Genomic DNA, 116,722 nt, shown 5'->3' on the forward strand with positions numbered 1-116,722 from the left:
GGCCTCCACTCACTGCCGACTATGCTCCCCCATTGACTTGCATTGGGTTTCGTGTTTCGGTCGATCCCAGACTTTCCGCGATAATCGGCCGATTCCACTCGACTCAACTTTTGAGATATTCGGGTTTCGCGAAACCCGACTCGACTCTAAAAAAGTTAAGGTCGCTCAACCCTAGTTTCTACTGTTTAGGCACATCAGGGGCTCTGCAATTGCAACGTAACGCCCGCAGACCATTCCATCAAAGTCTGCATTCCAAAACGTCACTACTTCCCTTCCGAGCCCGGACGTGTGCCCAAACAGTGGGGTATCAGCGTACTCAGGACAAACTGGACAAAAGCTTTTGGGGTCCAATTTCTCCTGTAACTCTTGTGAAAATAAAAAAATTGCAGGCTAAAAAATAATTTTTGAGGAAAGAAAAGATATTTTATTTTCCCAGCTCTGCGTTATAAACTTCTGTGAAGCACTTGGGGGTTTAAAGTGGTCACCGCACATCTAGATTAGTTCCATGGGAGGTCTAGTTTCCAAAATGGGGTCACATGTGGGGGAGCTCCAATGTTTAGGCACACAGGGGCTCTCCAAATGCGACATGGTGTCCGCTAACGATTGGAGCTAATTTTTCATTCAAAAAGTCAAATGGCGCTCCTTCCCTTCCGATCCCTGCCGTGTGCCCAAACAGTGGTTAACCCCCACATGTGAGGTATCCGTGTACTAAGGGGAAATTGCGCAATAAATTTTAGGATCCATTTTATCCTGCTGCCCATGTGGAAATGAACAAATTGTGGCTAAAAGAATTTTTTGTGAAAAAAAGTACTTTTTCATTTTTACGGATCAATTTGTGAAGTACCTGGGGGTTCAAAGTGCTCACTATGCATCTAGATAAGTTCCTTGGGGGGTCTAGGTTCTAAAATGGGGTCACTTGTGGGGGAGCTCCAATCTTTAGGTACACAGGGGCTCTCCAAACGCGACATGGTGTCCGTTAACGATTGGAGCTAATTTTTCATTCGAAAGTCAAATGGCGCTCCTTCCCTTCCGAGCCTTGCCGTGTGCACAAACAGTGGTTTGTGACCACATATGAGGTATCAGGTGTACTCAGGAGAAATTGCCCAACACATTTTAGGGTCCATTTTATCCTGTTGCCCATGTGAAAATGAAAAAATTGAGGCTAAAAATTTTTTTGTGAAAAAAGTACTTTTTCATACGGATCAATTTGTGAAGCACCTGGGGGCTCAAAGTGCTCACTATGCATCTAGATAAGCTCATTGGGGGGTCTAGTTTCCAAAATGGGGTCACTTGTGGGGGCGTTCCAATGTTTAGGCACACAGGGTCTCTCCAAACACGACATGTGTCCGCTAAAGATTGGAGCCAATTTTTAATTGAAAAAGTCAAATGGCGCTCCTTCCCTTCCGAGCCCTGTCGTGCGCCCAAACAGTGGTTCCCCCCCCCACATATGGGGTATCGGCGTACTCAGAACAAATTGTAGAATAACTTTTTGTGTCCAGTTTCTGTTTTTTTCCCTTGGGAAAATAAAAAATTGTTGCTAAAAATCATCTTTGTGACTAAAAAGTTAAATGCTCATTTTTTCCTTCCATGTTGCTTGTGCTGCTGTGAAGCACCTGAAGGGTTAATAAATTTTTTGAATGTGGTTTTGAGCACCTTGAGGGGTGCAGTTTTTAGAATGGTGTCACTTTTGGGTATTTTCAGCCATATAGACCCCTCAAACTGACTTCAAATGTGAGGTGGTGCCTAAAAAAAAATGGTTTTGTAAATTTCGTTGTAAAAATGAGAAATCGCTGGTCAAATTTTAACCCTTATAACTTCCTAGCAAAAAAAAATTTGTTTCCAAAATTGTGCTGATGTAAAGTAGACATGTGGTAATGTTATGTATTAACTATTTTTTGTCACATAACTCTCTCGTTAAACAGAATAAAAATTCAAAATTTGAAAATTGCGAAATTTTCAAAATTTTCTCCAAATTTCCATTTTTTTCACAAACGTAAAAATTATCAACCTAAATTTACCACTAACATGAAGCCCAATATGTTACGAAAAAACAGTCTCCGAACCGCTAGGATCCGTTGAAGCATTCCTGAGTTATTACCTCCTAAAAGGGACACTGGTCAGAATTGCAAAAATCGGCCAGGTCATTAAGGTCAAAATAGGCTGGGTCATGAAGAGGTTAATGCAGACAAGGACAGGGATAAGGAGCCATGGAGACAAGAATGGGGAGAGTGAGACACGCAGATAAGGATGGGGATAAGCACTGGCGGGTGCAGCTGGCTCTGCTGCCGTTGAGGGGAGCACTGGTGGGTGTAGCTGGCTCTACTGCCGTGAATGTGAGCTCTGGCAGGTGCTGAGGGCTCTGCTGCCATTGAAGTGAACACTGGCGGGTGCAGCAGTCTCGGATGGAAGTAAAGGGACCTGAGAAACTGACAAGCATGTTAGGAAGAAATTCACAACATTGCAAAGGCACCTACCTCCATGTTGGAGGAGGTAGTTTAAATAGAAAGAGACCTCCAGCTATTGGTTGTTGACACTTCAGGGGAATGCACACAGCCCCTTTAAGAAAAAGAGGAAGGGTGCGCACAGTGCCTGGAGACCTGCTAGGAGTGCATGCACCCCGGGCAGCAGCAGACCCGGAAGGTGCAAGACGGGAGCCTTGGCAGTGAGTATGCTGATGTCTCTGCAGGGAGAGAGACTGCAGGCAGAAATGTGGGAGCTACAGTAACCCCCCCTTACGCCCCCTCTTTTTCAAGCCTGTCAGAAATTTCTCCAGGAAGAGAGGGGCATGGATGTTCTCCCCGGGCTCTCTGGACCAAACCCCTTCCAGTCCACAAGAAAGAAGGTCTTTTCTCTTACCTTCTTGGTGGCCAAAACGTTATCTACCTCGAAAACGTCCTCAGCACTGACAGGAGTTGGAGTGGCACCAGAAACCTTGAAGAAAGAACTGAGGACAACAGGTCTGAGAAGAGACACATGGAAGGAATTGGGGATTCGCAAGGAGTCCGGGAGTTTTAGTTTGTAGGCTACTGGATTTATCTGTTTCAACACCTCGAAGGGACCAATGAAGCAAGGACCCAATTTATAGGATGGTGTCTTGAGGCGGATATACTTAGATGATAGCCAGACCTTATCTCCAGGATGAAACAGAGGAGAATCCAGACGTCTCTTATCCACGTGTCTTTTCATCAGTTCGCAGGATTTTACCAAAGACACTATGGTATCCTCCCAGATCTCAGAAAAGTTCCTGATGAGGGAATCGGCAGCTGGAATATCGGAGGAGACAGCCACAGGGAACGGCACTTTGGGGTGTTGACCGTAGACCACATAAAAGATTTGGCCAAAGACTTGCTCACGTGGTTATTGTAAGAGAATTTGGCCCAAGGCAGGAGTTAAGCCCAGTCACTGTGATGAGCATTGACAAAAATGCCGGAGAAAATTAGTCAGGATCTGATTGACACGTTCCACTTGGCCATTGGACTGAGGATGGTAAGAAGATGAGAAATCCAAAGTAACATTCAGTAGCTTACTCCAGAAACGAGAAGTAAACTGGACACCTCTATTGGAGACTATGGGAAGCGGAAGGCCACGGAGACGAAAAATGTTAAGAATGAAATCTTTTGCCAGTACTGGTGCAGATGGAAGACTGGATAGATCCATGATCAAATCCATGGAGATATGCTGCCATGGAGCAGACGGCACAGGCAAGGGAAGCAACCAACTGGTCGGACGCTGTTTGGGAGTCATATTTCAGGAACATGAAGGACAAGCAGACATGAAATTCGCAACATCTTTGCACAGAGTGGACCACCAATAGTGTCAAGAAATAAGGAGAATAGTCTTCTATCCGTTGTGGTCTGCCACCTTAGAAGAATGTCCCCAGAGAAGAACCTGCTTCCTGTCAGGTTTAGCCACTTAAGTCTTACCGGAGGATAGACAAGATAAGTCTAGCGGAGCGACTGTGATTGTTTTGGAGGGCTCAATTATATGTTTAGGCTCCTCCTCCTGGTTGGAGGCCTGGAAGGACCTGGAGAGCGCATCCGCCTTAACGTTTTTATTATCCGGACGAAAGTGGAGTGTGAAGTTGAAGAGAGTGAAGAACAAAGACCACCTGGCTTGACAGGGGTTAAGCCACTGAGCAGACTGCAGATAAGCCAGATTCTTGTGGTCAGTGTAAATTACCACAGGAAGCAACGCTCCTTCCAGCAAGTACCGCGACTCCTCCAGAGCCAGCTTGATCGCGAGCAGTTCTCTATCGCCAATAGAGTAATTATGTTCTGGTACCAAGAAGAGTTTAGAGAAAAAGCCGCAGGACACCATGCGACCGCATGAAGACTTCTCAATGAGGATGGCTCGGGCCCCCGTGGAAGATGCATCCACCTCCAGGAAGAACTGTTTGTTATGGTATGGGCGATGTAGCACCAGAGCGGAGGAGAATGCCTGCTTGAGGGATACAAATGCTTCTTCTGCTTCAAGAGTCCATTCCGTACGATTGGCTCCTTTTGCAGATCAGGGCAGAAATAGGAGCAGTCCGGGAAGAAAAATGCAAAATAAATTGTCGATAATTCACAAACCCGAAAAATCACTGGATAGCCTTAAGACCGTCTGTATGGGGCCACTTTATTCTAGCGGATACCTTCTCAGGATCCATCTTCAGACCGGTCTCAGAAACGGAAGGGAGGACTGTTTGAAGACGCACTTTTCATATTTGGCATAGAGACGGTTAGTTCTTAACCTTATTAGAACCTGACGAACGTTCCTCCTGTGTGTTGGCAGATCAGGAGAGAATACCAAGATGTTGGCCAGGTATACTACCACAAACGTATAGAGAAGGTCATGGAAGATGTCTTTCACCAGTTCTAGGAAGACGGCTGGAGCATTACAGAGTCCAAACGGCATAACAAGATACTCGTAGTGGCTATCGCGGGTGTTGAAGGCCATCTTCCACTCGTCTCCATGGCGAATACGAACCAGGTTGTATGCCCCTCGAAGGTCAAGCTTCGTGAAGACTCTGGAAGCTTTCAGGCGATCAAACAGCTCGGAGATCAGAGGTAGAGGATACTAATTTTTTACCGTGATTTGGTTAATCCTCCGTCAGGAACAATGGATCTGACAGGCGCAGCTCTTCTACTTTCATTTCTCCCTTCTCACCAGATTTTCAGGAAACCCCCTCCCTCTAGTCTCCTGGCTCAAGCTGCTGTGTGAAACCTGATACCACAGTTGGTCTGCAGAGCTTCAGGAAGGAAGATATAGCGGTGCTGGCTTCTCAGGATCATTGGTCCCAAACACATCACACTTTATAAGGTTGGTATGTAATGTTTTTGTCATTACTATTGTTTAGTTAGCTTGTTTTTTGAATGGATAGAGAAAGGTTTGTGGATATTTCATATAAATAAGGCAGATTTTCTTACAAATGAAAGTGTTTGGTGGGAGTTTTGAAATTTGTGTATATCAAAGTTATTACTTTTATGTTGAGTAAATGGGTTTGTTTTGCACCTGATAATGTGTAGTCTCTTTTATTACATCCCTATGAAGGTCTATGATCACTTTTAGATCACTGAAATTGAGAAAATTAAATATTCTAGGCATTTTTCTAGCCTGCGCTTGATAGGCACATTGTTCCATTACGAGTTCCATTACTAATAAATCCCCTAGCGAGGTTCTCTTCTATATACTCGGACAAAGAGCGAGTCTCGGCCTGGGACAGGGGGTAGATTCGGCCTAGTGGAGGTGAAGTACCCAGCAGGAGGTCAATCGGGTCGTCATATGGCCTATGGGGTGGCAAAGTCTCAGCCTCCTTCTTGTCGAAGACGTCGGCATACGTCCTATATGCTGCGGGCAGGACAAGCAAATTAGCAGAAGTAGGGAACCGGACAGGACGAACGGGAGAAAGGCACATTTCGTGACATCCTGAGCCCCAACGAAATACTTCTCCAGACCTCCAATCCAGAACAGGTTCATGTTTTAGCAGCCACGGGATTCCTAGAAGTAGATGATAAGAGAGACCAGACAGCACATGAAGAGAAATCTTCTCTGAAAGCAGCATCACCACCAAAGATCCACAGGCTCCGTGATGAACTGGATGGTCTCGGGAAGTGGCTTTCTATCTACTGAAGAAATCACCAACGGGTCTGGAAGACGTAGGACCAGAATCTTATATCGCTCAAGCCTGTTGAACAAAGTTACCCGCGGAGCCGGAGTCCAGGTGGGCCAATTCAAAAAAAGTCTCTTTGCCGCAGGAGACAGATACCGTCAGGGTTAACGATGGAGAGATAGAAGTCTTGCCCAGGGTAGCCTCTCCTACCGACCCTAGGCACTGGCGTTTCCTGGTCTCTCGGAGAAGGATTGATTACGGTGTTCGGAGCTGCCACAGTAGAAGCATGTCCCTTCGGCCCAACAAACCGTTTGGATAGCTTCACCTGGTCAATCTGCATTATTTCAAGCGAAGAAGTCACCGCAGGAACTTGCTTAACGATCGGTCATTGGAAGGTGGGACCAGGCATACCGATCTTCTCTCGCAGTTCACCTCTTCGGTCAGTTCCTGGAATATAATGTCAATTCTGTTTGCGAGAGACACCAGGTCATCCAGAGAGGTGGGTATCTCCCAGCCTGCCAGTTCGTCCTTGATTCGTCCAGAGACCTTCCCAGAAGGTTGCTACCAGAGCCTCATTGTTAAAAGCAAGTTCTGAAGACAAGGTACGGAAACAGACCGCATAATGGCTCACGGAGAGGTTACCTTGGCGTAACCAGAGCAGAGAAGAGGCTGCAGAAGAAACGTGAATGGGCTCAACGAAGACCATATGAAAGGCTTCCAGGAAGGACTGTAGGTTCGACACAAACGGATCCCCTCTTTCCCACAGAGGATTGAGCCATGCTAGGGCCTCACTAGAGATGTGACAGGATGAAGGCCACTTTGGCTGGGTCCAAGGTGAACTGATGAGCCAGGAGTTCGAAGTGCAGCATGCACTGGTTAATGAACCCCCGACACTGGATGGGATCTTCGCCAAAGTGTGGTCTGGAACCTGGTGCATAACTGGCTGTCTGGTGGGTCACAGTGGTGGTAACTGCCGCCTGACAGGATGTGGTAGCGGCTGGTACTGCCAGTGCATCGAGACGAGTATTCACAGACCGTAGATAGGAAAGAATCTTGTCTTCCTGAATCTTCTGGCGGGAGACCTCCTGGTATAGGTCCAAGATGGAAGATGCCTGGGAGCCAGCGGATTTCATGGCGTGTGCAAACTAATGGGCTGGGTGGAACCACTGTGCAAAAGCCCAAGGAAGACCTAGAGGGGCGTGACTAGGAGCCTCACTTAATCCAACCATGGACACGCAGAAGCTAATGACACTGCAGCCGTGGAGAGACAAGAGAGGTGATCCAAGTGCTACTCAAGGACCTGACCTTGGGTAGATGGCGGTTGACTCTCGGAGCTAATAGCTGGAATGGCCCGGGGAATGTGCGACAGATGCAGGCAGGCAGGAGAAGGTGCATCCTACAACAACCACGGAGTAAATAATGTGCATCCTACAACAACCACGGAGTAAATATAAACCCAAAACGTCATTTACTAAAAAAGTAACATTTTATTAATCGACACATAACGAGTTTTATGTACAGACTTGATAAACAGGGTACACACAGAGCTCGTATACGGAGGACATAAATCACTGAAATGTCGCACCATGGGCAACAATAGAATATAGCCTATGGACACTAATACCATGTTCTGCTAAATATCCATATGAACGCACGTATCATTAAAGTGCATGGTGCCTGATAAGGTATAGCAGTGCATGTTATCAGTGTTACCATATAAGTAACTAATTGTCTAAACCTGAATAAGAAAAAGTAAAATTGGGGCTGCTGGACAAGACACTGGCACTAATCTTATGGGTAAGATAGACATGGCCTCAATTTTACTTTTTCCTATTCAGGTTTAGACAATTAGTTACTTATATGGTAACACTGATACCATGCGTGTACCCTGTTTATCAAGTCTGTACCTATACTCGTTTTGTGTCGATTAATAAAATTTTGTTACTTTTTTAGTAAATGACGTTTTGGGTTTAGATTTACTCCGTGGTTGTTGTAGGATGTATCTATTAGTGGAGTTTTTCCCTGTGATTCAATGAATGTCCATTATAAGGGTGTATCCCTGTGAATTTCTTACTGATATGCATCAGTGGTATCTGTATTTAGGCAGGAGAAGGTGACAGGAACTGCAGGTGCAGTCATGACAGTGATGGAGAAATGAGCACTGACGGGTGCAGCTGGCTCTGCTGCCGTTGAGGTGAGCACTGGCGGGTGCAGCTGGCTCTGCTGCCGTTGAGGTGAGCACTGGCGGGTGCAGCTGGCTCTGCTGCCGATGAGGTGAGCACTGGGGGTGCAGCTGGCTCTGCTGCAGGCAAAGGGACCTGAGAAACTGACAAGCATTTTAGGAACAAAGTCAACATTGCACAGGCACCTCCATGTTGGAGGAGGCGGTTTAAATAGAAATACCTCCAGCTATTGGCTGGGTACACTTTACAGGAACGTGAACAGCCCCTTTAAGAAAGAGGAAGGGTGAGCATGCGCTCTAACCACAGTGCCTGGAGACCTGCTAGGAGTGCGCACACACCAGGCAGCAGCAGACTGCAGGCAGATGTGGGCACTACATACTGAGGGGAGGAGAGGGCATATGCAGCTATATACTGAGAGGAGGAAGGGTGTATACACACTTATTTAAGATACAGTTCTTTAACCAATCTGGGCTTAACATGCCGCTTCTCAGTTTTAATTTGAGGGTATTTGCATCGTAATCTTTAACCCTGCTGTACTGTTTGGGTCAATATGACCCGAAATAATTTCTGAGACCCTGTAGATTTTTTTATATGAGGATTTGAAACTAGTGGTATCTTGACTTCTCAATTGTGGAGCTCTCTATATATTTTTTTGTTTTGTTTTTTTTGTTTACTTTTTGCTACACGCTGATTGTTACACTTGTACTGTTCGGGTCAATATGACCCGATAGCATTTTATACTGTTCTACAGGTCTCTGATTATTTCTGGTCGCCACATATTTAGAGCTACAATGTGTCTTGAAAGGTTTCATGAAATTTCTAGAGTACTGCGGTTTGATTCTAAAACAGAGTGGAAAGAAGAGCTAAATATAAAGTAGCACCTATTAGAAATGTTTGAAATCAGTGGGTAGAGATTCTACCAAAATTGTATAATAGTGGTGAAAATGTAACTGTTGATGAGCAACTGGTGGCATTCCGAGGTAGGTGCCCATTCAGACAATATATACCAAGTAAGCCAGCAAAATACGGCATCAAGATCTGGACACTTTGCGACAGCAAAAGTTCATATGCTCTAAATGTTCAAGTGTATACAGGAAAAACCCCTGGTGAAAGACCTGAAAAAAATCAGGGTATGCGTGTTGTTCTCGATTTGAATCATGGACGAAAAGGACAAAATGCCACATGTGACAACTTTTTTACATCCTATCAACTAGGCCAGATGTTGAAGAAAACACAACTTACCATGCTGGGTACTATAAGAAAAAACAAACCTGAACTACCGCAAGGTATTCTTAGCAAGAGAGTGGTGTACAGTTCTACTTTTTCTTTTTCTGGAAATACAACTGTTATTTCTTATGTTCCAAAAAAAACAAAGCAGGTAATTCTAATGAGCACAATGCACCATGACAATGCCGTAAGTGATAGAGAAGACAGAAAGCCTGACATTATTTTGGATTATAATGCCACAAAGGGAGCAGTTGATACTTTAGACCAAGCAATATCAACATATACATGCAAACGCAAAACCAATCGGTGGCCAATGATTTTATTTTATAACATACTGGACGTTTCTGCATACAATGCATTTGTCTTATGGAGAGAAATCGACCCCGATTGGAACCGGAATAAGCTGCATAAAAGAAGATTATTTCTTGAGGAATTGGGCAAATCCCTGGTTAGGCCATATATTGACAGCAGAAAAGTGACCCCCCGAAGTGAAGGAGCAATAGCCATTATAAAAAGTGTCCAGCATGCTCAAGAAAGAGACTCCACATCCACGGCCTCCACCAGCATAGCTACCAGCAGCACAGCTATGAGCAAAAAAAGGAAGAGATGTAGCTTCTGTCCATCTTCCTGTGACAATAAGACTACTCTGACATGAGCTGGATGTTCAAAATATCTGTGTAAAGGACATGTGTCTTATTATTGTGTTCAGTGTAAAAACGCATGAACATGTTCAGTTTTTTCTTTTTTCTTTCTAAAAAGGTTGAAATTTTTATGATTTTTCATTTGTTGATTTATAAATATTGTTTTCAAAAAGTTAAATTTCATGTTTTAGTAGTAGTAATGTAAAGCTTCTTTGTTATTTGTGTGCAGAATGCCAACAATCAAAGACAATTGTAAAAAGCCTGTGTAACCTTTTTATGAAAAAAAAATTATTTAGTTTAAATTTTTCATTTGTTTATGATCAACCATGTTCACATACAGTAGAATAATGAAAAACGTATTCAAATAAAACACTTAGAGTAGCTAAAAATCAAGAATTAATAGGTCGGGTCATATTGACCCGGGAACAGTACAAGTTTATAGCAAATGCGAACAGAACAGCAGGGTTAATATATAACTGCCTTTTTTTCAAGGGATCAAAAGTAATTGGGTAATTATCTCAAAAGGTCTTTAATGGGCTGCATGGGCTATTCCCTTATTAATCTATCATCAATTAATCAGGCACAAGGGCTAGAGCGGATTCCAGTGTGGCATTTGCATTTGGAAGCTGTTGCGATGAACCCACAACATTCAATCGTGAGCTCTCAATGGGAGAGAAACAGATCATCATTAGGCTGAAAAAGAAAAAAAAAAATCCATGAGAGATGGCAGAAAGGTTATGAGTGGCAAAATAAACAAACATTCTGTAAAATAAAGCGCACTTGTGAATTCAAAAAGGTTTGAACCACAGAAAACAATAGTGTTGGATGATCGCAGAATCCTTTCCACGGTGAAGAAAAATCCCTTCACAACATCCACCCAAGTGAAGAACAGTCTCCAGGGAGTAGGTGTTTCAGACTCTAAGTCTACCATAAAGAAAAGAATTCATGAGAGCACATACAGAGGGGTCCACCACAAGGTGCAAACCATTAGTCAGCCTTAGAAATAGAAAGGCCAGATTAGATTTTACAGACAAAAAAAACTCAGCTCAGGTCTGAAAAAGCAAGACTAAGTTCGAACTGTAGAAGAATGATGGGAAGAGGAAAGTATGGAAAAGGCTTGGAGTGGCGCCTGATCCATGGCACAGCACATTAATTAATTTTTTATCAGACAGGAATATATCACCGTTATTTTGTCTACTTCCTCGTATGGAAGGAAAAAAAATATTTTTACATGAATCCACAAGAATTCCCAGAAAGACTGGTCTCTGCTCCAGAATAATTTTTGATTTCCTTGAATTTAAGAGCCACGCCATGAAAGTAAGTTCAGTGGTCACGCGATTTACTGCCTGACTGCAGTTTATTCAAGAAAAGAGGAGGGGGGAGAGGAAAAGTTAAGGCCCCTTCACATTAAGCGACGCTGCAACGATACAGACAACGATCCGGATCGCTGCAGCGTCGCTGTTTGGTCGCTGGAGAGCTGCCACACAGACAGCTCTCCAGCGACCAACGATGCCGGTAACCAGGGTAAACATCAGGTAACTAAGCGCAGGGCCGCGCTTAGTAACCTGATGTTTACCCTGGTTACCATCCTAAAATTTAAAAAAAACAAACACTACATACTTACCTACCGCTGTCTGTCCTCCAGCGCTGTGCTCTGCACTCCTCCTGTACTGGCTGTGTGAGCACAGCGGCCGGAAAGCAGAGCGGTGACGTCACCGCTCTGCTTTCCGGCTGACCGACGCTGACACAGGATGCAGGAGGAGTGCAGAGAAGCAGAGTGCCGGGGACAGACAGCGGTAGGTAAGTATGTAGTGTTTGTTTTTTTTACTTTTAGGATGGTAACCAGGATAAACATCGGGTTACTAAGCGCGGCCCTGCGCTTAGTTACCTGATGTTTACCCTGGTTACCAGTGAAGACATCGCTGGATCGGTGTCACACACGCCGATCCAGCGATGTCAGCAGGAGTCCAGCGACGAAATAAAGTTCTGGACTTTATTCAGCGACCAACGATCTCCCAGCAGGGGCCTGATCGTTGGTCGCTGTCACACATAACGATTTCATTAACGATATCGTTGCTACGTCACAAAAAGCAACGATATCGTTAACAATATCGTTATGTGTGAAGGTACCTTTAGGAGCTTGACACGCCGAGATATGCATCTGTAAGCCGTTGCAAATGAATATAGCTGGTGGGTGCCGTACCTGCTGGTGATTTCAGCTGAAGTAGAAGAAAGGAAAACAGAAGACAGGTGACATGAAGCAGATCACCTGTCTTATTCATGGGTTTTTTTTTTCCTGTGCTATGTTGTGCATAAATATGTGATTCTTCAGAATTTCTTTTAGTCTATGCCTGATGAAGAGACCTGCGTAGTCTCGAAAGCTTTCAATTTGTTACCATCTTTTCAGTTAGCCATTAAAAAGGTATAAACCACTGAGGACTCTCAATTCTACATATTTGACTTAAAATAGTGATTCAAATCTTTCAGTTTCACTACGGTTCTTAAGGAGCAGTCTGGATTTCCCAGTTAAAAAAAAAAAAAAAAAAAAAAAAAAGCACTGTAGAATCTGGTCCCTGAGCCTTAGTAAGTACCCCCTTCTATACTAAGGACAGGGTTTCCTGTTTTAAGGCCTGTAGTTCTGACTTCTTGGACTGGATTTTTGAGACCAAGAACATTCCTGGCGGCCAAGAGCGGAATTCTAGCTTTAACCCCTGCTCTATGTTATCTAACATCCATCTGTTTTTTTTTTAATCTCTACCTAGGCAGGAAGAAACCTTTTTAACCTTTCATCTACCTGGGGTCTGGTGTCATTGTCTTCCAGGTCTCTATGGAGAATCAGAGGGAAAAAGAGTCATAATTAAGGCCTTTCCTATTTCAAGGCCACTGGTCCTTGTAGACGCAAACTCCCTTATTCCAGAAGCACAAAAGAAATTAGCGGGAAATCCTTTCTTGGCATATGTCGCCTTCTCCAGTATCTCATCTACAACTGGCCTAAAAAGGAATTCTCCATGGAATGGAATACCAAAAAGTTTACTTTTTGACTTAAGATCCCCTGCCCAATTCTTCAACCTAAAAGCCCTGCGAGCAGAGTACACAAGTGGGCTCGGAGTCTTAGGCTATGTTCACACCTTGCGTCGGGTCCCTGCGGGTTCTCCCGCAGCGGATTTGATAAATCTGCAGGGCAAAACAACTGCGGTTCTCCCTGCAGATTTATCGCGGTTTTTTCCGCGTTTTCCGCTGCGGGTTTCCGCCTATACTATTGATGCTGCATATGCAGCAATATGCAGCATCAATAGTAATGTTAAAAATAATAAAAATTGGTTATACTCACCCTCTGATGTCCGGATCTCCTGGGCGCTGCACCCGGCGGTCCGGTTCCTAAGATGCTGTGGGAGAAGGACCCTTCGTGACGTCACGGTCATGTGACCGCGACGTCACCGCAGGTCCTGGTCGCACAGCAACTCTGACCGGACGGCCGCGTGCAGCGCCCAGGAGCTCCGGACATCAGAGGGTGAGTATAACCAGATTTTTTATTTTTTAACCCCAAATATGGTTCCCAGGGCCTGGAGGAGAGTCTCCTCTCCTCCACCCCGGGTACCACCCGCACATTATCCGCTTACTTCCCGCAACGTGGGCACAGCCCCATGCGGGAAGTAAGCGGTTCAATGTATTCCTATGGGTGCAGAATCGCAGCGATTCTGCACAAAGAAGTGACATGCTGCGGGTTGTAAACCGCTGCGTTCCCGCGCGGTTTTTCCCGCAGCATGTGCACAGCGGTTTGCGGTTTCCATAGGGTTTACATGTTACTGTAAACGCTATGGAAACTGCTGCGGACCCGCAGCATCAAAATCGCGGCGGTTCCGCGGTAAAAACCGCTAAGTGTGAATATAGCCTTAATGTCTTCAATTTTCATTGTGGGCCCCAACAGCTTTAACTAATTTCTCTGTGTCCTCTGCCAGGAAACAAGGATGGCCTTTGTTATTGTCTGAGGATGAGACATTCGAATAAAAGCCTTCTAATTCCCCATCTTCCAAGTCCTCATCCGTGCTCGTATCCTACACCTCTGCAGGAACATAAGGGGTCCCATTCTTATTTCCCTTAAGCCAATTCCTGATCTCCGATTCCACAATAGCCTTCATGTTATTCATAAGGGACGAGATTCCTCTGCCTCTCTTCTCTATGCAAAGTTGGCACAATTTTTAGTTATAGGATGGCAACAATATGTTTTTACAAAGTGCACATTCCTTATTCTTTGCCTTATTCAGCGCTTTTCAAGGCCTGTTCTACAACAAAACATATTCAGACACAGAATTAGTCTGAAAGTAAAAGAGGTATTTAACTCATACACCCCAGAAGTAGAAAACCACTGTGCATGGACATGCTGCGTCTTCCAAAGGATCTCTGGTATGGCTCCCTTCCTCCATTCTACCGGTCCACTGGTGCAGCCAAGAATATTAAGGAAAGAGCACCTTTTATAATGAGGTGCCATTTTCGAATTTCCCACCTTTGGGGCGATTGCCCCCATAGTCCACATCCCCAGAAGTGAAAACAGACGCCGGACACTTTCCACTGTGCGCATGTGTTCGCGACATACTGCGGCCCTTAGGATGGAAGCAAGGGGATGTATCTTCCCCCTAAGCCGCTCAGGTCAGCACCCCTTCACCCCCAGACATTCCCTCGGGAACTCTCCCTCCAAGGACAGGAAACCACTGAAGCAGGAAGCGAGGCGCAGAGTCTTCGGCTCTCCAAACCATTACATTGTAAAACATAGAGATCGCACCAGGTGATATCCATTTTTCTTTTTTTTATGGGGGTGGGGGGAGGGGTGGGCAGGATCATTTGCCTGCAAAAAAAAAAAACCTTGTGAGAAAGGCACACGGGCCATAACCCAGAAACAAAAGTAACAGATGGCACATGTACCAAGAAAAACCCTGATTGTTTATGCTCCATCAGCTGTAGAGCGCACAGGATTATTTTATATTTTACTACTTTGATTTTTTATTATAGGCCTGGCAAAAAAAAAACAACACAGAAGGATTGTTGCCAGGAGGCATCTAAGGAACCACATTGAGGTGCAGCAAGGATGGTAATTTGTGGCCGTTGAATGGGAATCCTTGCAAACCACCTTCTACCTGCCAGCATCCACCACATCTATCTCATGGCTTATCAAAAGGGGAGCCAAAGAGGCCAGAAAGTAGGGTTCTCGTGCAGCGCATGCAGAATATGGACCTGACTCCAGAGAATTGATCTACTTATCTCTAGTAAAAATCATTCTCCAGACATTTTAATTGGAGGACATATGTTGTTTTTACAATATTTTAAAGGGAATATATCAGCAGGTGTTTGCTATTTAATGTAGGGACAGAGAGCCTGATTTCAGGGATGTATCACTTATAAGGCGGTGTGCTGTAGTTTCAATACCATCAGCGTTTTATCAGCAGGTGGTTATCACTGCAGAACTAGGCCATATGCGCAGACCAGTCAGGCTAATCTGTGTAACTCCGCCCCCACCATTTATTGGCAGCTTGCTGACGGTGTACACAGGAAGCTGCCAATCAGGGGTGTGGGCGGGGTTATAATGAAGAGAAAACAAGGATTCTATCCAAACTGCACCAAGCAGACCGGTAAGTGACATTACTGGAATCAGAATATCTGCCCCTACATCATGCTGCTATCAGATTACAAAGCAAAAACCTGCTGACAGACTCCCTTTAAAGGGAACCTGTCACCCCGAAAATCGCGGGTGAGGTAATCCCACAGGCATCAGGGGCTTATCTACAGCATTCTGTAATGCTGTAGATAAGCCCCCGATGTTACCTGAAAAAGGAGAAAAAGACGTTATATTATACTCACCCAGGGGCGGTCCCGCTGCTGGTCAGGTCGGATGGGCGTCTCCGGTCCGCTCCGGCGCCTCCTATCTTCTTTCCATGACGTCCTCTTCTGATCTTCAGCCACGGCTCCGGCGCAGGCGTACTTTGCTCTGCCCTCTTGAGGGCAGAGGATAGTACTGCAGTGCGCAGGCGCCGGAAAGGTCAGAGGCCCGGCGCCTGCGCACTGCAGTACTTTGTCTGCCCTCAGGGCAGAGCAAAGTACGCCGGAGCCGTGGCTGAAGATCAGAAGAGGACGTCTTGTAATGAAGATAGGAGGCGCCGGAGCGGACCAGAGACGCCCATCTGACCTGACCAGCAGCGGGACCGCCCCTGGGTTTGTATAATATAACGTCTTTTTCTCCTTTTTCAGGTAACATCGGGGGCTTATCTACAGCATTACAGAATGCTGCAGATAAGCCCCTGATGCCGGTGGGATTACCTCACCCGCGAATTTCGGGGTGACAGGTTCCCTTTAAGGACTTGGGTTTGTCCATACTGCATGTGTAAAGACTGATCAGGGGGAGCTGACACTTTTGGGTTAGTGTCTGCCTCTTAATGACATCCAGAGTGAAGTAACGCCCCCCACCTCCCCCAAACGATGATACACCTGAGAAAAAAGGATTTCACAGAAAACTTTGTAATCAGCAAAATCGCTGGCCCGTGGTACCGCAGCAACTAAATAAGGAATACTTAAGGCGAAAGATCAAACCCGTGAAAGTTTACAACAAAATATATATTTTTAAATAAACAACTTAAATATAGGGAAGATTAATTTACGTACCAATTAATTGTATCAGCGACTCAGGTTTTTTTCTTTTTTTTTTGTGTTTAATTACTTTGCATAAAAGACAAGATGTTACTTCTAGCAATGCAAATTAAAAAAAAAAAATCCAACCGTGAAAAAAAAATTAGCTGTACGCTAAAAAGGCTTTTCAAAATGTAAAAATAAAAATTTAATTAATGTCCTTTGTTACCAGCGTCCCCAATTTCTGCCCCTCTTCTATATCACTGTCATTAAGATAGCCCTCTTCTTCTAACGAAAGGGGGCTGGCTTAGTGAATGAGTTGAGCCAGCCATATGGCGAAAGGGAAGGAAAACAAACATGTTGGTGGCGATCCTCAACCGCGTGGAGGGCAGAACTTACAATATGGGTGCAGTGTCCAGAACAGCAACATTTTATCTCCCCTTTAGTTACAGTTTGAGATTTTTTCTTCTGCATCTTCTCTTCCCTCATTTCTAAAATAGCTCCAAAATTAGAAATTTTTGAAGCTCCCATAGAAATTAATGGAAGAAAGCCGTACATCTGATCCTTTGCTACTGTGGTCTATTCAATAAGCTTTATTAAAACCATCCCTTTACAACATTGCATTTACACACGGCCGATGCAGACATGTAAATTTGGGCAACACTGCTGCTGCATATAAATGATGGGGTCTTCTGGGATCCATCCGATATAGGTACGGCTAGACCTACAGACAGCATAGTGTGGTCATATCGCTCTAGGACCTATAAGCTATTAGCAATAAGGCTAAAAAAAACCTTTTCGGAAGGCATCACCCATGTCTTGCCATTGGAAACAACTCTACAGAATATTTGTTTTGAAGAGGAGTAAAAAATAATAAATCACCCATTAAAAAAAATTTTCAGGGCCACTGACCACAGGGGCTACTAGAAAAAAAACTTCAAAGCATAGGCGAACCTGTCTAGAGCAGTGTGTAAAAAATTTTTTTTATTTTTTTGGTATTCCGGAAGTGGAACTTGTTCTCTGCTTGTGTCCTAGGTCCAGCGGTGAGGAGTAAAATGATGTAATGTTGTCCAAAATCAAAGGTTTGCGGAAAATACAACCATGGTAGATCTATCTGACATGACCCCCTCTGCCCAAAAAAAATAGATGGAGCTCAGTCTGCAGTTTCCAAAACTGATTGACTCAGTGCCAGGTCCCAGTAGTGCTCAGCCACGTACTTCTTAAAATGTTCCCGAGCCATGTTTTCTGTGGGGCACTGTTTGAATTTTATGTCACCAAAACTGCGTTCTTTGGCCGTTCCCTAAAAAAAAAAAAAAATATTGATAATTACGAGGTAATCCAAGACAACATTTATGCATCTTGAGTTCTCACCAGACGATGCAGCACCTTGGTTTTAATGCTGCCAGGGCTTGCTGTGGGCAAGACAAACATGAAGAAATATAGTTCCCAGGATTCCTCTCTTCTCTTACAGACACTTTCTCGCGACTACAAGAAGTACGGTAGTGCTGTAAGTACTCACTGACACAGATCTGCTACTGGCATACTGCTGTGTTGTTCCCTTATGGTTTCTCATGCTGGGCACTTCGTCATCTGCTGCCTAGCATGAGAAACACAATTCCTTCAGAAACAGCGAAGGAGAGATGTGACCCAGTGACCAGAGGTGAAGGGATATGTGATGTCCTGACCTATAAGCACACGAGGAGGAGATAAACAGTGGGGGCATGGTCATGTTGCTGTATGAGAGACTGACTTCAAGGTTTTTTTTCTCATTTTCATGAATGGGTATTGTTGAATACTACATGTAAAAACAAGAACTTTTGCAATTTACTACTACATTTTCAGCCATTCTTGAGGTATTTAATTTTTTTTTTATGTTTACAGCTTGTTGCCTTGGAGACAGACCACTGCAAGGGCAATGCTTACAAGCCCATTTCTATGGAGCTTGTAAGCTTTATTTAGCAGCTGACCACGATCATTGGAGCTCGCCGTTAGTGCAGTGCTTACAAATGAAAACGCAGTGGTGGTCGGTCTCCTAGGCAACAGGGAAGTAAACAAATGTTAATATCTCAAGAACGGCTTCAAATTTTAACAAACTGTAAATTGAAAAAGTGCTTGTTTTTACAAGTACTATTCGACTACATCCATCTATGAACATGGGGAATAACACCAAAGATCTATCTCAGTTATAGACACTTCAAAAGCAAGTAACAAATCTTACTGCATATAAACCATTTGCATGCAATTGTAAAGACCAGATCACCATTTTAAGGTTTTACAATCCCCACCATAAAGTAGCTGTATAGACAATAACTAAATGGTGGCCCGATTCTAACGCATCGGGTATTCTAAAATATATATGTATGTATGTATGTATATAGCAGCCACATAGTATATAGCACAGGCCACGTAGTATATAGGAGTACTACATGGCCTGTGCTATATACTATGTGGCTGCTATATACATACAAGCATATTGTAGAATACCCGATGCGTTAATACAGGCCACGCAGTAAATAACACAGCCCACGTAGTATATAACAGCCACGAAGTATATAACACAGCCCACGTAGTATGTAACACAGCCAACGTAGTATGTAACACAGGCCACGTAGTATATAACACTGGCCACGTAATACAGGTCCTTCTCAAAAAATTAGCATATAGTGTTAAATTTCATTATTTACCATAATGTAATGACTACAATTAAACTTTCATATATTATAGATTCATTATCCACCAACTGAAATTTGTCAGGTCTTTTATTGTTTTAATACTGATGATTTTGGCATACAACTCCTGATAACCCAAAAAACCTGTCTCAATAAATTAGCATATTTCACCCATCCAATCAAATAAAAGTGTTTTTTAATAACAAACAAAAAAACCAACAAATAATAATGTTCAGTTATGCACTCAATACTTGGTCGGGAATCCTTTGGCAGAAATGACTGCTTCAATGCGGCGTGGCATGGAGGCAATCAGCCTGTGACACTGCTGAGATGTTATGGAGGCCCAGGATGCTTCAATAGCGGCCTTAAGCTCATCCAGAGTGTTGGGTCTTGCGTCTCTCAACTTTCTCTTCACAATATCCCACAGATTCTCTATGGGGTTCAGGTCAGGAGAGTTGGCAGGCCAATTGAGCACAGTAATACCATGGTCAGTAAACCATTTACCAGTGGTTTTGGCACTGTGAGCAGGTGCCAGGTCGTGCTGAAAAATGAAATCTTCATCTCCATAAAGCATTTCAGCCGATGGAAGCATGAAGTGCTCCAAAATCTCCTGATAGCTAGCTGCATTGACCCTGCCCTTGATGAAACACAGTGGACCAACACCAGCAGCTGACATGGCACCCCACACCATCACTGACTGTCGGTACTTGACACTGGACTTCAGGCATTTTGGCATTTCCTTCTCCCCAGTCTTCCTCCAGACTCTGGCACCTTGATTTCCGAATGACATGCAAAATTTGCTTTCATCAGAAAAAAGTACTTGGGACCACTTAGCAACAGTCCAGTGCTGCTTCTCTGTAGCTCAAAAGTGGCTTTACCTGGGGAATGCGGCACCTGTAGCCCATTTCCTGCACACGCCTGTGCACGGTGGCTCTGGATGTTTCCACACCAGACTCAGTCCACTGCTTCCTCAGGTTCCCCAAGGTCTGGAATCGGTCCTTCTCCACAATCTTCCTCAGGGTCCGGTCTCCTCTTCTCGTTGTACAGCGTTTTCTGCCACATTGTTTCCTTCCAACAGACTTACCATTGAGGTGCCTTGATACAGCACTCTGGGAACAGCCTATTTGTTGAGAAATTTCTTTCTGGGTCTTACCCTCTTGCTTGAGGGTGTCAATGATGGCCTTCTTGACATCTGTCAGGTCGCTAGTCTTACCCATGATGGGGGTTTTGAGTAATGAACCAGGCAGGGAGTTTATAAAAGCCTCAGGTATCTTTTGCATGTGTTTAGAGTTAATTAGTTGATTCAGAAGATTAGGGTAATAGGTCGTTTAGAGAACCTTTTCTTGATATGCTAATTTATTGAGACAGGTTTTTTGGGTTATCAGGAGTTGTATGCCAAAATCATCAGTATTAAAACAATAAAAGACCTGACAAATTTCAGTTGGTGGATAATGAATCTATAATATATGAAAGTTTAATTGTAATCATTACATTATGGTAAATAATGAAATTTAACACTATATGCTAATTTTTTGAGAAGGACCTGTATATAACACAGCTTATGTAATATATAGCACAGCCCACATAGTATATAGCACAGCCCACATAGTATCTAACACTGCCCATAGAAGTAAATAGTCCCATACAGCTTCATATAATACACGATACACGACTATTCCGCACAGCTGGGGCCACCGTACACATAGATCACTACTCCCAGGCCCGGCCACTCACCGTGTAATTAAAATAAAAAATAGTGATATACTCACCCGCCGGAGTCCAGCGAAGCTGTGCTGATGCGCGCGCGGCTGCCTCCATCTCTCGTTCCCAGGATGCATTGCGAAATTACCCAGATGACTTAGCGGTTTTGCGAGACCGCTAAGTCTTCTGGGTAATTTCGCAATGCACCTCTGGGAACAGAAGCTGGCGGCAGGCGCGAGCGCATCGTCGGACGACGGAAGGTGAGAATAGCAGGTTTTTTGTTTTTTTATTATTTTTAACATTAGATCTTTATACTATTGATGCTGCTTAGGCAGCATCAATAGTAAAAAGTTGGGGACACACAGGGTTAATAGCAGCGTAAACGGAGTGCGTTACCCGCGGCATAACGCGGTCTGTTATAGCTGGCATTAACCCTGTGTGAGCGGTGCCTGGACTGCAATATGGAGCGGGCGCCGAGCACTGACTGGATGGAAGTAGGGAGGGACTAATTCTCGGCCTGACTGTGCCCATCGCTGATTGGTCGCGGCAGCCAGGACAGGCAGCTGGCGAGACCAATCAGCGGCGCGGGATTTCCGTTACACAGACAGACAGACAGATGGACGGAAGTACCCCTTAGACAATTATATATAGATCTGGAGCTCACCTCCCACACTAAAGAGCACTTGTTCGACTTTTTTACTGTTTCCTCATCTGACTCGTCATCATCTGTAGGGAAAAAAAATAGCTGATTATGGATCTTCACCAGAATAAGCGTTTCAGTTCCTGGAGTGTATGGCGAGGCGATATACAAGCTAGGACTGAGCACATACAGAATAGCAGAGATCCCCGATGGGGTTATTGGGCGTTGCCTATATGAATCCATGAACTTACTGTCAGCCTTTGGATTGGACGTCTGCTCATCCCATTTTATCCGGTTCAGCATCAATCGCTTAAATTTCTTCTGGGCTTTGGGTCCTGCAATTAAAAATCAGTCCCAAATTGTACATTTCCAACAGGAGTTTTATTTCTTTTTATTATAATTTTTGGTGAGCGGTGCGTTGACTGAAAAAATGAAAGAAAAAAAAAAAAAGTAATTCTACAATTTTAATTACCTTCTTCAATACACTTTGGTTATATAATTTAGTATTTTGATAGTTTTAACTGTTGCGTAGGCAGCAGGACTGTATATAATTTTTTTTAACAAATATATATTTTATTTAATATACTTTTGAAAAAAAATAGGTTTTTAATTTCACACTATTTTTTGGTCCTCTTTGGAGCCTTGATCCTGCGATCGCTACTAATTTATACTACATACAATAGCTGGTACCCTACACTGCCATACTGCGGTATATGGTTCACAATTTTTTTCCTTCCGTTGACAATCTACTATTAGCACAGTTCAAAGGAAGGTTGGAAGCCCTTTAACGCCCTTTATTTTCACAAGGGTAACAGGAAAAAATGGACCCTAAAATATGTTGCGCAATTTCTCCTGAGTACGCTGATATCCCAAATGTGGGGGAAACCACTGTTTGGGCACACAGAGCTCGGAAGTGAAGGAGCGCCATTGACTTTTTTAATGCAAAATTTGCTGGAATAATTAGCGGGCTCAATAGTGGAAAGAACCCACAAGTGACATCTTGGAAGCTAGACCCGTCAGGGAACTCATATAGATGTGTGGTGACCACCATGAACGCCCAGCTGTTTCACATGAGTTTATAATGTACAGATGTGAAAATTTATATTTATGAAAATAAATAAAAACACATTTTTCCCACAAAAATTTTTTTTTTTTGCCTCAATTTCATTTTCACAAGGACAGCAGGAGAAAGACCTAAAAATTTGTTGTGCAATTTCTCCCGAGTACGCCAATACTCCATAGGAAACGTTCACATTACGTTTTTGGCGTCAGTTAGACGGACTACGTTACACCGCGGCATAACGCGGTGTAACGTAGTCCATTAACACCGCCATTTAGTCCAATGTCAGACGCATCGCCAGCGCACGCCTATTGTGGGCGTTCACTAGCGATGTGCCGTCATTGAGTGACGGACCCTTGGTCATGGGTTGTAGCGTTTCCGGGTCCATCACCGCTAGCGCAGAGAGAGCACCTGCTAGCTCTATCTGCGGTAGCGCGATGACATATCGGCACTTGCGTTAACAGCAGCCCATTAACGCATGTGTTGAACGGGCTGCTGTTAACGCAATGTGAACCTGGCCATATGTGGTCGAAAACTAATTTTGAGGCACAGATGAGAAGGGAAGGATATGTTACAGATTTTTCTGCGCTGGTTTGAGGGTGCCATGTCACACTGGTAGAGACCATGAGGTGCCAGAACAACAGAACCCGTCATAAGTGACCCCATTTTACAAAGTACACTTTTCAATTAATTAATCTAGGGGTGCGGTGATCATATTGACACCACAAGTGTGTCACAGAAATTAATACCAACGGGAAATGAAGAAAAATTACATTTTTACCACCAAAACAGGGATTTTTGTGTACTCACCGTAAAATCCTTTTCTCCGAGCCACTCATTGGGGGACACAGGACTAAGGGTGTTATGCTGCTGCCACTAGGAGGCTGACACTAAGTAGATACAAAATAGATTAGCTCCACCTCTGCAGTATACACCCACACCCTGGCTCCAGCTGAACCAGTTCAGTGAAAAAGCAGTGGGAGAACATGATCATCATACAAAAGGTTAAAAAAAAACGTCAAACCGAAGAACATACTCAGGCCAGCAGGGTGGGTGCTGTGTCCCCCAATGAGTGGCTCGGAGAAAAGGATTTTACGGTGAGTACAACAAAATCCCTGTTTCTCCATCGCCTCATTGGGGGACACAGGACGATGGGACGTCCTAAAGCAGTCCCTGGGTGGGGAATCGACAGAACAAACCGCCATGCACCAGCTGCCTAGAGATGCGTTACCGCCGCTTGCAAGATCTTTCTTCCCAGGCCTGCATCTGCGGAAGCCTGAGTGTGAACGTTGTAGTGCTTCGAGAAGGTGTGCAGACTGGACCAAGTCGCAGTCTTGCAAACCTGTTTCGCCGACCGAGTGGAGTGTGCCTTAATCCCCGATAGGATAGGTTTGCCTCTGACACGGTAAGGCTCCTGAATAGCCGAGTGAATCCACCTGGCTATTGTGGACTTGGAAGCGGCCAGACCCTTCCTGTGATCTCTGGAAGTACAAAAAAGGCGTCTATCTTGCGACAGGATGCCGTCCGAGCGATGTATCTTCTGAGAACCCTGACGAGATCCAGAGTGTGGAGAGCCCCCTCAAAACGGTGTATTGGTGCCAGACAAAATGAGGGCAGGACAATGTCCTTGATAAGGTGAAAGGAAGAGACCACCTTTGGTCAAATGGATGGTGACGGACGGAGAACCACCTTGTCCTGGTGAAAAATTAGAAAGGACAGGAAAGAGCGACTTGCTCAGATACCCGCCTGATCGATGTCACTGCAACCAGGAAGGCGACCTTCCATGAAAGGTGAATTAGAGAGATGTCCTGCAGAGGCTCAAACGGAGCCTCCTGTAGAACACCCAGAACCAAGTTAAGATCTCAGGCATCCAACGGCCTTCTATAGGGGGAAACCCCCCTGAATGAAAGTATTCACCGGTATCGTATAAGCAATCCGGCGCTGGAACAAAACAGATAAGGCAGCGATGTGGCCTTTGAGGGAACTAAGCGCTAGGCCTGAGTCCAGACCAGTCTGAAGGAACTGCAAAATAGTAGGGATGGATAAATCAAGAGGAGAATGTCCGTTTTCCCTGCACCATGCGAAAAACGTTTTCCAGGTGCAGTGATAAATGCGCTCCGATGCAGGTTTCCGAGTACTTATCATCGTGGAAACCACTTCTCGGGAGAATCCAGCTTGGGTTAAACACAGGGCCCCTGAGTTCTGGTGGCAAATCGGGCCCTGGGAGAGTAAATCTGGTCGATCCAGCAGTCGCCAGGGCACATCAATGAGGAGCTGAACCAACTCCGCTTACCACGCCCAGCGAGGCCAGTCAGGAGTGACTCGGATCACCGGAATCCCTTCCGCCTTGATCTTCCTGTTAACCCTCAGAAGTAACAGAAGTGGGGGGGGGGGAGGGAGGTGGAACACGTAAGGAAGGCAAAATTGACACCATGGAAGGACCAGTGCATCCGCCCTGCTGGCCTCTGGATCCCGGTACCTTGGCGTTTAGCCTCGATGCCATCAGGTCGAGGTCCGGAGTCCCCCAGCGATGACAAATCTGTTGGAGTACCTCCAGATGACATGACCACTCTGCCGAGACGAGACCCAGACGGCTGAGGAAGTCTGCCGCCCAGTTTTCCACGCCCGGGATGTGAACCGCTGAGATGACAGAGTGTTCCACTCTGGCCCAGAGGAGAATGTGTTCCACCTCACGCATTGCTGCCCTGATGCGAGTGCCCTCCTGTTGATTAATATACACCACAGCCGTGGCATTGTCTGACAGTATTCGGATGGGACGACTCACCATGAGGTGAAAGAATCGCCGCAGGGACATAAAAAAAAAAAAAAAAAAATTGCCTGGATTTCCAGGACGCTGATTGGAAGAAGCTACTCCCGAGGTGACCAGCGCCCCTGGGCAGTGTGATGACGAAAGACAGCCCCCCAGGCCAGGATACTGGCATTGGTGGTGACCACCAGCCATTGCACTGGAAAAAATTCTTTTCCCCTGGATGAGGGAAGACTATAACGTCCACCACCTGAGCGACCGCTTGACCCGCCGAGACCAGCTGCATAGATGGTCGAGAGAGAACAGATTCCTCTGAAAGTAGCGCAAGCTGCAAATGAACGAAGGTGTAGCTGGGCAAAGGGAACAGCTTCCATCGTTGCCACCATCTTACCCAGGAACCCCATGGCGAATCGGATAGAAATCGGCGATAAATTGCCCGAGCTCCCTGTTGAAGGGCTAAGACCTTGTCTCGAGGGAGAATCACCAACCCTCAGGAGATGTCCAGAGTCATTCCTAAAAAGGATATCTGCAGAGCCGGAACTGGGAAAGATATATTTAAAGGGAATATGTCACCCCAAAATTGGCCAATAAACTAAGGCCACCGGCATCAGGGGCATATGCCCCCGATGTATCCTAAAAGATAAGAAAAACAGGTTATATTATACTCACCCAGGGGCGGTCCAGGTGCAGACAAAGTACGCCTGCGCAGGAGCCACGGCAGGAAGACGAGGACGTCATCGTATGAAGATGGGAGGCGCCGGACCCGGACCGCGACGCCAATCGGACCGGACAGCAGCGGGACCGCCAATGGGTGAGTATAATATAACCTGTTTTTCTTATCTTTGAGGATACATCGGGGGCTTATCTACAGCATTACAGAATGCTGTAGATAAGCTCGATGCCGGTGGCCTTAGTTTATAGGCCAATTTTGGGGTGACAGATTCCCTTTAAGTTTCATCAGCCAGCCCAGGCGAGAAAGTGTGTCCAAAGTGATACGGATGCACTTCACGCAGGCTGGGAAAGACGGCCCCTTGATCAGAAGGTAGTCTAGGAATGGCACAATGACCGACCCCGCGAGTGCAGAATAGACATGACAGCCGCCATGACCTTTGTGAACACTCTGGGAGCAGTGGCGAGACCGAAGGGCAAAGCCGTAAACTGGAAATGTTCCCCTCAGACGGCGAAACACAGGAACCTTTGGTGAAGCAGAAAAATCGGGATATGAAGGCAAACATCCCGGATGTCGATGGATGCTAGGAACTCTCCTTTCTCCATCGATGTGATGGTAAACTTGTTTAGGAGCTTCAGATCCAGGATGGGCCGTACTGTTCCGACCTTCTTCAGAACCACGAATAAGTTTGCATAAAATCCTTCGAACCTCTCGTTTTTTGGGACCAAAATGATGACCCCGTCTTGGCGTAGCGAATCGATGACTTGGTAGAAAAGCAGGGACCGAGCCCCTCTGAGTGACGTGATACAGCTGAATACCCGAGGGGTCCATTTTCACTATAATGAGGCAGCAGAGTTACTCTGAACTCCGTCTGGCCTTTGTTCAGTGTTGTCTTTATTTTTCAAAAATGACCGGGGGGGGGGGGGGGTGAGGGGGTGGTTTGAGAGGGAAGAACTGTGCCAGAGAACGGGAAGAAAACTCTATCATGTATCTGGAAGACACCAGGTCTCTGACCCACTCGTCGGGAACAACGGAAAGCAGGATATGATGAAACAGGATTATAAGACCGCCTACTCTGCTGTTGTCAACCGGATAATGCAGTGAATCACTGGGCGGAGAATTTATGGGACCTGGATCCATTAGATGTAGATTGCTTGGGTTGGCCCTTCCATGACAGATTGGTCTTATATGAGACCCAGGCACCCGTCTCCACGAGGGGAACGCACCGATCCGGAAGAGGTGGTCTCATTGGACCAACCGAGATTACTATGTAAGAGCTGGAAGCACGCCTGTTGACAACGAAAGGGTCGCTTAATCTTCTGCTGGGGAAGGAATTTACTCTTTCCTCCTGTGGCGTCCAAGATAAGCTGATCCAGCTTCTCTCCAAATAAACAACTGCTCTGGTAGGGCAAAGACATCAGAGACTTTTTGGGCGCAGAGTCCGCATGACATTCCCTTAGCCTGTCGGATGGTAATGGCTTTCGAATCTAGGGATGTGTGCAACAAATATTCCCTGGCAAAGGAAATGTGATTGGCTAATTCTGTTGCTTCCGGGGGAAGGTCACTATCCTGAATGGCCCTGGTCAGGGAATCTGCCCAAGAAACCATAGCTTTAGCTACCCACGCCATGGTAAACGAAGACCCCGACCAGTAGATGAGGGATCTTGTAGGGACTCTTATTGCTTTTGCTAGAGATGCCATGGACTGCGACAGTGACGAAGACCGCTCAGGGGGACTAGATACACTGGGTTCCGTAGCAGTAGAGGGCTCCTGTGCGCCTTCAGGTTCACAGGCTTTGCAGAGTGGCGTACTCTGTCCCGAGGTAACGAAGTTTGGCAGGAGGTACATGAGGTAAAGAACACTGTATGTGCCTTGTTAGCCTTCCTGTATGTCTTAGAGAGTGACATGATGTACCCCGGTATCGTCCTGATTCTGCCAATAGACTTCAATAGGGAGTGCAGTGACTTTTACACCCCAGTAAATACTGCAGATAAGGGCCAATGAGTATCTGCGCAGCCAGGTGCCCAGGCGTGTGCTCAGAGCTTACCCAGGTCCTGTGCCCAGTGAAAGCGGTTCTCCGATTCGCTTTGCCCCTCTGAAAAGCGCCTCTCCACCTGTAAAGTCTGTTGGAAGACCTCCGGAGCCGGCTGGTGGAATAAAGATGGCCGCTGTGAAATGCAGAGGGGCGTGACATGAGCCTTTAGAAGTCTCGCACAGAGAGAGAAGCGCGAATTTGTGTGCACCAGAAGGCAAAACTACCAGTGCAGCGTCAAGACGTGGGTGGAGCTTTAGAATTCCAGGGACTAGATTTTTGCAGCTGGCCAGACTGTACCCAGAGGGGACGCCACGGAAGGTAGTACAAGCGTTGTGGAAGCCCTCCGCCGCGTCTTACCAAATGTGTGTGTCCCAGCATGGAGCCGCCGCAGATGGAGAGAACGCAAAAGACACGGGCTCACTGCTTCCAGGTCAGCTGTTTCGGAATGGACGGTGCAGGGGACCTCCATCCACCACTCCTTGGACGGGGAGGGTGTGAGGAACCGTCCGCCTTCCTTGCATCGATGCTGTTCATCAAAGGTGATGCAGTAGGACGCCATAAGAGGGGGTATGTGGGGGTGACACTCCGTGTTCCCATCGGTTGTCAGTGTGGGGAGAGCGGTGCCCTGAAGTGACCCAATTCCCCTAAAGAAGATCTCAGGCATACTGATCAAAGATGCAAGAGGGAGTACTTGGAGGCGACACTCCACGTTCCCGCCTGTTGAAGTTTTGGGGAGAGTGGTGCCCCTAAGGGATCCGTTGCTCCCTGTAATCCTTTGAAAAAATGTTAAAAATAGCTTAATCTGTAGATGTGGTCTGAAGATCAGAGCACATGTGCCTCCTTGTGACACCAAGCTTGAACTGGTTCGGCTGGAGCCATGGTATGGGTGCAGAGCTAATCTTTTTTGTATCTACTTAGTGTCAGCCTCCTAGAGGCAGCAGCATAACACCCATGGTCCTGTGTCCCCCAATGAGGAGATGGAGAAATTTTGTTTTAGCCCCAGATTTTAGATTTTCACACTGGTAAATAGGTAAAAATGGCACCAAATTTTGTCCCACAATTTCTGCTTAATGTAGAAATACCCCAAATGTTGCTGTACAGTGATGCTTAGCCACATAGTGGCAGTACCGTTATACAGAAGGCATCCTGAAACGTGTAATTTTCTATAATGGTTTGAGGACTCCACATACAGTGCCTTGCAAAAGTATTCGGCCCCCTGGAACTTTTCAACCTTTTCCCACATATCATGCTTTAAACAAAGATACCAAATGTAAATTTTTGGTGAAGAATCAACAACAAGTGGAACACAATTGTGAAGTTGAACGAAATGTATTGGTTATTCTAAATTTTTGTGGAAATTCAAAAAAATGTAAAGTGCAATATTATTCGGCCCCTTTAAATTAATACTTTGCTGCGCCACCTTTTGCTGCGATTACAGCTGCAAGTCGCTTGGGGTATGTCTCTATCAGTTGTGTACATCGAGAGACTGAAATTCTTGCCCATTGTTCCTTGGCAAACAGCTCGAGCTCAGTGAGGTTTGATGGAGATCATTTGTGAACAGTAGTTTTCAGCTCCTTCCACAGATTCTCGATTGGATTGAGGTCTGGTCTTTGACTTGGCCATTCTAACACCTGGAAACGTTTATTTGTGAAACATTCCATTGTAGATTTTGCTTTAAGTTTGGGATCATTGTCTTGTTGGAAGACAAATCTCCGTCCCAATCTCAGGTCTTTTACAGACTTCAACAGGTTTTCTTCAAGAATGGTCCTGTATTTGGCTCCATCCATCTTCCCATCAATTTTAACAATCTTCCCTGTCCCTGCTGAAGAAAAGCAGGCCCAAACCATGATGCTGCCACCACCATGTTTGACAGTGGGGATGGTGTGTTCAGGGTGGGGAGCTGTGTTGCCTTTATGCCAAACATATCATTTGGCATTGTTGCCAAAAAGTTTGATTTTGGTTTCATCTGACCAGAGCACCTTCTTCTACATGTTTGGAGTGTCTCCCAGGTGGCTTGTTACAAACTTTAAACAACACTTTTTTCTGGATATCTTTGAGAAATGGCTTTCTTTTTGCCACTCTTCCATAAAGGCCAGATTTGGGCAGTATACGACAGATTGTTGTCCTATGGACAGACTGTCCCACCTCAGCGGTTCATCCAGAGTAATCATGGGCCTCTTGGCGGCATCTCTGATCAATCTTCTCCTTCTTTGAGATGAAAGTTTAGAGGGACGGCCGGATGTTGCGATCAGTGTGTCATGAGTGGGAGAAGAGGGTTGCATTGACAATCCAACACAATGGGCAGTACTTTGAACACATTTTATAAGTGGACATAAACTTATAAATAACTCATGAAAGAATAAAGTTATGTTAAAACCAAGCACACCATTGTTTTTCTTGTTAAATTCTCAATAAGTTTCATGTGTCACATGACCCTCTTCTCATTGAAAAAAATAAAGTTGTATCCAAAATGGCCGACTTCAAAATGGCCGCCACAATCACCACCCATCTTGAATGTTTCCTCCCTCCCATATACTAAAACAGAAAGTTGATATCACCAACCATTCACATTTTATTTAGGTGTATCCATTAAAAGGTCCACCCAGTACTGTGTTTTCTCTTTTTAAATCATAATGACAACCCAAAACATCCAAATGACCCTGATCAAAAGTTCACATACCCCATTTTTTAATACTGTATATTGCCCACACTAATATCAATGACAGCTTGAAGTCTTTTGTGGTAGTTGTGGATGAGGTTCTTTATTTTTTCAGATGGAAAAGCTACCTACTCTTCTTGGCATAAAGTCTCTAGTTCCTGTAAATTCCTGGGCTGTCCAGCATGAACTGCGCGCTTGAGATCTCCCCAGAGTGGTTCAATGATATTGAGGTCAGGAGAGTGAGATGGCCACTCCAGAACCTTCAGTTTGTTCTGCTGTATCCAATGACAGGTCGACTTGGCCTTGTGTATTGGGATTGTTGTCATGTTGGAACTTGCAAGTACATCCCATGAGCAGCTTCCGGGCTGATAATTGCAAATTTGCCACGAGTCTTTGGTGATAACATGCTGCATTCATTTTTCCTTCAACTTTGACAAAGTTTCCTGTGCCTTTGTAGCTCACACATCCCCAAAACATCAGCGATCCACCTCCGTGCTTTACAGTAGGAATTGTGTTCCTTTCATCATAGGCCTTGTAACATTTATGGTTGTGGATAAAAAGTTTAATTTTGGTCTCATCACTCCAAATTACCTTGTTCCAGATGTTTTGAGGTTTGTCTCTGTGCTGTTCTGCGTATTGTAGGTGAGACACTTTGTGGCATTTGCGCAGTAATGGCTTTCTTCTGACGACTCGACCATGCAGCCTATTTTTCTTCAAGTGCCTCCTTATTGTGCACCAGAGTCCAGTATTTCAGTGGATGTTATTTATGGGTTTTTCTTTGCATCCCGAACAATTTTCCTGGTAGTTGTGGACATTTATGTTGGTCTATCTGACCGTGGTTTTATTTTGAGCCCCTGATTTTCCATTTGTTAATCACAGTTTGACCGCTGCTGACTGGTTTTATCAATTCCTTGGATATCTTTTTGTATCCTTTTCCTGTTATATACAGTTCAACTACCTTTTCCCGTAGATCTGTTGACAATTCTTTTGCTTTCCCCATGAGTCACAATCCAAAAACCTCAGTTGCTGGATGAAAGATGCAAGAGTCTGTCTGGATCCCAAAAACTCACTCATCTGATGCGGACCTTGTTAATCTGGGCGACGTGCGACCCAGGCGTGACTCTCTTTGGTCGTAACTCTCGTGTTTATTGAGGTAGTAAGGACTATAATGTTAGTAGTCTTGCCCAAGTACCACTAGTAGTATATTATTTCCAACAGGGTAAAACCGGGAATTGAACCCCAGTCTTCCATATTGGTGGCTGTGTACTTTAACCACTACGTTCTAACAGCCACCTGAGGTAAGTATTATTGTGTTAGGTGCCTTGACATATAATTTATTTTAATTTGTTTTTTCCACAGGGCAGAGCTGGGCTTAGAACCCGAGTCGTAGGCTATGCAGTTAACCATTACACTATAACAGTCACTATATATATTTTTATTATTATTTTATGATTTTTATTAAAGTGTTTTTACAACTGTTTTCACTTTAAAAAATTAAAAACACATTCCCACTATGGATGTTTCACTTTCTGCAGTCTGACTGCAGTTATAAGATATAGCAATGCAGGAGCATTGCAATACCTTAGAGCTTGTCACAGACGCAAGTTAGTTAGCGACTGGTGACCAGGATATGGCAATGATTGGGATCCCGAGAGGACGTCGAGGGGTCGCCGATCCAAGGACAGAAAGGCTTTCTTCCCTCTGTCTGCTCGCTAAGTGCTGTGATAGCAGCATGATTTTTCATCACATATTGTACTTCATGATAGTGGTATCATTTGTTTGATATGACTTGCATTTATTTCTGAAACTATCGGAAATTTTACAAAAATGTGAAAAATGTAGCATTTTTCAAACTTTGAATTCTTATGCCCCTAAATCAGAGTTATGTCATAATGTCATACAAAAATGGATTTTCAAATTGTTGAAAAAATGAGAAATTGCTGGTTAACTTTTAACCCTTCTAACTTCCTAACAAAAAAAAAGTTTAAACAATGATGCAGATATAGTAGACATGTGGGAAATGTTATTTATTAACTTTTTTTTTTTTTTAGGGACCACCTAGCATTTGAAGTGACTTTCAGGGGCCTATATGACAGAAAATACATCTGCTTGGCTATGCACCTGTATATTATCTTTATTATCTTTTTTAGTACAAGCATTGTGTATGTGCCACAGGCCCGCTAGGTAATTAGGAGATCCTTATGATATTTAGGACCTTATTGACATTTGTTCATGGGTACTTTTGCAGCAGGTAGTACAAGAGTTAAAAAATTACGTTATGTTATTCTGCCAATTTGCTCATATGTCCTTTACATGATCTGCATATTTTTGTAATGTATTATTGTATGGATCCTTGTAATTGTATGGGGGGAGATGTGGGTAGGTCCGTCTAGTTTTTAAATGGTTTTAAATGTTTGTTCCTCCCTGCTTTGCCTGTGTTTTTGGTGAGGTGTTATATATAATAAAATAAAATTTATTGCATTGAGTTGATCCCACTGTGTGCATATTCCTTTTTTCTTTTGTGTTCTGCTTATTACTTGTATATGCACGTGGTTGATCTCCTGAGTATACTCTCTGTGCGGTGCCCGCCTCTTTGTGTTCCTTAAAATACATAAGAGTGACACCACTCTAAAAACTGCACCTTTCAAGGTGGTCAAAACCACATTTAAGAAGTTTATTAACCCTTCAGGTACTTCACAGGAACTGGAGCAATGTGGAAGGAAATAAAATAACATTTATCCTTTTTTTTTTAATACAAAAAATACTGTTTGAGCACTGTTTGTGCGCACTGTAGGGCTATGAAGCGAAGGAGCGCCATTTGACTTTTTGAACACAAAAATTGCTGGAATTGAGAACGGACGCCATGTCGTGTTTGGAAAGCCCCTGAGGTACCTAAACAATGGAAACCCCCCATAAGTGTCCCCATTTTGGAAACTAGAATATACGTGAGCTCCTTGAAACCCCCAAAGTGGTTCACAGAAGTTTATAACGAAGAGCTGTGAAAATAAAAAAAATAAAAATCATATTTAAAACACAAATTTACTTCTAGCCCCCAATTTTTTTTTCACAAGGGTAACAGGAGAAAAAGGACCGCAAAATTTGTTGTGCATTTTCTCCTGAGTATGCAGATACCCCAGATGTGGAGGAAAACTACTGTTTGGGTGCACGGCAGGGCTCGGACAGGAAGGAGTGACGTTTTGGTACTCAGACTTTGATAGAATGGTCTGCTGGTGTTATGTCGCGTTTGGAGAGCCCCACATGTGCCTAAACAGTGGAAAAAAAACACATGTTACGCCATTTAGGAAACAAAACTCCCCCTCAAGGATTTTATGCAGGGGTATAGTGAGCATTGTGAACCCACAGGTACTACACAGAATTTGAACATTATGTAGCCATATTGAAAATTTCAATGTTTTTCACGAAAATGTTGTTTCAGCCCCAAATTTGTAATTTCCATAATGGATAATAGGAGAACAGGGACCCCATAATTTGTTGCACAATTCACCCCGAACGCGACTATACCCCGAATGTTGTCAAAAACTTCTGCTTGGGCACATGGCAGGGTTTGGAAAATAGGGAGTGCTATTTGCCTGGAATAGATTGTGAATGCCAAAACGCATTTGAAGAGCTCCAGACATGTGAAAGCAGCAGAATCCCACCCCCCCCCCTCAACAAGGGACCTCATTTTGGAAACTAGACCCCTCAAGGTATTCATCTAGGGGTGTAGTTAGTATTGTGAACACATAGGTGCCTCACAGAATTTAATAACAGAGAGACATGGAAATATTATGATTTTTATTGGTAACATTATGGGGCACATAATATTATTCAATCGCTTCCAGAATAAGGCTGGGATCACATTCTTGTGTTCTGTACTGTGCACTTATGTGGGGGTTTCCGTGTAAATCACACAAAAATGTGATTCAGATGAAACCTCCCATGGGAACCCACCATTAGGCAGATGGTGACACTTTGTACTCAGTTTGGTGTTTGTTCGGGTGATATTCATAGTTTTAGGAGCGCACAGATCTGTGGTCACCAACACTTGTGCACTAAAAAGATCCTATAATTGATGGGACACCGCTGAAACACAGACCAGTCAAAAGTGACTAAATCTGTCTCGAGAGAGTGGCTCAGTCCGTTGTTTCCTCAAAACCATGGTTTTGGGGAATATAGCTGGATCTCACAGGCCACTGTACCCTGGAGTTGTCACATGACCTCAGGTTACCATGGTAACCATCGGGACCCACAATTCTCATCGCTTGGGACCGATAGTTACTAAGGGAGTCAGAAGACCCCCTTGCAACAATTTAAAATAGCCCTGTCGTGATTGACAACAGTATTTAAGGGGTTAATCGACCCTGATCGGTCATAAAACAGGCAGAGTCCGATGCTGCAGGGTGTCAGCTGAAATATACTGTGGACACCAGCAGGAATAGCCACCAGACTACGCTAAACTCATTGGGCATTAAAAGGAGCATCGGCGGTTAAGGGGTTAAAGAAGGTTGCATAACTCAACATGCTCCACCTTCTGGCAACTGCAGGTGTTCAGAATAAACCTATCCACCCATCACTTACCTCCTTCCACTACCACCACATTCACATCTCTGTGTAATATAACTACTCCTGTCAGGTACAACTGGTTGGCGTTGGCTTCAATCTTGAATTTTTTCGATGGATTGGTTAAATTGCGAATACTGAGAAAAAAATATGCAAAAATTAAAAAAAAACAGGGAATTTTGTGTACTCACAGTAAAATACTTTTCTCCAAGCCACTCATTGGGGGACCATGGGTGTTATACTGCTGCCACTAGGAGGCTGACACTAAGTAGATACAAAAAAGATTAGCGCCTCCTCTGCAGTATACACCCAGACACTGGCTCCAGCAGAATCACTTCTGTGACAAAGCAGTAGGAAATCAAGAAGCATTATATGAGAGTATACATACGTCAAACCAAAGACCATACTCAAGCCTTCAGGCCAACAGGGTGGGTGCTGTGTCCCCCAATGAGTGGCTTGGAGAAAAGGATTTCACAGTGAGTACACAAAAATCCCTGTTTCTCCTTCCACTCATTGGGGACACAGGACCATGGCATGTCCCAAAGCAGTCCCTGGGTGAGGAAAGAACAGAAACAAACCCTATGCGCTAGCTGCCTAGAGATGCGCTACCGCCACCTGCAAAGATCCTTCTTCCCAGGCCTGCATCTGTGGAAGCCTGAGTGTTGACGTTGAAGTGCTTCGAGAATGTATGCAGACTGGACCAAGTCACAGCCTTGCAAACCTGTTCTGCTGATGCCTGGTGCCTAATGGCTCAAGAGGCACCCACCGACTAAGTGGAGTGTGCTTTAATCCCCGCCGGGATAGGCCTGTCTCTGACGAGGTAAGACTCCTGAATAGCTGAGCGTATCCACCTGGCTATTGTGGACTTTGAAGCGGCGAGTCCCTTCCTGTGGCCCTAAGGAAGAATGAACAGGGCATTCGTCTTACGGAAGGGGGCAGTCCGTGAGACGTACCTTCTGAGAGCCCTCACCAGATCCACAGTGTAAAGAGCCCTCTTAAAAGAGTGTACTGGTGCCGGACAAAACAAGGGCAGGACAATGTCCTCATTAAGGTGAAAATAAGAGACCATGTTAGGCAAGAAGGACGGAGGGCGGTCTGAGAACCACCTTGTCCTGGTGAAAAATTAGGAAATGAGCTTGACACGACAGGGCGACTAGCTCCAATACCCGCCTGATTGACGTCACCGCGACAAGAAAAGTGACCTTCCAAGAAAGGAAAGTCAGAGCGATGTCCTGCAGCGGATCAAAAGGAGACTCTTGTAGAGCACCCAGGACCAAGTTACAGTTGTGGCCAAAAGTATTGACACCCCTGCAATTCTGTCAGATAATACTCAGTTTATTCCTGAAAATGATTGCAAACACAAATTCTTTGTTATTATTATCTTCATTTAATTTGTCTTAAATGAAAAAACACAAAAAGAATTGTCCTAAAGCCAAATTGGATATAATTCCCCACCAAACATAAAAAAGGGGGTAGACAAAAGTATTGGCACTGTTCGAAAAATCATGTGATGCTTCTCTAATTTGTGTAATTAACAGCATCTGTAACTTACCTGTGGCACCTAACAGGTGTTGGCAATAACTAAATCACACTTGCAGCCAGTTGACATGGATTAAAGTTGACTCAACCTCTGTCCTGTGTCCTTGTGTGTACCACATTGAGCATGCAGAAAAGAAAGAAGACCAAAGAACTGAGGACTTGAGAAACCAATTTGTGAGGAAGCATGAGCAATTTCAAGGCTACAAGTCCATCTCTAAAGACCTGAATGTTCCTGTGTCTACCGTGCGCAGTGTCATCAAGAAGTTTAAAGCCCATGGCACTGTGGCTAACCACCCTAGATGTGGACGGAAAAGAAAAATTGACAAGAGATTTCAACGCAAGATTGTGCGGATGTTGGATAAAGAACCTCGACTAACATCCAAACAAGTTGAAGCTGCCCTGCAGTCCGAGGATACAACAGTGTCAACCCGTACTATCAGTCGGCGTCTAAATGAAAAGGGACTGTATGGTAGGAAACCCAGGAAGACCCCACTTACTACCCCGAGACATAAAAAAGCCAGGCTGGAGTTTGCCAAAACTTACCTGAAAAAGCCTAAAACGTTTTGGAAGAATGTTCTCTGGTCAGATGAGACAAAAGTAGAGCTTTTTGGGCAAAGGCATCAATATAGAGTTTACAGGAGAAAAAAAAAGAGGCATTCAAAGAAAAGAACACGGTCCATACAGTCAAACATGGCGGAGGTTCCCTGATGTTTTGGGGTTGCTTTGCTGCCTCTGGCACGGGACTGCTTGACCGTGTGCATGGCATTATGAAGTCTGAAGACTACCAACAAATTTTGCAGCATAATGTAGGGCCCAGTGTGAGAAAGCTGGGTCTCCCTCAGAGGTCATGGTTCTTCCAGCAGGACAATGACCCAAAACACACTTCAAAAAGCACTAGAAAATGGTTTGAGAGAAAGCACTGGAGACTTCTAAGGTGGCCAGCAATGAGTCCAGACCTGAATTCCATAGAACACCTGTGGAGAGATCTAAAAATGGCAGTTTGGAGAAGGCACCCTTCAAATATCAGGGACCTGGAGAAGTTTGACAAAGAAGAATGGTCTAAAATTCCAGCAGAGCATTGTAAGAAACTCATTGATGGTTACCGGAAGCGGTTGGTCGCAGTTATTTTGGCTAAAGGTTGTGCAACCAAGTACAGTTATATGAAAAAGTTTGGGCACCCCTATTAATCTTAAAGGGAACCTGTCACCCCGAAAATCGCGGGTGAGGCAAGCCCACCGGCATCAGGGGCTTATCTGAAGCATTCTGTAATGCTTTAGATAAGCCCCCGATGTTAACTGAAAAAGGAGAAAAAGACGTTATATTATACTCACCCAGGGGCGGTCCCGCTGCTGGTCAGGTCGGATGGGCGTCTCCGGTCCGCTGCGGCGCCTCCCATCTTCATTACAAGACGTCCTCTTCTGATCTTCAGCCACGGCTCCGGCGCAGGCGTACTTTGCTTTGCCCTCTTGAGGGCAGAGGATAGTACTGCAGTGCGCAGGCGCCGGAAAGGTCAGAGGCCCGGCGTCTGCGCACTGCAGTACTTTGTCTGCCCTCAACAGGGCAGAGCAAAGTACGCCTGCGCCGGAGCTGTGGCTGAAGATCAGAAGAGGACGTCTTATGTTATGTGGACCCGTTGAAGCACATTCAGTTGCGAAACGGCCGTCGTCCAGCCTCCATCACCGCACCCTCCGTCCCACCTGATGTCCTAAATGGATGTATGCACACAATTTTTGTTCCAATAAAGAGCACGTGAATATAGCTTCTTCTGGGTGAGTGCTTTCTTGGACGATGTTCAATGATATTCAGGTCTGGGGACTGGGATGGCCATTCAAGAACAGTGTAATTGTTCGTCTGCATCAATGCCTGAGTAGATTTGGAGCTGTGTTTTGGATCATTGTCTTGCTGAAAGATCCATCCCCTGCGTAACTTCAACTTTGTCACTGATTCATGAACATTATTGTCAAGAATCTGCTGATACTGAGAGGAATCCATGCGTCCCTCAACTTAACAAGATTCCCGGTGCCGGCATTGGCCACACAGCCCCAAAGCATGATGGAACCTCCACCAAATTTTACTGTGGGTAGCAAGTGTTTTTCTTGGAATGCTGTGTTTTTTGGCCGCCATAAAAACGCCTTTTTGGATGACCAAACAACTCAATCTTGGTTTCATCAGTCCACAGGACCTTCTTCCAAAAAGAAATTGGCTTCTCCAAATGTGCTTTTGCATACCTCAGCCGACTCGGTTTGTGGCGTGCTTGCAGAAACGGCTTCTTTCGCATCACTCTCCCATACAGCTTCTCCTTGTGCAAAGTGCGTTGTATAGTTGATTGATGCACAATGACACCATCTGCAGCAAGTTGATGCTGCAGCTCTCTGGAGGTGGTCTTAGGATTGTCTGACTGATTTCACCATTCTTCTTCTCTGCCTTTCTGATGTTTTTCTTGGCCTGCCACTTCTGGCCTTAACAAGAACTGTACCTGTGTTCTTCCATTTCCTTACTATGTTCCGCACAGTGGAAATTGACAGGTTAAATCTCTGAGACAGCTTTTTGTATCCTTCCCCTGAACAACTATGTTGAATAATCTTTGTTTTCAGATCATTAGACAGTTGTTTTGAGGAGCCCATGATGCCACTCTTCAGAGGAGATTCAAACAGGAGAACAACTTGCAAGTGGCCACTTTAAGTAGCTTTTCTTAAGATTGCATACACCTGGCTATGAAGTTCAAAGCTCAATGAGGTTAGAAAACCAAAAAAAGTGCTTTAGTAAGTCAGTAAAAAGAAGGTAGGAGTATTTAAAACAAGAAAATGATAAGGGTGCCCATAGTTATGCACCTGTCAAATTTTGTTTGAATGCAGATTGCACATTTTCTGTTAGTACATTAAACCTCATTTCAAGGCAGAAACATTACTGTGTCCAACAGTTATTAGATATATGAAACTGAAATAGCTGTTGCAAAAAAATTTTTTTTTATAAAACATTAAGCTTAAGATTAATAGGGGTGCCCAAACTTTTTCATATAACTGTATTAGGCTGAGGGTGCCAATACTTTTGTCTGGCCCATTTTTGGAGTTTTGTGTGAAATGATCAATGTTTTGCTTTTTGCTTCATTCTCTTTTGTGTTTTTTCATTTAAGACAAATTAAATGAAGATAATAATACCAAAGAATTTGTGATTGCAATCATTTTCAGGAAGAAACGGAGTATTATCTGACAGAATTGCAGGGGTGTCAATACTTTTGGCCACAACTGTAAGGTCCCAGGCATCCAAGGGCATTCTATAGGGGAGTACCACATGAGAGACCCCCTGAATGAAAGATCTGTTGGAAAACCTCCGAATGAAGTGACACCACAAATAATAATAATAATAATAATTTTATTTATACAGCGCCAACATATTCCGCAACGCTTTACAAATTATAGAGGGGATTTGAACAGACAATAGACCTTACAGCGTAACAAAATCATAGTTCAAAATAGATACCAAGAGGAATGAGGGCCCTGCTCGCAAGCTTACAATCTATAGGAAAAAGGGAGACACGAGAGGTGGATGGTAACAATTGCTTTCGTTGTTCGGACCAGCCATAGTGTAAGGCTCGGGTGTTCATGTAAAGCTGCATGAACCAGTTAACAGCCTACGTATGTAACAGTACAGACACAGAGGGCTATTAACTGCATGAAGTGTATGAGAACATGATGTGAGGAACCTGATTATGGTTTAAGTTTTTTTTTTTTTAATGGGCCACACAGGGATAGTTAGGTTAATGCATTGAGGCCAGTCTGAACAAATGCGTTTTTAGGGCACGCTTAAAACTGTGGGGATTGGCGATTACTGATGGCTGAGAAAATCTGCAGCCAAGTTTTCCACGTCCAGAATGTGAACTGCTGAGACAGTGGTTCAACTCAGCCCAGTGCAGAATGTGTTCCACCTCACGCATTGCCGCCCTACTGCAGGTGTTCCCCTGATGGTTGATATATGCCACCGCCGTGGCATCATTCGATTGTGTCCGGATGGGACGACCCACCAGGAGGTGATGGAACCACCGCAAGGCCAACCAAATCGCCCGGATTTCCAGAACGTTGATCGACAAAAGCGACTCCCGAGGTGACAAGCGCCCTTGAGTGGTGTGGTGATGAAAGACGGCCCCCCAGCCAAGAATACTGGCGTCGGTGGTGACCACAAGCCATTGAACGGGAGAAAAGATTTCACCTGGGTGAGGGAAGGCCGCAACGTCCACCACCTGAGGGCCTGCAGGACAAGCGACACAGCCGGTTGAGAGAGAACGGGTTCCTGTCCCAGGCTGCTAGAAGCGCAAGCTGCAGAGGATGGAGGTGTAATTGGGCAAAGGGAACAGCTTCCACAGCTGCCACCATCTTGCCCCGGACCCCCATGCCAAAACGGATGGAGTGAGCATAAGGGCGACAAAGCGCCCAGGCTCCCTGTTGAAGGGCTAAGACATAGTCTAGAGGGAGAATCACCAACTCTCGGGAGGTGTCCAGGATCATTCCTAAAAAGGATATCTGCTGTGCTGGAACGAGGAAAGATTTGTTTAAATTTGTTAGCCAGCTTAGGCGAGAAAGTGTATCCAAGGTGATACGGACGCACTCTGCGCAGGATTGGAAAGATGGCCCTTTAATCATAAGGTCGTCTAGGGATGGCAGAACTTCCACGACCTGAGAGTGCAGAGTGGACATAACGGCCGCCATGACCTTAGTGAATACTCAGGGAGCGGTGGCGAGGACGAAGGGCAAAGCTGTGAATTGGAACTGTTCCTCGCGCATAGCGAAGCGTAGGAACTGGTGTGAGGGGGAAAAAAATTGGGATGTGAAGGTAAGCATCCCGGATTTCAATGGATGCGAAGAACTCCCCCTTCTCCACTGAAATGATGACGGAACGGAGGGATTCCATCCTGAAGTGTCAGACCCTGACAAACTTGTTTAGTAGTTTCAAGTCCAGAATGGGCCGCATCGTTCCGTCCTTCTTCGGGTCCACGAGTACGTGCGAGTAGAACCCTTTGAAGCTCTCGCTTTCTAGAACCAGAATAATGACCCTGACTTGGCATTGCGTATCGATGGCTCGGTAGAAAGGCTGTGCCCTCGCCTCTGTTTTGGGGAGACTAGAAGGGAAGAACCGTGCCCCGGAGGAAAATTCTATCTTGTATCCGGAGGACACCAGGTCCCTGACCCATTTGTTGTGAACGATGGAGAGCCAGGCACGATGAAACAGAAGTAGACGGCCGCCTACCCTGCTAGTGTCGACTGTATAATGCCACGAGTCATTGAGCCGAGAATCTATGGAACCTGGATCCCTTAGATGTAGATTGCGTGGGAGGGCCCCTTCCATGACGGATTGGTCTTATACGAGACCCCTGTCCCCATGAGGGGAATGCCTCCATCTGGAAGAGGTGGTTGCATTGGACCAGCCGGGATTGCTACGAAAGGACCAGAAACGCGTTTGTTGCTGGTGGCGGAAGGGTCGTCCAGTCTTCTGCTGGGAATTTAGTTTTTCCTCCTGTGGCGTCATAGATAAGCTGATCCAGCTTATCTGTGGCGTCATAGATAAGCTGATCCAGCTTCTCACCAAATAGATGACGACTCTGGTAAAGCAGAGAAGTTAAGGATTTTTTGGACACAGAGTCCGCTCGCCCTTCCCTGAGCCACAGGGCTCTTCTGATGATGATGGCGTTAGAGGCTGCAAGTTTAGCAGAGTTAGCCGTGTCCAGGGTAGAATGTACCAAGTAGTCCCCAGCCAGGGAGATCTGATTGGCCAGATCCGCTGCCTCCGGGGGGAGGTCACTATCCTGAATAGATCTGGTCAGGGTATCTGCCCAAGAGACCATCGCTTTTAGCTGCGGCAAAGGAGGGTGAGAATGCCGAGCCCGAAGCTTCAAAAAACTGAGCGGGCAAGATTTTCTATCTGAAGGTCCACAATGGAGAATCCGTCAGGTAAGTATAAGAGGGTCTTGGTGGCCAGGCGAGATACAGGTGGATCAACTGGAGGGGATTCGGCCCATTCTTTGCGCAGAAAAAGGGTATCTCGCCTCCAGAGGCTTCTGACCTGTGACGCGGTTGTCCGGTCGCTCCCTGTGCCACTGAATTATGTCCTGAAACTCGGGATGGTTGGAGAAAACCCTGTGCAGGTGTTTGGTCCTCTTGAAGGATAGAGTATTCCGGGACAGCGATAGAGTCCTCACCAACCTTCAAAGTCTGGTTGACGGCTTCAATGAGACTATCTACCGTCGCCTGATAATCTGGTGAGTCTAGGTCAAGGGGCATTTCAGAATCAGACTCAAGAGTCCTGGTCACTGCGACCCACGGGTGAGGGGGAGTGGGAAACGGAGCTCACGGATGCCGAGGCGCGAGAGGGCCCGGGAGACGCGCTATGGACCAGTTTCCTAGATGTCTGTGGAGTGATTGACTGAGGGCGGCCCCTACTGGCCGACAGTTCCTGATAGGGATAGGAACCCTCTAAGACAGACGAACGCCCTGACCGGTGGAGGGATCCTGGAGGAACTTAATCGCTCTAGCTAGTGAAGCCATGGACTGTAACAGTGACGAAGCCCACTCGGGGGGACTAGGTACACTGGGCTCGGTAGTGGCAGGTTCCTGAACGCATTCGGGATCACAGGCCTTGCAGAGAGGCGTAGTCTGTCCCCGTGGCAACGCTGGGTGAGTGGACAAGTGACCACTCTCTTCCGATGGAGCTGGGATGCGAGTGAAGCTCACCGAGTGCAGTGGAAGCTGGCTGCACGTGTAGAGAGGCACCCAGTAGAAAAAAAGATGGCCGCCGGGAACACCAAAGAATCTTTCCGAGCAAGAAGCGCCAATACGTGGGCGGAGCCTGTTGTCGCCCATCATGAAGTGGGCAGAGTTTCCAGGTTGCGGCCGTGGATAGGCCTAAAGCCAGGGCCTAAATTTCCACCGCCGGCTGGACCGCGCCAGGGAGCATGTGGGATGGCGCTGAAAGAGCTCTTACAGGCCCCCTGCACTGGGGATGCTGACGCTTTCCGGAGCTTGCCTGCCCTGAGCCCACACCTACCTGCGGTGTGCGTCCCAGTATGGAACCGATGCAGGAGAAGACAACTGAAGCGCAGGGCCCAGGCTGTCGTGACAGGTCAGCTGCTGAGGACGGTGCAGGGACCCTCTATCCACCATCCATTTAACAGGGAGGCGGAGAGGGACTGTCCGCCTCCTTCCATCACCTCTGTTTATCAGTGGTGATGCAGTGGGGGCCGCATGGACTCCATAAGTGAATTTGGACTTCCGAGGGGTTAACTCCCCCAGGATGGGACAAGGCCATTGTGCGGCTGTAGTAAGCTTGGATGCAGAGGGTGGTACATGGAGGCGACACTCAATGATCCCATCAGTTGTTGGTGTGAGGAGAGCGGTGCTCTGAAGGGGACCGCCACCCTTAAAAATAGATCTTAGGCATACCTTGGTAAACGATGCAGGAGGGGGTACGTGAAGGAAACACTCCACGTTCCCGCCTGTTGTAGGTTTGGGGAGAGCGGAGCCCTTAAGGGATCCGTTGCCCCTTCAAATCCTTGCAAAAAATTGAAAGCAAAAATAAAAAAGGATGTGTTCTCAAGAACACATGTGCCTCCTACGGACACTAAGCTTTAACTGGATCGGCTGGAGCCAGTGTCTGGGTGTATACGGCAAAGGAGGAGCTAATCTTTTTTGTGTTGACTTAGTGTCAGCCACCTAGTGGCAGCAGCATAACACCCATGGTCCTGTGTCCCCCAATGATGCAAAGAAGAAATAATAAAAATTAGAAGAGAGAGAACATATAGTGGCCATGGAAAACCACTATGACCAACCACAAAAAAGCCCCCTGGAGAGCAGAGTGCAAATGTGGTGGTCGATCAAATGCAGCTCCGCTCCATTAATTCTTAAAGGGAGACCACTGGACGCTCGGTTATATGGCAGTCCCATGGAGAATAAATGGGGCAGAGGTGCACATGATCGAACACTGTTTAGAGCCCCGTTTCTCAGGATCGGTGGAGGTCTAAGCGATCAGACCCCAAAAAACTAGGAAACCATCCACGCCAATATATTTTGGATAGGGAATAACTTCAAAACTGGGAGAGACGCCTTTGTGCTCAATATTTTTCCTATATTTTGCAGATATGTTCAGGTGACCCTATTAAGATAAGGGGATGGCTCATCCAATGTATTTCCTCAATATGAAAGACTACCAATGAGCCGCATAGCCATTACCTATATACAGCCACGTGGACCCCTTGTGTAATATCTTCCTTTAACTTTTTCACTTTCTTCTCCTTCCTCTGCTCGGTAGTCAGTTTTCTGGCCGCATTTGCCTCTTCGTGGGCCCTGAAATGAAAAGAGCCCTATCATTCCTAATGAATATGGTGCCAAGCTGCCTGACTCATCGTATGGCCGAGCTATGAGCGTCTTGTTGAGTTGTCCACTGACAAGCAGTCAAAGGTACAGAATCAATGTGCAGTCCTATAGCGGCAAAGGCAGATTTTTCAAAATACTTACTTCTGTCGTTTTGCCATCTGTGCCCGCACGTGGGCCTCTACTTTTGTGGGGTCCTGTATCGCCTCCGTGCCCAACACTCGCATTAAGTTGGATATTCGCACTAAGAGAAAGAAAGTGAAGACAAACAATTAGGAGCGTTAATCCCTTCATTTTCCGTTTTAATTTTTACCTCTCCTCCTTCCAAGAGTCACAAAAATGTTTATTTTACCATCAGCAAAGACGTACAAGAACTTGATTTTTTGCAGGACTAATTGTATTTTTGAATGACACCAATAATTTTACCATATTATGTAATAGAATAAAAAAAATTCCCACGGGTAGAAATGTTTCAGAGCATTTCATACTCCGACCATGCTCCCATCCTCAGGCAGACTTACCTTCAGGAATCAGTGAGAGTGGAATGACAATATTCATTAAAGACACAAATCTGGGGACATAGCCCTACCTTTAGGTTCCGGCGGAGGCATCAGACCTAATCGCACTTTCTCCTGCAGTTCCTTCTGTGCTTCTCTTCTTGTCTGGCGCCGCAGCTTCTTCTGTTCTTTTTGAGTGAGATAAATCCCAAGTGTCACTGGTGCGTCTCTGTCAACTGAATAAAAAAAAAAAAAAAAGCAAAATGAGCATTTCAAAATGGTAAAAAAAAACAAACAAACATGCAGATCCTGTAGCTGGATCCAGGGGGTGGAGTCACTGACACTTTGTAACTCCCAACCCAACAAAGGACGCCATACTATAAAATCCATATAGGTCTTCTGCTATTCTGTTAAGACTCTTTCCATATACCGTATATACTCGAGTATAAGCCAAGATTTTCAGCCCCAAACAATGGGCTGAAAGTGCCCCTCTCGGCTTATACTCGAGTCATGGAAGGCGGGGGGAGGAGGGGGGGTCGTCGGGTGAGGGGGAGCGACGCCAGTCAAATACTCACCTGCTCCCAGCACTCCTGGCGCGGTCCCTGCATGTCCCACGGTCTTCAGGAGCTGCAGCTTCTTCCTTTGTTCAGCGGTCACTGGTACCGCTCATTAAAGTAATGAATATGGACTCCACTCCCATAGGGGTGGAGCCGCATATTCATTACTGTAATGAGCGGTGCCACGTGACCACTCACTACAGGAAGAAGCTGCCGCGCCCGGAGACGTGGGACATGCAGGGACCAGGAGCGCTGGGAGCAGGTGAGTATGTCATATTCACCTTTCCGCGTTCCACCGACGCCCTGTCTTCCGCGTCCTCTGCACTAGCTGTTCAGGTCACAGGGCGCGATAACGTATTAGTGTGCTCGCCGCCCTCTGCCTCAACAGTCAGTGCGGAGAGACGGGACGCTGAGCAGCAGCGAAGAGAGGGGAGTATGTCATTTTTTTTTTTTGTGCAGCAGCATTACATGTGGCACAATGCTATATGGAGAGTCTATGGGGCCATAAAGAACTGCATGGAGCATTATATGAGGCATCTATGGAGCCATAACTGCATGGAGCATTATATGGGGCCATAACAGTTATGGGGCCATAACTGCATGGAGCATTATATGGAGCATCTATGGGGACATAACTGCATGGAGCATTATATGGAGCATCTATGGGGCCATAACTGCATGGAGCATTATATGGAGCATCTATGGGGACATAACTGCATGTAGCATTATATGGAGCATCTATGGGGCCATAACTGCATGGAGCATCTATGGGGTCATAACTGCATGGAGCATTATATGGAGCATCTATGGGGCCATAACTGCATGGCGCATTATATGGGGCATTTATGGGGCCATAACTGCATGGAGAATTATATGGGGCCATAACTGCATGGAGCATTATATTGGGCATCTATGGGGCCATAACTGCATGGAGCATTATATGGGGCCATAAAGAACTGCATGGAGCATTATTTGGAGCATTTATGGGGCCATAAAGAACTGCATGAAGCATTATATGGAGCATCTATGGGGCCATAAAGAACAGCATGGCGCATTATATGGGGCATCTTATGGGGCCATAAAGAACTGCATGGAGCATTATATGGGGCCTATTTTGTATGGAGCTTTTTATGGGCCATAATGAACTGTATGGAGCATTATATGGGGCTCCTGATTCAATATGGATATTCAAAAAACTTAACCTACTGATGTCTCAATTAATTTTACTTTTATTGGTACCTATTTTTTATTTTTGACATTAAATGGTAGCTGCTGCATTTCCCACCCTAGGCTTATACTCGAGTCAGTAAGTTTTCCCAGTTTTTTGTTGCAAAATTAGGGGGGGGGGAAGGGTCGGCTTATACTCAGGTCAGCTTATATTCGAGTATATACGGTAATGCCTTTTTGGTATTTTTCTGAACAATTAATTTTTTTTAAAAAAAAATTTTTTGCACATTTAATTTGTTTCATTGAATATATTTACATTTGTTTTAAATATATATTTTAATATTTATTTCTTGAATATTTAATTGATATTTTACTTTTTTCTTGAATATTTAATTTAATTTTTTTTTACTTTTACTAGGGGAAATCAACCTACAATAGTTTGACATCTCGTATTATATACTGCAATACTTTAGTATTTAGTAAAAATGAAAGGCTTGAAAGGAGTATCAAGGTGGTGGTCACATGAGACCACCAGCGTGCCCACAGCTGCAATGGCGGCCCATTAACATGTAGAGATTATTGGGAAAGACTTTTACACGCTACAAATGTCCTGTACCTGGAGGGCTCAGTTGAGCCGGATGCTCCACCAGATTGGTGATGCCATGGAATTCTTCCCGCACTGCTAAGGCTTCTGGTTTCCTGGATGGAGAAGGACATCATTATCACGGCCATGGATGGGACAGCAGGAGTCAGAGGAAACCATACTCACAGATCAATTCCATTGGGGAGAATAAAGGAGTCCCACCACTCAAAATCAGGTATTTCTCCTTCCCGGATCTCTTTTTTGGGGGCGATAAGTGCCAGTCGGGTGGTGGTTTGGATGCCAGTTTTCTTGGCCGCTTGCGATATTTCAGCTTGTAGTTTCTCCAGCTGAGCCTATTCAGTGACACAATTATCTATATTATTACAGAAATCGTCACCATACACAGAGGGTTGGACCCTCTCCGTAAATTCCCAAAATAAAAAAAAGAAGGTGGCACCTTCGTCCTTAATCTTTGAGCAATTTTCTCAAATTTCCCCTTGTCGTGGAACTTGAAGGAACGTTTTGTCCGTTGTGCGGGGGCAATGGACACGCGAGGGTCGAAGAAAGTGTTTGACTCCAAATCCTCTGAGGGCTTTTCCTTCAGCTGTTGCTTGAACTGCTCCCTTTTCACGGCTCGGATGTTGGCTTTCAGCGTGGGCATGCGATGTGTCAGCTCGATCTCTTTCCCTGTGGCATCTACCGTGCGACCCTGGTCGTCCAGAATAAGAGGAGTGGGTTTTGTCTGGTCCTTCAGCTCAACTTTCCTAAAAGAAAACCAAGAACAAACAACAAGCATTTAAGCCACCTCACAATTTATTGAAGAAAGAAAACTTGCAACGTGGCCGCATACTCACGGAGGGGCAATTCCCATGGCGTGAAGGTTGGCCAGTCCAACCATGTTTGTAGTCCCTATAAGCCCTGGCTTCAGGGCGAGCTGGGCTTGAATCCTTGCTTGAAGTTCAGCAGCTTTCCGAGCCTTCTCTATGGCATCGTTCATGAAAGTGGCGGCCTGGGAAGGCTGGATTGTGTTCCCGATGGACGAACGGTCGGATTGAGAGGAGGAAACTTTAGACGACTGTAGAAGTTTAAAAAAAACAGATGGTAAAACAAATGAAGGCTCTTACCCCCAGCACAACAAAGGACAAATTCAGACTGCCCGAGTCTGAACCAGTCGTGGGTCTCCTAAAGTGAACTCAACAGCCTGTGAAACTGTTAAGTTTGGGTTAGTCTAGACATCACATTCCGTGCTTGTGCCATGTTTCAAGGATGCCTGAGTTGGCCCAGGACTGGTTTATGAAATGTCCCCTGGAGGTGACACAGAATAAGTAGCGGGTGTGTGGCAAAAAAAAAAGAAAAGAAAACCTGAAAATTTTGGAAAAAGGAACAATGCTATGGAGAAGCTTATTATTTTTAGTTAATAAGGGTAGTTGCTGTATACCGTACCACAGGAGGAGGACTGACAAAGCTCAGCTGTTTTTTCCTCTCCTCTATCTGGCGGGTGGCAGCTTCCATCATCTGTTTAATCTGTTAAAACAGAATTTGCATATTATTTTACGTCTCAGAAAAGCATTTGCCAGACAGATCCATCTAAGAGCCATCAGCACCGTCACAAAGGGAGGCAGATGAAGGGCAACACAGCCATGTGGCATACGGACTGTCAAGTTCTGTCCCGTCTCCATGTAAACTTATTAGATATGTCGTCCCCGTACCAATATCAAAGTATGACGAGTATCCTCTGCCTAGAGGTCAGTGGAATCACATGATGAATTTAAAAAAAAAAAAAAAAAACAAACAAAAAAACCTACCTGCAGCTTGGTCAGCATGCCCGGGCTCTCAGTAGGGGGACCGGGGATCACCTCTGGCTCTTCAACTTCTTCAAAGCGAGGGACACGCTTTTTCTTCGAGTTAGAAGAATCTTTTGCAAGATCTGGATCATCCCCGAACACTTCCTAATGGGGGAGAAAAAAAGTTGTAGTCAGGATGGCTGTTACGGGTCAAGCTCAGCGTTCACCAGGGAGGATGCTCACCTTAATTTCCCGTTTCCTGCTTTTGTCGCTGCTGGATCTGGAGTGACGGGAACCTCGATTTTCCCTAACGGCATCGTACAGCTTGTCAACAAATCGAAATGTGGAGTCATCTAGGAATGGCTTCAGGTGATCTAAAGGAACGTGGCAACAAAGGAAACCCCTTTAAGACAAACCCACACCTATTTGCTATCTTATACAACAGTCAGGATCAGGGCCCCCTTACCCGCAGCCTTTTTCTTGTCCATGCCCTTTCCCACGCAGTTTAGGGCAGCGATGACCACAGTGGGCTCGGAGAAGCCCAACACTCCCTTCACGGTTTTCTCTATCCATGGCTTTAGGTCATCAAGTTCCCGCCTTGAGAGAGACATTGTTACCTGGCGTGGATGCTCTTATCCCTGTCTGGAACAGACAGAAGGCGTCCCCATTAATTATCATATGTGTAGTTCTGAAGTGAAGCAAGTAAAGGCGTCTTCCAATTTCAGAGATTACTGTATTGATTACCAACTCTGCTTCCTGCATACTCCAGCTAAAGTCTGCAGCAAGCAGAATAGGCGGCGATCGCTGCTGATTAACCACTTAAATGTTACAGTCATTCTCTGACAACGGCATTTAAAGTAAGTCATTGCTTGTGCAACTGGGAAGCTGCTCGTAGGCCACCGTAACCTGCTGGGAGGTCACCGTAACCCCCATCTTGTCCATCCTTCCTGGGCTTCATAGAAAAAAAAAAGCGTGATTTGCTTGTCTAATGCAATACTGTAAGAATTGCAGTAAATAGTGTAAATGTGATCTAACAATTGCAAACCCCCTAAAAGGTAGGAAAAAAATATACACACGGTATATATGAAATTCTAATCCACTACCCCCATTAACCCCTTTACCCCCCCCAAGGGTGGTTTGCACGTTATGGCCGGGCCAATTTATACAATTCTGACTACTGTCCCTTTATGAGGTTATAACTCTGGAACGCTTCAACGGATCCTGATGATTCTGACACTGTTTTCTCTTGACATATTGTACTTCATGATAGTGGTAAAATTTCTTTGATATTACCTGCGTTTATTTGTGAAAAGAGAGAAATTTGGCGACAATTTTTAAAATTTCGCAATTTTCCAAATTTGAATTTTTATGCCCTTAAATCACAGAGATATGTCACAAAATACTTAAATAAGTAACATTTCCCACATGTCTACTTTACATCAGCACAATTTTGGAACCAAAACTGTTTTTTGGATAGGACGTTATAAGGGTTAAAATTTGACCAGCAATTTCTCATTTTTACAACACCATTTTTTTTTTTAGGGACCACATCACATTTGAAGTCACTTTAAAGGGTCTATATGATAGAAAATACCCAAGTGTGACACTATTCTAAAAACTGCACCCCCCCCCCCCCCAAGGTGCTCAAAATCACATTCAATAAATTTATTAACCCTTCAGGTATTTCACAGGAGTTTTTAGAATGTTTAACAAAAAATTAATATTTAACTTTTCTTCACAAAAAAATTATTTCAGCTCCAATTTGTTTTATTTTACCAAGGGTAACAGGAGAAATTGGACCCCATAGGTTGTTGTGTAATTTGTCCTGAGTACGCTGATATCCCATATGTGGGGGTAAACCACTGTTTGGGCGCATGGCAGAGCTTGGAAGGGAAGGAGTGCCGTTTGACTTTTCAATGCAAATTGGCTGTAATTCAGATCAGACTCCATGTTGCGTATGGAGAGCCCCTGTTGTGCCTAAACAGTGGAAACCCCCCAATTCTAACTGAAACCCTAACCCAAAACACGCCCCTAACCCTAATCCCAACCATAACTCTAACCACACCCCTAACCCTAATCACAACCGTAATTGTAATCCAAACTCTATCCCTAACTTTAGCCCCAACCCTAACTTTAGCCCCAAACCTAATGGGAAAACAGAAATACATTTTTTTATTTTATTATTTTTTCCTAAATAAGGGGGTGATGAAGGGGGGTTTGATTTACTTTTTTATAGCGTGTTTCTTAGCAGATCTTTATGATTGGCAGCTGTCACACACTAAAAGTCGCTTTTTATTGCAAAAAATTGTTTTTGTGTCTCCACATTTTGAGAGCTATAATTTTTCCATATTTTGGTCCACAGAGTCATGTGAGGTCTTGTTTTTTGCGGGACGAGTTGATGTTTTTATTGGAACCATTTTCAGGCACGTAACATTTTTTGATCAGAATGACCAAAAACCAGCAATTCATTCATTTCTTTTTTTTTTTTGGGGGGGTAAGGGGGGGAGGCGTTAAGCAGAACACTATTCCATTGAGGGATAAGTCTTTCAATCATGAGTGTCCCATTCACAAAAGACCACACTCACTGAACAAATGTAGAGGCTTCAGGTCCAATACCATGCAGGAGCGCAAGAAAATCCTCAGCGAACTTGGGGTATGTTTCAAGTGCTGCGCTTCATCAGACCACATGGCCAAGGACTGTAAATCTGCCATTAAGTGTGAAGAGTTTCACAGCGACAGACACCCATCAGCCTTGCACCCAGCCTCAGCAACCGGCGATCCAGCAGTTGCAGTTACCTCTAGTTCCGCTATAAACCATGGCGGGGAGCCACAGAATCATGCCAAGTCCACCACAGCTGTTTCCTGCTCATGCTCAGAGGTATGTGGGGAGAATCAAAGTGCAAAATGCTGTGCCAGGATATGCCTAATCAGAGTCTATCCAGAAGGGCAACTAGAGAAGGCAGTAAAAATGTACGCCATCATTGACGATCAGAGCAATCGATCCCTAGCTGGACCTAAGTTCTTCGAAGCCTTTAGAATCAAGGGACCAGCAACGCCCTACACTCTGAATACTTGCTCGGGGCGCATAGAGATTAGCGGCAGAAGAGCACAAGGTTTCATTGCTTCTCCTGTCAATCGAGACGTAGAAATACCCCTACATACGCTAATCGAATGCGATCAAATACCCAACCAAAGGGATGAGATCTCTATCCCGGAAGCTGCATTGCACCAACCACACTTAAGGCACCTAGCCAGCGTTATCCCACCTTTGGACACAGATGCTGAAATCCTACTTCTGCTCGGCAGAGAATTTAAGGATACATAAGGTCCGCCAACAGTGTAATGGTCCTGACTACGCCCCGAGACTTGACTTGGGGTGGGTAGTCATAGGAAATGTATGCTTGGACCGAACAGGAGTCCATTCCTTTAAGACCTACGTATGCCGGGACGGGCGCACTACTTTGTGCAAACCATGTCATCACTATGAGGTGAAGGAAAAGCTTCCAGATCCGGTACAGCTGCCTGATGTTATCCCTTCTCCCTATGCAGATGACTTGGGAAGATTGGTGTTTCGTACAACTAAGGATGACAACAACGTAGCCCCGTCTATGAAAGACAAGGACTTCATCAGGATAATGGACAATGAGTTCCTTAAGGACGAGACCAATCACTGGGTTATTCCCCATACCCTTCCGAGCTACCAGGGTACTGCTCCCGAACAATCGTGAACAAGCCTTGTGCAGATTCAACTCTCTCCAGCACACACTAAGCAATAAACCGGAGATGAAAGAACACATCGTCACCTTTATGGGCAAAATATTCCATAACAACCATGCGGAGCCAGCGCCTCCCTTAAAGGAAAACGAGGAGTGCTGGTACCTACCCTCATTTGGAGTATATCACCCGAAGAAACCTAAACAAATTAGAGTTGTCTTTGATTCAAGCGCCAAACATCAAGGCATATCTCTCAATGATGTCCTCCTCACAGGTCCTAATATGACAAACAACTTAGTAGGAGTGTTGATGAGGTTCAGGAAAGAGCCCATTGCCATCACCGCCGACATTGAACAGATGTTCCACTGTTTCATAGTCAGAGAGGACCACAGGAATTTCCTTAGGTTCCTGTGGTACAAGGACAATGACCCCAGCAAAGAGATGGTGGAGTATCGCATGCGGGTGCACGTATTTGGGAACAGCCCTAAACCCGCAGTGGCAACATATGGCCTGCGGAGAACCGCACTAGAAGGAGAGTCCGAGTATGGAACAGACGCCAGAGACTTTGTAGAGAAAGACTTCTACGTAGATGATGGACTAAAATCTCTACCCACAAAATAAGCGGCAATCGACCTACCCAACATATGCTGTTCCGAGCTAAGCTTAGACTGCACAAAATTGCTTCAAACAGCCTGGTTGTCATGAGAGCGTTTGAGTCAAGTGACCATGCACCTGGATTCAAGGACATAGACCTAGGACCAGACCGTCCGCCTGTGCAGAGAAGCTTAGGCCTGAGGTGGAACATGTCAGCTGACGCCCTCGCTTTCCAAATCAACTGTGCAGACAAACCATTCACTAAACGTGGTGTCCTGTAAGTGGTAAATAGCCTGTATGACCCACTGGGATTCGTGGCACCAATTACCATACAAGGTAAATCCCTTCTGAGGCAGCTTTCCGAAACCGTCAAGGATTGGGATGCCCCACTACCTCCTGATAAGGAATCGAAATGGGAAACCTGGAAGCAGTCTTTGTGTGCTTTGGATGAAATCCATATACCGAGATGCTACGCCGGAATCTCACTTGCTGCTAGCACTAGGACAGAACTCCATGTGTTCTCGGATGCATCCACGGAGGCCATTGCAGCTGTTGCCTACCTGAAGGTGACGGGTTCTGACAATAAAGATCACGTTGGTTTCGTTTTCGGCAAAGCTAAGTTGGCTCCCAAGCCTGACCACACTATTCCCAGGCTTGAACTCTGCGGAACGGTGCTTGCAGTAGAACTTGCAGACTTTATTGAGCATGAGCTGGACACTCACATAGATGATGTACAATACTACAGTGACAGTAAAGTTGTCTTAAGTTATATCTACAACCAAACAAGGCACTTCTACGTGTACGTCAATAACCGCATTGAGAGAATAAGAAGGTCTTCCAAACCTGAACAGTGGCACTATATCCCATCTGAACTTAATCCAGCCGACCATGCCACTAGACCTATGTCTATAAATTCCTTTGCTAACTCTTCTTGGCTTTCAGGTCCAAAGTTTCTGCTGGAACAGAAGGGAAGTGAATGTTTCCAGGAAGTCTTCAGCATCCAGAAGTCCGCTCCGAGGTTAGTGCTCTGGCCACGAACACTAAACCAACCTTACACGGAACAGCACACTCCCCGTCTGAAATTCCATAAGGGATTTCACTATATTAATGTCCTTGAAATAAAGTCTAACAACATAGAAAATGAAACCAAACATGCATGCAATGCAATAACAACTTTAAACAAGATAAGACATTAAGTCAGTTCCTGAGATAATCCAAAGGAAAACCCATCTTCGGATCAGAGAAGCCACACTAGGCCAAACTATGTCTGACCCACTGTAATCCAAATGGACAAAGTAATATTGCAGTGTTCTGTTCATGGTTTATCCTACCGGAATGTCCTCGATAGAGAGTGGTTTTTGGCAGACGTGCCAACCATGACAGTCTTTGTCTCCATGTGAATTGTGGCGAGATCTCGCAATGTGGACTAACCGGAAATGTCTCCGACCAGGAGGGCATTGCTCTAGCAACCCAAGTGGCGGCTAAGGAAGGGTAGAGATCTGAACCCGAGGCCGCAAGATGGAACGAACCAGATTTGCTATCTGACAGTCCGTGGTATTTTTAATTGATGACCCATCGTGTAGGGATACTGGTAGGTATACCACAGGAGATTCTACCCGGTTAATCTGCCATGTGGCGGAGTGCACGGCTGTATCCAGAAGGTCAGGAAAAAGCAGTCTCTTGCCATCACCGCTCTCTTGACAGTGCAGAGTTAAAATGATGAACCCTCGATCCACCATCCTCTTAACAGGGGTGGAAAGGGATCATCCGCCTTCTTGCATCATCTGCTAAATAGTGGAGATGCAGAGGGGGGTGATCGGATGCCAAAAAGGGTGCCTCTGTACATCCACAGAGTTCAGATCCCCAGGTGGATAAGGCTGGTTGTCCGGCTGCAGAAGAAGATACATGGAGGCGATACTCCATGTGCTCGTCTGTTGATGGTGTGGGGAGATCGGTGCCCTTTAAAGGACCCGTCGCCCCTAAAAATCAGACGAGGTATGGCATCCCATGTCGTAGGGGGGTATACGTGGAGGGGACACCCCACGTGTTTGCATATTGGCTGAAAAAGGATACCGCGCTTGAAGAGGCTTCTGTCCAATGAATCACTTATCCGGACGCTCCCTGTCCGGGTGAATGGCAAATGCTCTACGATGGAGTTTAGCCTCCTTATGAAGGACACTGCGTGATCTGTAGAGCAGAACTGGAGTCCTCGTCAATCTACAGAGATTGGTTGATGATATAAATAGGCAAATCCATCCTTTTCTGAAGCTCTGGCGAGACCAGATCCAAGTCAATATCTGATCCATATTTAGAGTCTCAGCAAATCATTGGTGAGGGATGAGGAAATGAAACTTCCGTTTTCTAGATGCCTGTACGTTTCTAGAATACTTGCGACCCCTGCTAGCCGATGGCTCCCATGTAGGAGAGGGACCATCTATATCGGTCCTGCGAGCACTCCGAGCCACAGACGGTTCACGGAGGGATTCAATCTCTTAGTCAGCCATGGATTGCGGTCTCTGGGATAAGCGGCGGAGGCTCCTGAGCTCATTTAGGGTGACCGGCTTCGAACTGGTCATGTGCCTTTAGGCTACTTTCACACTAGTGTCGGTACGGGCCCGTTGCAGTGCGTCGGGCCGACGTTCCGACGCATGCTGTGAAGTAAAATCACAACGGGGGCAGCGGATGCAGTTTAACAACGCATCCGCTGCCCCATTGTAAGATCCGGGGAGGAGGGGGCTCGACAGACAAAAAACGTTGCAAGCAACGTTTTTTTGTCCCGACGGACTGCAAGAACACGTCGCATCCGTCGCACGACGGATGCAACGTGTGGCAATGCGTCGCTAATGAAATTCTATGGAGAAAAAACGCATCCTGCAGGCAACTTTGCAGGATGCGTGTTTTCTTCAAAACGACGCATTGTGACGTGCGTCGAACGACGCTAGTGTGAAAGTAGCCTTACGACAAGGGAATACTGGTCATGTGACTAAGACTAGGGAATATTGGTCATGAGCCTTTAAGACCAGGGAATGCCGGTCATGTGCCTTTAAGACCAGGGAATGCCGGTCATGTGCCTTTAAGACCAGGGAATGCCGGTCATGTGCCTTTAAGACCAGGGAATACTGGTCATGTGTCTTTAAGACCAGGGAATACTGGTCATGTGCCTTTAAGTACAGGTGAAAAATGCAGGGGTAGGGAGCAGTAATTCCTTACCTGGGTACCTGATGCTGCAGAGTCGTTGTGCCCCTTTAATGCAAAACCATCGCCCCTGTGTGAGCCGGCCGGGTGGAACAACATGGCCACCAGGAGTTGCAGAGGTGGGAAAGTCTCGCAGAGAGCGAGAGGAGCCAATTCGGGGGGTGGAGCCACAGATGCGATGTGGGCTTAGCCTCGTGACTTCTATGAATAGGCCGAAGCCGGGGCCTAAATTTCTGCAGCCGATGGGTAGAAGTGAGGGGCGTTGGAGTGGCCGAGAGAAGCGAGCGCTCCCGTGCCAGGCAAGAAGCGCCAGAAAAGTGGGCGGAGCCTTCTTAGCAAGCCATAGTGCGGGTGCAGCTTCCGGGATGCGGCCTACACATTGGCCGAAGCCGGGGGCTAAATTTTTGCAGCCTGCCAAAGCCTCAAGGAGGTGGGTCACAGGGAAGCCATGGCCGAAGCAACCTGACAGCATGAGAATATCCCACAGCAGAGGCCCACCGCTGACTGAATGCACTCACCATCAGTGCGCGTCCTGGCATGGAGCCGCCGCGGATGACTGGGTTTCAGTGCCAAGGAAAGCGCGCACTCTACTGTTCTGCTGCAGGTCAGGTATTGCAGCGTGGATGGTGCAGGGATAAAAGGGCAAACCTCAATCCACCATCCCTTTGTTAGGGAGGTGGAGAGGAACCGTCCGCCTCCTTGTGCCATCCGCTTTCACAGTGGTGGTACAGTGGGGGTTGCTCGGACACCAAAGAGAGGGGCCACTGTACATCCTGGACAGGGCCAGTTGTCCGGCTTTAGGCCTGGCTGCAGAAGAGGGTACGTGGAGGCGACACTCCATGTGCTCGTCTGTTGATGGTGTGGAAAGATCGGTGCCCTTGAAGGGACCCGTCGCCCCTAAAAATCAGCTCAGGCATGGCATTTCACGTCGCAGGAGAGGATACGGAGAAGTGACACGCTCGCCTGTTGATGGTTCGGTGATATCGGAATCTTTAAAGAAATAGTCGCCCCAATTGTGCGTGGAAAGATTAAAAATCAAAAAGGTAAAGAGTAAAAATTGAAAAGTAAAATAAGAAAAAGCTTTGGGTCTGAATAGCAGACCCGTCCGTGTGCCTCCTACGGACACTAAGCAAGAACTGGTTAGCTGAGCGCCAGCAGGAGGGTGTATACTACAGAGGAGGAGCTAACTTTCTTTGTATCACTTAGTGTCAGCCTCCTAGTGGCAGCAGCATACACCCATGATCTGTGTCCCCTAATGAAGCGAAGGAGAAATAAGTATTTGATCACCGACCAGCAAGAATTCTGGCTCTCATAGACCTGTTTTTTCTGTAAGAAGCCTCCTACTCTGCATTCATTACCTGTATTAATTGCACCTGTTTGAACTTGTTACCTGTATAAAAGACACCTGTCCACCCACACAATCAATCACACCTCTAACCTCTCCACCACGGCCAAGACCAAAGAGCTGTCTAAGGACACCGGGGGCTAAATTGTAGACCTGCACAAAGCTGAGACGGCTACAGGACAATAGGCAAGCAGCTTGGTGAGAACGCAACAATTGTTGGCACAATTATTAGAAAATGGAAGAAACACAAGATGTCTGTCAATCTTCCTCAGTCTGGGGCTCCATGCAAGATCTCACCTCATGAGGTAAGGATGATTCTGAGAAAGATCAGGAATCAGCCCAGAACTACACAAGAGGACGACCTGGTCAGTGACCTGAAGAGTCTCAAACATTATCGTTAATGACACACTACAGTCATGGATTAAAATCCTGCTGGCACATAAGGTCCCCCTGCTCAGGCCAGCACATGTCTAGGTCCGAATGAAATTCACCAATGACCATCTGGATGATCCAGAGGAGGCATGGGAGAAAGTCATGTCGTCAGTAGAGACCAAAATACAATCTGAAAAAGTTCTAAGCTGGGCATCTGTGTTTCAGGCAATCATTCTTTCAAGATTTTTTATTTAGACGAGAAAAGAAAGTTTACACAAAGCACTCACACATCCCAGAATAAAATTGGGTTCACATACAAACACCACATACGTGAATAAATGTCCCACTTGTCCCAATCACAGTATTTAGTGGAGGCATACACTTTCCTTGCCTCTGACAGTGAACGATAGGTTCCCGCCTTTGTTTATTTTTCATCCTCCTCTTCTTCCAGTGATATCGAACCGACACGCAGACGTCCCAGGACAGAAGATGAACCAGCACCCACCATTAGGCCGGCGTCACACACAGCGTAAAACAATACGGTCCGTATATTACGGCCGTAATACGCTGAAAAGTCCCGAAAAAAGTGGTCCGTAGCTCCTCCGTAGGCAGGGTGTGTCAGCGTTTTTTGCGCATGGCATCCTCCGTATGTAATCCGTATGGCATCCGTACTGCGTGGTTTTCTCGCAGGCTAGCAAAACCAACATACCGCTATAGAAGTGATCCATGTGTCCCAAAAAGAAAAGAAAATATATATATACTGTCTATATATATATATATATATATATATATATATGTGTCAGTAGACACATATATTAGAGAGAAAAGCCGGTAATTCAGTGCGGTGTACAGTAAAATCACACTGAGCTTACAGTAGAATAGGTAGAATAAATGTGTACACATAGAATAGGTATATATATATATATATATATATATATATATATATATATATATATATATATATATATATATATATGTCAGTGAGACACATATGTATATATATTAATATTTATTCCAGCGCTATACAGCTTGAAAGCCGGTAATTCAATTACCGGCTTTTTCTTTCTCCTTCTTAAAACCCGACATGATTTGAGACATGGTTTACATACAGTAAACCATGTCTTCTCTCCATTTTTTTTGCAGATTCCACACTACTAATGTCAGTAGTGTGTATCTGCAAAATTTGGCCGTTCTAGCTCTTAAAATAAAGGGTTAAATGGCGGAAAAAATTGGCGTGGGCTCCCGCGCAATTTTCTCCGCCAGAGTAGTAAAGCCAGTGACTGAGGGCAGATATTAATAGCCTGGAGAGGGTCCACGGTTATTGGCCCCCCCCTGGCTAAAAATATCTGCCCCCAGCCACCCCAGAAAAGGCACATCTGGAAGATGTGCCTATTCTGGCACTTGGCCACTCTCTTCCCATTCCCGTGTAGCGGTGGGATATGGGGTAATGAAGGGTTAATGCCACCTTGCTATTGTAAGGTGACATTAAGCCTAATTAATAATGGAGAGGCGTCAATTATGACACCTATCCATTATTAATCCAATACTAGTAAAGGGTTAAATAAAACACAAACACATTTTTTAAAATTATTTTAATGAAATAAAAACAATGGTTGTTGCAGTATTTTATTCAACGCCCAATCCAGTCACTGAAGACCCTCGTTCTGTGAGTAAAAAAACATAATAAACCAACAATATACAGGGTGGAGCGCGGTAATTTGCTGATTTGGGAATGAAATAAAAAAATTATGATCATTAGAAAAATTTATTTTATATTTTAATTATACTGAACAGTAATGGAATTTTTAAATTACATGGTTTTAAATAGTGTATCTGGCAAATGTCGACCTTCGCTATCCACACACTGCTGCATACGTTTTCTGAAGTTTTAATGAACTCTAACAAGCATGTCCACTGGTATTCTGCCAATTTCAGCTTCAATATTGTTCCTTAGGTCTTCAAGGTGTTGGGACGGTTGATATACACCTTAGACTTCAGGTAACCCCAAAGGAAAAAATCGCATGGGGCTAAATCTGGTGAGCGTGCTAGCCAGTTCACATCTCCCCTCAAAGAGATACGCCGTCCAGGAAACATTTGCCTGGGAGCTTTCTAGGTAATTTCCCACGATCTATGAACAGCCAGCAGAGGGCGCCTCACCGCAAATGAAGCTAAATATAGATCATTGATCTATATTTAGACTCATTCCCCGGGGTTTTGCAGCGAGGAGCAGCCTGCATTAGCACAGCTCCTTGCTGCAAAATGTTTTAACCCCTTCAGAAGGATTTACATCGTTGGACGTTACAGATCTGCGGAGGGTAAGTATATTGTTGGTTTATTATGTTTTTTTACTCACAGAACGAGGGTCTTCAGTGACTGGATTGGGCGTTGAATAAAATACTGCAACAACCATTGTTTTTATTTCATTAAAATAATTTAAAAAAATGTGTTTGTGTTTTATTTAACCCTTTACTACAATTGGATTAATGGATAGGTGTCATAATTGACGCCTCTCCATTATTAATTAGGCTTAATGTCACCTTACAATAGCAAGGTGGCATTAACCCTTCATTACCCCATATCCCACCGCTACACGGGAATGGGAAGAGAGTGGCCAAGTGCCAGAATAGGCGCATCTTCCAGATGTGCCTTTTCTGGGGTGGCTGGGGGCAGATATTTTTAGCCAGGGGGGGGCCAATAACCGTGGACCCTCTCCAGGCTATTAATATCTGCCCTCAGTCACTGGCTTTACTACTCTGGCGGAGAAAATTGCGCGGGAGCCCACGCCAATTTTTTCCGCCATTTAACCCTTTATTTTAAGAGCTAGAACGGCCAAATTTTGCAGATACACACTACTGACATTAGTAGTGTGGAATCTGCAAAAAAAATGGAGAGAAGACATGGTTTACTGTATGTAAACCATGTCTCAAATCATGTCGGGTTTTAGGAAGGAGAAAGAAAAAGCCGGTAATTGAATTACCGGCTTTCAAGCTGTATAGCGCTGGAATAAATATTAATATATATACATATATGTGTCTCACTGACATATATATATATATATATATATATATACAGTGGGGCAAAAAAGTATTTAGTCAGTCAGCAATAGTGCAAGTTCCACCACTTAAAAAGATGAGAGGCGTCTGTAATTTACATCATAGGTAGACCTCAACTATGGGAGACAAACTGAGAAAAAAAAATCCAGAAAATCACATTGTCTGTTTTTTTATCATTTTTTTTGCATATTATGGTGGAAAATAAGTATTTGGTCAGAAACAAACAATCAAGATTTCTGGCTCTCACAGACCTGTAACTTCTTCTTTAAGAGTCTCCTCTTTCCTCCACTCATTACCTGTACTAATGGCACCTGTTTAAACTTGTTATCAGTATAAAAAGACACCTGTGCACACCCTCAAACAGTCTGGCTCCAAACTCCATTATGGTGAAGACCAAAGAGCTGTCAAAGGACACCAGAAACAAAATTGTAGCCCTGCACCAGGCTGGGAAGACTGAATCTACAATAGCCAACCAGCTTGGAGTGAAGAAATCAACAGTGGGAGCAATAATTAGAAAATGAAAGACATACAAGACCACTGATAATCTCCCTCGATCTGGGGCTCCACGCAAAATCCCACCCCATGGGGTCAGAATGATCACAAGAACGGTGAGCAAAAATTCCAGAACCACGCGGGGGGACCTAGTGAATGAACTGCAGAGAGCTGGGACCAATGTAACAAGGCCTACCATAAGTAACACACTGCGCCACCATGGACTCAGATCCTGCAGTGCCAGACGTGTCCCACTGCTTAAGCCAGTACATGTCCGGGCCCATCTGAAGTTTGCTAGAGAGCATTTGGATGATCCAGAGGAGTTTTGGGAGAATGTCCTATGGTCTGATGAAACCAAACTGGAACTGTTTGGTAGAAACACAACTTGTCGTGTTTGGAGGAAAAAGAATACTGAGTTGCATCCATCAAACACCATACCTACTGTAAAGCATGGTGGTGGAAACATCATGCTTTGGGGCTGTTTCTCTGCAAAGGGGCCAGAACGACTGATCCGGGTACATGAAAGAATGAATGGGGCCATGTATCGTGAGATTTTGAGTGCAAACGTCCTTCCATCAGCAAGGGCATTGAAGATGAAACGTGGCTGGGTCTTTCAACATGACAATGATCCAAAGCACACCACCAGGGCAATGAAGGAGTGGCTTTATAAGAAGCATTTCAAGGTCCTGGAGTGGCCTAGCCAGTCTCCAGATCTCAACCCTATAGAAAACCTTTGGAGGGAGTTGAAAGTCCGTGTTGCCAAGCGAAAAGCCAAAAACATGACTACTCTAGAGGAGATCTGCATGGAGTAATGGGCCAACATACCAACAACAGTGTGTGGCAACCTTGTGAAGACTTACAGAAAACGTTTGACCTCTGTCATTGCCAACAAAGGATATATTACAAAGTATTGAGATTAAATTTTGTTTCTGACCAAATACTTATTTTCCACCATAATATGCAAATAAAATGTTAAAAAAACAGACAATGTGATTTTCTGGATTTTTTTTTCTCAGTTTGTCTCCCATAGTTGAGGTCTACCTATGATGTAAATTACAGACACCTCTCATCTTTTTAAGTGGTGGAACTTGCACTATTGCTGACTGACTAAATACTTTTTTGCCCCACTGTATATATATATATACCTATTCTATGTGTACACATTTATTCTACCTATTCTACTGTAAGCTGTCAGTGTGATTTTACTGTACACCGCACTGAATTACCGGCTTTTCTCTCTAACAGCGCTGCGTATTTCTCGCAAGTCACACTGCTTGTCCGTGTGTAATCCGTATTTTTCACGCTTCCATAGACTTTCATTGGCGTATTTCTTGCGCAGTACGGTGACAAACGCAGCATGCTGCGATTTTGTACGGCCGTAGAAAGCCGTATAATACTGATCAGTAAAATACGGCAAATAGGAGCAGGGGCATAGAGAATAATTGTGCCGTATTTTTTGCGAGTTTTACGGACGTAGATTCTGCGCTCTTACGTCCGTAAAACTCGCATGTGTGACGGCGGCCTTACTGATCCCATATAGACCTCACCTTTGAAGACTATAAGCAGCCGATTCCTGATTTTGTGGCGCAATCAGGAATCAAATTTTGTATCACCGGCCTCACAGAAGTAACATTTTTCAAAGTCTTTTTGTCTGAGGATTTGGCAAACCTCATGGTGTCCTAGTCAAATTTGTACCCCAGCAATTTTTGTCACAAAACAGCCAGTCATCATTTTCTAACTGGACTCCGGTAGATAGTAGAAATGATGACAATTTGGGGACTTGACCTTCACGTGAGACTAATGAAGTCAGAACTTCGGCAACATTGGAGTGTTGATGTTTTGTTTAACACTCCACTGTTCCGCATTGCCATGAGCTGGAAACGCTTCAAGGCTAGCCGCAAATCTCCTCCCCGAGATGACACCAACTTCGTCCGTTTTTTCAAAGTTCGTCCGGTTATTGAGCACCTCATCAACAGATTTGCTGAGGTATAAATGCCCCAAAGGGACAACTGCAAGGATGAGTCCCTAAAATATTTCCAGGGGAGGCTGAAATTACAGCAATACCCAGTAATTAGGCCAGGTACAGAATTAAGCTCCACAAACTGTGCAGGGTACACCCAAAAGATTAGGGTTTATGAAGGAAAGGGCACCCGGATTGAACCCCCTGAATGCCCCAGTCCTGGGAGTGAGTGGGAAAATTGGGTGGGATTTGGTGCACCCACTGCTGATCAAGGTCATCACCTCACTGTAGATAACTTTTATACCAGCATCCCACTGTTCAAGTCCCTCTGCGCAAGCTACCACAGCATGCGGTACTGTCCGCAAAAACACTAATTGGGCAGCTGCTCAGGAACAGTAAAGGTACCGTCACACTAGACGATATCGCTAGCGATCCGTGACGTTGCAGCGTCCTGGCTAGCGATATCGTCCAGTGTGACACGCAGCAGCGATCAGGCCCCTGCTGTGCTGTCACTGGTCGGGGAAGAAAGTCCAGAGCTTTGTTTCGTCGCTGGACTCCCCGCAGACATCGCTGAATCGGCGTGTGTGACACCGATTCAGCGATGTCTTCGCTGGTAACCAGGGTAAACATCGGGTAACTAAGCGCAGGGCCGCGCTTAGTAACCCGATGTTTACCCTGGTCACCATCGTTAAAGTAAAAAAACAAACAAAGCTCTGCTTTCTGGCCGCTGTGCTCACAGCCAGACCAGAGAAGCAGAGCGCCGAGGACAGACAGCGGTAGGTAAGTATGTAGTGTTTGTTTTTTTACTTTAACGATGATAACCAGGGTAAACATCGGGTTACTAAGCGCGGCCCTGCGCTTAGTAACCCGATGTTTACCCTGGTTACCGGCATCGTTGGTCGCTGGAGAGCGGTCTGTGTGACAGCTCTCCAGCGACCAAACAGCGACGCTGCATCGATCCGGATCATTGTCGGTATCGCTGCAGCGTCGCTTAGTGTGACGTTACCTTAAGAGCAGAGCCCAATGTAGCGTCAACACGCTGGTGGTCAAGTACAAGCAGGGCAGGCTGACCAGGCAGCGGCCTAAGGCCCCTGCTCCTCCAGTGGCCTGCCGCTAACAGCTCCTGTATATAATATATGTGTGTGTGCCATCTCCTCCTGTATATAGTATATACGTGTGTGCCATCTCCTCCTGTATATAGTATATACCTGTGTGTCATCTCCTCCTGTAAATATTATATACCTGTGTGTCATCTCCTCCTGTATACAGTATATACCTGTGTGTCATCTCCTCCTGTATACAGTATATACCTGTGTGTCATCTCCTCCTGTATACGGTATATACCTGTGTGTCATCTCCTCCTGTATACGGTATATACCTGTGTGTCATCTCCTCCTGTATATGGTATATACCTGTGTGTCATCTCCTCCTGTATATGGTATATACCTGTGTGTCATCTCCTCCTGTATATGGTATATACCTGTGTGTCATCTCCTCCTGTATATGGTATATACCTGTGTGTCATCTCCTCCTGTATATGGTATATACCTGTGTGTCATCTCCTCCTGTATATGGTATATACCTGTGTGTCATCTCCTCCTGTATATAGTATATACCTGTGTGTCATCTCCTCCTGTATATAGTATATACCTGTGTGTCATCTCCTCCTGTATATAGTATATACCTGTGTGTCATCTCCCCTGTATATAGTATACTAGATTGTGGCCCGATTCTAACGCATCGGGTATTCTAGAATATGCATGTCCCCGTAGTATATGGACAATGATGATTCCAGAATTCGTGGCAGACTGTGCCCGTCGCTGATTGGTCGAGGCAACCTTTATTACATCATCGTCGCCATGGCAACCATTATGACATCATCGTCGCTGTGCCCGTTGCTGATTGGTCGAGGCCTGGCGGCCTCGACCAATCAAAGACGCGGGATGTCTACGTCCTTTATGACATCATCGTCGCTGTGCCCGTCTCTGATTGGTCGAGGCCGCCAGGCCTACGTCGATGCTGTGCCGGTCTCTGATTGGTCGAGGCCGCCAGGCCTCGACCAATCAGAGACGCGGCATTTCCAGGACAGACAGACAGAAAGACAGACAGACGGAAAAAACCCTTAGACAATTATATATATATATATATATATATATATATATAGATACCTGTGTGTCATCTCCTCCTGTATATAGTATATACCTGTGTGTCATCTCCTCCTGTATATAGTATATACCTGTGTGTCATCTCCTCCTGTATATACCTGTGTGTCATCTCCTCCTGTATATACCTGTGTGTCATCTCCTCCTGTTTATAGTATATACCTGTGTGTCATCTCCTCCTGTATATAGTATATACCTGTGTGTCATCTCCCCTGTAAGAGGTCGTATCGCTGGTCGTGATCGTTGGTAAGTCGTTTAGTGTAACGGTACCTTTAGAAACCCAATTACCGGTAAGGCTACGTTCACACTAGCGTTGTGCGCCGCTGCGTTGGCGACGCGACGCACAACGCACCGAAAAACGCGTGCAAACGCACGCAAAAACGCTGCGTTTTTCGACGCGTGCGTCGTTTTTTGACGAAAATCGGACGCAAGAAAAATGCAACTTGTTGCGTTTTCTTGGTCCGACGCTAGCGTCAAAAAAGACGCACGTGTCGGAAAACGCAACAAGCAAAAACGCATGTGTCCCCCATGTTAAACATAGGGGCGCATGACGCGTGCGTCGCCGCTGCGTCGCCCGACGCTAGCGCGACGCACACTAGCCGAACGCTAGTGTGAACGTAGCCTAAGTGTAATTCTGTTTTCTCTAATCCCCTCCACAACAGAACACAGGAGATATACCAAAGAAAGAATGGCTAGGGAGGGAGGGCAGCTTGCAGGACTTTCCTGCCAAAGGTTAGATCTCTTACTGACATTAGATCTAATTTATAAAGCCCAGTGAGGGTACGGACTGAGGACCAGGTAGCAGCTTTGCAAATCTGCTCGATGGACACATTGGCCTTCTCAGCCCAGGAGACAGAGACGGCTCGAGTTGAGTGGGCTTTCAAGGTTTCTGGAAGAGGTAGATCCTGGTTTTTGTGAGTGTCCATGATCGCTTTCTTGATCCAGTTTGCTAAAGAACTTTTGGAAGCTTTCTTCCCTTTGTTTGGTCCACCATACTGAACAAAAAGATTTTGATCTTTCCTCCAAGACTTTGTTTCATTTAAATAGAAGAGGACTGTCTGCTGAACGTCCAGAGAGTGGAATCCTGCTTCTCTCATCTTTTGGATTGTCACAGAAGGAGGTCAGAATTATTTCCTGGGACTTGTGGAATTCCGATGATACTTTTGGAACAAAGGATGGGTCTAGACGGAATATTATCCTGTCGTCCAAGATTTTTAGATAAGCCTGTATTTCGCCCACCCTCCTTGTCATAAGGTACGGTTACACTAAACGATTTACCAACGATCACGACCAGCGATACGACCTGGTTGTGATCGTTGGTAAGTCGTCGTGTGGTCGCTGGGGAGCTGTCACACAGACAGTTCTCTCCAGCGACCAACGATCAGGGGAAAGACTTCGGCATCGTTGAAACTGTCTTCAACGATGCCGAAGTCCCCGGGTAACCAGGGTAAACATCGGGTTACTAAGTGCAGGGCCGCGCTTAGTAACCCGATATTTACCCTGGTTACCATTGTAAAAGTAAAAAAAAAAAAAACACTACATACTCACATTCTGATGTCTGTCACGTCCCCCGGCGTCCACAGGGTTAAAACTGCTTTTGGCAGGAGCGCTGCTAATGCATGCGCTGCTGCCGAGAAGCTTCCCTGCACTGATTGTAAAGCGTCGGCAGTAACAGCGGTGACGTTACCGCTGTGCTCTGCTTTACGGCCGGCACTGACAGTCAGTGTAGGGAAGCTCTCGGCCGGAGCGCGTGCATTAGCAGCGCTCTTGCCGAAAGCAGTTTTAACCCTGTGGACGCCCGGGGACGTGACAGACATCAGAATGTGAGTATGTAGTGTTTTTTTTTTTTTACTTTTACAATGGTAACCAGGGTAAATATCGGGTTACTAAGCGCGGCCCTGCACTTAGTAACCCGATGTTTACACTGGTTACAGGTGAACACATCGCTAGATCGGCGTCACACACGCCGATCTAGCGATGACAGCGGGGTGATCAGCGACCAAAAAAAGGTCTTGATCATTCCCCACGACCAACGATCTCCCAGCAGGGGCCTGATCGTTGGTCGCTGTCACACAAAGATATCGTTAGTGGGATCGTTGCTACGTCACAAAAAGCGTGAAGTTGCAACGATATCGTTAACGAAATCGTTATGTGTGAAGGTACCTTTAATAATGGCTACAAGAAGTGCTGTTTTCCAGAATAGTCTGTTTATCTGGATCTGGTCTATCGGCTTAAATGGTGGGATGTTAAAGATCTTTTAGCACTATGTTCAAGTCCCAAGATGGGACCATGTTGGATTTCTTTGGACGGATTCTGAAAGCGGCTGACATGAACCTTCTTATCCATCTATGGTCTGCTAGATTTTGGTCGAAGTAGGAACTCAGGGCAGACACCTGGACTTTCAGAGTACTTGGTTTTAGTCCCTTAGATAAGCAATCCTGTAGGAAATCTAGGATTCTTGCTAGGTCTGGGTGAAAAGGATCGATGGAAGTGGATCCATGCCATGCCGGGAAGGTTTCCCATATTTTGGAATGAATGGCATTGGTGATTGGCTTCCTGCTTTTTTTTTTTTTTTTTTTAAATAATGGATATAACCGCATCTGAGAGGCCTCTGGCTTTCAGAATTGTGAATTCAGAAGCCAGTCTGCCAAGCTTAGGCTGTGGGGAGCCGGGTGACAGATGGGAACTTTTTTAGATTGATGGTGACCCGATATTTCCCATCTTTTTTTTTACTAGGAAAAGACAGAAGCAGTGGCCTTGGCCTCGCTCCGCTTCTTGAACTGGTGATATTACTCCTGAAGACAACATCTGTTGGAGTTCTGTATATAGGATTTTCTTAAGTTTTATCAGAAGATATGTTACTTCCATTTTTTTTGGGTGGAAAAGAGGAAAATTCTATTCCTATACCCTTTCTGGCAGAGTCCAGGATTCTCTGGTCTGAGGTTATTTCTTGCCAGTTTGGGAAGTGATTTGAAATCCTGCCCCCTATTTGCTTGGCGTCATTTTCTGTCTGAACGAGAGCTCTGAAAAATATTTCTCCCTCTACCACCTTTCGGATAACTCCGTCGCCCCGTTTTACCTTTCCCCCTGTATTGAGGGGTCTGGGTTTGTGGCGGACGAAAGGGCTTCTTCATGGAAGGTTTTGGTTCGGGAAGATTTTTCTTCTTGTCTGTTACTTTTTCTAGTAAGTTGTCCAGTGCAGGGCCAACATGTACTCGCCTTTGAAGGGAATAGAGCATAGTTTAGATTTTGACAGAATATCTCCACTCCACATCTTCAGCCACAATGCTCTTCTGGTAGTGTTGGACAGTACCGATGTTCTAGCCGCAATGCGAACTGCTTCCGAAGAGGTGTCTGCTAGAAAGCCTGCCGCCTTATGAAGGAGAGGTATAGATGTCATAAGATCCTCTCTTGGAGTACCACTTCTTAAATGGTCTTCCAATTGTTGCAGCCAGAGAAATGGGGTTCTCGTGAAGCAGGAAGATGCAACGTTCGTTTTTAAGGAGGCTGCTGATGCCTCCCAGGACTTCCTCAGTAAGATATCCATCTTGCGGTCAAGAGGGTCTTTGAGTTGAAAGGAGATCGGACAACAGAGCAGGTGGAGGCGTTGGTCTGCTCCTTTCACCCAAATGTACTTTCCAAGTTATCCCCCAAGTACCCTCACTTGTCTTCCCTTCCTTTGAGGTCCATGTGGTCAGACTCTACGTCCCCTTCTCCATGCAAGTGGCGGTGGTGTATCGTCCTCCCGGCCCTTCTCATCAGTTCCTGGATCACTTTGCCACCTGGCTTCCACACTTTCTCTCCTGTGACACCCCCACCCTTATCATGGGTGATTTCAACATCCCCATTGCCTCTCCCCTCTCCCCATCTGCTTCTCACCTTTTATCTCTATCCTCCTCTTTCGGCCTCTCGCAGCATACTAACTCTCCAACACATGAAGATGGAAACTCCCTTGACTTGGTCTTCTCCCGGCTTTGCTCAGTGGATGATTTCACAAACTCCCCTCTCCCGCTCTCTGACCACAACCTTCTTTCATTCTCTATCAAGAACTGCCATCCCGCTCAGGTCACCCCCACTTTCCACACTTATAGAAACATACAGGCCATTAACACCCAGAAACTTATGAAGAACTTGCAGTACTCATTGGCCCCAATCTTCTCCATCTCATGTCCTGATTCTGTTCTGAAGCATTACAATGAAACCCTGCAAAGTGCTCTGGATGAAGCTGCTCCTCCAATACATAAAACAACTCGGCACAGACGGCAATAACCGTGGCACACGCTGCAAACACGTTTCCTGCAGCGGTGCTCCAGGTGCGCAGAACGTCTGTGGAGAAAATCTAATCTACCCGAAGATTTCATCCATTATAAGATCATGCTAAAGACATACAATTCTGCCCTTCACCTCTCCAAACAAACCTACTTCAACATCCTCATCACCTCCCTGTCCAATAACCCTAAACGTCTCTTTGACACGTTCCAGTCCCTACTCAACACAAGAGAGCAGGCCCCAACCACGGATCTCCGTGCTGATGATCTGGCCAATTACTTCAAAGAAAAAACTGACCACATTCGACAGGAAATCATCTCCCAATCTCTTCATACCATGCACTGTCCTCCCTCCCCCACTGCATCTAGTTCACTCTCTGACTTTGAAGCAGTTACAGAAGAAGAAGTAAGCAGGCTCCTTGCATCTTCTCGCCCGACCACTTGCACCAGTGACCCCATTCCGTCACATCTCCTCCAGTCCCTTTCCCCGGCTGTCACCTCTCACCTAACAAAAATATTCAACCTTTCCCTCACTTCCGGTATTTTTCCCTCCTCATTTAAGCATGCCATCATACATCCATTACTTAAAAAACCATCCCTCGATCAAAACTGTGCCGCTAATTATAGACCTGTCTCTAATCTTCCCTTCATCTCTAAACTCCTCGAACGCCTGGTCCACTCCCGTCTTACCCGCTATCTCTCAGATAACTCTCTTCTCGACCCTCTTCAATCTGGCTTCCGCTCTTTACACTCTACTGAAACTGCCCTCACTAAAGTCTCTAATGACCTACTAACAGCTAAATCTAATGGTCACTACTCCATGCTAATTCTCTTGGATCTCTCTGCAGCATTCGATACTGTGGATCATCAGCTCCTCCTCACTATGCTCCGCTCCATCGGCCTCAAGGACACCGTTCTCTCCTGGTTCTCCTCCTATCTCTCTGACCGATCCTTCACTGTATGTTTTGCTGGTTCCTCCTCCTCTCACCTTCCCCTTACTGTTGGGGTTCCTCAAGGATCAGTCCTAGGCCCCCTCCTCTTCTCGTTGTATACTGCCCCTATTGGACAAACAATCAGTAGATTTGGTTTCCAGTACCATCTCTATGCTGACGACACCCAATTATACACCTCTTCTCCTGTTGTCACGCCGACCTTTTTAGAAAACACCAGTGATTGTCTTACCGCTGTCTCTAACATCATGTCCTCCCTCTATCTGAAACTAAACCTGTCAAAAACTGAACTCCTCGTGTTCTCTCCCTCTACTAACCTACCTTTGCCTGACATTGCCATCTCCGTGTGCGGTTCCACCATTACTCCAAAGCAACATGCCCGCTGCCTTGGGGTCATCCTTGATTCTGACCTTTCATTCACCCCCCACATCCGATCACTGGCTCGCTCTTCTTACCTGCATCTCAAAAACATTTCTAGAATTCGCCCTTTTCTTACTTTCGACTCTGCAAAAACTCTTACTGTTTCACTTATTCATTCTCGTCTGGACTATTGTAACTCTCTACTAATCGGCCTCCCTCTTACCAAACTTTCCCCGCTCCAATCTGTCCTGAATGCTGCTGCCAGGATCATATTCCTCACCAACCGTTACACCGATGCCTCTACCTTGTGCCAGTCATTACACTGGCTACCCATCCACTCCAGAATCCAGTACAAAACTACTACCCTCATCCACAAAGCACTCCATGGCTCAGCACCACCCTACATCTCCTCTCTGGTCTCAGTCTACCACCCTACCCGTGCTCTCCGCTCCGCTAATGACCTCAGGTTAGCATCCTCAATAATCAGAACCTCCCACTCCCGTCTCCAAGACTTTACACGTGCTGCATCGATTCTTTGGAATGCACTACCTAGGTTAATACGATTAATCCCCAATCCCCACAGTTTTAAGCGTACCCTAAAAACTCATTTGTTCAGACTGGCCTACGGCCTCAATGCATTAACCTAACGATCCCTGTGTGGCCTATTTAAAAAAAAAAAAACAATCAGGTTCCTCGCATCATGTTCTCATTCACTTTATGCAGTTAATAGCCCTCTGTGTCTGTACTGCTACATACTTAGGCAGTTAACTGGTTCATGCAGCTTTACATGAACACCCGAGCCTTACACTATGGCCGGTCCGAATAACTAAAGCAATTGTTACCATCCACCTCTCGTATCTCCCCTTTTCCTCATAGTTTGTAAGCTTGCGAGCAGGACCCTCATTCCTCTTGGTATCTATTTTGAACTGTGATTTCTGTTATGCTGTAATGTCTATTGTCTGTACAAGTCCCCTCTATAATTTGTAAAGCGCTGCGGAATATGTTGGCGCTATATAAATAAAAATTATTATTATTATTATTATTAAAAGGTAGCGTAGTTTTTTGGCTACCCTAGCTACTTGGATATCCACTTTAGGGACTTCAGACCAACACTTCGAGGTGACTTTGTCCAGGGGAAAGCGATCTCTCATCTCATTAGGGATATACAGTTTCATTTCAGGAAATTCCCATTCATCCAGAATTAGGTTTTGGACATTATCATGGATAGGGAAGACCATCTTTCTTCTTGATTTCAGACCACCAAATAAATCATCCTGGACTGAACGGGATGGTTTCTCTTCCTCAACCCCAATTGTGTTTCTGACTGCCGAGAGTAGATCCTCCATATCCTGAGGAAAAAAAACGCATTTTATCATCCTCTGTATGGCCCGGAGTCAGTTCACCTTCCTCCCTCCAATCCCGCGAGATTGATGACTCGGGTTCTGAGTCTGAGATGTCTTGAGGGGCGTATTTTCTCCTTTTTGAGACTGTAGGGCCCCCTGTGAATGACTGGGAGAAGGAAACCAGGGGTGACTATCTCCTGTCGTACCATCCCTCTTACTTCATCCATCAGGGATGGTTGTTCCTCCCGGACAATTTTCTCTGTGCATAGCTGGCACAAGGCTTTTTTGTAATTGGAGGGGAGTTTTTTACTGCAGATGGCACACTTGCGGCTTGCAGACGTTTCCATAGTCTTTGGTACAGGATGCTTGTCTCCCTAAAGAGACAAGGAGGGGGGTTCCCATAAGAATGGATCCTGAACCAAAGATGGGTAACCCTTTACCAGGCACACTCACTGGGCCAGGGTTTGCACTGGGCTCTGCAGACGCAGCTCTCAGGGAAGACATCCATAATTCAGACCTTAGTCCTACCTTATGGAGTCTTCCATCAGGTTCCTTATATAGGATCCAGCGTCTTTTACCCCATCCAATCAGATGAGGTCTCTCCCACTCAGTAATAGGAACTTCCTCGTGCCGTTCCTCTTTTTTTTTTTTTTTTTATTTCCTGCCAAAATGGCGGTGCATTCCACCGTGGAATGCAGAGAGCGGAAGTGACATCGCGCCTTCTGCCTCGGTGGTGCACGTCAATTCCTGCGCATGACCCGGGATGCATGGAGCGCTTGCCGGCATGTAAAAAGAGGGTGAGAGCCAACCAAGCAGCTGGGGGGCTACGGGAGGTCCCCAGCTCTGACTAACCATCCAGCATTGCCGAAGGATGGTGCGGTCCCGCCGCGGCAGGAGCATCGGCAGGGAGGAAGGTCGGGGAAGTTCGACCCAGGCTGCCCTGTCCAGACCTTAATCCCATTGAAAACTTATGGAGGGAGTTGAAGCTCCGAGTTGCCAAGCAACAGCCTCAAAATCTTAATGATTTAGAGATGATCTGCAAAGAGGAGTGGACCAAAATTCCTCCTGACATGTGCGCAAACCTCATCATCAACTACAAAAAAACTGACTGCTGTGCTTACCAACAAGGGTTTTGGCACCAAGTATTAAAGGGACACTGTCACCTGAATTTGGAGGGAACAATTTTCAGCCATGGAGGCGGGCTTTTTGGGTGTTTGATTCACCCTTTCCTTACCCGCTGGCTGCATGCTGGCTGCAATATTGGATTGAAGTTCATTCTCTGTCCTCCATAGTACATGCCTGCGCAAGGCAAGATTACTTTGTGCAGGCATGTACTACGGAGGACAGAGAATGAACTTCAATCCAATATTGCGGCCAGCATGCAGCCAGCGGGTAAGGAAAGGGTGAATCAAACACCCAAAAACCCCGCCTCCATGGCTGAAGATTGTTCCCTCCAAATTCAGGTGACAGTGTCCCTTTAAGTCTTGTTTGCCAGAGGGATCAAATACTTATTTCTCATTGCAAAATGCAAATCTACTATATAATTGTCTAAGGGTCACTTCCGTCTGTCTGTCCTTCTGTCACGGTTATTCATTCGCTGATTGGTCTCGCCAGCTGCCTGTCATGGCTGCCGCGACCAATCAGCGATGGGCACAGTCCGGAAGAAAATGGCCGCTCCTTACTCCCCGCAGTCAGTGTCCCAGGCGATCCGCTCCATACTCCCCGCTCCCCACAGTCAGTGTCCCTGGCGCTCCACTCCATACTCCCCGCAGTGTCCCCGGCGCTCCGCTCCATGCTTCCCGCAGTCACTGTCCCCGGCGCTCCGGTCCATACTCCCCGCAGTGTCCCAGGCGCTCCGATCCATACTCCCCGCAGTGTCCCCGGCGCTCCGCTCCATGCTATCCGAAGTGTCCCCGGCGCTCCGCTCCATACTCCCCGCAGTGTCCCCGGCGCTCCGCTCCATACTTCCCGCAGTGTCCTCGGCGCTCCGGTCCATAATCCCCGCAGTGTCCCAGGCGCTCTGCTCCATGCTTCCCACAGTCACTGTCCCGGGCGCCCACTAACACAGGGTTAATGCCGGCGGTAACGGACCGCGTTATGCCGCGGGTAACGCACTCCGTTACCGCCGCCATTAACCCGTGTGTCCCCAACCTTTTACAATTGATGCTGCCTATGCGGCATCAATAGTAAAAAATATAATGTTAAAAATAGTAAAAAAACAAAAAACCTGCTATACTCACTCTCCGTTGTCCGCTCGCACCTGCCGCCATCTTCCTTTCCCAGTGATGCTTTGCGAAATTACCCAGAAGACCTAGCGGTCTCACGAGACCGCTAAGTCCTCTAGGTAATTTCGCAATGCATCCTGGGAACGGAAGATGACGCAGCGCCGTTGGATTCCAGGAGGCGGAGAGACGGGATGCTGAGGAGCAGCGACAAGAATGGTGAGTATGTTAAACTACAAGGGGCCCTCGGATTGTTAGGTGAGTATATGTTTATTTTTTAACCTGTGACATACGTGGCTGGGCAATATACTACGTCACTGGGCAATATACTACGTGGCTCTGTGCTGTATACTACGTCACTGGGCAATATACTATGTGGCTGTGCTGTATACTACGTCGCTGTGCAATATACTACGTGGCTGGGCAATATACTACGTGGCTCTGTGCTGTACACTACGTAACTGGGCAATATACTACGTGGCTGTGCAATATACTACGTGACTGGGCAATATACTACGTGGCTCTGTGCTGTATACTACGTGGCTGTGCTGTATACTACGTCGCTGTGCAATATACTACATGGCTGGGCAATATACTACGTGGCTCTGTGCTGTACACTACGTAACTGGGCAATATACTACGTCGCTGTGCAATATACTATGTGACTGGGCAATATACTACGTGGCTCTGTGCTGTATACTACGTAAATGGGCAATATACTACGTCACTGGGCAATATACTACGTGGCTCTGTGCTGTATACTACGTAACTGGGCAATATACTACGTCACTGGGCAATATACTACGTGGCTCTGTGCTGTATACTACATAACTGGGCAATATACTATGTGGCTGGGCAATATACTACGTAACTAGGAAATATACTACGTGGCTGGGCAATATACTACGTGGCTCTGTGCTGTATACTACGTAACTAGGCAATATACTACGTGGCTCTGTGCTGTATACTACGCGACTGGGCAATATACTATGTGGCTGTGCAATATACTACGTGACTCGGCAATATACTATTTGGCTCTGTGCTGTATATTACGTCGCTGTGCAATATACTACGTGGCTCTGTGCTGTATACTACGTCGCTGTGCAATACACTAAGTGGCTCTGTGCTGAATACTACGTGGGCTGTGCAATATACTACGTCGCTGGGCAATATACTACGTGGCTGTGCAATATACTACGTCGCTGGGCAATATACTACGTGGCTGGGCAATATACGTGGCTGGGCAATACAATATACTACGTGGCTGGGCTATATACTACATCACTGGGCAATATACGTCGCTGGGCAATATACTACGTGGGCTGGGCAATATATTACGTGGGCTGGGCAATATACTACGTGGGCTGGGCAATATATTACGTGGGCTGGGCAATATACTACGTGGGCTGGGCAATATACTATGTGAACATGCATATTCTAGAATACCCGATGTGTTAGAATCGGGCCACCATCTAGTAAATTTATATAATTATACAATGTGATTTTCTGGATTTTATTTTTGATATTCTATCACTCAATGCTAAAATGAACCCAACTTTAAAATTACAGACTGTTCATGTCTGTCAGTGGGCAAACTTACAAAATCAGCAAGGGATCAAATAATTATTTCCCCCACTGTTTGTGAGCATTTTGGGTCCCACTTTAAACTTTTGCCCAGGGCCCCATTTTGTCTAAAACCGGCCCCGAGTACAAGAGGGATGCTCTTTCCTTGATCACCATACATGGAGATGGCAGCACCCCCACCACTGTACGACGTACCTCTACACAGGTCGGCAAACCAGACTGTGTACTGGGGTACAGTAAGAACATGGGGGGAATGATCGCTCTGATTAAGTACTACAGCCCCACAGTGCCATGAGAAAGGCCAAGGTGTGGTACAAGAAGCTGGCCGTGCACATCATACAGATGGCAGTGCACAACGCTTTCCTGCTGTTACGATGTGCAGACCAGGCTGGTATGTCGTACCTTCAGTTCCAGGAGATAGTGATCAAGGCCCAAATCTTTGGAGATTAGAAAGGAGCGGGACCCAGTAAGTCTAGAACTGAAGATACTCGTATCATACCAGGCCAACATGTCCAGGGAAAAAAAAACAAAAAAAAACGGCAAACCACAAAGAAAGAAAGGTCACAAAAGAGGTGACAAGTGTTACAGAAGGGGGATACGCAATGACACACATCAATGTGACACCTGTCTGGACACACCTGGCCTATGTATGAAAGACTGTACCTCACATTCATGAATACATTCGTTTCTGATACACTACACAACTCACGCGTGCCATTTTGACACACGATGCACTACTCACACGTGCCAACCTGACGCACGCTGCACTACTCACATGTACCAACCTGACGCACTCTGCATTACTCACGTGTGCCAACCTGACGTACGCTATACAACTCACGTATGCCACTACATTATAAAATTCACATACCAGTAAACAGTAGATCAGTTTCAAAATGGTGTCACTTGTGGTTTTTTTTTACTGTTTAGGCACATCAGGGGCTCTTCAAACGCGACATGGCGTCCACAGACCATTCCATCAAAGTCTGCATTCCAAAACGTAACTCCTTCGCTTCTGAGCCCTGCCGACAAACAGTAGTATTCCCCCACATATGGGGTATCAGCCTACTCAGGAGAAATTGCACAACAGATTTTGGGGTCCATTTTCTCTTGTTATCCTTGTGAAAATAAAATAGTTTGGGTCTAAAGTAAATTTTGTGTGAAATAAGTTAAATGTTAATTTTTTTTCCTAACACATTACTTCAGTTCTCATGAAACAACTGAACGGTTAATAAACTTCTTGAATGTGGTTTTGAGCACCTTGAGGGGAGCAGTTTTAATAATAATAGTGTCATTGTTGGGTACTTTTTGGGGTTTTCCCAAAATTGAAAGTTATTCACTAACCAGAAGATGGGGAATAGCCTGCTGATTTCTGGGAGCCCTTCCCCAGCCTGTGAATGGGGCTTCTTAGGGCCCGTTGCTCAGCGGAGCAGAGGTGCGCGGCTCAGGCAGAGCTGCATTCATTGTCTATGGAACTGCAGGAAAAGGAGGACTGCACTAAGGACATGAAGACTTCTGGATTTGGAAGGGTCAGGAGTACTCTGACCCGTTAGTAGTGGCTGTGCCTGGTGTTACAGCCGACCATAGCCTCAGCTCATTTGTGTAATATCGAGCACAACTTCTGCTAAAATAAACACACGCACTGCTACACTTAAAGGGGTTTTCCATCTCTTGGAAAAATGCCGACGCCAGCTGCAATTTGTTTTTAATTAACAACCTGGGCTTTACTCACCCTCCCCAGGTCCAGTGTCTGCAGCACTGACAGCTAATAACTGAGCTAAGATGTAATGCTTGAGCCTCTCAGATCTGCAGAGCTCAATTATTGGCTGCAGTGGTCGACATGATGTCAGAGCTGCTGACAATCACAGACATTGAGAGTAGAAGTTTTACGAACCCAGAAAACCCTTTTATTCATTACAAGGGAAAGATCCAAAGAGGTCGCAGGGCAACCGACAAATTACCACCTGCAACCAAACCCTGAACAGCGCTACGGGACCAGATGTGCAATGTTATGTCCCTCCATCCCAGACAGTAACGGTGTATACGGAGCCTCCAGTGTCCCAGGTCACATACGGTGACGTGGAGCCTCCAGTGTCCCAGGTCACATACGGTGTGCGCCGAGCCTCCCGTGTCCCAGGTCACATACGGTGTGCGCCGAGCCTCCCGTGTCCCAGGTCACATACGGTGTGCGCCGAGCCACCCGTGTCCCAGGTCACATACGGTGTGCGCCGAGCCTCCCGTGTCCCAGGTCACATACGGTGTGCGCCGAGCCTCCCGTGTCCCAGGTCACATACGGTGTGCGCCGAGCCTCCCGTGTCCCAGGTCACATACGGTGTGCGCCGAGCCTCCCGTGTCCCAGGTCACATACGGTGTGCGCCGAGCCTCCCGTGTCCCAGGTCACATACGGTGTGCGCCGAGCCTCCCGTGTCCCAGGTCACATACGGTGTGCGCCGAGCCTCCCGTGTCCCAGGTCACATACGGTGTGCGCCGAGCCTCCCGTGTCCCAGGTCACATACGGTGTGCGCCGAGCCTCCCGTGTCCCAGGTCACATACGGTGTGCGCCGAGCCTCCCGTGTCCCAGGTCACATACGGTGTGCGCCGAGCCTCCCGTGTCCCAGGTCACATACGGTGTGCGCCGAGCCTCCCGTGTCCCAGGTCACATACGGTGTGCGCCGAGCCTCCCGTGTCCCAGGTCACATACGGTGTGCGCCGAGCCTCCCGTGTCCCAGGTCACATACGGTGTGCGCCGAGCCTCCCGTGTCCCAGGTCACATACGGTGTGCGCCGAGCCTCCCGTGTCCCAGGTCACATACGGTGTGCGCCGAGCCTCCCGTGTCCCAGGTCACATACGGTGTGCGCCGAGCCTCCCGTGTCCCAGGTCACATACGGTGTGCGCCGAGCCTCCCGTGTCCCAGGTCACATACGGTGTGCGCCGAGCCTCCCGTGTCCCAGGTCACATACGGTGTGCGCCGAGCCTCCCGTGTCCCAGGTCACATACGGTGTGCGCCGAGCCTCCCGTGTCCCAGGTCACATACGGTGTGCGCCGAGCCTCCCGTGTCCCAGGTCACATACGGTGTGCGCCGAGCCTCCCGTGTCCCAGGTCACATACGGTGTGCGCCGAGCCTCCCGTGTCCCAGGTCACATACGGTGTGCGCCGAGCCTCCCGTGTCCCAGGTCACATACGGTGTGCGCCGAGCCTCCCGTGTCCCAGGTCACATACGGTGTGCGCCGAGCCTCCCGTGTCCCAGGTCACATACGGTGTGCGCCGAGCCTCCCGTGTCCCAGGTCACATACGGTGTGCGCTGAGCCTCCCAGGTCACATACGGTGTGCGCCGAGCCTCCCGTGTCCCAGGTCACATACGGTGTGCGCTGAGCCTCCCAGGTCACATACGGTGTGCGCGGAGCCTCCCAGGTCACATACGGTGTGTGCGGAGCCTCCCAGGTCACATACGGTGTGCGCGGAGCCTCCCAGGTCACATACGGTGTGTGCGGAGCCTCCCAGGTCACATACGGTGTGCGCGGAGCCTCCCGGGTCACATACGGTGTGTGCGGAGCCTCCCAGGTCACATACGGTGTGTGCGGAGCCTCCCAGGTCACATACGGTGTGCGCGGAGCCTCCCGGGTCACATACGGTGTGCGCGGAGCCTCCCAGGTCACATACGGTGTGTGCGGAGCCTCCCAGGTCACATACGGTGTGCGCGGAGCCTCCCGGGTCACATACGGTGTGTGCGGAGCCTCCCGGGTCACATACGGTGTGCGCAGAGCCTCCCAGGTCACATACGGTGTGTGCGGAGCCTCCCAGGTCACATACGGTGTGCGCGGAGCCTCCCGGGTCACATACGGTGTGCGCGGAGCCTCCCGGGTCACATACGGTGTGCGCGGAGCCTCCCAGGTCACATACGGTGTGTGCGGAGCCTCCCAGGTCACATACGGTGTGCGCGGAGCCTCCCGGGTCACATACGGTGTGCGCGGAGCCTCCCAGGTCACATACGGTGTGTGCGGAGCCTCCCGTGTACTCCACCATCTGGACAGATCCATGTCCCAAACTTTTCCAGCACCCTGGGCATACAAAGATGTGGACCAGCCACCAGCACCAGAACTTTACCACAGCTGCCCAAGCTCCATAGCCCTGCAGCTTACCAGCCGAATACTAACATCACCCTCTAGCGGCCACAGCTCTAAGTTACTCACCCTCCCGCCGTGTGTGACTTCCTCCCGCTTCCGCTATGACTACAGCCCCGGGACTAACGGAGGCCAAACGTCAAACCGGAACCGGAAGCTGAGCGGCCATGCAGCCTGGCGCACTGGCGATGACGCGGTCACGTGGTGGACGGCGCAAAGCATCACGGGTAGTGACAGTATCAGTGAGCGCCTTTGAATAACTTTATTGACAGCGGCTGAACATGTCATCCTATTGTTTGGTTTGTCATTATTTATTTTTTGCCCTTATGCACAGAAATAAAAGCTGAAGCATATTGGAAGATAATGTTCTGAAAGATCCCGAAAGACGCCTGAAAAACTATGTAATCAGTTACTGAAGCTTTTTCTGTACAGTTTTGTTACTTGTTTCTTTTTCTCGACTTTTAAACCTTTTGTGGGGAACTTCCTACCGTTTTTGAAGCTGCATGTCCAGTGTCAGGTCCCGTTCTTTGCAGGCTCAGGAGCTGAGCGTGCATCATGACGGCAGATGGTGGCTGCGTTATTCAGCCATCATCTGCCTCTTCGCCCGTCCCCACGGAGCCCATAATGCTGCGGCCACGTCTGGCAGTGTGCATCCCGGGGTCCTCTAAACTTCTGGGACATTTACAGGTGCTACAGGCAGAATTCTCTATCAGGGGTCTACAGGTGCCATTGTTACAGGGGTGACATCCCCTCCAATGCTGCTTTCCTAGTTATTACTGCCAGTCCCAGCTCACAGACCCCCTTTATTTAACGCTCTGCTTTCTTTACTGCCAGGTTCCACCCTGAAAATATCAGCAGATCAGCGATAAGTTTGGACGCACGCACGCACACATTTCCAGACTGTAACTTTCCTCTTCACAGATCTAATTGCCGTTTACTGATCTCGATTTTTGTTTCCAAATTATTTTTAACTTTTAAAATAGAGTATAGAAAATATATAACTTTGGGAATCACTGTAATCGTACTGATCTGAAGAATTGTGTGACTAGCGATAGTGTGTTTACATTCTTGCCTTTTACCAATGCACAGTAGCCAGAGCCTTCTATAGTCCCATGAGTCCCTGTCTCAAAGGACTATTTGTTCCTGATTTTGCATATTTCCTGACCCTGTCTATCCTGGCCATCTATTTGTGCCTCAACCTCAGCCTGTCTAACTATGATTTCTGTCTGCCATGCTTTGGTGTCTTCTACACGAGAGATATTGAGGATGGAGTCTACTGTCACGGTAGTTACCTGCACTGGATTCTACTTCTCTATACAGAGCTGACCCGAATCCCTTATATTCTGTTCCTCAGTTCAGCCAAGCAGCAAATCGGCAGCAACGTCGTAAAATTCCCAAGATCCCAAGTAGATCCCTCTTGTACTCATTGTGGGATCTAATACTTTGTATCCCAATAAAAGAGACTGGAAGAAGACAGAATATTCAGGTGGCCAATATAATTCCGAAGAAAAACTAATAACCTGACCACATCAAATCAAGTCATATAGGTCTTCAAAGATGGTGTCTAATATGTATTGGTCATATGTGACACACGCCAAGCAGGATTCGTCCAAATTCAACCAGCACTCATTACAATATACAGTGCCGCATCCTGGATTTGGGCATTCATGGAAGTCTGTATTTCTCCTGGCATTACAGACAATGCATCGCTGAGGGAAAAGAAATCTTGACCCGGGGAAGGATTTACAGATTGCGCCCAAAATACTCTTCACCTGACCAAAAAAAATGGAAACGCGTGAGGTCTCGAGATTGCCGTTGGATAAATGATAATTATACAAGGAGTGGAGAAAATAAAGGGCTCAAGGAGAGAAACAAAAGTACAAGAGATGCTAGGGTTAAGGTCACAGTCTGGGACATTATTAAGCTCTCACCCATTTCCGTTGTCTTTTGGATCTTTTCTTCACCTTTGAGCGCAGGTTGTAGAAGTACAGCCTCCTCTTTTGGACATAATGGTTATAAAGGAAGAGAACCCTGTGTTTCTCTCTCTGAAAAGACAAAGGCTGATATATAGAAAGGAACTCAGAATCTCTCCCCGACCCATCCAATGCCAAATACATTAGCAATCTGTTAGGTTTGTTCCATCCCAGCAAGGCAGGAGATCCTCATTCATCTATGGTCCTATCAGGGTCAAAGGATGTAACTTTACCTTTGGGAAATAAAAAGAAGCAATTACTCTGCGTAGGCGATAGCTATACACCTGGAGGAAGCAGAATAACAGTAGCCCGATAACCGGCAAAGTGGAATAGATGTAGTTCTTGAAGCTCATGATGACTGGATTCGGAAGGCAGGCTGTGGAAGAGGAGAACTGTGAACCCTACCTTCACACTATACATTAAATAGACAATACTATCCATGCCCCAATGTTCGACAAATCACCCTTAAAGGATTTTTCTCTGACTGCACAGGTAGATGTAGTCAGATAGTGCTTGCAAAAACAAGCACTTTTGCAATTTACTGCTTATTCAAATTTGCAGCTGTTCTTGAGATATTAACACTTTTATTTACATCTCATTGACTAGGAGACTGACCACCGCTGCTGTCTAGCTTGTAAGTGCTGCTCTGAATCTGGCCAGGGTTAGGAACTAACAGCACTCTCCAGGGATCCCGGCCAGCTTCAAAACAATAAAAAAGCTGGTCAACCCTGCACATGTTCTGCTGTCTAGCAGCGGTGGTCGGTTTCCAAGGCAACGAGCTGTAAACAAAAGAAAAGTGTTAATATCTCAAGAATATCTGAAAATTTTAATAAGCAATAAATTCAAAAATTGCTTGTATTTACAAGCTCTGTCCGATAATATCAATTTATGAAGATAGGGAAAAACTCTTTTGTCACGATAATGTAAAAATGCCATATTATGAGTTTAGTTCTAGAAGGTTCCATGGCACAGGCATGCACTGCAGATTTGACCCCCCTTTCTCCTCCACTGCATTCGCTGATACAAAAACAAAGCCCTATGGCAGGCATACTCTGTGCAACTTGATACCAATGTGTAGCAGCCCCGACTGAGCAGTTTATGGCTTTTAGCTGCGAAAGCCAGCCTCTGTGTAAATCCCTCATTCCCCCTCCCACCTGATACCAGCCAAAACTGGTACAGAAACTGCATGGGACTCTATTGTTCGTTCAAAGTTACTGGCGCCGATCCGGGCTAGAGATATAAGGATTATATATTCCAGATGTCCATCAAGAGATCTATAGCTCACTGAAGTCGCTAGGAGCTAAACCCAAAGAGTTGCAAGGATTGGATTTCTCCGTAAGCAGGTCATGCAACTATGCTGTGTTTAAACTTAAAAGAATCCCCCCGATGTAGTGCACATCCTGATCATTGTGTCTTTCGTATAGGAGGTTCATACAACGAGCTATGTATAAATGGTTTGTCATAACTCTAAGAAAAGGGGAGGATTCAGCTTCTGAGTGAGGTCACCAAAGGGGGAGTGCCTTGGGTTTAGGCTGGGAAATAAGTGAGTGAAGCAGCAGTCTTCCAGTGTCTTTTGCCCTGAGTCGAGCTGCAAGACAGATGTGTGAGATGCACTGGGATATATGCCCATCCCCCACAGCACATGGTCTGCCATGAGATGAATTGATATGAACGAAATGTAAGTGTTTTTCAACTTTAATCCCTTTTTATTTGTAATTGTACTGTACATACACTACATGTATACTTTTATAATACCTTTTTATACTTCTGTAAACACTGCTTACCTATTTTGGAGTAAAATATAAAATTACTAGCATTGTCTCTCCTTGCTCTATAACGAACTATCACGTCCTCTGAAGTGAATTACGCTACTAATTTGGGTTGTCTCTGGACCTGTTACTACTTAATAAATCAGAGCTGGTCGCAGCGGATTTGTCCTGTGCGTTTGGGAGGCTTTGTAGCGACTGGCAGTGTTGATAATTATTGTTCCAGCCTGAGTGGGAACAGTTATATAGCCCTCGCTGCAGCGTGCCCATTGGCATGTACCAAGTAAGGCAGCCTTTCTGGTGACTAATTATCCTAGGTGCAGTTCCCTGACTGACCTGAGAGTAAGGGGGGGGGGGGGGCGACAGAGAGCTGCAAGCTCCAGACCGGAACTGGGGAGCGGGATATAGATAAATCCCCTTTAGAAAGGAACCAGGGGCAACCAAACAACCGCGGTTCATGACAAATTTGTGTGAGTGGTGGGGATGATAAAGGTATCCCAGTGAACCGTGACACCTTTTAATGAGACCTAAAGGCTTGTCATATAGCTTGTCATATGGAGAAGGAGATCAGGGATGTTACATAACTTTAGAAACTACTAAAGTCTTGAAACTTTATATCTTACAAATATCCTCTATGAAGAGCTCACTTGTATTCCTTCTCTAGAAATGCATTTACTTACTGTAATTTTTGTTGAGCTCTGCAAAGCTACTGCTTGAGATGTTAAATGCTTTAACTGTGCCCCGCAGAAGCCGGGAAATCATAGTCTCACCTTCCACTATTATTTCTAGCTTGTGATCAACTATGAAGAGATAAGAGAGATTAACAACAGGTCCATGTACAAAAGAAAATATGTTTATAACTTGTGCAAGACTATTCCACCTGTACCTTATACATCTACTGTCCATGTGCAGCCAGCATGTGGTCTAATGGACATGGCTCTTCCATCAATGTTATACGGTGAAACCTCCTTAAGGAGATCATCTCAAAATTGCTATGAAAAGTGTTAATCTATTGAGTGGTCTTCTCAATGTATCTCAGTATCTAGTTATCAACTGGATAAGTAGGTCTTCTTAAAATGGTGATCTTTCACATTTACATTTACATTACATTACATTACATTTACAATCAGGCTTCCGTTCCCATCACTCAGCTGAAACTGCCCTAACTAAAGTCACCAATGACCTACTAACTGCCAGGAGCAAGCGACACTACTCTGTCCTCCTTCTCCTGGACTTGTCTTCTGCCTTTGACACTGTAGACCACTCCCTTTTGCTACAAATCCTCTCATCCCTTGGCATCACAGACTTGGCCCTTTCCTGGATCTCGTCATATCTGACAGACCGAACATTCAGTGTCTCCCTCCCCCACACCACCTCCTCACTTCGCCCCTTGTCAGTCGGTGTTCCTCAAGGCTCTGTTCTAGGACCCCTACTCTTCTCCATCTACACTTTCGGCCTGGGACAGCTCATAGAATCCCACGGTATGCAGTACCATCTCTACGCTGACGACACGCAGATCTACCTCTCCGGACCTGACCTCTCCTCCTTGCTTACCAAAATCCCGCACTGTCTGTCTGCCATTTCAGCCTTCTTTTCTGCTCGCTTTCTACAACTGAACATGGACAAAACAGAATTCATCATCTTTCCCCCACCTCACTCTACCCCTCCACCAGACCTATCCATCAATGTCAATGGCTGCTCACTATCCCCAGTCCCACACGCCCGGTGCCTCGGGGTGATCCTCGACTCTGCCCTCTCTTTCAAGCCACATATCCAAGCCCTTGCCTCCTCCTGTCGTCTCAAACTCAAAAATATTTCCTGGATCCGTGCTTTCCTTGACCGCAACACTGCAAAAACGCTAGTGCATGCCCTTATCATCTCCCGCCTCGACTACTGCAACCTCCTACTCTCTGGACTCCCCTCTAGCACTCTGGCACCACTCCAATCCATCCTACACTCTGCTGCCCGACTAATCTACCTGTCCCCCCGCTATTCCCCAGCCTCTCCCCTGTGTCAAGCCCTTCACTGGCTTCCTATCGCCCAGAGACTCCAGTTCAAAACCCTCACACTGACATACAAAGCCATCCACAACCTGTCTCCTCCATACATCTGTGACATGGTCTCCCGGTACCTACCTACACGCGACCTCCGATCCTCCCAAGACCTCCTTCTCTACTCCCCTCTCATCTCTTCTTCCCATAACCGCATCCAAGACTTCTCCCGTGCTTCCCCCATACTCTGGAACTCTCTACCCCAACACATCAGACTTGCGCCTACCATAGAAACCTTCAAAAAGAACCTGAAGACTCATCTCTTCCGACAAGCCTACAGCCTGCAGTGATCCTCAACCTACTGAACAGCCGTACAGCCAGCTCTTCCCTCTCCTAGTGTATCCTCACCCATCCCCTGCAGACTGTGAGCCCTCGCGGGCAGGGTCCTCCCTCCTTATGTACTCGTGTGCCTTGTTATCTGCTCATGTTTAATGTATTTGTCTATATTTGCCCCGTATTCACATGTAAAGCGCCATGGAATAAATGGCGCTATAAAAATGTATAATAATAATAATAATAATCTTTCGAGCAGGCTTCATAGTAAAACTTTTAGTACATTGATCTTCCAGTAGACCACCAGCAGCTGGACCATAGTGTTACTCACCAGTGAAGATGGTGGGGATGTTAAAATGTTTGTTGAGAGTCCTGAAGATGTGGATAAGAAGACGGTCAAGGCAATTGGTCAAGATGAAGAGGATTAAGTAAGGAAGACACATCACTATCTCCTTCATCTATAAAAGAAAAGAAAGCCCTCCCATGACCACCATGTTCACTCAGCTGTCGTTAACGTTTCCTATGTCTCAGTGTTACCCCCTCACCATAGTGTTACTCTCAAGTTTCTGCACACAAGGATTGCAGGGAAACACAAAGTCCTTCTTCTCCATTGTCATCAGTGGCAGTAAATGCTTCTTCTTCTGTAAATAACAGATTTTTATTAAGGTGAAGAGGGATGGTTAAAACACATATTTTTACCTCCAAATATTTTACCAATCGGTGAAAAAGCACCAGACATTGGACAAGGGTGAAACATCTTATCATGCTTAACTTCAGGGGTTTTTGGGCAGAGAAGTGATTAGGCACATCCAGAAATCACCATCTTAAACACCAAAAGACCTTACCCTGTTAGTAAATCACTATGCCACAAGCTCACAATTTTAAATGCCTTAAAGGAGATCTATCATCAGGTTAAAAGTAGGCCATTTTTCTTATTTTATTGCCGCTGCTTCCCTGATTATTCCATCTTTCGTATTTTTAACATCCACTATACGGATCCAGAAATATGGGCTTGTTTATTTAGTGTAGATCAGCCTAAAGACATGCCCCAGAGGATCCTGTGAGACACACCTCTTTAATGAAGACCATAAAAGGTAACATGAAATATAAAGACTCATATTTCTTCAATAGTACAGTGCATGTTTGGTGACAGATCCTCTATAACACCCACATTTATCCACTCCCCTCAGCATGAGAAATTTTGATAGCCATTTCTTTACTCCCAGACTCCCAAGGCACACTCTACAGGACATCTGTTGTGAATTCTGTGGCTGAATTCACTCCTGTGGTCACAAGTGGTACTGCAGCTTCTGGGCTTCCTCCCTCAGGTGTTCTGGTGAGCTCGTTGGCTGCCTTGTTATTTAACTCCACCTGATTCTGTCTTCCTTGCTCCTTGTCAATGTTCCAGTGTTGGATCTGAGCTTCTGGATCTTTCCTGTGGCCTGCTGCTCTGCTTAGATAAGTGCTTCTTTGCTTTTGTTGCTGTTTTTTCTGTCCAGCTTGTCTATTCGTTTTTGCTGGAAGCTCTGAGACGCAAAGGGTGTACCGCCGTGCCGTTAGTTCGGCACGGTGGGTCTTTTTGCCCCCTTTGCGTGGTTTTTTGCTTTAGGGTTTTTTGTAGACTGCAAAGTTCTCTTTGCTATCCTCGCTCTATCTAGAATATCGGGCCTCACTTTGCTGAATCTATTTCATCCCTACGTTTTGTCTTTTCATCTTGCTAACAGTCATTATATGTGGGGGGCTGCCTTTTCCTTTGGGGTATTTCTCTGAGGCAAGTCAGGCTTGTATTTCTATCTTCAGGCTAGTCAGTTCCTCAGGCTGTGCCGAGTTGCATAGGTAGTGTCAGGCGCAATCCACAGCTGCCTTTAGTTGTGTTTAGGATAGGTTCAGGTATTGCGGTCTACAGAGATTCCACGTCTCAGAGCTCGTTCTATTGTTTTTGGGTTATTGTCAGATCACTGTAAGTGCTCTGATTACTGGCACACTGTGTTACTGGATTGCCTTCATAACAGTACAAGGAGCCATACTAATGATTCTCAATAGAGGGAAAAAAGAAGTTCTGACATCATTTTTTTTTCTCAGCTCTGTGTTCAGTCTTTTTTTTCCCCTAGACATTAGGGTGCTTCAGGACACAGCTGTGGACATGGATATTCAGGCTCTGTGCTCTTCAATGGATAATCTCGTTATAAATGTACAAAAGATTCAAGATACAATTGATCAGAAATCTATGCTAGAACCAAGAATTCCTATTCCTGATTTGTTTTTTGGTGATAGAACTAAGTTTCTGAGCTTCAAAAATAATTGTAAGCTATTTCTGGCCTTGAAACCTCATTCTTCTGGTAATTCAGTTCAACAGGTTTTGATTATTATTTCTTTTTTGCGCGGCGACCCTCAGGACTGGGCATTTTCTCTTGCGCCAGGAGACCCTGCATTGAGTGGTGTCGATGCGTTTTTCCTGGCGCTCGGATTGCTGTACGATGAGCCTAGTTCAGTGGATCAGGCTGAGAAAAATTTGCTGGCTTTGTGCCAGGGTCAGGATGATATAGAAGTATATTGTCAGAAATTTAGGAAGTGGTCAGTACTCACTCTGTGGAATGAATCTGCGCTGGCAGCTTTGTTCAGAAAGGGTCTCTCTGAGGCTCTTAAGGATGTCATGGTGGGTTTTCCTATGACTGCTGGTTTGAATGAGTCTATGTCTTTGGCCATTCAGATCGGTCGTCGCTTGCGCGAGCGTAAATCTGTGCACCATCTGGCGGTATTGTCTGAGATTAAACCTGAGCCTATGCAGTGCGATAGGACTATGACCAGAGTTGAACGGCAAGAACACAGACGTCTGAATGGGCTGTGTTTCTACTGTGGTGATTCCACTCATGCTATTTCTGATTGTCCTAAGCGCACTAAGCGGTCCGCTAGGTCTGCCGTCATTGGTACTGTACAGTCCAAATTCCTTCTGTCCATTACCTTGATATGCTCTTTGTCATCGTATTCTGTCATGGCGTTTGTGGATTCAGGAGCTGCCCTGAATCTGATGGATTTGGATTATGCTAAACGTTGTGGGTTTTTCTTGGAGCCTTTGCGGTGTCCTATTCCGTTGAGAGGAATTGATGCTACACCTTTGGCCAAGAATAAACCTCAGTACTGGGCCCAGCTGACCATGTGCATGGCTCCTGCACATCAGGAAGTTATTCGCTTTCTGGTGCTACATAATCTGCATGATGTGGTCGTGTTGGGGTTGCCATGGCTACAAACCCATAATCCAGTATTGGATTGGAACTCTATGTCGGTATCCAGCTGGGGTTGTCAGGGGGTACATGGTGATGTTCCATTTTTGTCTATTTCGTCATCCACTCCTTCTGAGGTCCCAGAGTTCTTGTCTGATTATCAGGATGTATTTGAAGAGCCCAAGTCCGATGCCCTACCTCCGCATAGGGAATGTGATTGTGCTATCAATTTGATTCCTGGTAGTAAATTCCCTAAAGGTCGTTTATTTAATTTATCCGTGCCTGAACACACCGCTATGCGCAGTTATGTGAAGGAATCCCTGGAGAAGGGACATATTCGCCCATCGTCATCGCCACTGGGAGCAGGGTTCTTTTTTGTAGCCAAGAAGGATGGTTCGCTGAGACCGTGTATTGATTACCGCCTTCTTAATAAGATCACTGTTAAATTTCAGTATCCCTTGCCATTGTTATCTGACTTGTTTGCTCGGATTAAGGGGGCTAGTTGGTTCACTAAGATAGATCTTCGTGGTGCGTATAATCTGGTGAGAATCAGGCAAGGAGATGAATGGAAAACGGCATTTAATACGCCCGAGGGTCATTTTGAGTATCTAGTGATGCCGTTCGGACTTGCCAATGCTCCATCTGTTTTTCAGTCTTTTATGCATGACATCTTCCGTGAGTATCTGGATAAATTCCTGATTGTTTACTTGGATGACATTTTGATCTTCTCAGATGATTGGGAGTCTCATGTGAAGCAGGTCAGAATGGTTTTCCAGGTCCTGCGTGCTAATTCTTTGTTCGTGAAGGGATCAAAGTGTCTCTTCGGTGTGCAGAAAGTTTCATTTTTGGGGTTCATCTTTTCCCCTTCTACTATCGAGATAGATCCGGTTAAGGTCCAAGCCATCCAGGATTGGACTCAGCCGACATCTCTGAAAAGTCTGCAAAAGTTCCTGGGCTTTGCTAATTTTTATCGTCGCTTCATCTGTAATTTTTCTAGCATTGCCAAACCATTGACCGATTTGACCAAGAAGGGTGCTGATTTGGTTAATTGGTCTTCTGCTGCCGTGGAAGCTTTTCAGGAGTTGAAGCGTCGTTTTTGTTCTGCCCCTGTGTTGTGTCAACCAGATGTTTCTCTTCCGTTCCAGGTCGAGGTTGATGCTTCTGAGATTGGAGCAGGGGCGGTTTTGTCACAGAGAGGTTCTGATTGCTCAGTGTTGAAACCATGTGCTATCTTTTCCAGGAAGTTTTCTGCTGCTGAGCGTAATTATGATGTGGGCAACCGAGAGTTGCTGGCCATGAAGTGGGCATTCGAGGAATGGCGTCATTGGCTTGAAGGAGCTAAGCATCGCGTGGTGGTATTGACTGATCATAAGAACCTTACTTATCTCGAGTCTGCCAAGCGCTTGAATCCTAGACAGGCCCGTTGGTCGTTATTTTTTGCTCGCTTCGATTTTGTGATTTCGTACCTTCCGGGCTCTAAAAATGTGAATGCGGATGCTCTGTCTAGGAGTTTTGTGCCCGACTCTCTGGGTTTATCTGAGCCGGCGAGTATCCTCAAGGAAGGAGTCATTGTGTCTGCCATCTCCCCTGATTTGCGGCGAGTGTTGCAAAAATTTCAGGCGAATAAACCTGATCGTTGTCCGGCCGAGAAACTGTTCGTCCCTGATAGGTGGACTAGTAAAGTTATCTCTGAACTTCATTGTTCGGTGTTGGCTGGTCATCCAGGAATCTTTGGTACCAGAGAGTTAGTGGCTAGATCCTTCTGGTGGCCATCTCTGTCACGGGATGTACGTACTTTTGTGCAGTCCTGTGGGATTTGTGCTAGGGCTAAGCCCTGCTGTTCACGTGCCAGTGGGTTGCTTTTGCCCTTGCCGGTCCCGAAGAGGCCTTGGACACATATTTCGATGGATTTCATTTCTGACCTTCCCGTTTCTCAAAAGATGTCAGTCATTTGGGTGGTCTGTGATCGCTTTTCTAAAATGGTCCATCTGGTGCCCTTGGTTAAATTGCCTTCCTCCTCTGATTTGGTGCCTTTGTTCTTCCAGCATGTGGTTCGTTTGCATGGCATTCCTGAGAATATTGTTTCTGACAGAGGTTCCCAGTTTGTTTCAAGGTTCTGGCGAGCCTTTTGTGGTAGGATGGGCATTGACCTATCTTTTTCCTCGGCTTTCCATCCTCAGACTAATGGCCAGACCGAACGAACCAATCAGACCTTGGAAACATATCTGAGATGTTTTGTTTCTGCAGACCAGGATGATTGGGTGTCCTTTTTGCCGTTGGCTGAGTTCGCCCTTAATAATCGGGCCAGCTCGGCTACCTTGGTCTCTCCATTTTTCTGCAATTCTGGGTTCCATCCTCGTTTCTCTTCAGGACAGGTTGAGTCTTCGGACTGTCCTGGTGTGGATTCTGTGGTGGACAGGTTGCAGCAGATCTGGACTCAGGTAGTGGACAATTTGACCTTGTCCCAGGAGAAGGCTCAACTTTTCGCTAATCGCAGACGCCGTGTGGGTCCCCGACTTCGTGTTGGGGATCTGGTTTGGTTATCTTCTCGTCATATTCCTATGAAGGTTTCCTCTCCTAAATTTAAACCTCGTTTTATTGGTCCGTATAGGATTTCTGAGATTCTCAATCCTGTGTCCTTTCGTCTGACCCTCCCGGACTCCTTTTCCATACATAATGTATTCCATAGGTCGTTGTTGCGGAGATACGTGGCACCTATGGTTCCATCTGTTGAGCCTCCTGCCCCTGTTTTGGTGGAGGGGGAATTGGAGTATATTGTGGAGAAAATTTTGGATTCTCGTGTCTCTAGACGGAAACTCCAGTATCTGGTTAAATGGAAGGGTTATGCTCAGGAAGATAATTCCTGGGTTTTTGCCTCTGATGTCCATGTTCCAGATCTTGTTCGTGCCTTTCATGTGGCTCATCCTGGTCGGCCTGGGGGCTCTGGTGAGGGTTCGGTGACCCCTCCTCAAGGGGGGGGGGTACTGTTGTGAATTCTGTGGCTGAATTCACTCCTGTGGTCACAAGTGGTACTGCAGCTTCTGGGCTTCCTCCCTCAGGTGTTCTGGTGAGCTCCTTGGCTGCCTTGTTATTTAACTCCACCTGATTCTGTCTTCCTTGCTCCTTGTCAATGTTCCAGTGTTGGATCTGAGCTTCTGGATCTTTCCTGTGGCCTGCTGCTCTGCTTAGATAAGTGATTCTTTGCTTTTGTTGCTGTTTTTTCTGTCCAGCTTGTCTATTCGTTTTTGCTGGAAGCTCTGAGACGCAAAGGGTGTACCGCCGTGCCGTTAGTTCGGCACGGTGGGTCTTTTTGCCCCCTTTGCGTGGTTTTTTGCTTTAGGGTTTTTTGTAGACTGCAAAGTTCTCTTTGCTATCCTCACTCTATCTAGAATATCGGGCCTCACTTTGCTGAATCTATTTCATCCCTACGTTTTGTCTTTTCATCTTGCTAACAGTCATTATATGTGGGGGGCTGCCTTTTCCTTTGGGGTATTTCTCTGAGGCAAGTCAGGCTTGTATTTCTATCTTCAGGCTAGTCAGTTCCTCAGGCTGTGCCGAGTTGCATAGGTAGTGTCAGGCGCAATCCACAGCTGCCTTTAGTTGTGTTTAGGATAGGTTCAGGTATTGCGGTCTACAGAGATTCCACGTCTCAGAGCTCGTTCTATTGTTTTTGGGTTATTGTCAGATCACTGTATGTGCTCTGATTACTGGCACACTGTGTTACTGGATTGCCTTCATAACAGACATCACCAGAAATCCAGAATTGTTTCTCTGGATTTTAGACAGTTGGGAGTTATATCTGTCCCGAGTAGATCAGCTAAGTGATACCTCTCACTCAGTATCCTCAGTTATCTCCATGAGACTTACCAGTTTTCTCCTGCGAGCATCAATCTGACGGAAGTAGGTGGTGACATAGTGGTTGTCGTAGAGGATGTTCTTGTTATAGTTGATGGTATAGTTGAAAGCACTAAATAAAGAAAAGCAGAGTTTCGGGAAAACTTTTTAAAGACCATATCACAATGGTAGTTACCTGGGGAAAACCACTAGCCAGACCTACGACAGGTTTCGGAAATGCAATCTATTACTAAGCTCCAGCAGTTTAGTCTACAGTCATGGCCAAAAGTATTGACACCCCTACAGTTCTGTCAAATAATACTCAGTTTCTTCTTGAAAATGATTGCAAACACAAATTTTTGGTATTATTATCTTCATTTAATTTGTCTTAAATGAAAAAAAAACACAAAAAGAATTGTCCTAAAGCCAAATTGGATATAATTCCACACCAAACATAAAAAAGGGGTGGACAAAAGTATTGACACTGTTCGAAAAATCATGTGATGCTTCTCTAATTTGTGTAATTAACAGCACCTATAACTTACCTGTGGCACCTAACAGGTGTTGGCAATAACTAAATCACACTAGCAGCCAGTTGACATGGATTAAAGTTGACTCAACCTCTGTCCTGTGTCCTTGTGTGTACGGAGAAAAGAAAGAAGACCAAAGAACTGTCTGAGGACTTGAGAAACCAAATTGTGAGGAAGCATGAGCAATCTCAAGGCTACAAGTCCATCTCCAAAGACCTGAATGTTCTTGTGTCTACCATGCGCAGTGTCATCAAGAAGCTTAAAGCCCATGGCACTGTGGCTAACCTCCCTAGATGTGGACAGAAAAGAAAAATTGACAAGAGATTTCAACGCTAGATTGTGCGGATGTAGGATAAAGAACCTCGACTAACATCCAAACAAGTTCAAGCTGCCCTGCAGTCCAAGGGTACAACAGTGTCAACCTGTACTATCCGTCAGCGTCTGAATGAAAAGGGACTGTATGGTAGGAGACCCAGGAAGACCCCACTTCTTACCCCGAGACATAAAAAAGCCAGGCTGGAGTTTGCCAAAACATACCTGAAAAAGCCTAAAACGTTTTGGAAGAATGTTCTCTGGTCAGATGAGACAAAAGTAGAGCTTTTTGGGCAAAGGCATCAACATAGAGTTTACAGGAGATAAAGAGAGGCATTCAAAGAAAAGAACACGGTCCCTACAGTCAAACATGGCGGAGGTTCCCTGATGTTTTGGGGTTGCTTTGCTGCTTCTGGCACTGGACTGCTTGACCGTGTGCATGGCATTATGAAGTCTGAAGACTACCAACAAATTTTGCAGCATAATGTAGGGCCCAGTGTGAGAACGCTGGGTCTCCCTCAGAGGTCATGGGTCTTCCAGCAGGACAATGACCCAAAACACACTTCACAAAGCACTAGAAAATGGTTTGAAAGAAAGCACTGGAGACTTCTAAGGTGGCCAGCAATGAGTCCAGACCTGAATCCCATAGAACACCTGTGGAGAGATCTAAAAATGGCAGTTTGGAGAAGGCACCCTTCAAATATCAGGGAGCTGGAGCAGTTTGCCAAAGAAGAATGGTCTAAAATTCCAGCAGAGCATTGTAAGAAACTCATTGATGGTTACCGGAAGCGGTTGGTCGCAGTTATTTTGGCTAAAGGTTGTGCAACCAAGTATTAGGCTGAGGGTGCCAATACTTTTGTCTGGCCCATTTTTGGAGTTTTGTGTGAAATTATCAATGTTTTGCTTTTTGCTTCATTCTCTTTTAAGACAAATTAAATGAAGATAATGATACCAAATAATTTGTGTTTGCAATCATTTTCCGGAAGAAAATGAGTATTATCTGACAGAATTGCAGGGGTGTCAATACTTTTGGCCATGACTGTACACATCAAGGGCAGTGTAAAATGGAGTTCCATCTTCATGTAGGATCAATTAAGCCATCATTTATTTATGTTTTGTGATGTTCTTTTTTATAAAATGCATCAAAAATATTTTCATCGCTTATGGATCACTGTTAGTGTTTCTGCCTCTCATACTCCAGATCCTGGGATGAGTTCTGGCAGTGACCAATTGGATAAGAAAAGTTAAACCCCTACCTGAAATATGACTTACATGTACGGTATATCACATGAGTTTATGAAACGGCCTATGGAGGTCAGCCAGCATAATACCCGTGTTGTAAAGCCAGCATCTGCATGTAACAGCGATCAGATCCTTGCTCAAATTGCTGCTGCTAAATTAAATATCAATTTTTGACAATAGCATTTAAGGTACGGCCCAGGTGGTGTGCCATTCTGTGCACCCATCGGCTCCCCCACAACACAATTGCTGGGGTCTGATGAAGGACCCCTTGGCTGTCCCCACAGGTAGGGCTTCATAAGAGTCTTTGATTTAAGCTATTTAGTGCGATGTTGCAGTATATAGTAGTGATTAGATGATTGCAGGATTAAGTCCCCTAAAAAGACTTAAAAAATGAAAAAATATACAGTATATCTATAAAATAAATAAATTCAATTCACCGCATTAAATAGATAAAAGTTATCCATCTCCAATCACCACACTTGACAAAACTAATGACCCAAAAAGAATATTGACTTCCTACTGAGCTGTAGGTTTTCTCTAAGGACCCCCAACAAAACATATTGTGAAGTGAAGAGTAATGATTGCTTTACTAATGACTGCTCACGAGGTAAAGAGGAAGATGAACATGCAGGACATGATGGTGTTGATGAATGGCAACTTCCTCAGCACCCACACCTGCTTCTTCCTCAAGGTTTCCACAACTTCTTCAGTCATGCTGAGGTCAGAGATGTTGATTCCAGCCAACATGTTCATCTCTTCTTTCTGTTTCCATAAGAAGAAAAGAGAATGAAACAAGAGGAAAACAATGACACAAAAAAGTATAGGGTTATGATGTTGATAAAAAACATGGACCCTCATGACTATGGCGCTGGTGAAGTTCTTATCCAGATTGTACACCGTATCATTAACCAAGTCGAAGATGTTGCCGAAGTTTCCTTCCAGTGGCAGTCTTTTTTTGCACCACTTGTTTATCACTAAAAGAGAGACATTGTCAGTGCCGGTAGCCTGCCGCTCCCATCTGGTCTTTGATACCAGCTAGAATAAGTATTCTACTGAAATGTAAGGATCTGAAAAGGTTAGCTTCTGAGTATTGCAGACGTCTAGCTAGCTTTGCATGACATCCAGGGGTTAGGTTGCATCAGAAGATTGCAGAGAACATTTAGAGTTGTCATACTTGACAAACCTGGGTACAGAAACTATGCTCTTCATACCACCAGACATATTGACATGAGCTACATGACAACTAAGGCCATATGTCAACATTTGGCATGTGCCGCGTATTGACCAGTAGGACCTACTAGGAAGAGTAACAGTAATGGACCCATTGGACTCCAGACTATTTATGTAGATGATCAGAGAACTAACTAGTTACTAGTTATTACTCACAGTACATGACATTGCAGAAAAATGTGAATTTCATGGGTAGGCAAAGCAGGTGGTTCAGGACGGGCAGCCAGATGACACGCATGCACTCCTCATGCTTCTGAGCGAACCAATCTTTACATTTGTTTATGCCCTCTTCTACCACATCTGTTCGGAGAGAGAAAACAGCAGCTTATGGGCAGAAGCAGGGCAAAGTAGCTATGACACCCTTATGACCAGTCTAAGAGGACCACCAACTTTGCTAACTCACCACTCTGAATGGAATTTGTCCACAGAGGAACCATCCCTTCATCAACAAGTGTCGTCCAAGAGGTATTGCAGGCTTCATATACTTACACTCGCAACGCAACATGGTCTTCAGCTCCATCAACGTCTGCGTGGACAAGGTTTTTTTCTTATTTTGCAGCGGTGCCTCGGTTTCCTTGTTGTATCCCTCAGTGTTTTCAATTTCATTCTCTACATCTTTGAACAGTGATACGATGTTTCTACTTCTATTTTTCAGCTCCCTAGAAGTTCCCTAGAAATTAATGCATCTAATGGAAGTCATCTAGTAATCTCAACTTGGGGGTCAGTGGAGTCATTGAGATGGCTTTGGTCTCCTCTAGACTAAGGCAATCCTGGCCTTGCAATCGAGGTGCAGTGGCATCTAACACATGCACAGTGTTCAGATGAAACTCAGGTGAAGCTACAGTAAGTCCAATACATCTCACTTCACAAATGCCAGGACTGAATGACTCTTTGAACCCTTTAAGTGAACCATCTGGTTGTTTTCTAAGGTTCCTTCCTTATAGGGCTCATATACAGTGGGGCAAAAAAGTATTTAGTCAGTCAGCAATAGTGCAAGTTCCGCCACTTAAAAATATGAGAGGCGTCTGTAATTGACATCATAGGTAGACCTCAACTATGGGAGACAAACTGAGAAAAAAAAATCCAGAAAATCACATTGTCTGTTTTTTTATCATTTTTTTTGCATATTATGGTGGAAAATAAGTATTTGGTCAGAAACAAACAATCAAGATTTCTGGCTCTCACAGACCTGTAACTTCTTTTTTAAGAGTCTCCTCTTTCCTCCACTCATTACCTGTAGTAATGGCACCTGTTTAAACTTGTTATCAGTATAAAAAGACACCTGTGCACACCCTCAAACAGTCTGACTCCAAACTCCACTATGGTGAAGACCAAAGAGCTGTCAAAGGACACCAGAAACAAAATTGTAGCCCTGCACCAGGCTGGGAAGACTGAATCTGCAATAGCCAACCAGCTTGGAGTGAAGAAATCAACAGTGGGAGCAATAATTAGAAAATGGAAGACATACAAGACCACTGATAATCTCCCTCGATCTGGGGCTCCACGCAAAATCCCACCCCGTGGGGTCAGAATGATCACAAGAACGGTGAGCAAAAATCCCAGAACCACGCGGGGGGACCTAGTGAATGAACTGCAGAGAGCTGGGACCAATGTAACAAGGCCTACCATAAGTAACACACTACGCCACCATGGACTCAGATCCTGCAGTGCCAGACGTGTCCTACTGCTTAAGCCAGTACATGTCCGGGCCCGTCTGAAGTTTGCTAGAGAGCATTTGGATGATCCAGAGGAGTTTGGGGAGAATGTCCTATGGTCTGATGAAACCAAACTGGAACTGTTTGGTAGAAACACAACTTGTCGTGTTTGGAGGAAAAAGAATACTGAGTTGCATCCATCAAACACCATACCTACTGTAAAGCATGGTGGTGGAAACATCATGCTTTGGGGCTGTTTCTCTGCAAAGGGGCCAGGATGACTGATCCGGGTACATGAAAGAATGAATGGGGCCATGTATCGTGAGATTTTGAATGCAAACCTCCTTCCATCAGCAAGGACATTGAAGATGAAACGTGGCTGGTTCTTTCAACATGACAATGATCCAAAGCACACCGCCAGGGCAACGAAGGAGTGGCTTCGTAAGAAGCATTTCAAGGTCCTGGAGTGGCCTAGCCAGTCTCCAGATCTCAACCCTATAGAAAACCTTTGGAGGGAGTTGAAAGTCCGTGTTGCCAAGCGAAAAGCCAAAAACATCACTGCTCTAGAGGAGATCTGCATGGAGGAATGGGCCAACATACCAACAACAGTGTGTGGCAACCTTGTGAAGACTTACAGAAAACGTTTGACCTCTGTCATTGCCAACAAAGGATATATTACAAAGTATTGAGATGAAATTTTGTTTCTGACCAAATACTTATTTTCCACCATAATATGAAAATAAAATGATAAAAAAACAGACAATGTGATTTTCTGGATTTTTTCTTCTCAGTTTGTCTCCCATAGTTGAGGTCTACCTATGATGTAAATTACAGACGCCTCTCATCTTTTTAAGTGGTGGAACTTGCACTGTTGCTGACTGACTAAATACTTTTTTGCCCCACTGTATCAAACTCGGGTCCGTAGGGTAAGTATATTTGACCCCCAAAGCTTGGCAGATCTCCTGAGTATATTTGGCCCGCATCTGAGATGCCGATAAAGTTAAAAGTAATGGTGGAGGAGGTAGTGTCAGCTGGTTCTCCCTCTCCCATTATTCCGCCTCTGCATCTAACGTCTTAGCAAAGTATGTACGATGAAGTCATTACAACGCGCCCGCTGTACTGAGCTGTGCAGAGGGTCTAAGAACACTATGTGGGTCATTAAACAGTATGGAGCACTATATGGGGCCATTATACTGTATGGAGCACTATGTGGGGTCATTATACTGTAAAACTATATGGGGCCGTTATACTGTATGGAGTGCTATGTAGGGCTAGTATACTGTATGGAAGACTATGTGTGGCCATTATACTGTATGGAGCACTTTTTGTGGCCATTACACTCTAAGGAGAACTATGCGGGGCCACTATACAACATGGAGCACGATGTTGGGCACATTATACTGTATGGAGTGCAATGTGGGGCCATTATACTATATGAAACTCTATGTACTTTTTGTGGCCATTACACTGTATGGAGCACCAAGCAGGGCCATTATACTGTATGGAGCACTATATGGGAACATTATAATGTATGGTGCACTTTTTGTGGCCATTATACTGTATGGAGCACTACTTGGGGCCTATCATACTGTATGGAGCACTATGTGGGGCGATTATATTGTATGGAGCACTTTTTGTGGCCACTAAACTGTTTGAAGCACTTTTTGGGGCCATTATACTGTATGGAGGACTATGTGGAGCCTATTATACTGTATGGAGTGCTATGTGGGGTCATTATACTGTATGGAGCACTATGTGAGGCCATTATACTGTATGAAACTCTATGTTGGGCTTATTATACTGTATGGAGCACTATGTGTGGCCATTATACTCTATGGAAGTCAATGCAGGGCCCCGTTATACTGTATGGAGAACTATGTGGGGCCATTATGCTGTATGGAACACTTTTTGTGGCCATTATACCATATGGAGCACTCTGTGGGACCATTATACTGTATGGAGGACTATGTGGGGCCCAATATGTTGTATGGAGAACTTTTTGGGTCCATTATACTGTATGGAGAGCTGTGTGGTGATTAGAGTTGGAGAATCATACTGTGATGGGGTCACCATTGATTTTTAGGGAGATTGAGGGAGGGGAGTACAGTAAGGTTATCATACCGTGCGTATGGAGGGTAATGTGGAGGAATTCACTATGGGGGTATCATACTGTGTTAGGGGCCACCACTTTTGTTTGCAGCTTACTTACGATAATTATCTGTATTATTCAAGGTTTTTTTATCTGTTGTTATTACATAGTTATATTAGGCCACTGGGCTTTTTGCTTTTTACTGATTTTACTTAACAAATTATATTATTCCAATATTTAATTCTAAAATCCACTAATGAAAATGTACTTTGTTCGTGGGACAACCCCTTTAAATTTGATTCCATATGAAAAATTCATCGTTATATTTAATGATAAGGAAAAACATCCTCAAATTTAGACTTTTTTTTTATAAATATCAAGGTTGGCAGCGACTTTGTCCAAGATTTTAATTTAGGCCCCCTGTGTATTTGAGTTTAACATCCCTGCTCTAGGGTATCTATATGCCTGCTCACCAGCAATCCTTTGAAGATCTTCTTCATGGGACTCGTTATATCTTTCCACATCATTTTAGTGTGGTTTATCTGTTGGTCCACAGTGCAGCTCACTGATCTTGCGATTTCTTCAATATTCTGCTGTAGATTTACAACCGGTCCTAGCAAAAAGTGGCTGTGTCACTGATCAATGATAGATGTCATTTGATCAGTGGAAATAACGACAAATTAATTTTTTTTTACCTGCATAGATTGAGGCCATCACGTTGATAATTACATATGTCCGACCCTCCTTGCCCAGAAGGTTGGGAATAAGAACAAGTGTAGAGCAGCGAAAGTAGGTAGAGGTCGCCCATCCCAAAGCAAATGTCCCTGAGGAATGACAAATCGGAGAAAGAAGAGCAGAACATATATGTACATGAAAAACTAACCCAAAGACATAATGTGTCCGACAAGAAAACTACAACCACGGTGGAGGTCTTCTTCACTTTCTCAGGTCACAAAAGGTTCTCAATCCAGACCACAGTTTCCTCGCTGTCTCAGGCCACAAAAAGTTCACAATCTTCGTAACACTTTCCTTGCTGCCACAGAAGGTTCACAGTCCGGACAATAATTTACTTGCGGACAGTATTTCCCCTGGGCAATTGGCTTCTTCCCTGTCCCTCAAGCTAGGAGGACCCTAGGCTATCCTTGTACTCCACATTACCCCTGAAGGTGGAGATGCTGGGTTCTCATACCTTGTTATGCTCCTATAAGCACTCTGATCTGTTTCTTCCCCTACCCGGGGAGGTATGTAAGAGAATATAGGAAAGGACAAACCAGACAGACAGGGGAAACCGACAGGGATAAACGAAAACTACAATCATACAAATGCACTCACCAAACAACCTTGTAGAAATCAAGGGAACAGTAGAAGGGGTAACCCAAATGGGAGAGGATTAGGATGAACACACAATACCAAATCCATGCAGATATCTTCTGTAAACTACACCAACCGACTGCTATTACATACACTTTATGCAGTTATTAGCCCTCTGTGTCTGTACTGCTACATACTTAGGCAGTTAACTGGTTCATGCAGCTTTACATGAACACCTGAGCCTTACACTATGGCTGGTCCGAATAACTAAAGCAATTGTTACCATCCACCTCTCGTGTCTCCCCTTTTCCTCCTAGTTTGTAAGCTTGCGAGCAGGGCCCTCATTCCTCTTGGAATCTATTTTGAACTGTGATTTCTGTTATGCTGTAATGTCTATTGTCTGTACAAGTCCCCTCTATAATTTGTAAAGCGCTGTGGAATATGTTGGTGCTATATAAATAAAATTATTATTATTATATTTTAGAATTCTCTATTTCTTCTATTTTAGAATTCTCCTTCAGCACCAAACCAGGAAGTTGTAACTTTCACTGGAAACTCCCAAGTGCCAGTGAGGAGCATATATACCAGAGGGGAGTGGCCAACACAGAACAGCTGAGACAATTCAGGATGGAGAGCTGCATGAGATTAACTGAACTGATTAACCCCTGCAGTGGCAGAGCAAGGAAACCTGCACTATTTAATAAGATGGTGAAGAAGTTCTTATCAGTGCAGGAGTTTGTATAACCAGATGCCACAATCTTCTGGTCCCTCTCTGTCATGGTATCCCCATGACATATACTATCGCAACATAGAGGGTCTTAAAGTGCATTTGAACTAGCTGATTATCGTTAACTTATTATCTGGAACTTTCCTAAGAACACTTGTTTCCCGGCTAGAGAAAATAAGCTGCAATTTGCAGCTAGGATTGAACCACATCTTACCTACCAGACCTGAATCTCTCTGAACTCTACTTTTGCATCAAATGCAAGCAGGTCTCTAAACCTGCCATCACGCCATTGGTATAGTTGCGCTCCCTGGCACATTTTATCTAACTACCATCTACTTTGTCTGACCATGAGGCGCCATCAATTGTAGCTTTTGTGGTAGCTTCCTTTGGTGCCCTTTACTGGTGACCTTAATCATACAGGGTGCCCTTTTACTTAAATGGAAAGTGCTCACGTTACTCTAAGAGGCCATGAACATAACTCAGGTTGGACAGTATAACACTACCAGGTTCAACACCTTTATGGCCCAAACAAATAAAAAACATCTCAAAAGAGATGCGGAGTTGAAAGGTATCATGAGACTCAAGGTATGTCTTGTCACCCAATTTACCTGAAATCCCGTACATTAATTTTATCTTCTGCTGCTCTTCCATATCCATTGGATGCACAAACAACAAGTAGACCCCTGCAGACATAAACATAAAGCGGGCATCACATTATAAGAAGACACGCACATACATGCTACACTTCCATGGTCAGATGTGTCATCCATACAACATCTTCATCATTACCAAGTCCAAGGATGGATCCGACCGTGGCTCCTAGGAAAAACTTTGAGACCTTAAACTGTTCATCGCTGCTGAACAGGAAGCGGAAACAAGCGTCAGGGAGAATGAAGGCACATACCCGCTTCAGAGCTGGAAGACAGAAGGAGCAGAGGGCCATTGACCTTGTGATCCACGTCTAAACATGACCCCATATACATATAATAATAAATAAATAATCTTTATTTTTATATAGCACTAACATATTCCACAGCGCTTTACAGTTTTGCACACATTATCATCGCTGTCCCCGATGGGCCTCACAATCTAACTTCCCTATAAGTATGTCTTTGGAATGTGGAAGGAAACCGGAGAACCCGGAGGAAACCCACGCAAACACGGGGAGAACATACAAACTCCTTGCAGATGTTGTCCTTGGTGGGATTTGAACCCAGGACTTGAAATAGGTTTGCTTGGAGAGGTGAAGGACAGAGTTGTATGTTTTAAGCATGAACTTATAATGGATGAAATCTTCAGGTAGATGATATTTTCTCCAGAGACGTTCGGCGCACCTGGAGCACCGCTATAGGAGATGTGTTTGCAGCGTGTGCCAGGATTGTCGCCATCTATGCTGAGTTGTTCTATGTATAGGGGGTGCAGCTTCATCCAGGGCAGTTTGCAGGGTTTCATTGTAATGCTTCAGTGCAGAATCAGGACATGATGGAGGAGATAGGGGCCAATGATGATTGCAAGTCCTTCATAAGTTTCTGGGTGTTAATAGCCTGTATATTTCTATAAGTGTGGAGAGTGGGGGTGACCTGAGCGGGATGGTAGTTCTTGATAGAGAATGATAGAAGGTTGTGGTCAGAGAGCGGGAGAAGGGAGTTTGTGAAATCATCCACTGAGCAAAGCCAGGAGAAGACCAAATCGAGGGAGTATCCGTCTTCATGCGTGGGAGAGTTAGTAAGCTGCAAAAGACCGAGAAAGGAGGTTAGAGATAAAAGGTGAGAAGCAGATGGGGAGAGGGGAAAAGCAATGGGGATGCTGAAATCACCCATGATGAGAATGGGGATGTCACAGGAGAGAAAGTGTGGAAGCCAGGTGGCAAAGTGATCCAGGAACTGATGAGAAGGGCCCAGAGGACCATACACCACCGCCACTCGCATGGAGAAGGGATGTAGAGTTTGACAGCATGGACTTCAAAAGTAGGGAAGACAAGTGAGGGAACTTGGAGGATAACTTGGAAGGTACATTTGGTTGATAGGAGCAGACTAACGCCTCCACCTGCTCTGTTGTCCGATCTTGGGGTATGAAAAAAGTGTAGTCCACCATATGAAAGAGCAGCAGCAGCGGTGGTGTCTGACTGCTGGATCCAGGTTTCAGTAAGAGCCAGGAGGTTAAGAGAATTAGAAAGGAAGAAGTCATGGATGAAAGAGAGTTTATTACACACTGAGCGAGAATTCCAAAGGGCACAATTGAAAAAGACAGAAGGCATGCATGGGATATTAACCCCTTTCTGACCTCCGACGGGATAGTACGTCCGAGGTCAGAAGCCCCGCTTTGATGCGGGCTCCGGCGGTGACATGTGCCCGTAATAGGCGCGGGCAGAATTGCGATCTGCCCGCACCTATTAACTAGTTAAATGCCGCTGTCAAACGCAGACAGCGGCATTTAACTACCACATACGGCCGGGTGGCCGGAAATGACAGCATCGCCGTCCCCCGTCACATGATCGGAGGTCGGCGATGCTTCAGTATTGTAACCATAGAGGTCCTTGAGACCTCTATGGTTACAGATCCCCGGCAGCTGTGAGCGCCACCTTTAGGTCGGCGCTCACAGCACACCTGATTTTCTGCTACATAGCAGCGAACAGCAGATCGCTGCTATGTAGCAGAGACGATCGCGTTGTGCCAGCTTCTAGCTATTGAAGCATGGCAAAAGTTTAAAAAAAAGTTAAAAAAATGTGAAAAAAACAAAAAAAATATAGAAGTTTATATCACCCCCTTTCGCCCCAATCGAAATAAATCAATAAAAAAAATCAAACCTACACATATTTGGTATTGCCGCATTCAGAATCGCCTGATCTATCAATAAAAAAAGCATTAACCTGATCGCTAAACAGCGTAGCGAGAAAAAAAATTGAAATGCCAGAATTACATTTTTTTGGTCGCCGCGACACTGCATTAAAATGCAATAACGGACGATCAAAAGAACATATCTGCACCAAAATGCTATCAATAAAAACGTCATCTCAGCACGCAAAAAATAAGCCCTCAACTGACCCCAGATCATGAAAAATGGAGACGCTACGAGTATCGGAAAATGGCACAATTTTTTTTTTATTTTTTTGTTTGGAATTTTTTTTCACCACTTAGGTAAAAAATAACCTAGTCATGTTAGGTGTCTATGAACTCGTAATGACCTGGAAAATCATAATGTCAGGTCAGTTTTAGCATTTAGTGAACCTAGCAAAAAAGCCAAACAAAAAACAAGTGTGGGATTGCACTTTTTTTGCAATGTCACTGCACTTGGAATTTTTTTCCTGTTTTCTAGTACACGACATGCTAAAACCAATGATGTCGTTCAAAAGTACAACTCGTCCCGCAAAAAAATAAGCCCTCACATGGCCAAATTGACGGAAAAATAAAAAAGTTATGGCTCTGGGAAGGAGGGGAGTGAAAAACGAACACGGAAAAACGAAAAATCCCTAGGTCATGAAGGGGTTAATAAGGTTAGAGGGGTTTCTGAGTGTAGCAGTTGGGAGGTTAGACTTGCTATAACATGGGGGGCCGGGTTGGGAGAGATGTCTCCAGCGACTAGGAGAAGGAGGATAGAAAGAGTGAGCAGATGGTTAAGTGATTTGTGAGAGCGTCTCTTGTGTTGGATGGTGGAACTGAATGGATCTGTGCAGTTTAGCAATGTGAAAAGAGTGTGAGTACTATACATAGGAGAGGAGTGAGGGGCCGTTATGGATGGAGTGTAAAGAGTTAATGCAAGGACGGTGGATGTGAGTGAATGCAGCAGCCAGGATATAGATTATACACATGCATATGGTGAATATTTGTTGTAGTCCAAGTGTACAGGAAATAGGTTTATTTAAATGTCTTACCTGTCTCCTGCCCTGCCTAACTGCCATGGTATAACTGCAGGTACTTTGTTAAATGTACATAAATGCTACCCCCTGCATAAATGCTTCTCCAGGCTATGTCTGAATATATAGGATGCTTCCTCTAAGATCTATCACTATTGTACTTCGTTAGCAATCAAACTAAGTTAAGACAGCAGGACACAATAAATGTAGTGAACAGTTAAACTAGTGAGCAGGCCTACATGGATCATAAACCTCTTTGAAAAAGTTGCATGACCTCACAGTGTTAAGGGACAAGCAAAGTAAGATGAATAACCTAGATACATTACATATGCTTGCTGACATGAATAGAGATGACTGGACACATGCTGGATCTATGTAGAAGTTCAAATGAGCTAGATACTATTACATATGCTTGCTATTATTAAGAGGATCTAGTCTAAGGTCTGTCATTAAGAGTATCTGATCTAGGGTCTGTCATTATTAAGAGGATCTAGTCTGGGTCTGTCATTTTTAAGAGAGTCTTGTCCCTATCCATAGGATATGGGATAACTTGATGGCTGGGGTTCTGAATCCCAAAAACCAAGCTTTGCAAAGGATAATTTTGGATTCTGGAAATACCCTTTTAGGACAATCTGGTCTGGGGATCTCTATCTTTTTAGAGGGTCTTTACTTTCTTAGGAAATGTGTATATATTTAGGGACCAGGGGTCAGTATTCCTGAGTTCCTCACATGTTTTCGGGTGGGGAAGACACATCCTATGTAAGTGAAAAAAGTCATAAAATAAAAATGTTCCCCTTCTCCCTCATGCCCCCTGTAAGGTTGTCATGTATGCCACAGATAGTCGGCGCTCTCTTACTTGTGTTTGGTCTTTTTTCTCTTCGTCTTCTTTTGTTTTCCTCTTTGATGTCTTCACTTGACATTGCGTCCATCCAGTAATCTATCCAGACAATCAACGTCACACTTTAGGGGCGCCACACATGGTGGGACCTAAAGTAAAGTGGGGCCGTGACATCAGTAACGGTGTCTAATCTGATGTGACATTTGCTTGTCTTGCGGCAACCGAGATTAAGACATAATTATAAGTTTTATGGGTTGTAGATGATGGCGGCCATTTTTATTAGCTGTTGAAACTGTTATTACTAATGAATATTCATTAACTAGAAAATATCTCCACCCACCAATGAATATTCATTAAGATAAAGCTCCGCCCACTGATTCATGAGCATGCTCAGTACTATCACACCATGATATATAGGCTCTTGGGCCCCTCTTCTCTTTCAGTGTCCCCTCCTCGCCAATAACATTTTTTTATTTTTTGGTGTATATAAAGTTTTATTGTGTCTTGTTTTTCTTCATTACGACTTGTAGATTTTAGCATTTCAATCTTGAAGTCCGTATGACTTCCTGATCTCTTTTTCTAAAAAAGAGTTTCCAAAAATGTCCATTATGATATGTTATCAGTTCTGATAGTTACACATTCAGCGATACCAAATATGTAGGTTTTTCATTTATTTATTTTTAGATTCAAGTTTCAGAAAAAGGGGTTAAATTTAACTTTTATATATTTTTTTTATTTTTGTTGAAATATTTTTGACTTTTTTTTAGTACCCCCATAGGACTTGAACCTGTGGTCACTTGTACAATTTACTGCAATAATTTAGTATTACGGTGTATTGGGAAATTGCCAATCTCACATGAAACCTTCAGTAGGCCATGACAAAGCCATCGGCAAGCCATTTTCAACCTCTTAATTGCTGCTGTCACAATTGACAGCTACATCTAAGGGGATAAGCTGCTGCAATGCAGTTAGACTCAGGTGCCAGCTGTACAACATGGCTGGCACCTGTGCTGTATGCAGCAGGCTCAGCTCCGTATTCTTGGGGTGGAATGTCTTGTAGTGTGCCCTATTATTCTGTACACGTATATCCCACTATGTATCTGCCGTCAGACCTCATGTTATTTCCATATTCACATTGCACAACTTAGTACGGTACATCATGTGAGCTTCCGCCATTGGTTATGAGTATATGTTCCTCTAACTGTCACCAATTTGCAGTTTCATGTCCTTTATAATAAAAGAAATGCTGAATCATAAAGTTGAGATTTCTTTCCTAAACATCAGTCTTTAGACCACATACTCTCTTTATAATGGCCTTAGGGGCGTGCAACGCAACCCATGAAGAAGGCGCCACCAATGTCTTGTGACCAGCTTAAACCATCATTTGAACTGTATAGCGATATTATAGGATAACTGCACGTATGGGTCTATTATGTTGTCACTGTATGTACTAGTACATTATGGAGACAAAAAGCGCAATTAGGGTCCTTTGGATATTTTGCAGTTATTAACAAGGAGCTGCTCACCTGATAGTATAAAGCAAAGGCATGTGTGTATCGGCTGCTGCAGATCCAAGGGCCACTGACGCGAGCTTCACAGAGACGTTATAAAAGGATAGTTTAACCCCTATCTGACCTCGGACGGTATAGTACGTCCGAGGTCAGATCCCCTGCTTTGATGCAGGGCTCCGCGGTGAGCCCGCATCAAAGCCGGGACATGTCAGCTTTTTTGAACAGCTGACATGTGCCCGTAATAGGCGCGGGCAGAATCGCGATCTGCCCGCACCTATTAACTAGTTAAATGCCGCTGTCAAACGCAGACAGCGGCATTTAACTACCGCTTCCGGCCGGGCGGCTGGAAATGACGTCATCGCCGACCCCCGTCACATGATCGGGGGTCGGAGATGGGTCAGGATGGTAACCATAGAGGTCCTAGAGACCTCTATGGTTACTGATCCCCGGCAGCTGTGAGCGCCACCCTGTGGTCGGCGCTCACAGCACACCTGCAATTCTGCTACATAGCAGCGATCAGCAGATCACTGCTATGTAGCAGAGCCGATCGGGTTGTGCCTGCTTCTAGCCTCCCATGGAGGCTATTGAAGCATGGCAAAAGTAAAAAAAAAAAGTAAAAAAAAATGTGAAAAAAAAAAAATATAAAAGTTTAAAGGGACTCTGTCACCTGAATTTAGCGGAACTGGTTTTGGGTCATATGGGCAGAGTTTTTGGGTGTTTGATTCACCCTTTCCTTACCCGCTGGCTGCATGCCGGCTGCAATATTGGATTGAAGTTCATTCCTGTCCTCCATAGTACACGCCTGCGCAAAGCAATCTTGCCTTGTGCAGGCGTGTACTATGGAGGACAGAGAATGAACTTCAATCCAATATTGCAGCCAGCATGCAGCCAGCGGGTAAGGAAAGGGTGAATCAAACACCTGAAAACTCCGCCCATATGACCCAAAACCAGTCCCGCCAAATTCAGGTGACAGGTTCCCTTTAATTCACCCCCTTTCGCCCCAATCAAAATAAATCAATAAAAAAAAAATCAAATCTACACATATTTGGTATCGCCGCGCTTAGAATCGCCCAATCTATCAATTAAAAAAAAGCATTAACCTGATCGCTAAATGGCGTAGCGAGAAAAAAATTAGAAACGCCAGAATTACATTTTTTAGGTCGCCGCGACATTGCAGTAAAATGCAATAACGGGTGATCATAAGCCCTCAACCGACCCCAGATCACGAAAAATGGAGACGCTACGAGTATCGGAAAATGGCGCAATTTTATTTTTATTTTTTTAGCAAAGTTTGGAATTTTTTTTCACCACTTAGATAAAAAATAACCTAGTCATGTTAGGTGTCTATGAACTCGTACTGACCTGGAGAATCATAATGTCAGGTCAGTTTTAGCATTTAGTGAACCTAGCAAAAAAGCCAAACAAAAAACAAGTGTGGGATTGCGCTTTTTTTGCAATTTCACCGCACTTGGAATTTTTTTCCCGTTTTCCAGTACACGACATGCTAAAACCAATGGTGTCGTTCAAAACTACAACTCGTCCCGCAAAAAATAAGCCTTCACATGGCCAAATTGACGGAAAAATAAAAAAGTTATGGCTCTGGGAAGGAGGGGAGTGAAAAACGAACACGGAAAAATCCCAAGGTCATGAAGGGGTTAAGGAATAAAACCTCGCTGCCATAAAGATACAAATTCAGATATAATGAAAGACTCCAGTGGTTTATTCAACGCGTTTCAAGGTCCTCTTCATCAGGAAATTACTTCAAAGACATCATGTGTCTTTCAGATGTCTTTGTCATATGGACCTTGAAACGCGTTGAATAAACCACCAGAGTCTTTCATTATATCTGAATTTGTATTTTTATGGCAGCGCGATTTAATCCACAAACTATCCTTTTATAACGTAACTGTGTAGGTATGTGAGTTCTGTGCTGTTATTTACAGTGGGTATGGAAAGTTTTCAGACCCCTTTAAATTTTTCACTCAATGTTTCATTGCAGCCATTTGGTAAATTCAAAAAAGTTAATGTTAGGAGTCGAGTTTCCTCTGCTGCCCCGGGAGGAATCTTGATCCGTCTCCGCTGCGGTCTCCCATTCTCCTCCAGCCGCAGTGGAGTCTGCTCAGCAGGGACGTCGATCCCAGCGTCTCGCTCAGTCTGACTCTGTGCGAAGAGTTACTGCTGCTTTTCCTGCTTCTGCCATTGAAGCCAGTGCTGGGCAGCGGCGAGTGGACGTTTCTGGATCTAAGTCCTTATTTGCACACACTGAGCATGCCCAGGGCAAGATCTCCTGTTGGAGATCGAGGGTCACATGCTCAGGTACTGCAGCACATCCCATTGGTCCTTTTGGCAGGTCCTGAAAGGGCAAAACTTCTGTAGCTGTTTCCTGTGCTGCAGCTATATAAACTGCGCATGACCGCACGGCCATGCGCTAGTATTGTCTTGTAAATATGTGTGTGTGTTGTGAGTGAAAGTCGCTCTTTAAATAACCCTCCCTATTGAATGATTGTTCGCGGAAGGTGTATGTTTGCTATCTAGCGCCCGACTTATCCAACAGCACGTAACACACATTACAGCTACCAGTTGCTGTGTCCGCCTGTACGGCGCCGTGCGCTTGCTCTGCGCTTTCCTGACCCAAGCCTGGGTGGTTAGTTGCGTTCGTCTGTGCGGCACCGCACGCACTCTTGTGCCTTTATATTTTATTTAGTTTCCTTACACACCCAGTTGTGGTGTTGTGCCAGCAAGTGTCTAATCGGACTTCAATCCTAGTTGGAGTTGAGTTCGCTGACTTATTGCTCGCGCTCTATGTGCGGTACCGCGGTCCTGTGACGCAACAGGATCGCTTCCTTCACGCAGGGTGCAGTTAACCCGTGCGTGTATACTTGTAGTACCGCCATATAGTCCATCTTACTAGCAGCAGGGTTTTTACCTGCACTGTGGACCTCGGACTGCGAACGCACCTAGTTCCATTTCATCTTGTACTTGGTGCGTTCCGCCAGTCCTAACAGTTAATTTTTTTCTCATTAATGTACACTCTGCACCCCATCTCGACTGAAAAAAAACAGAAATGTAGACATTTTTGCTAATGTATTCAAAAAGAAACCCTGAAATATCACATGATCATAAGTATTCAGACCCTTTGCTCAGTATTGAGTAGAAGCACCCTTTTGAGATAGTACAGCCATGAGTCTTCTTGGGAATGGTGGAACAAGTTTTTCACACTGGATTTGGGGATCTTCTGCCATTCTTCCTTGCAGACCCTCTCCAGTTCCATCAGTTGGATGGTGTACGTTGGTGGACAGCCAGTTTCAGATCTCTCCAGAGATGCTCAATTGGGTTTAGGTCAGGGTTCTTGCTGAGCCAGTCAAGAATAGTCACAGAGTTGTTCTGAAGCCACTCCTTTGTTATTTTAGCTGTGTGCTTAGGGTCATTGTCTTATTGTAAGGTGAACCTTCGGCCAAGTCTAAGGACCAGAGCACTCTGGTAGAGGTTTTCATCCAGGATATCTCTGTACTTGGCCGCATTCATGTTTCCTTCAATGGCAACCAGTCGTCCTGTCCCTGCAGCTGAAAAACACCCCCATAGCATGATGCTGTCACCACCATGTTTTACTGTTGGGATTGTATTGTGCAGGTGATGAGCAGTGCTTGGTTTTCTCCACACATACCGCTTATAATTATCACCAAAAAGGTCTATCTTCATCTCATCAGACCAGATAATCTTATTTCTCATAGTCTGGGAGTCCTTCATTTATTTTTAGCAAACTCTATGCAGGCTTTCATATGTCTTGCACTGAGGAGAGGCTTCTGTCAGGCCAGTCTGCCATAAAGGCCCGACTGGTGGAGGGCTACAGTGATAGTTGACTTTGTGGAACTTACTCCCATCTCTGGAGCTCAGCCACAGTGATCTTGGGGTTCTTCTTTACCTCTCTCACCAAGGCTCTTCTCCCACGAATGCTCAGTTTTGCTGGACAGCCAGGTCTAGGAAGCCTTCTGGTGGTCCCAAACTTCTTCCATTTAAGGATTATGGAGGCCACTGTGCTCTTAAGAACCTTGTGTACTGCAGAAATTCTTTTGTATCCTTGGCCAGATCTGTGCCTTGCCACAATTCTGTCTCTGAGCTCCTTGGCCAGTTCCTTTGACCTCATGATTCTCATTTGGTCTGACATGCACTGTGAGCTGTGAGGTCTTATATAGGCAGGTGTTTGCCTTTCCAAATCAAGTCCTATCAGTTTAAATAAACACAGCTGGCCTCAAATGCAGGAGTAGAACCATCTCAAGGAGGATCACAAGGAAATGGACAGCATGTGACTAAAGGTACCTTCACACATAACGATATTGTTAACGATATCGTTGCTATTTGTGACGTAGCAACGATATCGTTAATGAAATCGTTATGTGTGACAGCGAACAACGATCAGGCCCCTGCTGGGAGATCGTTGGTTGCTGAACAAAGTCCAGAACTTTATTTCGTCGCTGGACTCCCTGGAGACATCGCTGGATCGGCGTGTGTGACACCGATCCAGCGATGTCTTCACTGGTAACCAGTGTAAACATCGGGTAACTAAGCGCAGGGCCGCGCTTAGTAACCCGATGTTTACCCTGGTTACCATGCTAAAAGTAAAAAAAAACAAACAGTACATACTTACCTACCGCTGTCTGTCCTCCAGCGCTGCGCTCTGCTCTCCTCCTGCACTGGCTGTGAGCCGGAAAGCAGAGCGGTGACGCCACCACTCTGCTTTCCGGCTCACAGACAGTACAGGAGGAGAGCAGAGAAGCAGAGCGCAGCGCTGGAGGACAGACGGCTGTAGGTAAGTATGTACTGTTTGTTTTTTTTTTACTTTTAGCATGGTAACCAGGGTAAACATCGGGTTACTAAGCGCGGCCCTGCGCTTAGTAACCCGATGTTTACCCTGGTTACCGGCATCGTTGGTCGCTGGAGAGCGGTCTGTGTGACAGCTCTCCAGCGACCAAACAGCGACGCTGCAGCGATCCGGATTGTTGTCGGTATCGCTGCAGCGTCGCTAAATGTGAAGGGGCCTTTAAATATGAGTGTCTGAGCAATGGGTCTGAATACTTATGAAAATATGATATTTCAGTTTTTCTTTTTTAATAAATATGCAAAAATGTCTACATTTCTATTTTTTTTCAGTGAAGATGGGGTGCAGAGTGTACATTAATGAGGAAAAAATGAACTTTTTTTAATTTACCAAATGGCTGCAATGAAACAAAGAGTGAAACATTTAAAGGGGTCTGAACACTTTCCGTACTGACTATAGGCATCAATATATGGCACTGTCATACTCAACTCTTCTGGATCCAGGTTAAGGTGCTGGATCGTCCAATATGGGTCCAGCTGAAATAGTAGCAGCTTTGTACTCTGTGACAATCCCAACTCTCCTCTAATGCTGACCAGTTCTCCTTTAGTTTATGTGAAAAAAAACAGTTCTGGGCTACTCTGCCATATTGCTTTTCAGCTCTGTTGGCAGACCTAGCTCTGCTATATTACTGGGTAACTCTGCTATATCATTGGCCAATTCCTCTGGACTCTGTGGCAGACATAGCTCTGCTAATTTACTGGACAACAGTGCTATATCATTGGCCTGTTTTGCTGGACTCTGTGGTAGACCTAGCTCTGCTCCATGACTATGCAACTCTGCTATATCATTGGCCAGTTCTGCTGGACTCTGCAAAAGACCTAGCTCTGCTAAATTACTGGGCAAATCTGCTACATCGCTGTCCAGTTCTGCTGGACTCTGTGGCAACCTAGCTCTACTACATCACTGGGCAACTCTGGTTTTTTTTTTGGCCAGGTCTGTCTTTGACGAACCCACTTCTGCTTTACTGCTTGCGAGTACTGCATTGGACTTTGTGTCAGGCCTAGCTCTGCATTATAGCTGGACAACCCCGCCATATCACTATGACAGATCTGCCTTGCATTCAGTGACATACCCAGCTCTGTTTTATTGCTGGGAAACTGTGCTTTTCTGCTGGAAAATTCTACTTTGGCCTCTATGACAAATCTATCCCTGCTTTATCTCTGGACAACTCTGCTATACTGCTGTGCCAATTCTGTCCTGGACTCTGTGACAAACCAAGCTCCACTACATTGCTGGGCCAGTTCTGTGACAATAGGCTATTCTGTCTTGGGTATATTGTTGTGTTTCTTTGCAGTAAATATAATTATTGCACAATGACACTAATCTATATATTTTTTGAGGATGTGCTGCTCAGCCTGACTACTGAGTATGGCCACAGCATTTTGTGTCATGTACGTAACCCCACTGACTTCCTGTTGCACTATTATGGTTCTGTGGGAACTTGCCTTTAGGGGAGACACAAGACTCTTGAGTGGCCTGATATTCTATCTCCTAATATTTGATATTGTCCTTACATTCAATATCATATAGTAATTACACAGCCTCCAATGGTGTTCAGTTTCATGCTGCCTTACACTCTTTTGTTAACTACTGGCAATGGTATAAGTCAGTCAAAATCAGTTCAGACATCTAGTAAATATTTAACTCCTTCCAGACCGCCTATTGTGAATAGACGAGTATTTTATGTTCACAG

General features: G+C 45.5%; 2 protein-coding genes across 2 annotated transcripts; both read right to left on the reverse strand.

Annotated features, from left to right (window-relative positions):
• Positions 1-17,334: 17,334 nt before the first annotated feature.
• Positions 17,335-81,925, reverse strand: PRPF3 (pre-mRNA processing factor 3). Its single transcript, XM_069727111.1, has 16 exons — positions 81,807-81,925; positions 50,469-50,644; positions 50,246-50,376; positions 50,024-50,167; positions 49,662-49,742; positions 49,073-49,293; positions 48,676-48,982; positions 48,405-48,571; positions 48,252-48,334; positions 46,004-46,147; positions 45,559-45,658; positions 45,274-45,387; positions 35,537-35,655; positions 22,019-22,102; positions 21,792-21,853; positions 17,335-18,057 (listed from the first exon to the last, which is right to left on the reverse strand). Exons 2-16 carry the CDS (start codon positions 50,611-50,613, stop codon positions 17,911-17,913), a joined length of 2,049 nt encoding a protein of 682 aa, XP_069583212.1. The 5' UTR covers positions 50,614-50,644; positions 81,807-81,925; the 3' UTR covers positions 17,335-17,910.
• Positions 81,926-83,262: 1,337 nt separating this feature from the next.
• DCST1 (DC-STAMP domain containing 1) lies at positions 83,263-108,724 on the reverse strand. Its single transcript, XM_069728207.1, has 16 exons — positions 108,661-108,724; positions 104,741-104,866; positions 104,560-104,634; positions 102,609-102,737; positions 102,387-102,526; positions 98,659-98,839; positions 98,326-98,469; positions 97,792-97,913; positions 97,544-97,701; positions 94,889-94,988; positions 88,346-88,441; positions 88,132-88,258; positions 86,157-86,276; positions 83,944-84,086; positions 83,669-83,782; positions 83,263-83,509 (listed from the first exon to the last, which is right to left on the reverse strand). Exons 1-16 carry the CDS (start codon positions 108,722-108,724, stop codon positions 83,267-83,269), a joined length of 2,082 nt encoding a protein of 693 aa, XP_069584308.1. The 3' UTR covers positions 83,263-83,266.
• Between the last annotated feature and the right edge of the window lie 7,998 nt (positions 108,725-116,722).

This window comes from Ranitomeya imitator, chromosome 1, assembly GCF_032444005.1.
Source record: "Ranitomeya imitator isolate aRanImi1 chromosome 1, aRanImi1.pri, whole genome shotgun sequence".
Lineage (NCBI taxonomy): Eukaryota > Metazoa > Chordata > Amphibia > Anura > Dendrobatidae > Ranitomeya > Ranitomeya imitator.

Coding starts and splice junctions, on each gene's coding strand:
- PRPF3 (XM_069727111.1), bottom strand. CDS start 50,613: ATGTCTCTCTCAAGGCGGGAACTTGATGACCTAAAGCCATGGATAGAG. Junction 49,743..50,023: donor GCATGCTGACCAAGCTGCAG/GTAGGTTTTTTT, acceptor CTGTTTTAACAG/ATTAAACAGATGATGGAAGC. Junction 22,103..35,536: donor TGTGGTGGTAGTGGAAGGAG/GTAAGTGATGGG, acceptor TTTTAATTGCAG/GACCCAAAGCCCAGAAGAAA.
- DCST1 (XM_069728207.1), bottom strand. CDS start 108,724: ATGTCAAGTGAAGACATCAAAGAGGAAAACAAAAGAAGACGAAGAGAA. Junction 94,989..97,543: donor TTCATCTTCCTCTTTACCTC/GTGAGCAGTCAT, acceptor TTCTTTATTTAG/TGCTTTCAACTATACCATCA. Junction 88,442..94,888: donor ATGCTCGCAGGAGAAAACTG/GTAAGTCTCATG, acceptor TGTTATTTACAG/AAGAAGAAGCATTTACTGCC.